Below are 124,649 nucleotides of genomic sequence, written 5' to 3' on the forward strand. Positions count from 1 at the left end.
AGATGTGTTTATTATATAAATATTTAAAAATATGAAATCCGTAAACGCAAGAGTCTGCAGATGACAGACAGTTACCAAGAAACATGCTTAAACACGACACCAAGATAAGCTAAGCTAAGCACACTACCTCCACAACAGAATGAATGAAATGAAAATAAACAGCGCTTATTTTACTGACTTAATACGAGTTTTAAGTGACAAAACAAGGCAGTTTGCTGTGAATGTCATTTATTGAGGTATGTAAGCAACCATGACTCAGAAAACTCAACCACGACAAAACGACAGAAGAGAAACAATGGCTTGAAGATTGACACACCTGGGGCTACTTGGGAGTCGAACTAAAGAGTCACGACAAATCCTCAAATGGGTCTGGAAATAAAGTGCGCTTCATGTTCTGTACAGACTTTCACATTGACTGAAAGTGCGACAAAAGAGTCTGGCGGTTTCATCATCCGCGGTGGCGTCACTCCGCTGCTAAGTTCCTCATGACAACACTTCTCATCTCCTACGAGCGGAGGAGGGTGCGTACAGAACAAAGGCCCGCTTTCAAAGAGAGACGCACAAACTTATTAAACGGTGGCGTGTCTGATCTACTGCGCAGAGAGGAGAAAAAGTCCCTTTAAGTCAGAGCTGACCGGTTACATCAATAACTGACCGGAGCAGAAGACGGGCGACATTTGATCGATGATGACTAGTAGCCCCATGGGTCCGGCAGTACCTGCACGCTCACAATGACTCATCAGGCTTCAGTCTCCTTTTATTCAATCCCACTCATCCACCTCCTCCTCCTCCTCCGAGCTGTCAGGCAGAGAAACAGCCCCCTTGTGCTGCCACACTGGCCATGGTTTACACTCTGGGTTCCACTAAAGCACCCGCTGTGGCTGCTCTTTGCTCACTGTTAACTGTCGCCCCTCCGCCCTAGTGTTGCTTTTTCTGTGCAAGCAGAGGACAAAACAGAAAGGCTCTGCTCGGAAGACGTAAACACAGTGGCCTGATCGCGTTTCACACCTTGTCCACAACGCTCATGCCTCAGGGAACGTCCCAGTTCTGCGACAGACGTCGACCAAGATTTTATTCCTGCTCGCCTTGGGATTCATATATGATTGAATTACTTGTATTGAATGTGCTTTTCTGAGGAGCGCTGCTGGTCGCAGGTGCATGGATCGTCATCAGTGCCATTCTTCCCCACATTTTTTCCCCCCCAAAATTCCCTACAACGTGTGATCACAAACATGTCAGAGGAAACACATCCCCCCTGTGACACGTGTCCAGCGGTGGGACATTAAAGTGCCCACTGGGCTACATAATATTCAAGCAAGAAAATAAACAAAAAAAAGTCATAATTTTTATTTTGAAATAAACAGTCAGTTGATGTAATGATTAAAATAAAAAAAGAATGTGTTGGATGTGGAATAAAGATTTATTTTTTTACAATTATTGCAGTTCATATGACCTAATACACAGCTTGGCAACATGAGTCAATAAATATGTGTCATGTTGCTAATATACATTAATAAATTATGCATTTTATTAATTTATGAAAAATGAAATATATTAAATACAACAGTGAATAACTGCATGAAAAATAATATTGAATATCAATAAAATAAAAGGTGTTCGACGCCGATTTCTTCCACATTAATGCACAACAAAGGGCCACATGTGGCCCCCGGACTGCAGGCTTCCGAGGCCTGCTCTTGTGTTTCAGTGTGTTGCTGTGGTGCAACTGAAATATTGTTGTACAAGATGTGCAGTAGAGTGAGTCATTTTGAATGCCTTCACGATGCGTTAGATCAGGTCTCAATGGTCTTCTCCACTAAGAAATCGAACAAATTTCAGTGAAAGATTTCTCTTCTGCCCCACGATTATAAAGAAATATATCAGTATATTTGAAATCAGAAAGACCAAAAGGTTGCTCCCAATACTGTACGTACAATTCACATGAGTTCATTTCTGCAGGCAACTCATAATAATGTCATGTCAGAAGGACACGTCCACTCCAGCAGATGTGATTCAGTAAATCCTTTTTTTTTTTTGCAATTAAAAGTAAATAATGTGTTCAGTCTAAAAGCTTCAGACTGAAAATGTTCACACCATGTTCACTCAATGTGTGAGCCAAAGACAGACGTGCGATGCAGTTTGTAGAGTCGGTACAGACTGATGGACTGCTGTGCCATTTAGGGAGGCAGCATTAGAATTGTTGTGTCGATCCGGGCATTTAGAAGGTCAGTGAACACATCTGGAGTTGAGCTGAGTCTGCAAGCACCATCTGTTCCACCATTAATAATACCGTTTAGTAGTCCAGGCAAACCGAATTGCACCAAATGTTTAAAATGACTTCAGATCTCAGTGGTTTGGAAGCCTCTAGAGATTGAAGCTTGAGGGTCACAGGTCACTCCTTGTAGCATCACAGAAGTATAAGGGGCTTTTAACCCCTTAGCTGCCAAAACAAATAGAAAAGTAAGGAAATTTTATATATATATGATAAGGGTGATATGAATGAATGTCAGTGTAAACTGCAGCCGCTGAGAGAAAGCAGCATAAAAACAGGAGGGAACAACCGGGGCGTTGTGTTGAGGACCTTGTTTTCCAGCTGCTAATGCACACAAGCCCTGTGTCGCTGCCTGGGCCTTCATTTCTGAATACGTTCCTCGGGCGACACATGACACTGTGGATTATCACACTTTCAACCGCTCCCAGCAGGAACTTCGACACGAGTCACGCCGATCAAATCAATAATGAACCGGTGATGGATCCGTTGTGGACGCGATCTTTAAGGGGGTCGAGCCAATTTTGAGTCTCTGTTCCCAAACATTTCAGGCTTAACACAATGTGATGCCACAAAACTCGCTCACAGCTCGAACAAGCCCTCAACTAAAGGAGAATGTTTAATCTCATTTCATCACACAGCAGCGGAGATTTTTGTGATCACTCACAAGTGAATCACCCTTTTTGATCTGCTCTAAATGTAAATTAGAGGAAGGCAAGTTGCAAGTTATACATTAGAATCTATTGGCAGCAACACTTCAGGGGATCAGGTGATCATGACAAATCACCCACAAGTTTATTATCTACTTAAGACGCTCACGCGCTCGGTGCCTGCTGGCAAATCATTTGTCCTCAACAATCCTCCCTCTCCACCTCTGGACTCTTTGGAATCAACTCCTCGACTCGCCACTTCAAGTCAATCTGTTTTACAAAGACAGTGGCATTGCAACGGAACAAACAGAGTCTAGAGAAATTCTGGGGAATGTAGGTACAAAGGATGGTGACTCCTGTTCTCGCCTCTCAGCCTGAAGCAGATGGCGTGAAGAATTGGCTTCTGAACTTATTATAAGAAACAGTTTTCATCTGTTCAGGAAAAGGAATCCATTATTTGTGATTTTTGCACTTAATAAAACTGGTTTCTATTGACTACCACGATCTTCTTAGTCAGACAGTTGTGACTTGATAAAGGAGTGCTACTCTCAAAACTTCGAATTGACCACCCAGGCAGTACGTATAGTGAGAACGTATAGGGAGTGCTTATCATCTGCATTCATCTGTCAAATATTCATAATGGATTTTGATAAAACTTTCAGGAAATGTCAAGGGCATTGCAAGTGACCCGTCCGCTGGACTCACTTCCTGTACAGCAGCCATCTTTCCTAGTCCGCTTAGCTGGTGCAGAAGCTTCAATAGGTCTTGCCAAACTTCTGCCAGCTGCCCAGGGAGCATTCTCATGAGATGCCCAAGCCACCTCATCTGGCTCCTTCTAACGTGGCTCTACTCGTGAAAGAACTCCTCACTCTACCTCTAAGGTCTATCTCTACGAGAGGCGCCTGCCACCCGTCGGAGAAAACTCATTTCAACCACTTATATTCAACATCTCATTCTTTCTGTCATGACTAAAGCTCATGACCAATGGTGAGGGTTGGGACGAGGATCGAGAGCATTGCCTTCTGGCTCAGCTCTCTTTGGTAAAGGCATCCATGTCCTGTATATGTTTATGTACACTATTGTCTATTTATTCTAAGAGTTTCTCTGAGAGCTTTTCCAGTAAAACTGTCTCTCTGAAGGTTTGACATGCAGCGTGACAGATTTTATGGCTTTAAGAATGAGCTCCTCCAACTCCCTGGCCTGTGGCTCAAGTCACACATCCAAGAAGTGTCTATTTTGAGTTTCAGATCAATGAAAAAAGCGTCACCTGCTTGTTCAACGGAAACTTGTGAGAGAGATAAAATCATGACGGGGAGTCCACTCAAACTCCAGAGGTCAAAATGATGCTTCAAGTTGTGAAAAGAAAGACCATTCTGCTGCTAATATAAGTGGATCTGCTTGTTGAAATTTGTGGCTCTTCATAGCTCGCTGCCTCTCACTGTGTGATTCTGCTAACACCAACTAACCAGCGTGGAGAATTAAGGCTGTTTGTTTTGCTCTAAGAATACTGCATATGCTTGCCGCTGCAGTCGTCCTCAGAAAATGAGGTTTTGATGTGCTGCACGTCAGGAAGAAGTCTTCCAATCTTGTCCACTTTTCTCTGAAATCGGCCGGTGTTTACCGCGTCCCGATTCGTCATGCACAGTCCGTGCGCCTGCTGTTCTCGCTTTCTTTTCACTGCCCAAAATCAAACTCAAAGGTTGCTCATGGACTGAAAAAAACGTTTGTGGGGACATTGTTTTTGCTTCGGTCTACAGCCTCCCCAGAATTTTCGGCTTCCTCAATGCCAGAATTCACTCAAAGAATAGAGTTACAGAGATTTAAGCTCACCTCAAAGACATGAAAAGAAAACAGATCCCTTATATCCACTCACTTTCATCACCATTGTGCAGCAGATCCTCACATCTTTCTCTCCTTTTGAGGGCTTTCACTGTAGAAATATCACTGAGAGCTAACGCCCATTGAACTCCTTTTGCTTGTGTTCACACTTTCAACCGCTATGTCTCTTCTTCTCCACAGGCGGACACTTCCTTCCTCTCCATGATGCCACGTGTGCCATGCCAGCGCAGGAGTAGTTTCAAAAATGTCCTGTCTTCGAGTACTTCAATTGGCTCTGATAAACCGCAGCATGTAGAATCACTGTTCACTTTGGAACATGAGAAAAGTTCAACGTGGATTCAGGGAATTTTGTCTGTTAAAAAAGCAAGATTGTTTGATGTCCATTTCTGAAGCAAAAAAAAAAAAGTCTGATTTGAGTGCTGGTGCGTCCGAACCCGCCAATGAAGCTGGGGCACTCAGATCTCCTCTATAGAGTCGGCGGCAACCAGGCCTCTCTTCTTCCCACTGCTCAGTCTTAGAAACGCCTCGCCTTCTTCCCGCTTCCCCACGCAGATCTGCGGAAAAGAAAAGTGTAGCTTAAAACCCAAAATTCTTTTTAAAAATCTTTCAAATGCATAGTCCAAAGAAGCAGTTCCACAGTCTTTTGAAGTCGGCCAGCGCATGCCGACAGGCTGTGGAAATGCAGATGTGGCTGTTGAAAGTGGTAGCATGCGATGGCTTCAAGCAAAGAAACGTCTGCTGAAGAACTCTCCAACAAGATTCACATGCGATATATGTGTCTACAGTTGATAAACTATGACAAGGTCTGAGAGCCAAGTGTACCGGAAAATTATTATAATATTGCAGTGGACACTTAAGGGGAACATTTTTAGTATCGATGATGAAAATCAACAATAAATAAAGAACTTCTGAGTGAGAACCAGTGAGTTTAGATTTTAACAGATATTTTATTTCCCGACATTTATTCATGGAGTGCAGAGATAAAGATAGAGTATCTGTACATTCTGCATGCTACATTTCAACAGACATGGAGGGGTACAAAACTTAACATATGAGATGAGGAGAAAAGTCACTTTCTTTTCTTCAAATATATAAACAACAATGATGATGAGAGTGTTCAGGTTACCTGGGACTCCCTCACAGCCATGTGTCCTCGCTCGCGGTTGCCAGGGTTACCCTGAATAACCCGCCAGACGCGCTCTCCAGGACGGACCCTCTGAACAAAGTTCGACGGGAAGAATCCCACCTTGTCACCGCATTTACCCTGAAGCAAGGAGGGCAGTGTCATTACTCATGGAAACCATCTCTGTTATTCTGGATGACAGAGCTGATAATAAGCATGGTAGTGCAGTTCCCTCCGCCTCCACCGTCAGAACTACGGCCACAAACTTTCAGGCTCTGGACTTTATCCCGGAAGCCTGACACTCAGTTGGGAGCCGAGCAAATGAGGACTCAAGGTCACACAAAAGCCAAAAGCGCCACATATTCAGTGAAAAACAATGATGTAATCCTCAGGCGACTGCTTTGTTTGTTTTGCCCAAACCCCAAAAACACATGGGACTGAATATTCATAACCCCAACCCTTAGAGGCCGGTTACATAACGTTATCTAAATATGTAAATTGAATTGATCATTCCTTTTTGAAAATTGTCTTGGTCTCACTTTGTCATTTAACACATGATTTAGATCCCAAATATCTTAATAACACACACACAGAGTGGCATTTTTTTTCCCCTCATCAGATTTAATCTCAACCCCTCACAGTTGGTAGGATGTTTTGAGCATGTTTTCTGACAGATGTGAGAAAATGTCTTTTACAAAGGGATCTATGAAGATAAGATGGAAAAGGCTATGAAAAAAAGATGTAACTTCAGATTACTTTGAAATAATGAAAGTGCAACTATAGATCATGTTGTCTGTTTGACATTTGAAAGACAATATTATAACTCAAATAAAGAACTACATTAAAATAATGAGAATTAAAATAAGAATTAAGATTATGACAGTTTTTTAAGGCGTATCAAGGGTAAAGTCAGCTGCTTTTGGGCTCGGTCACTATAGTAAGTTTCTTCCAATAGAATGCTCTGCGCAGATCCTGTCGTCATACAGAAGTGGATTAAAAGAGCTTTGTTGTGTGTAATAGTAACTGCTGACAGTAATGTTTTCACTGCACTTAATATTACTTAAAGGAAAATCTAGTAGCATTTTTAATCACAGATCCTTTTCATGTCAATACACTCTCGGGTTTGGCCGATAACTGTAAGAAAATAAATACAAATCCCCTTAAAAACACCATTAACTTAAAGCTAAAAGAACTATTTAAAAATTATATTATAGGGAACCTAAAGATCGTGTACAGACGTGTTTAATTTTTTTTTGTAGCGTACGCCTCCACGTATCTGAACTTGTGTGTCAGATTTGCCATACAAAGTCAGTGGCGTGAACCTGAGTCAGCAGAAATGTATGTTTAAAAAAACAGATCTGGGAGAATTCAAATGAGCAAGGCCGTACTCAGGTCACCACCAGAGCGGTCATATTTCCCTACGGAATGGCCGTAGCGCACACACAGCTACTACCACACAAACATCCCGGGCCACAACGGCGCATATTTATTTCCATTAGAAGCAAGTGAAACTCATTACTGTGGCAATCGCGACGTCTTTGAGGCTGCAATGTTCCTTCAGTTCATCTTGTTAAACCCTTTCAGTCATTTTCAGAGTAAATGATCTTCTATTTCTGGCGCCGGCTGTTTGCGACATGCCCACGTGGCGCAGGTGCGCCGCTTCAAAGGCCTCGGATTAAAGCCTCAAATTAACATATGTGAACAATGGCAGAAAATACACTGCATTCACGGAAGGAAAGAGACAGAGATGGAAATCGTGACCCACCTTCCACCACTCTTCGTTGGAGTCGTCGGTGACCTGGACCCGGTCGCCCGGACTGAGAAGGGGGTGGGGAGCAGGGGGGTTGTAGAAGAGAGAGAGGAGAGCTGAGTGCAGGAACACAGGACAACAGAACTACAATTGAAACACGAGGGGGGGGCGGTCGCCTTGACAGGTGCAGTGAAAAGGTCCGATGACCCAGACAAACGGCTCTGACTCGATCACTGTGGGTCACGCGCACGTGGCGCACGCCGGCTCGCTTCTTTTAATGCCTCAACAGCCCACACCTGAGCTGACTTCACGCTCATATCATATTAAGTTGTAACCAGCGTCTGATCTCTTAAGCCTTTTCCACCCTGCGCCGCGGCTGCTGAGGGTTTTATCAATGAAGGCACCTTCATTCAAACTTGACTTTACTGCACATACTAAGAGACATCCGCACACATCAGTAGATGCATGTCACGCGCCTAAAGCTATGTTCGTCGTTGGTTATTTCCAGGTTTCATTTTGAAAGTATTGTCATGTCCCCCGTTGTGCATCTTGTCGCGTCTCACCCTAATCCTGTTGTTGTTTCCACCTGTGTTATTGCTTTGCTCCCCTTAAGTGTTCGCCCCTCCTCGCGTGTGCTCGTGACCGTGTACCGCCTTGTGAGAACCTTCGTTGGACCGCTTTTCCCTTCACCCTGAAGCACCTTTTGTTGGACGTTTTGGATCCTTTTATATCCCTTTTGTGGGATATAAAATACCACAGATTTCACTTTGAACATTTCAAGTTTAGCCAGGGCAACCTCTGCATAGGATGAAATATACTACATAGGATTCTAGTACTGCCTACTGGTTTATGTATACAGCGATCCCTCATCTATCGCAGGGTTATGTTCCGTAAACTTATGTAAAGTAATGCAATCTCGGGTTAGTGCGGGGTGAAATCAGAGTAACTACCAATGTTACTGAGTGTTTTCCCGCATTAAATACGATTAAAACTACCATTCTTGAGTCAAAAGCACAATTGAAACTACATTCATGAACTCTAGCGCAATCGACTTTGGTATCGGGTTTCACACGGCGCCGAGATGCTGTCCGTGTCGTAATGTTCCTGCAGCTGTAAAATGCAAATAACATATACAGATAGTGTTTTATTATGACATTTTCACACTGCAGTAGGTATTGGGTGCTGTTGTGAGTATTTGGTAAGTACAATTGCAGTAAATTGTCAGGTATCCATAGCAGTGCCGATACTGCTATCGGTATCGGGACATGCCTATTATTGGTTCAACTTTTATTCAACTTTTGCCAACGACGGACATTGGAGGCCTAGTGCTTAGGAGTCATTGGGCTGGTTGCATTGTATAGGTGGTGGACGTTGGCGGACTTTTGACTGGACTCACAGTTCACTGTTGGATATTTCTGCCCATGACTTGTATCTCGCTGTAACAACCAAAGCCTCCCCAGTGCGGCAAGAATAAAGGCAGCCTATGTGTTTTTAGAAAGTCTTGGCTGTAGTATGCGTTTCTAGCGCTGTTTTTAAGGAGATATTTTTACACGTGCTCACAAACAGAGAGTGTCAATTTTCACAAAACATGGCCACTTCAAGCAAATTAAAAATATCTACAGTCACTGGTGGTGCTAGCATATGTGCTATTGAACGGGAGTATTTATGATTTAGCGAGGGCGTTATCCCTGCCGCTGACTGTCCCAAACACGCGTCATTTTGTCACAGTATCAAACACTGTTATGCAATGAAGTGTCTCCGTCCAGGACTACATGGGATGGAGGTTTGTTCCTGAAGACCATCCTTTAGTCATTATTCTTGTGTATCAAGAAGTGGCGTTTCAAGAGAAATAAATGTATCACAGCAGACCTGTTCCTCCACCATCGCTCCACCTCGCTCATTTCCCCTGCATCAGTAGACATGCGTCAGCAGAACTTTGAAAAACAAGATGCTCCACGCCGTGACCTGATGCGTGTAATGTAAAACCACAGAGGCATGGGTGCACCTGAGCGCTCGCTGGGACGCGGTGTTCCATTTAAACAGAGAGAAGCTGTTGTCCCACTTGTCACTTTCTGATCTCTGCACACAACACACCAACAGCCACACACATGCTGCACAACAAATTCATCACGGTATCCCAGTTAACATCAGTTTTTTTTATCATTCATCAGCTCGTGAGTTTATCTCCAGGTGTGCCTGTCTTTCTTCAGTCAGACTGCTTCAACCCCACAATCCCGCCTCATAGCCGTCGCCATGGTGGGATTTGCATATTTTTCATGTCAGATTGGAAGCGTGACGTCACATGACGCAGTTTGGATCCATCCACATGCTGCAGGAACCATGGTTCTCTCAGCGTTGCCAGTTTGACTCCAGGTCCTCCACTTCATTCGCTCTATTTCTTAAAAGTAACGGCACAAGCATGAATATTTGATCAACAGTTGGCAGCACTCTGGAGTGTTTGTTAGGAGTTTATTTATAACCAGGATGTTCTGTCTGTGTTGCGCTGGAATTCTGCAGGTGAGACGCAGTCTTCCGGTGTTAGAACCTGATGGAATAGAAAGGTAAGGAACCAGCTCTGCTTTTCATTCTACCACCATTCCGTCAGGCTTCTAAATTAGACCCTCTGAGCAAGGAACTATTCACCATGGACCCTCACATCATCTCCACATTGTTGTTCCAGTGTCCTACCTTTCTATTGTGAGTCATCGGAAACCATCTTGATCAGTGTCTGGGTCATCCACGAGATCTAGCTAATGAGACACCTGAGGAACATTTGAATAGATGCCATGCTTCTTCCATCCCGCCTCTGCACCCGCACACTTCCACCAGATTCACACACAAATACTTTTTTGGTTTCTGAACAATCGAATCGAATCCAAACACCATGGATTTGAAATTAAATGAACAAGATGAGCTTTCACTTCAGACCTTCAGCCTTAACTTGAGGCATAAACTCTACATTGCCTCCCACTTTTTAAGGGACTAAAAGCAAAGGGACAGTTGCTTGTCCACGGCCAGGTGTCTGTTCCTCCCTCCAAGAAGCATGATGTACAAGACACGTGGCAGCTAGGATGATAACAACAACAACAAACATGGAGGAATCCCTGAACAAAAGCAAACAAAAGCATCTGTTTGCTTTGGTTCAGGGAGGTTTTTCACTACACGATGTTCCAGGGTTTCCACTACTCTGAATTCTTATAAAATTGAAATTCTTATACACATATTTTCAAGTTCAAATAAGGTGATATAAAACTTGAATATAGCCACCATCGTGATTTATTGTGTCATTGTCAAACAAACTTGCTGTTTAAATGTATGTATGGGTCCATCATTTGATTCAGTCATACAACAAATTCATTCAAATTGAACAATTGCTTCGTGGCAAATATTCTTATACAATTAAACTGTGATTAATTGTCACATTAACTACATTATTTTTTTTTCATTGAATCCCACCCCTAGAGAAGGTTCAAGCTATAGTGAGTCTGCACCTTCCTATATTCTGCCCTCATTTTACTGCCCCTCTTTCATCACTCCATATTTGCGCTTCATTTCCTCCACCTTCTCTATGCTCTTAAATATTCCTCATCATTCTGCTGCCTCTCTCCTTTCATCCCCTCGCTGCTCTGTCTTTATCCGCTCCCCTGCTGGGATCGAAGCGCCGTGGCGAGCTCTTCTTGGGGACAGCGATGGGCTCAGAGTTTATAATTAGTCTTCCTTTAGGACGCTCTGGCAGCGTCCTCCGCAGATGGTGCCGGCAGCTTCATCACTGCAGCACCAGCCATGGGGTCAGAAACAAAATAAATGGCTGATGCACTCACGGGTCATTTCTATGGCGCACACACTGACACGTAAACACCTGCATGCAGGCTGTCTGGCTGTTACTCACTGAAGTTCCAGGTCATTGTGTTCCTGAGGGAGGAACTTGTACAGCGCTACGTAGGTATGGATGGAGTGGACTTCAATGCGCTTGGGCACCTGGACAGAGAACAGTTCAGAACATTCCCGTAAGATTAAGAAGGCGTTGCTCATTTTAAGATAGAATCTTTGTGTACATACAGTTGTGCATTTTTATTGAAGCACGCTACTGGCACTGTATCTTTAGCTGGCTGTAAGTACAGCATCAAAATGCAAAAAGAACAAAGGGGGTGAGACAAAAAAAAGGAAGTTATTCCAAGTAACTCTAGAACTTTCAGGGGGATTTGCAGTGGGGAAGATGGCTTCACAGAGGCTGTTCACTGTCGTCGGCAGCATATCTCATATGCTTTTACTTTAGGTTTAGTTTATCAGCAGCTTTTTTCTCCACTCATTGTTGGTGTGATGAGCTGGACTTTGTTTTGACTTAGACTAGACTTTATTGATCCCTTTGGGCTGACTTCCTCCAGGAAATTTACATTTCCAGCAGCAATAGAGGCAAGAAAGGGCATGCAGTCAGGAAGAGCGTCACACAGAGAATAAAAAAATAAAATAAAATAAATAAATAATAATACTACTAACATAAAAATAAAATTAAAACTAAAATAATAAAATTAAACTAGATTAAATTAGATTATTGTGAGCTTTTCCATAAGCCTGATTTAATTGTCACTTCCACCAATTATTTTTCTATAAAAGCTAAAAAAGCTAATTCAAAATTTGGTAACATTGGAAACGTGTCCCGTTGGGGTGGAGGAAAACATAACGGGACGCATATGAAAATGGTCTCCATTTTTGAAAAACTCTTTGCTGAACACAGGGCAGCATTATTGAGTTGCTTCCAAAATGTCTTCACAAAATGTTCTATGAAACATGATCAACAGATGGACACCAAGTCGAAAAGAAAAAAAAACCGCAGCGCTCCTCTGGCATATTTTTATTGCTTGAGTAGATGCAAATGAAAGTATGAAGTGTCATATCTTATACTACTACACTGGAGATGATGTTGCTTTCGTGTGAGCCACCGCTGAGTCACAGCAGAGCACCGTAATAAAAATACTGACACGGCTGATTTCTGGATTCATAGTGATGGGGATTATAATGCCATCTAATAAAAAAGAGATTGAATCTATTTGACATCACAATGAGACTGAATCTTTTGACCTCTAAGAGGTGAGCTGAATATTAAACATCATATCCTCATGGCAACACAGGTGAGCATGCTGAAGTCGCAAAAAACTTGCATTTCATGATAATGACGCTTCTTCTCTGTTTTGACTTTCTACATTCATGCTGAGGATCTCTTCCATCACTGTCATGAAGACCTTCAAATGAGGTTTCAAATAAATGTAAACCAGTCGCATCCTTCAGCTCAGAGTGAAGCAACACCTCACCTCCACGGTCGTCTCTGCTTGGCCACCACTGACTTCCTCCACCTCCACCTCCTCCTCCTCCTTCTCCGCCTCAGCATCGGGGACAGGGGCGTCTGGGGAGGGCGAGAAAAAATCATTAGAAAGCGCTCGGCGTGAATACGCTCCGACATGTGTGATCAAGTGCGTCAAAGTTTTCCACTGACACATTAAATCTCTCGCACACACCTGCAGACACGCACAGGTAAACACAGCATTTGCATGGACACACAGAGATGGGACACACACATGCACGTTTACCCCCTGCCTCCTGAGAGATCTCCTCCTCCATGCTGCTCTGTCTCTGCTGTCTCTCATCACCCCCTTCCCCCTTATCAAAGAGGAGAGAAGAGTTAGTGGAAGCGCGGGAAAAGCGACGCTGCTTTGAATTATTTACATTCAAGCACTTAGATGGAGAAGGTTTGTGAATAGTTGAGTCGCTCCACACAGCGTGATGGGAGGGACGTATAGCATTTCCAGAGACACACTCTCCCATGTGTTTACACAATTTATGTCGTCTTTACCTCTGAACTTGTGGATATACTTTATAGGCAGCTTTCATTCACTGACATTCAAAGTCAGTTGTAGGACACACTTCAGAGTGTAACCACAAAGGAACTTTTCTCTCAACTGTTCTGATGTTTTTAGCCTTCAGTTATCGCAAGAATATGAAATATTCCTGACAGCATCTGATTATTTCTTGGCAGCTGTGGTCCCGACAATGCCTGCCAGAGTTGACGGGATGATTCACTTGGTCAGGACTATGACTGCCAAGAGTGTACTTTGTAGTTTCGGATCACTCTTTTTCTATTGCCAGTGTTGTTTTTCACAGGGTAAGGCTTTGTTTGGGAGGTAGATTTGTCACAATTTGGTTGCTGTACTCTGTTCCGTTCCAAATTTGGATTCTCGTTTCTGTGAGCAAAACAGCTCAAAAGGTTCAAGGACCCATTTGCATCCAGGAGTATTTCAGGATTTCTCATAAGACATGATGAAATAAAGGACTTCATAGAGTCAGGTGAAGGCAGGACGTCCATGCGGCGGTGATGCCAAAATGTGTTGCTGCTGCTGTTCCCTCCACATTGTTTCAGGGTTGCTCAACAAGATGGCTGGCCAACTCCAGCAGTCGGAGTGTTGCATGCTGCGACAAACAATCTCATCAAGAATAAGCTTAAAATATAAGGAAATAAAAAATGGTGAAAATCCCATTGTGGATTGAAACCAGCTGCTTGCAGGAGGTCTGTGCTCTTTAGATATAAATGTTCTTTTTGTTGGTTGAAAATACAAGGGGGCGGGCACCATCCCATGGCTTACCTATCTCCTCTGACTCTGACTATAACCTCAGACTTTTTTTACGTGACGTGCTGCCCACGGTGTCAGGAAGGCGGAACACGTGCTTCAATTGGAAGCCTAAAGGGTCAACATGCAATGCTGAAGGCTGCATTCCGCTTCAGAATAGGATGCAAAAGACCTCTGACCCAACGTCAATACACTGCCATGGGACTGAGGATCGGTTGACCTGACTAGTGTCTGATAAACATCACAGAAAAGTGACTTTAAAACACACATTTTCTGAGGACGTCATACCAGGCTGCGTGTTGGCGACTCTGACAAACTGCCAAAACTGGAGCGGCTCATCTGTGCCAAGGACGTCCCGAAACGCAAGGCAGCGTACACAGGGTCTACACGAGTCCGCACAGCCTCTGAAAACACACACACACACACACAACCGTGACGGCACAGTGAGATTCGACTGTGCCAGTCTGAGAGAATCTAAATTTAACATCAGGCCAAAGTGACCCACTTTAAATCCGAGCCTCCAAATGTTAATGAGGCATCAAGACGTTTCCAGTCATCTACAAACGCTCACATATTTATACGTTAAGTCATTGGCAGGAGCCGTGTCTAGGTTTGAACAGCTGGCCTGTATCACAGGCAGTAAATGAAGAGGAAGCGGATGAAAGGTTTGATGTGTGTGTGGGGGGGGGGTTTGGATCGCTCTGTCAAGGCAGGCAGAAGATTATGTTTTCCTCCGATTCCAGTTCTCTCAAGCAAAACACAGTTATTCTCTAGGAACAAACGGATGTTTTTTCCTTCTCCAGCTGCCCGGCTGAACCTAATCCTGGTCTGGAATGATGCTGCGTTGCTAAATGGCATTATTTATCCCACGGCCCTCAGCACCTTCTGAAGTGAAACGGGGCTCTCCATTAACAGCATTCCAACGTCTTTGGCTTCTAAGTTGACTGTGTCAGATTCAATGAGCCGCAGGCTACAGTGACAGCGGGACAAAGACTGGCACCTTGTGAACCTGCATCTGCGAGACGGCGCCACCAATTAACACCAGGGGAATTGTTTTCAAGAGATTTTTAAGAGAAAGAATTCACTCCTCTCACTGTGTCGCTGTGGAATAATGACACACGAGTTTCCGATGGTTTTCACACTCGTGACCACTTTGAAAACATCATACGATGAAAACACCATAGCGTTTCTGATTCAGAACGCCACAGGAGTGAGGGAGGGAGGTGAGGGTGAGCACATGACACAGCCGTTTTTATTTGCCAAATTCCCTCTCTGGACCTTGTTTTAAAAATCTGACAGATTTAGGCAGCAATGAGAAGACACTTACGCACCGAATCACACCGAATCTGAATCCGACCTGCTGCCGTTTCCGGAGTGCATGACTCTTTCTGTCATTGGTGCGCTCGCACCGTTCAGCCACGGCAAACAACCGTGCCAATGTTAGGTCAAGGCCAAGGTCAGTTTTGTTTATGTAGCACATTTCCAAAGCAAGTGCTTTACATAACAACAACTCAATGGTTAGGTTTCGGAGTCAAATGCGATTCAAATAGTGTTTGTAAAATGAGCTTTACTTGTTTCCCGTGCGACTGATTCTCTCCCAACTTGGAGTTCCGGTAAAGGTAAAGTGTATGAAGAGGCAGAGTCTTTCTTTCAGGAGATGTTTCCCACATCATGGTTTGTCCTTTCGCTTCTTGTTATCAGGGTGATATTTTACCATCTAAATATGATGAGCTACTAACAAAGAAGGTAGGAATGCAGTTGAACATCATGTCAATGAAACATTTTTAGGGCAGGAATCATCAGAGATGGATTTGCATGCAATGTTGGTGTGAGCCCTGGCGGACCACAGAACATGTGAAATTATTATTCAATGGCACGCTGCCTTACAGTGTCTCACATGCGTTCGGTATCGCCGGCACGTTGGGAGCAGCGTGCGCCCCGCTGTCTGATCCCGTTCATAATAATGCATCTCAATGATAGTGCGGGTGTAATATTGTCATGGTGACCATTAACACATCACTTGTAGCTTCAAGTGTTATGTACTTGAGGTGCAATGACACAATGATACAACTGCCTTGCCAGATGGGATTTTCCAGAACTGGACTGCCGATAAACTCATCATAACATTTCTGAGACGAACCAGTGAGAGGCTCACTATAAAGTATGGTGATATAATGATGGACATTGTGTCACGTGTGAGTCTCAGATGTCCTCGTGTTGTCCACAGGGAGCTCTGGATTGAGTCACCCTGCGGGAGACGCGCCAGCATGAAGCGCCAACCATGATTCAGGCACGCATGCATTATTGAGATTCAGCCATATAGGTGCTCATGCAATGCTCATGGAACAGGGAACGCCTTTCTTCCTCGCACTCTTAAAGTGGCTTAGCATGTGAACATTTCAAACAGCATAAACATGCAGAATCATATGATGGCTTGTGGTACAAAGTTCAATCTGTTGAGTTACAACGCTAAATACAGCTTTGGAAAAGGAGACTTGCTTCCTTCTGCTCTGACAATGTTCCCCAGCTCTGAGGACTGGTTTTTCAGCACAATGCTCAAGTTACCTCCAGACCTGAACCCCATGAAAACCTCTGATGAAGAGGAAGAAGGCTGGTTGCAAGCCAAACAGAGGAGGGGAACAAAGTCACCAAAGAACAATGTCAAAGTCTGGTGGAGAGCATGTCGAGACACATGAAAGCTGTGATTGAAAATCAGGGTTGTTCCACCAAACATTGATTCCTGAACTCTTGCTTAAGTTAAAACAGTTTTGTGATGCTATAAAATCAATATGATCTCGTTTTCTTTGGATTATTTGAGGTCTGAATACATTGCATCTTTTTTGTTATTTTGACCATTTGCAACTCAATAGTCTAAATGACAATATTTTTATTTGGAATTTGGAAGAAATGTTGTCCGTTTATTATAAAATGAAATAAAAATGTTACTTTTACGTAAACACATCCCGATAAAGAGTTAAATATGAAATGCTTTTGCAGAGTGCAAGTGTTAACCTAGTTCAAAGTGAGGAGGTGGACCATAAGAATGTAGGTGAAGATTTTAAGATTCAGTGTCAGAGGAGAAATGCTGAACCTTTGCATGACACCTGGATGTTGTAATGGTGCATGTGAGCACGGGAGCCTGTTCATAAGAACACGTCATACGAAAGAATGAGGGACAAGTGGCAACCATCTGTGTTTGGCTGCTTTGCAGGATTATTTTGCCCTGAAAGTTTGACTAAAAACAGTGCAGAGGTGCAGTCAAAGCATCGGTGAGGCGGCGTCAATACTCGCCAGTAAACAACCGAGTAAATCCCACTGTTCACCCAAATGCATTATACGTTTTTTTTATATTATATCATAATATTATATTAATATTGTGGCTAAAGGGACTTGCTCAAACACAGTGTTTGCCTCTCTGATGCTGCAGTCATGTGCACGTATGAGAAAGAGTGGGAGGAGCTTCGGTGCGGCCTGTGGAGCACTGAGAACTAAAGTAAAGGCCGTCCATCAGATATCATAAATACATTTGAGTAACTTTTTCCCAATAATTTAGGAATGAAATGGGAAGAAATTTGGCCATAAGTATAAGCCTGCTTCCACAGTGGACTTGTGGTTGAGCGGGGTGTGAGCTTGAGATCCCTGCTTTACAACAACATAACATCAATAGAGAACAAAACATCACAATTATATTCATCCACATACTTTCAGGTTGTGAGCTGTTCCTCCTCTTTATCTTTTTCCGCTTCCTGCTCCATGTTGGCGGGTGAGATGGACTCCTGCTTTTTACTACAGTGCACGCACAAGCACACACACCAATCTAAAAATAAACCAAACGGCTAGACGACATCACAAAACAGAAGCGCACGGAGACAAACGGAACACTGACGTGAACACTCACCCACACTCACACCGGGGGACACGCAGGTAGGCTCACCTTGGCTTGGCGGAACTTCCTTGACGACCGCCAGCTGGTCGGTGACTAACATCGGCGAGCTGAAGTTTCGCTTGAATGCGCCAGACTGATGGGAGAAAGCAGAAAGCACAGCCATTTCCCCATTATTTTCAGCTTTCAGTCTCTTTGTGTCGAGTCATTTTTGAGTCCATTTAGGGAGTCATTTAAAACGCTTGAGACCTCAGTAGTTGTTGAGTTTTGTTTTGCGCAATCCAGTGTCCTTCTTTGTGGACAATAACTACTAACAATGCTGTTATTAATAATAATGGACCGGGTCGACTGGATTCATCCTCCAAATCTGAAGAGAATTTTTTTTCAGGAGGCTAGTGTGTTTGTATAAGCTACTGCTCCTTCAAATAGTGTTTGTAAAATGAGCTTTACTTGTTTCCTGTGCGACTGATTCTCTCCCAACTAGGAGTTCCGGTAAAGGTAAAGTGTATGAAGGGGCAGAATTTTTCTGTTTTTTTTAAGGAGATGTTTCCCACATCATGGTTTGTCCTTTTGCTTCTTGTTATCAGGGTGATATTTTGAAATATTTTTAGGGCAGGAATCATCAGAGATGGATTTGCATCCAACGTTGGTGACACTGGGCGTGAACCGTGGCGGACCACAGGACATGTATACTGCTATTAATAATAATGGACCGAATTCATCCTCGAAATCTGAAGAGAATTTTTTTTCAGGAGGCTAGTGTGTTTGTATAAGCTACTGCTCCTTCCATCTTTTCCCCAATGAAATGGCTGTAATGTTGCTGTGTGCGGTCAATAGATCAATGTTTTAAATAACAAAGCGTCACGGTGCTGAGAGGCAAAAATGTGACCATAAATGTGGACCCAAGGGGTTTGAATGAGATTCAGCATCGGGCTGAACGCACACAATCTCCTGAAACAAAGTATTCTCCAACAGCTGCTAATGCCAAAGAATAAAGTTACTTATTCAGTTGTGCGCAGATGGCTTACGCATAGCCACGGACAAGCGGTTCGCTGCCTATGCGTGTTAGTACGCTGGCAATTTCACACTGAATTAAGCACAGTAAGTGTTGCAGCTGAGATATCAGTTTGTCTTTGCCTTGACTTGCAAATGAGCCTCTTTGTCCTGGTACGCCCAAGAGAGAAGCATCGAAATTCACAAAAAAATATTCTGTTCCTGCGAAATTGTTCCAAGATCTGTGACACATTTCGCCCAAAGCTGCCCCCTTCTCTACCCTCTAGAGGCCTTAGTATTCTCCAAGTGGCTGTGTTCTCGAGTGTCAAGAATTCTGCCGATAAACACACTCCAATCCCACAGCACCATTCTGACTGTTAAGCCTCAGTCAAGAGCAGCAGTGGTCGTAATCAGTGATTAACTTGTTCGATACAATTATGTGACTTTTATGATTGCAGTTTAGTTGGAGGAGGCAATTTTAGGGTATAAAGAGCCCCCTTATTGACCGGCAGTCAGTCTGTGATGCAAATACGGCTGATATTTATACATATATTTATGGGTCCACAGTTTTATTATACTGAAAATACAAATAATAACAGTACAAAGAGCAAAGCTTAATGTTTGCAAATAACCATTATTTTGTTTTGGTACTACATATGAACTACAGTGGTACCTTGGTTCTCGACCACAATCCGTTCCAGACAGCCACGATTTGTCTCATTACAATGAATGGAAAAAGAAAGAATGCGTTCCAAGCCTTAAAACAGGCTTTTGTAGGAGTGAATGTAGAGTGTCTGCTGCAGGTGCGCTGTTCCTCTATGTGTGTGGCCGCTGCATGTGGGAGGGGTTGCCGAGTGAGTGACGTCTCTCCAGAAGTGAAGAGGTGCCCGGTGCGTGTCCAGCTCTGAATGTGCGCTTCTGTGCAGTTTGGCTGTGACAAAGTCATAAACCAAGTCACGCTCTGTCCCAGACTCGCCTCATCCCTGTCCCAGCTCCAGCCCACAACAGGACATCAAACCCTGGAGTGAGCGCTCCAGCCTCGGAGGTGTGGAGAGCGAGCACCTGTGACACTCTACCACGGTTTTACACCTCAACATGAAGAAAAAACAGTCAGTAAATGTAACTAACGGGACACGTCTGCATACAGAGGCTGCGTTATACACAATAACAAAGCGCGTCGTGGGTCAGCTGATTGGTCCGCGCACGTTATGTTTTTTTCGGGGGCGTTCGAGTTCTGGATTTTCGTTCAAAATCCGAAGCAAAAAAATCTCAACATTTTTGTTCGAACTCTGATTCGTTCGAATTCCGGGACGTTCAAAAACCGAGCTACCACTGTATATATATGTTAACTGAATAATTTCAGAATCCGTTGACATGTTTTTTTAAAGTAGAATTTCAAAATTCAACCACGTTCAACCAATTCAACAGGGGGTGTCAACAGTGTGCAGGTCTTGGGGATAGTTTTTCATGGGTTCCTCGAAGCCGCTGAAGAAAAGCATATGAAGAAACGGTCACACAGAATTATAAATCATATTTCATTGACAAATTTATGATAGAAACCTTTCTTGGATGGATGGATTAATCAAATCCCACCCCACTAAAAGCACTAGTAGTCAACTTGGAAACAGAGCAAACCATCAGTTCAGGGTGGAAGACCTTGAAAGAGCTCGCCCATCACCCAAGGCTCCTCGTGTATCACAGATAAAGAAGTGCCACGCCTCTCAGCGCCAGCCTCCTTATAACTGGGGGCACAATCACCATCTCCAATTGACACTGCTCTCATGAATTCGTAAAGACCAGCTCGCTGCCTCAGTGTGTGACACGCCACACAGCACCAAGAAGGTTGAGAGACACAGCATCTAAGCCAAAAATCCATTGAAGAGGAGGTTCAGTTTTGGTTTGTCTGTCAGAGAAACAACTAGAAAAGAAGACATTTTCATCACTGAGATCAGTGTGAGTGTCAAAAAGGTTAGTATTGTGCAATGGCACCGTCCAGATGGAGTTTCTCACTGAGCTTCCTACCAAGCAATAAGAGGAACATATGCTAGAAACTTTGCCTCCAACTCCATAACTACTCCAAAACTGATGCTCCGAATGTAAAGAACTAGCTTAGCTATGGACTTGGAGAGTGTTATCTCAGTCGAGGCAGAAAGAAACATGATAAATGTGTTTTTCAAGCCACATCAGCACTTCACATATTTCGGGACGATTGGAAACAGCCAGCTCCTGCACATCTGTATCTGTGTTTTGTCAGCACCTCCGCTGCGCTCATGCTCGGAATATTAACTTACAGCCAGAGTCCTCATATGAAGGAAAATGTAAGTCATCCTTTAGGCATGGACACAGTCAGAGAGAAAATTCCTCTTTTCAGCTAGGAGCCTGTGATTGTTAAAACTTCCACCTGTCGGAACACAGAACTGTGGGCGCAATATTTATCCACCGTCCGCTCGGCGCTGGTGGGTCATTTAAGTTGCCATGGTGACAGTCTTTCTGACCTGGATCTTTAATTCAATGCTATCAGGTCTGCAAATGTTCGTCAGATGAGATGATTAATATTAATGCAGGGCATGAACCATACCTTTCTGTTTATTATAATGCAAGTTTTCTCCACCTCGAGTAGTCAAGCTTGGATTTAGAATGTTTGTTCGGCATCTGTTTATCTGCCAGAATATGTGTCAGCCAGTCATTATCAAGTTTTATTATTTTTTTATAATATTGTTTGATTTTTTATTATTATTATTATTTTTTTACAGTTTTTATATTAGTTGTTGATTATATTCTTGGACAGATTCTAGTTTCTAATGTGTTTGCTGTTGCCAGTTAAGTTTTGTTAGCCAAGGTTAGTTTTGTTTTTCAATTAGTTTGAGTCTTGTGTATTTCCTGTTTTATTTTGGTGGGGCTCGTCTTGTCTTCCTCTGTGAACCTTGTCGGTCTTGTGTGTGTCTCCCACTGTTCCTTTGTTGGTGGTGCGTCGTCCTCTGCTGTCAGGCCATTGTTTTCTAGTCAAGTTAAGGCTTCAAGTCAACTGGGTCCTGTCTTGTCACGTCAAGTCATTGTGTCTTCTTTCCTGTCAAGTCAAGTCTCCATGTCCGTTTGAGTAACTGCCTAGTCAAGTCTTCAGATCGTCTTGCCCTGTCAAGTCTCCACTTCCAGTTGAGTGACCATCTAGTCGAGTCCTGTTTCGTCTTGTCACCGTCAAGTCATCATCTCCTCAAGTTAAGCCATGTTTTGTCTCGTCACATACTGTCTAGTCATCGTCCCGCCTAATAACTGACAAGTCATCATCAAGTCAAGTCATTCAACCCTTGTCTTGTCACGTACTGTCTAGTCATTGTCTCGTCAAGTCACTGTCAAGTCAACTAATCGTCTCGCTAAGTTAAGATAAGTCTTGTCTAGTCACCATCATTGTCTTGTGTAGTCACAGTCAAGTCATCGTCTTGTCAAGTCTCCATGTCCAGTTGAGGAAGCGTCTTGTCAAGTCATTGTCTCGTTTAGTCACCGTCAAGTCATCGTCTCATTTAGTTAAGCCAAGTCTTGTCTTGTCATGTACGGTCTAGTCATCGTCCTGTCTAGTAACTGACAAGTCACCACCAAGTCAAGTCATCGTCTCATGAAATTAAGCCTTGTCTTGTCATGTATTGTCTAGTCATTGTCTTGTCACGCCACTGTCAACTCAAGTTAAGATAAGTCTTGTCTAGTCACCATCATTGTCTTGTGTAGTCACAGTCAAGTCATCGTCTTGTCAAGTCTTCATGTCCAGTTGAGGAAGCGTCTTGTCAAGTCATCGTCTCATTTAGTTAAACCAAGTGTTGTCTCGTCATGCACTGTCCAGTCATCTTCATGTCTAGTAACTGACAAGTCACCATTAAGTCAAGTCATTCAACCCTTGTCTTGTCACGTACTGTCTAGTCATTGTCTCGTCAAGTCACTGTCAAGTCAACTAATCGTCTCGCTAAGTTAAGATAAGTCTTGTCTAGTCACCATCATTGTCTTGTGTAGTCACAGTCAAGTCATCGTCTTGTCAAGTCTCCATGTCCAGTTGAGGAAGCGTCTTGTCAAGTCATTGTCTCGTTTAGTCACCGTCAAGTCATCGTCTCATTTAGTTAAGCCAAGTCTTGTCTTGTCATGTACGGTCTAGTCATCGTCCTGTCTAGTAACTGACAAGTCACCACCAAGTCAAGTCATCGTCTCATGAAATTAAGCCTTGTCTTGTCATGTATTGTCTAGTCATTGTCTTGTCACGCCACTGTCAACTCAAGTTAAGATAAGTCTTGTCTAGTCACCATCATTGTCTTGTGTAGTCACAGTCAAGTCATCGTCTCGTCAAGTCTCCATGTCCAGTTGAGGAAGCGTCTTGTCAAGTCATCGTCTCATTTAGTTAAACCAAGTGTTGTCTCGTCATGCACTGTCCAGTCATCTTCCTGTCTAGTAACTGACAAGTCACCATTAAGTCAAGTCATCATCTCATCAAATTAAGCCTTGTCTTGTCACGTATTGTTAGTCATTGTCTCGTCACGCCACTGTCAAGTCAAGTTAAGATAAGTCTTGTCTCGCCACGTCTCGTCTAGTCTAGTCACCATCATTGTCTTGTGTAGTCACAGTCAAGTCATCGTCTCGTCAAGTCTCCATGTCCAGTTCAGGAAGGGTCTAGTCAAGTCATCATCTCGTCTAGTCATCGTCTCGTCTAGTCACCGTCAAGTTATCGTCTCATCAAGTTAAGCCAAGTCTTGTCATGTACTGTCTAGTCATCGTCTCGTCAAGTTAAGTCCGGTCTTTTCAGGTCATCATCCAGTCAAGTCACTGACAGGTCTAGTCTGCTCTCATCTTGTCAAGTTTTGTTCCCGCCCACGTTCTGTGTTGTCTCTTGCGTATTGGTTTAAACCACGGGTGAACTGTGACAGTCATTAACCTTCCAGCTAAATTCCAAGGGGAAACAATTATTGTTGCCACCAAATGAGTGGCGATAAATATCGGCCCTTTATGGCGTAATGATTTCATACATCTCATTAAAAATCCTCCGCAAATGCCGGTGCTTTAAATCATATTGGGACAAAAGCTCCGGACATCAAAGGTCGCTGCTTTATCAACTCTCAAAACGTAATGTGTTTTTGCCCGACTATTATGTTGAAGCCACTGGGGAGAGAAAATTCACGTTTTGACACAGTCAGCTGCCTGAGAACACAGTGGCTGAGGATTTGTTTCAGGCGCGGCAGAAAGAAATCTTTGGAAAGGAACTCTAGAAAATGATTTAAAAACAAGGTTGTAGCAAGTTAAGCAGATGGTGGTCACGGATGGCGAGCTTCAGTGATAGAAACCTCACACCGACAGGCGGGAGAAGAGGTTGCGTAATACCAATGTTTCCCATGTTTTTAAATAAAATAGAAAACAGAAAAACGGACGACCATTTTATTCGCCTACATCCTGTCGCGATTGCTGTTGCTAGTCACAACATGCATCTGGGTCCATTTAGTTCGGGGTGTTGTGAAAGCAATTTGTATCAGTTCAGGTTTAAATCCACACGCCTGAATACTGTACTCATTTGGCATAAATACTGGATAATAAAATGGTCAGGAGTAGAGGTACAGTATCTATAAAACAGTGTGTGTGCGATAACACACACGTGTTTGACCAACTGCTTCTCCATGTGTGCGTTTTGAATGACCCTCCATCCGCCTTGTACTATGGATATCAGGACGTCATGACAGGAGTGGAGCCTGATGCTTCTTTTGAGAAGGCTGCAGTTATCTCTAGTTACTATCAGTGTGAACTCCGAGTATGCCGAGTCACACGGGGTATTTATACGCCAGCGCTGGAGAAGGTTTCAACTTGTATGAACGCAGCTAAAGACGTCCCATTCAATCCAAACATGAGCATCACTCCTGAGCGCGTCGTCCTTGTCGTTGTTGTGCTGTTCTTTAGGCCATGTGTTTACAGTGTTATACTTTTGGCTTGTTGTAGTAAACAAATGTTTTGCATGAGTGAATATATGAATATCTATCAAAATCTATACTTCATTCACAAAGAATAAATGAACCTAAGAAGATGATAAGGATATTAAGACTGTAAATATGCCATGAAACCTATTGAAATATTTCATTTTCTACGCAGTTGACTTGAATATAAACCAACTATGGATTAGAGGTTCACGATAAAAAGGCAATTTATTTCAAACTATATCTTCACTATTACTTCAATGTATTTTGAGGAACAAGAAAAACACAAAAATGGCAGAAGAAAAGAAGGTAATTTCAGTCTTTAAAAGAACATGCTATATTTACTGCTGGACATATTAGTTAAAATTCTAGTCTGACGTCAGACGGGCCATGAAAATACAGACATCCGGCCACATATGGCCCACGGGCCGCATTTTGCCCAGGTCTGGTCTAGTCACTGTCTGAAGTTCATCACAGTTGCATTATTTTTTTTATTTAAATCCACTTAAAAAAAAGGAGAAAATGCAGCACTCAGTTCCAACACATTCTTTAGCACCTCTACAGCTAAGAAATCAAATAAACCCAGTAAAAGTCCTGACAACTTTGTTTTCGATTCAACGTCAAGGAGAATCACAGACTTTGGAAATGTGAGAGGATTTCAAACCTTGAAGCGCGGTGCTTGTCTCAGTGAAAGGCCTGTCAAGTGCTTGGACAGCTACCTTGACGCGCGGCCTTCATGTAAGCAAACCAAAGCAGACGCGGTGAAATGAGAGCAGCTATTCAGCACATGAAGCGTGTTCATGTACGCCCTCCATTGATCTCATTATCATTGCAAAAGTGCGTATAATCTCCGAGCCCCTTCAATTTTTGATGTCAGATCTTTGAAGAAATGTTACGAGCTGACATTTCAGGGAAACTCTTGACAGAAATGGGTTTCCTTGGGCGTTTGGCAGACTCAACTTGATCGACGCGCTCAATGCATGACAGGGATTTAACAAGTTTTGGCACGACAACTAATAAATATTTGAGAGATCCTGCTCACCGACTGGCTTCCGTTTCCATTGCTCGACAATGCTGTTATGATTTTAGGTGAAAATAACAGTTACCTTTCCGTGACACGGCTGCTGCGACACCTCCGAAGTGCACCACAGGTGGGCTGCCATCTTGCAGGTTTTGCATCGTAGCGCTTGCTTTGAGTTACCTGGGAAAAGTGGGCAGTGAATAAGAGCATACGGCCGAAATGAAAAGCTCACACCAGCACATTTGTCTTCATCTGAGTAGAAACAAGCGCTGCCCCAGTTTTGTGTTGCTCCGCATCAACACATAATGACTTTGAAAATGAGAACCAGCTGGAGACATTTCAATCAATCTACCCGCCACTGAGGGATTTTGGAGTTCTAAATATTTGCAGGTGTTTTTCTGATACGCCAGAAATGGAAAGATTTCTGTCTCTCAGTTTGCGCTACTGTAATATATTTTATGAATAAAGCACCACTGCGTGCCTTTCGTCACACAAACCAAAGGAACAGTCTTTGTGCTTTCACTTAAGAGGAAATACTGTATATTCCGTTTAACTGCAGAGCTAGATGACTGTTTTGTTTTTAAAAATCTATAAGGTAGAAGACCACCAGATGAAGAGGCTGTGGTTTATAGAATAAACAAGCCCCTTCCCTCCTCCATTTACAGGCTTATCCAAACCACACTTGTGCTTAAAGTCAGACAGAAAATCCCTATTCATTTGTAAAAAAAAAAAACTGTAGCTACTGACACTTGGTTGTAATTTTGCCAGGCTATTTGCAGAAACAAATTGAGGAAAATGTATTTGTTTCAAATGTGTCCAGAAAGGGGCGGGCAATATGGCAAAATATATCGTGATTTATTTATTTATTTACATACTTTAAATAACTGTTTTGATTTTATCACTTCTGTTTTGCATGGTTTTACTGTTGTTTTAAGTTTCCAGACAAATCCTTCGCATTCTTTGCCTGAACTGACAAACAATTATTCTTTCTCTCCTCACATTTTGGAGCACGTTTATTTTGTTGAGCATTTAGTTTTTCCACAAAGCACACTATGATAGTCTACGAGTATCAATAAAGTTTTGAAGTGAGACGTCACGTTAGCTCTGCGGTGCAGACAGTCTTTGGCGTTGCGGGTCCGACAAGGATCCCTCCCTCCATCATTCTGTCGTGAAAGTGTGTGGTCAAATTACAGGCGCATCAGGTTTGAAAACAGCTGGAAGTTGTGCATGTGACCGGCTTCTTCTCTTCTTCATCAAGATACTGTAGCTCTACAGTAGAATGTATAGAAAGAATGTCAGCGAATCCATGTGATCTACCGCAGCCCTTTCTAGAACAGTTTGGCGACCCCTGGTTTAGAGGTCTCAACCTCCGCATGTTTTTTGTTTTTTTTTTAACTGCGGGAGGAATCTGGAGTGCCCCAGTGTTACACCGCCACACAAGCACGAGGAGAACATCCAAACTCCACTGAAGTGAGTGAGGTTGCCTTGACCTGGAAGTGAATTGAAATATTTGCCACACCCACATTTAAGAAGGAAAATCATGTTCATATATCAGCCGCAGTCACTTCTAAACTAGTTTATCAAATGGGGTCCAGCATGGAGACTGACTCATGAATCAAACTGGGCAGTGTTCTGGACTTGAGTCATGAACTCCTCATATCTTTTATTTACATTAAAGCGCCCAAAATGTGCCGTTTTTGTGAGCTGCTGCTTCTCGTCTCCGGTCATACGGGTGAAAACAACGCATTTTGAGCCTGTAAAATTACATAGCCGTGTCACTGTGTAAGCCACAGGGTTCATACCGCGAGGAAAAAAGTAGCCAGTTATAGTCAGGACACCTGCAATGTACTCATCCTCTTTATGCCTCATGAAACTGTCTCATGCTCAAGTCTTTTGTCATCCATTATGAATGCATTATTCCAAATCATTAGCATGCAGCTTTCTGACCTCACTCTTGCAGTTGAACAACCCCTCCTCTCTCCCCCACTTCAAATGGCTTTGCCAGGATAAATCTGAGTCATAATATTTGCCATTTATCTTAGGTTTGCAGCAAAAGTGTCGATGTAATTAAAACGGTATAAAAGGAACGGTCCCAAAACTGCTTTGGGCGGAAAGAAAAAAAAATCTAAAAATAGAACTGGAAGTGGATTGAGCTTCTTACCCACTATCATGTGCTTGCAGTGCTGGCAGTTGGTGGGCTTGCGAAAGACATGGTCTTGGAAATAGTGGGTGATCTGAGGTTTGACGGGCAGCGAGGGGGAGAGGCTTAAGGAGGGAGAGTGGGATGAGATGGACGGGTTGGGACTGATGGACGGAGACATGGACGGCGAGTGCTCCCCGACCAGAGGCGAACTCGGCAACAGAGGAGGAGACGGAGGCGGAGGGTCTGTGATGAAGTCGGAGGGGAGGCGTGCGTCGCTGTAGGATCTTTGGAAGAAGTTCTCCACGCTTTTACTGCGCATGATGGTCTTGAAGGACAATGAGCGCTTCAGTCGCTGGAGCTGTGAATGAAGAGGACACCAGCAGTCAATACACCGATGGCACGCTGAGACTCAAAACGTTGGAAAGTTTCTGGTGAATTTGTTCACAACAAGAACCTAAAAGTATTTATTTTGAAAGCAGTTCAATACTGTGAGTCTCTCCTTTGCTACCATTACAACACAAGAGCGATGACTGATTCAGGATGCCATTTGCTCCTGCTCCTGCTGTCTCCACCAGCCTGCCTCCCACCCCGCTGGTCTCTGCATGTCTGGTGCGATCCTCAAAGCCCTGCTTTTGCAACTTTTCTCTCTCTTTCAAAGCATCTGCTCCATGCTTCCTGCGGTTCCTGATTTTTGATTCATGATCACAGCAGACAGGATGATGTATAGAAGACGCTGAGTTAGGAGACTGTCACAACTGCGCCGACCAGGGAGGCGGACTAGTGCTGCCTCTCCATGCCAGGATGAGTCTGTTGAAGTATTTAGCGATGTGAAGAGCTTCTTCAGGATTCACTATGATAGTGTAGAAACGTTGCTTGAGGGAGCAATTGCGTCTCAACTCTGACTGAGGCATGTCTTCTAGTTTAGCTACCCAGGAGAAGATGAATAGATGCTTCTCAGTATCACATGCTGCAGGCGCACTTCTGCTAACAAAAGATAAACCTTTCCTCCTGGAGGACAATCATGGAAAAGCATAAAGAGGTCCTGAGTGTGAATGGGCCATTCTTGATGGTGATAAAAGCAGAGCAGACAGCATACACAAGCCTATTATCTCCCAGCAGCTTATAGTCAAAGCCCCTAATCTGATGTGGCCCGGGTGTTTCACTAAACATACATTTATATGGAGCCTTTTTGTGTTTCCATATTCTTCTATTAGTGCTTTCCTTGGGGAGCGGGCATCTGTTTCCGACCCCGATATTGAGTGAGCGGGGTGTGGCCCCGTCGCTCCGGGTGAAATGAGCAGGCAGATAATCGGGAGGTCCAGTGACAGTGGCAAACGTGTTCCGTCTGCACTCGCCTCGCTCCCAGCTAAACACAATCACTTTTCAGGGACATGCTGTTTACAGCTCAGTGTGTCTGTGAGCAAGAAATGAAAACAGTTTGTCTATCGAATTGGTCTGTCTCCGTGTGTGTGTGTGTGTGTCCGAGCCACACACACACGAGATGAAGCCAGTGGAATAAAAAAAAGTTTATCTTGGAAAAATTCCTTTTGACTGATGAAAGCAAGGATTGCGATGAACATTGTTTTCGGATGATGTCACCAAGATCAACTTGCATTTATGCCCTTTTGATTCAGGTATTAACAAGCAAAGCACTAAGACAGTGCAGACCTGCGCCAAGGAGCTCAGTCCACATGATTATAAAACACATGACTAGATTTATTTTACTGATATGACTGTATGCTAGTCAAACAGAATATAAGTTTCAACTCTCAACTTTATCAGTCACACTCTTGACAGACAAAGGAACCAACAGCAACAAAAAAACATTTGAGATAATTCTATCAACAATTGCTGGACATTCGTGGAGTGGGAAGTCGACTGGGTGTGACTACAAAACTGAGTTCAGTACGTTCCAGTGGTCGAAAACTAAATGGCAACGTCCATGAAAGCTATTCTCGTACATGCCCTGACCAGATAGAAGGAATGTCTTGATGAATATGCTCCATTTTCAACCACAAAACCTGAAGAGGCAACACAAATTTGTCCGATATGTCCGCCATTTTTCATTGATTCAAAACTTCAGCCCCCCGTTTACGTTCAGCGAAGCCATCTTGGATTGCGTACTTCTACGATTTGGTCACTTGGAAATCCTGAAATCCTCAATAATTGGGACAACACATCTTCACTCTCATGGTGTAATATAATGATGTTGAGAAGGTGGACTTTGGCGTCCTATACTGACAGCGAAGGCAGCCTTCAGCATTGCATGTGGACGCATTACTTTAGGTTTTTAACTGAAGGACGTGTTCTAACTTCCACGGCTTGTGTTCTCACTGTGAGCAGCATAAAAGACAGATGACGGTTGAGGTTAGATAAGGCATTGGATGGCGTTCTATATGTAGCGTGTCATGTATTACTTAGAGCCCCTCAAAAGGCCAAGCACTCAACCCCTTATGGGAAATGCCCAGAGCATCAGGATAATGCCTTCAACAAAAAGGTTCCTCAAGTCAGTCCAAAAGAAATCTGAGTCCACAAACATTTATACAAGGTCACAATAAAAATATATCTGTTGTAAGTTCTGGGTGGTGAACCAATCGCGAAATTGCTGTTCCTTGACATACAGATATGAGAGAGCGTTGTGGACTTTGAAGTGCCGCAGAAGAAACGGTGGAGTCCAGAAGAACAATGGACAGCATCAACTCGATGATCTATGGGAAAGATGGTGCATCACAATAATGTCAGATTAGGTTGGTCATACTGTTCACATGGGAGCACTTGCAAATGCATGGTGGTAGTGGATTCACTGAGTACCTCAGAATTATTTTTAGATTTTTAACCCTAGAAAAAACTCTGCCACAGAGCTGGTACCAAGTAGAAAACACCAACTTGGAGACCCTAACACTTCAATTCATTCCACCCATTTTACATATTTTGTACAGCCGATCATGAGTCACTAACAACCGTAACTGACAATAAAAGGCCCTTCAGTCACCACCATCATAAAATGTCTTCAAGCGACTCCAGACATGGTTTAAACTACTCCAATTTCACAATCACTTCTCATGGAATGAGGGAGGCCAGCTGTCCATAGGAAGAGGAAAGCATTTCTGCTACATAAATGGCATGATCTACTAATGTTGATACCATATCCCAGATTTACCCAACTTTATTGATATCCTTGAAGCAGCGTCTCTTCTGTTGTGGGTCTCACTTCGACAGGCTGTCTCGGCAGACCAGTAAAAGCCCATAATTTTCCCATCAGCGATCCATGCACCAGTCCCCCGGAGCACTTGTGTAGCTAACAAGAATGTCCACAATCAATGCGTCCACATGAGAGAAGGACAATAATTCAATGACAGAGCTTTTATGTCCCTCAGATGCAAGGCTCTGCGAGTCAAGTGCTTCGTCGGGTCAGAATGTCGCTGGGCTTGGGCAGAAATATGTGATGAGAAGTCAATTATGGCATGATGATAAATACATTTTATGGCATGGCTCAAGCTGTATCACAGGCCGCATTTATATCACAGTCATCTAACAACAGCATAGTTCTGTCAATGTCAATACTTCAAAGGAGCAACCTAAGGATTACTGTACATTTAAGTCATGAATCGAAAAACACTAGCTCCCTCTACATCAAAGCCAGAAACAGAAATTCAAAATCCTGCTTACAGTCTTAAACCTTCCATCCATTAAGCACCAGAGCAAAAGCAGTGTTTCCCCACCTCCAGAGCGAGATACATCCCCCCATACTTTTCAGATACAACTCCCCTGAGTCCAACGCCAGAGGCTTGCTAGAAGCGGTCTTTGAGATTTGCAGGCTATATTTTAACATATTATAATATGACTGCAATGAATCGTTGGGACCAAACATTTAATGCCACTGTCACCGCACAGACAGACTGATGAATCCCCGACTGCTGGTTGGGAGAGGAAGCAGTATGTTAACAAGCGTTCTGCATCTATTTACTGATCTCTCTGGACACCAGCACCCAGTCATTCAGTTAAGCTGCTCAAGTCTGCTGACAACACCCAGGCGGTTTCCTTCCATTAACTCACTGAAAAAAACATTTCTCAGGTGTAAACTTTGTGTCAGATTTAGTCACATCGCCTCTCACTATCATTGTGCAACTCTCAGTTATGTATCGACTCAACATATCTGGGAGACATTTATTGTCCAGTCTTAATTTTAATCTTCATATATTCTAGTTTTCTACCTCAGAACAAAAATGTTTCGGCCAATATTCAGTTTTTCAATTCCTATATTCTTTTTTTCAGCCAACATTTTTTTTCAGCGCCAATGTAAGATGGCCCCATTCTACACCAACTATTGTGCAACGTTGAAAGCCTTGCGTGAAATGGAGAGTCAAGCCACGGCAGAGCTGTTGTGTCTGGTGTGACAGGGACCAGCATTTTGATACCGGGGAAGTCGGTTGTGCTGCCCAAACACTTTCAGCAGACAAGTCCATAGACATTGTGGAGGCAAAAATATACATATTATTCTTTCTAGGTTGATTTCACTGGCTGCTACGAACATAAAATTTGAATACTGTCGATCGGATCGGTTTGCGTCTGAGTGTGAAGTGGCTGGTGGCTACAGCACATCCCATAGGAGGTTGCAGGTTTGATTCTGGTGTGAGTCTTTTAAATTTAATGCAACAACAAGGCCCTTATGGCTGGCTATCTATCTATCTGCAGAAAGCAAAGCACTGCCATGGGGTCAGCATATTCCCATCGAGACCTGACCTGCGAAATGAATTATTAATTCGCCATCGCTGGTGCCTTTTTAAACCACTAACATCAAACCCCGCCGTAACATCTCTTACGGCTGTCTTGCCCACTTTTGCCTCTCCATCACCGGCATATCAGGAACCAAACGGCCAGGCAGCAGCTTCTTAAGTAAGTCCGAAAACGTAATGAGTCAAAGTTTAAATTGTTTGCGGCCGATTTCATAAATGCTGGCGTGGCCCTGGACGAATGCCAGCTCTAATTTTAGAGCTAAAAAAGCATAAATAAATGGGTGGTTGGCTCAGGATGAACAGAAAGTAAAAAAAAGAGAGAAATGAAAATGTTGGAAAGAAATGTTCAAGTAAATAATTTGATTTTTATCCACTTTTATGAAGCTGTGTATGTTTGTTATGAGAGGATATTTAAATAATCACACAGAGAAATCGCAATTCAGACTTTTAATTAAATTAAATTAAATTAATTAAAACTTTAATATAGCAACATTTTTCACCGGGAGCTGACTGGCACTCTTCATCTAGTGTGCAGCCATAAGTTAAGTGCAGTTTTGTCCTTTAAAAAAAGAAGGTTGGTGTGACGTAGAGTTTTGCATCAGTACCTTTTTCTCTTCTACCAAGAAGGTTATGTCTTTGGCTGAATTGTATTTCTCCATCCAATGGTGGGTCAGGACCTGAAGTGCAAGGTTGTATTCTGTGGGATGCAAGAATCTGGTTTGACTTTATAAAACTACCATTTGGCCGGTATACTGTGTTGTATACACCTGGTTTAAACTGCACCGCATTTCTTGAATATGTATTTAAATAGAGAGGCGTAGGCGTAGAATGTTTCCATGGTCTATTTCAATGGATATTACGTTTTTCTCTAATGGGTGGCAGGCAGAGATAGGGTGAGGAATTCACTCGGGAGAGACTCGGAGTAAAGCCATGGCAGTGGCAGTGGAGTCGAGTCAGTTGAGGAGGTTCGGGCGTCTCATGAGGATGCCTCCTGGGCGCCTCACTTTGGAGGTGTTTTGAGGAGGTGACCGAAGGCTCAACCCAGGACCAGGTGGAGGGATACCAGTTGGAACTGGTGGATGTTGCCCGGGATAAGGTCTTTTGGCCCAAACTTTCGAAGCTGCTGCCCTGGCCAAGGATTAGCGGACGAGGATGGATGGATATTAAGTTCTAATCCAATTCTAGCCACTAGGTTTCATCGCCAGTCTCCCCGTGGGCCAAAGTCAGACACATTAAACACCGCAGTTCAATACAACAACAGAAGCAAAAGACTACTACAGTTATTAGAGTGATCAAATTAGAGGAAGATCAGAAAACATACAGCTCGGCGCGACAGAAAGAAAACATGAAAACAAAGCGTGAAAACAGCTCTGCTGTTCATCTGCATGCAGATCTTCAAAACTCTTTCATGTCCTGACACTTTGCTGCTCAGCTACAATTTGTCATTATGCATGGCAGGTTCCTGCTCTGCATACAAGATATGAGATGCATAATCACACGCTGGTTCCTTCTTAGTGTCACCACACACACTCATGGAACACACACTTCTCATGCAATCTTCCTCTTCAATGCTGTTGAAAAATAAGCTACATTTATTACAGTCATCGTGAACATCGCCGCCACAGTCAGAGTGTAGCATCAGCTAGTGTTTTTGCAGGTCGCAGTCTTCACCAACACCTTTGCCGCCTGTCAGTCAGAAACCATCAAAGGATTCATTACTGAGGACCTCAGGCGTTCTCTTTGAGGTATTCCCAGGCTTTCAGTTGCTATATAACCACGGATCGCTAATGAGAAGTGAACTTTAGCTGGCTGTGTGCATGTGCTGATATATGTGCGGATGTGAAGGCACCAGCGGTGAACTCCACTTTTCTTTTGGGTTTAGAGAATAACACAGTTCCTGTTCCACAAGTGGCTGGCTTACATTACTCAAAGCATTTTCTGAAGGCATTGTTCACTTGGTTGTGTAGCATTTGTAGCTAACATCCAATGAAGCAGGAAAAGGTTACACACTAGTGCAGCACCACATGCTTTCGACCTAGACACAGTCAAGCTGGGCACGAGCCCTAAGCGGCAGCTGCATCGCTCCAATTTCCAAACCCACTCATAACTGGTCGCACTTGCAGCCAACTTGAAGCTATATTCCCTGTGAAGAGAGTTTTAAGTACCGTAAACTCCAGACTCTAGAGCGCACCATTTAATAAAGAAAATAGATCTTGTTCATACAAAAGGCGCACTATAAGCCGCGGGTGCAGTGGTGCTGTCTGCGCCGTAGAAAGCTCAGTGGTGCTCTCGGCTTACGAGAAGCACTTCCAAACTAGTTTTGAAAACAGCGTACAGCGTGGAGACAGACTCATCAAACACTCACAAACACGGCAATGTTCTGAACTTGAATCACGCAAACACGTGGTTGAAACTAAGGTAAATAAATCGGTTTTGTGTGTGGCTCAATATTTTGGCTGCATGACGCTTTTTAGCCTGTAAAAATCCATATATTAGCTCTGTCATTGTATAAGCCGCAGGAAAAAAAAAGTCGGCTTATAGTCCAGTGACAATGTGACTCTTATCTATAGAGTCAGTTTAATTCATTAAACCAGCAGCTGGAGCCTAAATATTTTAATAGTAGTTCACCTAAAAACCTCTTCTTTTTGCTGACAAATCCATGTTGAGCATGGCTGAAAATTCTAGATAGAAATACTTCACTTCAGTGCAATGTATTTTTTGACTTCAAAACACTTGTTCTTGCTCAGTGCCTTCATCAGTCCAGCATTGTCTGTTGTCGTAGTTGGTGAATCAGCAGTGAGGTTTTCAACAGATGGATTTGAAAAAGCCGATCTGTATCTGTGCTCCTGGATCTCAGATGAGGAAGCTAAAGAACCAGATGACACTGATCCCCAAAGAGTGAGACACAATTGGCCAGTGACTGTGGCTCATACGTCCCATCTGACTGCTCTGCCACTTACTTCTGTGCCAGAGTTGGTCATAGACCAGTGGATCGTAGTGAGCCAGAGAGAATGACTGCACTTCCCGTGGAGCCCTTTGGCACTGTTTTCAAACATTTATTTTTCAAGCATTTTTTTTTTTTGTCTCCTGCTGGATGATTTCAGGGAGCCGCGTCTGTTGTCAGAGAGCAACACTCTCTTTTATCACTCTTATCTAATTAAACACACCATGAATCCATAGAGCTGCTTCCCTCAGATTAGATACAATCCAAATGTTGCCTACAGGCTTTATTTAGGGTTTGCAATATATGAGGGAAAAGATTGTCGGATGCTTGAATATGTCTACGGATCAAACAGCGTTCCATATGCATCGACCAAGCCGGCATTAACCTCAATAGTACAGTAATTCAGGCAACTCTCCCACGGCAAACATCCAGCCGTGACTTTGTGAACGGGAGACATTTCTGCGATGGTTTATTGAAGAGTGCAAGAGCTGGAATTGTAATGTTTTTGACTCAGATCTGGGAAGTCGGCGGGTGCGAACTGGATCGATGGGCAGAGCAGGGGGAGAAGCGGTGCTGGGGATTGAATGGCCATGATGACTTCATGGTATAAATGGTCGTAATGTGGTGAAGCTCCAGCGGCAGGCGACTCTTCTGAATACCAATCGGGACTTCTGGGCCGGACTTTCACTCAATTACCGGATGAGACTGGGAGTCCAGCTGAGCCTTGTTAGTTGTTTCTCGTGGCTCTGAGAGACAAATGCCACCAAAACACATGTACGATTTAGATTAGAATCCCGGCGCCAAAAAGTGTTGAGAGACAAACTACATGTTGCCATAAGTAGAAGCATGTAAACAGCTAACGCGTGGAGCGGCGAGAGGAGGCACGCGCTGCTCACAAAGACTCAGCTGTGCCAGTGTTGCATCAGCAGGTCAGGTACAATGAATCAAATGACCTAAAATGCTTCTGCCGGCTGTCATTTGAAAGCTTGCTGTTGGAGGCCAGCCACTGAAATGACTGTTTATCCACGCTGCACACAAATGAAATTGAGTCATAACATAACACTCTCTAAAGACACTTGAGGCGCTGAGATTACAGCGTGCGGCGGTAAGAAGCGTCTGAATAGAACACGTTCTGACTGTCAGGTTGAGGATTGTTTGAATTTCTTTCTTGCAGCCTTGAATAGAGTGAAAACACTCAGGAGGAACGTTGAAATGTAAACTGTGTAAGGTTCCTATGTCATCCACACAATAGGTCATGTGAATCTTCCCTATTTATACTTTCATTCAGTACCACTTTTTGGGGGAGAAAAATAACACTTGACAAGGTGTTGCTCAGTGTTCCTGAAGGTATCCAGAAGAAGGTGCCCTTTATATGTGTCCCACTCACATTGCCCACTTGAATTCTGTATTATTGCTGTCATCTGTTCGGAATTCAACACTACTTTTTGAAGCTCTTGCTCGAGGTTTTGAGGAAGTGGCCAGGATGGGGAAGTTGGGACTACGTGGTGGAGTTCAAGTATGTTGGGAAACGGATGGTGTGGTCAAGCAGAAAAGGGCAGGACTCTCACCCATGTTCCAGGTAGTGACTAAAACATGAGTTCTCTGCACAAGTGGACTGGAGTGTGAAAAAACTCCATGCAGGAAGGACTCCAAGCACAAACACTGGGTGCCTCCTGGGCAGCTTGGTGAGGTGTTCCACGGAAGTCCAATCAAGTGGAGGTCCAGGGACGACCCAAGACACGTGGGTGAGCTCAAGTCTCCTGGAACACATCTGTATTCCCCAAGAAGGTTTCTAGAGGGGATGGAAACTTTACTTTTCCTCCCACCCCCACATCAACTGCGATGGTTGGATGGTGAGCTAGGATGAGAACAATGTTGAAGACCACGTCCAGCAAGACCAAGACCATGGTTCTCAGTTGGAAAAGGTGAGATGTTCAGTTTAGGATGGGGTTAAGACTCATCCCGAGATGAAGTTGAAGTTTGTTGTACGGAGCGTGAGATTCACTAATGGATCGGTGCTTCAAGGAGACTGCGCTCAAGTTCATCGCACATTTGAAAGTGGCTAAACTTCGAAGCATAAATAAGAGTGTGGCAGTACGCAGTATAAATAATTTCTCTGAATCAAGTGTAGCAGAGATATTGAAGATAAAATGGGAATAACACAGCTCAAACAGCAGAAGTTATTATTGAGAACACCCCAAGAAAACTGTTCTATGGCTTATAAAAATATACATGTAACAGGTCTAAAATGTAACCCAAACTGTGGACTAGTTGACGGACTATTCCTGACCGTTCTGTAAAGGACAGCAAAGTAAAAGGAGGTAGTGACTTGCGCGACTTGCCTTGGACGACACGGGCTGGATGGGCACGGTGCTGGGAGAGCGCTGAAGCTGCGTGTCGCTCTCCATCTCATTATTCTCTGTCATCATCGGGGCCAGGAAGAAGAGTCACTTCGGACTTCAGCAAATCTCTTCACAACCTTCTCCACGTGGAAGACCTTGGGATGTATCCATTGAAAACAGCGCGTCTCCAAGTCCAGATCTGACGCGCCGTCAAGTGGACGCGTAAAAGCCACTTGGGTTTCACACACACACAACAAAATAAAGACTTTTGTCGTTTTAAATCATGTCAAGGCGCGTCATAGAAGATTCAAATAATTTAAAAAAATTGTCAAACGGCTTCATCCAGAAAAGGGAGGTGGGGACGTGAATAAAATCCAGTGGAAACTGAGCTGCGAGGCAGTGAACGCTCTTAAATTTAAACCGCATCGGAGGAACGCCTTCCTGTGCGTCCGTGGATGAGGATTGGACAGATTTTTACAACTGTGCCAGGATCCACGCGCGTCGTCAGCAGACGCAGACGCGGGAGGAGGAGTGGGGGGGTCGTGTGAAACTAAAAATAGAATCAGCGTGACATTGATAGACGTGAATCGGACAAATATTACGAGTGGCGGATCAAAGAGAATTGTGTGCTCGGTTGGGGTTATTTGGGGTAAAGCAGATTTCGTTATTTGTTGTTGTATATGTATATTTGCTGCGATTATTTTATTCCTGACATTGATGGACCTTTGTGGCACTCAGTTTTGCAATAAACCATTGACATTAGTATAATTTTATTTAGTTATTTCTGCAGGATATTGTGATGTTATACTTGCATTCTTTTTATTTCAAATGTGCAAACGCAACAAACTGATGTTGATCCTCCACAAATTTCCACAAACAGCTGTATTATCCCAAAATACAGTATTTTTTTAGGAGTTATTTCAGTCCAACAGAGGGGTTTGTCATTGCTCGGCAAAATCACCAGACTCATACATCTGTGTGATAAAAGCTTCAGCGGTAAAATAGTTTTCTCCAAATAGTTTCTTTTAAGTTGATGTGGGTGATTGCAATATATATATATATATATATATATATATATATATATATACACACACACACACACCAACAACCCGGCTTGTGACTGCGAGCTGTGACACATTGGCAGTCAGACTGGACATCGCCTGAACGTCTGACCAGTCCATGCAAGTCATGTTCTTTGAACTGAGAAGAGGCTGTGAGCACCAGAACAGCAAACCAAAAATAGCGCCCCAATGTTCATCTTATAATTAGTTAAGCATTTAAATTCATGTTTCACTGTGGTGTTTTGCGACCCAAATTATGACACAGTTCCAATAGCCAAACCTCTATTCAGGCATGAGAGAAAGTTGTTCTATTAAACTCGCTCATTCCCACAGGTCAAGCAGAGGTCATTTGTATGCACAGAGCTGTAAACACACTGCAGGCTGATTTTGGCACGTTGAGTTCAAATGTTTGCGCTTATTCCCCACAGTCACGTCGCAGAGAAATCACTTTTAAACTGTCTCTTTCTGTTCGTACTGAGCATGTCAAGCAGCCTGCCATTTAGGTATAGGAGTTATGTTTATCAGCAGTAGAAGAATCATTAGAATCTGGGAGGAAAGAGACACAAATCCTAGTCTGAAGAACAGTAAAGGGGCAGGTGTCAGTAGTATAAAGTAGTATAGTAGTAAGTATCGATATTGCTGGTGGAATGCAGAGAAACTAGTTCCATTGTTCAGTCGTCTTCAATACATATTCTTTTGATGATGTATCATTGAAATATATTGAATTTTAATTGAAAAAAAAACATCTCTATTCTGGTCATTAAATGAAAGCTGTTTTGCTGAGTTTTTTTTTGCATTTTAAGATCCTTGTTTTCAACAATGACTACTGTGTCATTAGAGTTTGTTGTGCTTTGGTCTCAATCCATGTTGCTTCAAGAAATTAAAAACAGAAGCCGCTCATTTACAATAAGTACAGTAATTTTTCACGACAAACCACTTGGGGCATTCTGACCAAAAATCGCGTCCCAAAGTAATTTTTCACCATCATTTTGGCCAGTCTTTTTTTTTTTTGTCTGGATTGTCCAGTAACGTTTTTTTTATGCATTTGAAATACTGTTGATAGCAATGAGCTCAGTCGGTCAGCAGGTGGCAGTAGCCCACACACACAGCACCACAGAGCTCATGAAACATTTTCACATTTGTTTTTTTTTTTAATTGCATTTTTTCTCCACAAGCACTTTTGATTACAATATTAATGTTAATATACTTCAGTTGCCATGTCATCTGGCGCACTCTTTTTTTTTTTTTTTTTTTTTAAAGAAAACCTTTGCTTGCATTCCAGGTTTACACCTTCTTAGAGTGTGTCAGGAGCAAGCAAGGAAAGGCTGTGGCCCAGCAACATGGCCACTGGGCAACGCATTCCCGATTATTTTCTACATTTGACACGGGGGATTTGATCGCAGGAGGAAATACTTCAAAAGCTGTCAGGATTTATTCGAGTGCGAGTGGCTCAGAAAAGAAGAGATGATAGCGACTCTTGGTAAAGGACCTGCGGCGACGAATCAAACATTTTGTGATGTGCAGTGAGCCGTGATCTGAGAGGTGAACATTAACAGACAAGGGCTGCTCACCGCTCGCAGAGCAGGGGAGACAAAGGGAGCCGAATCACTCCCATATGGCGGATGATGGTCCTAAAAGCGGTCGGTTGTCATGGTGCCGCTGCTCAAGTAGAATTGATGAGCTTTTACATCACAAATAAACGTCTAAAGGCGAATGTTAAATCAGTGAAAGAGTGGCGGTAGTTGGATCCTGGTGGCGTGTGGCCTTGGTCTGCGTCTCCTCGGAGGCAAATGAGGACAAGCGGCGCATCTGCCTAAAAGGGTGAACATATTTCTCTTCTCATTTCTAACTTCACATTTATCACCTGGAAGCTATTTCAGTGATAATACAATGTGTTTGACAAAGTCAGGACTTTTGGTTTGGGAAGTTTCTAACCAGAGACGGCGATGTGACCCAAGGCAATGGAAATGAATGGGGAAATCTTTTGTTTTTTAAATAAAAACAAAGCTACAAATGAGCCCCAAATCAAACCGTTTTTCCCACCTTTGACATGTGCTGGAAATCTCTTGGAAAAAACCTTTTCTGGTGGCAACTACAGCTGTGGCAGAGAGAGTCAACTAAATCATGCCACACAGAACTCTTCATTATATTCTTGAAATGTTGCTCTGAAAATGAGAAACAAAAGTCCTCTCTCCTGCTGCTACACAGACTGGCTGAGTGGTGCACTGGACTGAAGGTCAAAAGGCAGAAGCTTGAGTGGTGCCTTTTTCTTCCCTTGTGTAGCCGGCGATCGGTTGAAGGACTGCACCTGAGGAACAGAGAAAGGGAGGAGAGCCAAGGGGAAGAAGACGTTCTCTTCTCTACTGAATCTTATTTGCCTTATTATATCTGACAAAATCAGATCTTGGTTTGCTCTGTCTCAACTGTGTGTCTACATCCATTTATGATCAAAGGAAACACCCCCCTATGATGTTGTGATGTATTAAAAGAGAGGGATGAAGAGATACCACTGCGTCGATGTAGTGGTAAACACATTTAGCTTTTGCTGCTATTGTGAAAGAGATCCAAACTACATAGAGAAAGAGACGTCACATGTGAGGGCAGTATTCACGCAGAGTCATCAAAACCGGAAGTTGAAGGCCCTCAGCAGGTAAACGGAGCATACGCAATGATGCCGATGAGCTTCCTATCCACAAGGGCCGACTTTCCTCTCACAGGTTTTGTCATTCTTCTCCACGATTGGTGAAAACTTACGGCAGTTGGTGACACACGTATTGACCTGTTGTCACAGCCAAAAACACGGTGACAATTTTACCGTTTTCCTTGCAATTCGCTTGTCTTGTTTACAACACGTGTACATCCAAAAACCTCCGGTTTTGATGACGCAGTATAATAGAGTAAAAGAAAAAAAAAATGGCATCATTTGACAACATTTAGACTTGTGTCTGAGTTGTGTGGCGTTCAATTGATAAATCTTGAAATCTAAATTTCAAGTACATACCAAGCAAATAATAAAATTAATACCACTATTTGCTTTGACAAATACACCTAAATTCAGTACATTGCGCTAAAATACTTCCATCCACTAAAGTGGTCAGGACGTTTAGAGCCAGCAAGAGTCTTGACGCCATCTCACTGTAGGATCATTGCTGCAACCTGCTGGTGAAATCCTGAACTACAGCCACCAGTTATTTAAAAAAAAAGGAAAAAAAAAACATGGAACATGACAAGTCTTAATAATATAGGTATATATTTATTCATACGTACATTTTCATTTATATCAGTTAATTGTACAAAAAAGAAAGGAGGAAAAGATTTACAGTCATAGAAACTAAAGTCATTGTCAGATCTGTTTTTGAAAAGTTGTCTTGTGACAATCCATGATGCCCACTGTCCTAATCGTCATCAGTTATCCAGTGATGGGGACTGAGAAAACACAAGAGATAGACCTGCAGGTCAGCTGGTGATGGTGTGGTTCAAGGAACCGGGGGAGATTTGGCGTGGCAACAAAATGTTTACACCAGCAATAAGAGTCCCTTTTTAAAAAAATACATACGGTTAGCGGTTGACATATTTTAGCAGTCGACATATAGTTTATAAAGCATGAATAAACATTGCAGCAGGGGGGAAATAAAGGTTTCCGTTTTGGGAAAATGAAGGCTTAATAATTTTTAGGGATGATTTCAATTCTAAATATTTAATTCCCTTAAAACATTAAGAAAATACTTCAGCTGCACTGTTTCAATAAAAAAAAACTCAGAAGTCAAAAATGTTTTACAAGTTGGAAAATGAGTCTTAGTGGATTTATTCATAAACTCTGAATGTAAATGAGAAAACAAGCTAGTTTTATATAGATATGGACTTGAAATTATATGTGGAAAATAAAAGGTGTACTGGTGTGTGTGTTTAACACAAATCTTCATTCTACGTGAGCAACAATGAAAAGCAATGAAAACGCAAAAATGACTGGATAGAGTGTGAAACAGTGAGCCAGTAAACTAAACACTATCACTCTGACACCACTGATGTGTTTGTTGTTGTGTTTTAAAAACTTGCTGAAAATAAAGAAGCAGTTGCACAGGCTGAAAATAAGTAATGCTGCTGCCAATAAGCATTTCAGATGGCTAAAATAAGTTTTATATCAGTTTAAAAAAAGCCAATAGAAAGTAATTTTAAAAAATATATATCCGATAACCAAACTATTTTTTTTTAAAAAGGGACCCTTATGTAGTGATGCACAAATAGTTTTTTAAATTGTTCAAATACCGCACACAGCTATTCAGTTGAACACTTATCGCTCATTCACTGAAGACTGCCAAAACATAAAAGCCGTTTTAGGATTGTGGAAGTACATCATGAGCCCACATTGACTTATGAGCAATATGGATGAATCCGGGCATCAACTGGGTGTTTCTGGAAAGGCATATGAATTTAAGGAGGGGCAGAAAGCACACTTGGGGATTTGAAGAAAATAAAATTGCTAAAGTGGCACACAATGCTTAAAGACCCATCTTCACCTTGATGGTAACATTCAATAAGTAAAACGTACTTCATTCATACATAACAATTTAGACTGCTGCTCACCTTTATTACAATTGCACTGGTGCTAAAACGTCCTCTCGGACACTCGGTAACATTAAACTCTGAATAAAAACACGTCTCAGATTTGGACTGAACAGAGGGCTGAGTTTCAACGTGGAGACACCGAACTTCAAAACACATTAGCAGGCGCAATCCACACCACACCAAAACAGAAAGAAAAAAAAAAACGACTGAGATCCATCAGAAACGGAGACAAACCAGTTTCAGGGGCAGGTGGCAGACGAAAAAAAGACGAGGGCGCTTGTGCAGGAGGGGAAAAAAAAAGTATCAGTATCGCCCTCCGTTGTGACATCATTCTTGCCTTAACTTGTGAAAAGTGACTAGCTGTCTGTTCTGACCTCCAACCTGCAGCAGCATCACTGGTCCCAGACAAAAAAAAAAAAAAACAAAAACAAAAAAACGGAGGTCACAAGGTGGCAGGGTGCAACGGGCATCGTCACTCCATTCCCTGCAAGGCCGTATGGGAGTTGCAGCTTCATCGGGTCCGACACTGGGAGAGCCGCCAGCAGAGCGGAATCATCTCTGAAGAGGAAACTAATGAAAAAAAAAGTTTTGATTGTTTTTCATGTTGGCTTTTTCTTTCCATTGTTTGACGAACCGGTTTCCATGAATTCCTCAGTCAAAGTCATTCCAATAGTAGTGTCTTCTTTTTTTTTTTTTTTAAATGTTTCCCCCGTCCAAAACTCCAGCTCACATTCGCCGTCGTTCCGTTGGAGAGACCTGACCTCCGCACACATCCCTCCCACGCTGCTGTCCTCACTTATGTACATTTTAAGTTTCTTTTTTTTTTAAACTAGGAAGAGTTGCATGCAACATTTGGCATCTTTTTTAAGCCCCTCCCACTTGAGAATAAGAAAATATTTGAGTCAGTAGTTTTGAAGCTTCTGATTGGCCAGAGAGAGGGGAAAGGACTTTTTGACCTTTCACAATGTTATACCCCTTTTTTGCTGCATTTAATCTTCGTATTTTGGACAAATATTTACTTGGAGCTTTTAAAATGAATCAACACTGCTCAATAGTTCCACCTCCGGCTAGTAAACACCGCCAACAACAATATGAAATGTGTGTCTGTGGGTTTATGACGCCATCTGTGTTTTTTTAAAGTGCTTTAAAAGGAGTCAGCTGAACCACCAGAACATTATTTTTAGTCTCCAAACAGTCGTCATTTTTACAACGTTCTTCTTAATACTGAGGAATGAGGCGTTTCTGTACACATGCAGATGTTTGCGTGTCGTGGGGGGACATTTTTTGGAATGTTTTGGACTAAGGTTTTACCCTCTCTTCCTCTCTCTGAAGCTCCAAAGCGGGGGTGGGCGGGGTCACACCAGCATTGTCAGCGGAGGGAGCTGGGATGAGGACAGCAGGTCGGCGGTCAAGTGGTGGGCTGCAGGGATCAGGTACGGTGGTCGGGTTGGGAGGGGGTTGCTGTCGTTACATCATAGAAGCACACAGCAGCGGCAAAACCTCTGACGGCTGCCCCCGACCGAGGGGGGCGGAGTGACTGGGGCGAAGTATGCGTGCACTTTGATGTTAGGCAGATGGGTCTGTGGAAGAGAGGAACGTTTACATTCGGTCGTCTGATTGTGTCCCGCGACAAGACAGGCCACTGACCCGGAGTCTCTTGATGCCGGCGCGGGTGATCTGCTGGCAGTCGTAGAGCTCGATGCGGTCCAGGCTGTGGCAGCTCTTCAGATGCTCCAGCGAGGCGTCTGTGATCAGGGGGCAGTTGTCCAGCTCGATCACCTCCAGCCGGTCGTGAGCGCAGGGCCCGCTGCCCAGGTGTCTGATGCCGTCGTCTGTGATCAGCTCGCAGTGGGAGAGACTCTGAAACCAGCCCCGAGTATTTAACATCCAGCTCTGAAGCACCACAGACTCCCATCACTCACCAGGACTTGTAACCGAGGGCAGTAGATAGATAGCTGGATGAGTGTTCCGTCTGTAATCTGGACATATCACAGCAGCACGGTTGTCAGAGCGGGAGGGGACTCAGACACTGTGAGAGTGTGGCGTGAATACCTGAACACATTCTTCTAGGTCCATCTTCTCCAACTCGTGACAATTCTGCAGAGAGGAAGCGGCGTGATCAGCCAGGTATTTTGCGGCACACGTGTGACAGTGTGCTCTCTCACCCTCGCTAATGTGGTGAAGCCCACGTCTGTAAGTTGAGAGCAGCGAGCCACTTCTAGTATTCTGGAAAAGGACAGACGCATCAGCACTGATTCACTGTCAGCCACTAATGGCTGACCTTCTGTTGATACACAGCAGCATGAGTGTCTCATTGAGGGCCATGTTGAACTGAGAAATGCAGCCTCAGAAGCAGCTTCACATGCCGGCCGCCGGACTTTATTTTGACTGCATGACTGTCGAGCGGTTAAAAAAAATGTGCCGTGCTGTGAGTGTGCAACCGTAAGTAGTAGTTTTTCCTGTGGGGGGAAAAATATTCTAAACTTAACATGAAGAACTATCTCATAGCATGAACACTCAAACCACAAGTAAACAACTTATTCAGATGCTAGAAGCAAAATAACAGAGTCATCAATCAATATGAAGTACTGTTTAGCATCTAGAAACATTTGACCTCATTTCACCCTGGAATAGTTCATTCCAAACAGCACCATAAGTAGTAATGTAAGTAGTTTGTCAATATTTCATCCCAAGTGTTACCCAACTCTTCAACTCAAGGCCTTCCACTTAATAACAGCACTGTGCTGGTGTTTTTAGCTGGTGACGTAGTACTGAGCAGCTTGGTGGTCTTTCTGGTGGTTATGAGAGACAAAGTGGGAAACATCACCTCCTCAATGAGAGTCTGTTGTTCAAGTTATTTGACTATCATTGCATTTTTGTTAAATATTCTCAAAATAAGGCAGAATTATTAGAAGCTCTGTTAAGAACTTTGTAGCATAAGTAGGTAAAATATTATTTTCTTTTCTTTTAAAGGCACTTTATCTCAAGGTACTTTCTGAAAACATTTATTTTGAGTGACAGAAACACTGCAAAAATGAATATTACTTGTCACAAATTATTTCACTTTAAATTAAGAAGAAAAAGAAAACAAGAATTTAAAATTCAGATTGTTGTTATTCCGATCTGACCTCACAAGGGCTGCATGAATATAACTTAGAACATCTGAAGCGATAGATATGATGTTATTATGATCAGCATTAGCATTATTACTAATATTATTCAAGACGACACACTGCATGGGAAGCTTCTACTGGCCGACTGACCGATGGGTGGTCCATTAGTGGAACCAAAGAACCGAATAAGAGGCCATGTTGATGATCTAAAGAAGACTAAGGTCTGTATTTTCACATGCTCTTTCAGTGAAAAGAAATAAGACACTGACAAAGTTGAGGCCTCGAACAACAGAATAGCATAGACACAACTGGAGGACCACACACATGCACACACTCACACATTCAGGCACACACAAAAGTGCAGAATGGAACCTACTACATGAACAAGAATTCTTTGTTAATCCTTTACAAAAGTGATGCATGCGTAGGCAGGTACAGTGTAAGGACCAGACTGTTGATAAAAGTAGCCCACTGAGGCGTCTGAGTCACGCCGATATGTGAAGTAAACAAACAAACAGCTCGCAGGTGTGTAGCTTTACACACAGCACATATTTCTCTGAACCACCATCTGCCTTCCTTACAGAAGTGTTTATGCAGAAAATCTGTCTGAAGTGACTGTATACAATCAGATGGGTCACACTGAAAATAAACCGCCCAGCTTGTGCAGCTTTAAGCAGAAGCGTGAAGAACATGAACTCTTAAAACACACTGTGGGTTTCAGACGTGGATTTCATGTTATCACCTCCTCCCTCACTCTTCGTGTAGACTGACCTGAGGCGAGGGCAGTTCTGTCCCAGCGCGTGCAGGATGGCGTCTGTGATGTTGGCACAGCCCGACACGCACAACGACTGCAGACGGTGACAACCCCGGCAGATCGTGATGAGACCTTCGTCAGTGATCTGCTGCTCACAGAGACATGGAGAAGGTGTAGACATTGCCAAATTCCAGTCACTCACCATCTCAAGCATTGTTTTTAGAGCTGAAAGACCATTCTGTGTGTCCCGGGTCAATGTGTCAGACAACAGAATTTCTTCGGTAATATATGGACAGAAAACAACTATAAACATTTCCTTTGAGTGGTCGTGTATTTGATGTTGAAAACTTGGTGGTTAAACATTTGTTTTGAAGTTCTCTCTGTGACAGCTGGAATGCTTTCTTCTCCTCCCTACTGTGTGGGTCATTCAAGTGAGCTCCAGAGCGCTACTGACACCTGCTGAACCACTGCGCTCTTTGCTACAAAATCTAGTAACACTCAAAAAGGCTGTGATCCTTCTTGGGTGCTTTTCTAATTTTACTATAGTTTGTAGTGGTACAAATCTTTGTTATTCTCTCTCAATACTTCTCACACAATTTACTCTTCCCCCTGGAATTTCCCTGGATTCTATAATTTATTTTATTATTGCTTAATGTAATTCTTTCCATTTCAGCTTCCACCAACTTTGTTCCATTCTTCTAATTATTATTATTATTTTAAATCAACCTGGGCAATTAAATTTCCTAAAGGACCGCATTAAAAGCTATAACGGTTGATGGAAAAATAGCTATTAAAATATATACTTAAGTAACAAAGACAAAATGAACCTAAGAAGGAGGATGAGGGTATTAAGAAGTGTAAATATGCCATGAAACCTATTGAAATATTTCATCTTCTATGCACTTAATTTGAATATAAATCAACGATGGACTAGACGTTCAAGATAAAAAGGCAATTTATTTCAAAATATATTTTCAGTATTAATCAATGTATTTTGAGGAACAAGAAAAACACAAAAATGAAACATTTTAGTCTTAAACAAGAACATGCTTTATTTACTGCTGGACAGACTAGTTCTAGTTCTAGTGTATCAAACGGGCCACGGAAATACAGGCATTGGGCCGTATATGGCCGCACTTTGCCCAGGTCTGTGCTAGTAGGACAATGCTGTGATTCGCAGACATTTCATATGAACTTACTGGACACGTCTGAAGGTTGAGCGTGATCAGTTCAGGACAGTGTGCACCGATGTGCTTCAGTGCCTCGTCCTCCAACTGTAGAGACACGGGAAACAAAACAAAAGCACTGAAACTCTGACAAAAAAGATGGTATTGATTGAATAAAACCAAAACAAAAGGCCTATTATTCTTCTACATCACGACATAGGAGTCTCCTCAGAGTCCCGGGCAGCGGTACCTGTGTGCAGCCTTTGAGGAACAGGCCTTTGAGTCCAGGACAGGAACGGACCAGAGCCTGGATGCCATCTTTTGTGACCTGATCACACCAGGAGATGTTGAGCTGCTCGAGCAGGGGACAGCCCTCACTGTGGAGGAGAAGGTGGGACTTGAGTTGAAGTTGACACGGAAAACAACAATGATGAAAAAAAAAAAATTTCTGGCTCGATGCCTGCTACAGTCGTGTTCGTTTCAAATGTTTGTAATGGCGTCCTTGGTGTAAACCACTTCAGGAGCTGGATAAGCATAGGAAAGTACAAACCCATGCAGCGTTTACATAATGTTGATCCTCCAAAAGAAAACAAAACGTGAGAATGCTTGAAATTCTTGTTCAACGGGAAGGGCATTGAGCCCCAGCTTTCTTTCTGAAAAAAACTTCAGTAGCTCTGGGCTACACATTGAAACAGACTGCTGAGTGAAGCAGGAGGAAACTCCACTGGAGAGATGCTCACCAGTAGAAGACAAGGGCGGTGTCTGATATCTGTGGTGAGTGAATGCAAACGATGACAGGCTCAAGGGTGTGGGACTTTAACGTGACCATTGTGCGTGCTGAAGTGGTGCACAAACATAGTAAGGGAACAAAAACCATGCCAAAAACAAATGCTAATATTAGTTGAAGATTTCGGTTTCACTTCCCTCAATCTGATAACAACAAGAAACAATGGCAATTTCAAGAAAACCAAACATCACTCCTTTCGTCTCTCACTCTCGATCGTTGTGTAACGAAAAGGCACTTGACGGTCCCCACCTGAGAGCTTTAAGCGACAGGTTGGTGATTGAGGTACAAGACGCGAGGTCCAGGTGCTTCAGCTTCGGACAGAACTTGCTGAGACTGTTACACGTGCTGCAGACACCAGCAAAGACACAACATACGTTTGGAACAGGAATTTAACTGCTGCTTGGACTGCTTCCTTACCTGTCTGTGATCTTGGTGCAGCCGTTTAAACTAAGCAGTTCGATGTTCCTACAATTTTGGGAGAACGTCCTGAAGGGGAGAGTAAAGTGGTGAGCGTTTATGACGGCTGATGGACAGCAGCGTACGGAGGGGCTGTCCTGACCTCAGCGCGCTGTCCCCTACGCCGAGACACCCACGGAGACTCAGCTTTCTTAGAAACCCTCCACATCGCTTTGAGATGTTCTCCACCACTCGGCCCTGCAGGAGACACAATGGCGTCATGCTATAAAGGCATTATCAATCGATTCTAGCTCATATAGCCGTAACTTCACTGGCTTAGTTTGCGGGCAAGACTGCTGGTTTATAGACATAAAAAATAAATAAACATCCACAATGAAAGAGACTCAATTAGGTTGTGCTGATGGACGGAAGGTTTTAGCTCATGAATGGGCCACTTTCACTCTGTTTAAGTTTCTATGTACAGATTCAATTTGATCATTCTGGTATGGAACGTTAACATGTGATGAATCTTGACTAAAACCTACAATTCATTCGACACATATAGCTTCAATTTTGTCACATTATTATTAGAACAACATCAAAGATGGCCGACCTGGAGGACTGAAAACTAGCAGGAATTCAACTGATCTGAACTATTGACATTTAATAATGCTCCTTGTTCTGGTCAATAAAAATGAATTATGTGATATAATTCCAGATCAACACCACCACTATAATGTCACAATAAGAGAGTCCGTAGATACTACAGAAAACGGTAGTATGATACAACAACAGGGATCATCTTTTAACTGCAGTTCTCAGGCTGCCGTTTCAATTCTATTTACAAGGGCCCACACACTGAGAACAGACACCTGACCGGACAAAAATCCAACATCCACATATATTCAGTTGAAGCGCCGCAGTATCTCAGCGAAATGCCAACAATACGAGGAGAACCCACAGAGAATAAATGCACGGTTTCATGGAACAAATATTGATGTAGATGGTGAATGTAGGTCAGTGCTTCTGAATGTGTTTGCAAGCCTGGAACGCGCTCCATCATCACCACGCAATATCATTTTTTATCAAATCAAAAAAGTGCCATTTTAGTAACCGTTTTACACAGTAATATCTGAGCTAAAACAGCGCAGGTGCAAAATGAAATTTGGATTGACATGACAACTTGATGAACAGAATACAGCCAAAGCTAAAGCAGGTGATAAAATACTATTAAAATTCATGATTCACTCATACAAATCACGACTGCACACCATGTTCTCTTCACTTTCACTTGCTTGTTTAATTTAGACGATAACATTCTTGGAAAGCAAAACAAAGGTCCTCCATGAAATAAGATGACAAACATTTGTCCACAGACTTTAGAAAGGTCATTGTGTCTGGAGTTCTAGCTCACGTTCCAGTCGAGGAAAGCAAGAACATAAGTAGCATTTGAGTCAATTCAGAAAATTATTTTAACAACTACATCTTCACGCATCAGAAATCGTCTTGATGTGATCTACTGATGGATGACTGATGCTTAGCAGAATGAAATATGAAGTGTTTCCGAATCCCCACTCACCTCAATGTCCCTCTGAAAGTCAAAGAGGTCGATTCGTTGCCAGTTGCTGCCATCCAAAGCCAGGACATTCCAGGACTGGGAGGCAGAAAGAATATTTAGGGGTTCAGTTGACACAATGCATTCACACTGGCGTTTAATATGGACTCACCCGGGACACTTGAGCACAGCGACAGAGGGTCACCACGTCCAGGAAGGAGAAGATTCTGAGGGGAACGCAAAGACAGAACCCTCAGATCGATTACGTCAACATATTTTGTTATTAGTTTTGCATAAAGGAAAACAATATTGTAACATCAAATGTAATAATCCAATGACTGAAGTCTAAAACATTGAGGTTGTTTCTTCATTTGCTCAGCGGTTTGGCAGAAATCTGTCTGCACTATTACCGTGATACAACCCAGCATCTGCTTCACACACAGCGCAGAGGTGTGAGTAAGTTGGCTAATATTGTCTTTGACTGTCAGCAGGATCGATGTGTTTACCCTGTTTGGAGCCGATATTTATTCTTGACGGGGCCCCGTGAGGAAGACACACACAAGTGGGTCTTGGGGTAAACTGAGCCAAAATACTGTGGTCAGACTCAAAACACATCCCATACAGTCGATAAACACAGCCAAGGCACCCCGCCGTATTATTAATTCATGTTGGATACATTTGTATGAAAGAAATGTGACCACCTTTCAGGCCTTAAATTCAGAACAAGGCCGTAAATTCAGAGCGATAGAATATTAGCCGCACCCACTTGATTTACAAAGGAAAACAGATCGATAAGGCTGACAGAAATTACAGTAATTCAACAGGAGGAAACACGGAGCCAACACTCACCATTGAGCAGTGTCGAGTGAAGACGCTACAAGATGCTAAGAAACCATTCATGGGCTCATGAGCATTTTAGCAATCCAATGAAGTCAATACAGAGAAAATAACCTCAGCTAACATGGGACTTGAAGAAAAAAAAATTGAAAGGACCTTAAGTGTCAGTGTTTTATTTCAACTGCGAAAATGTGAAATAATTTTTAGTATGAAAATATAATAATTTTCTTACCCATCTTGTTTGACTGAAAAATATTTACACAGTAAATACAAACTACCTTGGGGTAGAAACTTTACCAACAGTGTGATATTGGCACACTTTACATTAGGAAACATTCATTACTCTAAATAAATGAATTATTAATATGTGCATTCACAGTATATTACCCAGTAATTATTAAGTGTAGATTAGTGTCTTAGTCACGGAAAGTTTGTAGTAACTGATAAGTAATTGGTTTATAGTCAACATGTGTTCCCCAATCTTACTGTGATATTATATCTCCGAGTGTAGCAGAATCACAAGTTAGGGCTGCAACTAACTATTTTGACAGTCGACCAACTACCTTAACAATAGGTCGACTCGTCGGCGTACGACGTCTACAAACACGCCAATATGGCTGATTGTAGTGTGCTAAATGGAATATAATTTTTTTTATGAATGTAAACTGTTGTAAAGACTCGCTAAGTGTAAAATAATGTTTTGAAATTTTATACTGTATTTGAATTTTAATTGCTCAAAATGTGGTGTGAAAGTTTATGTGACCTTTGAAGTGTCTTTAATGAGAAACGTTTTGGGTCGTGGTGGTCCCACAGCCTCAGGCATTTCTCTTCTTATGGCAGAAGAGAACGATAACATTACTACGAGCCGACTAGTGAACCCGTCAGCAACCAGTTAAAATGCACTACATCAAGTGCCGTTACTTTCTTAGTGTCACTTAATATTAATAATAATAAAGTTGTTTTCATAGTTGCTCAGCCGTGGCTTGTAATGTAAAATTTTTATTTTCTTTGAAGCAAATCTGATTTTTTTTTCATTTAAAATGTATTTTATTCATTTCTTTTTATTTATTTAAAAGTACTCAACTATTGAAATCTTTGTTTAGACTCTGACAGAAGCCAAAAGAAGTCAAAATCTTAATAGAATTATCACATAGAGTTAGGTCTAGGCGAGAAAAGACTTCCTAAAAATTCCAAACCACTTGAGTAACACATTGAAATGCATCATCATGTCAGGACAGAGATTAACCAAGGATGGGCTGCATGTCGACCAACTGCTTTAAACATTAAACCAGATTTAAAAAATACTAAAGTGTTAACAGTTAAATACAGCCAACCAAATCTCAGCGCAGCATTTCGACCTCACAAATCGCACACCTGCGGTCGGCAGCAGAGAGTCACTGCACCAGCAGTGAGCCCAAGCCTGAGTTATGGCCTTCATTCGGCAGCTGCTCTGGGGCGCCTGACTTTTTTTTTTTGCACCCGAAATCAATTAAAATGTTTCATTGCCTCCAGCGAATGTTCTTAATTAAAGTTTAAGCGCCGTTGTGAACAACGCGGGCGCTGTAAATTTGGTCTGTTGTCCTCATTGACGCAGACAGCCTGCAATATCCCAATATTAACCTGACTAGTGCTATATTCACACAAGGAAGCCGATGTGCTCACAGTGTTGGCTGGGAAGCAGCAGAATCCAGAAAAACACCCTCCAACTGCATATTTTTTTCAGCCTGTGAAATCGATATTTCAAAAGAAAAAGCACTTTATTCGCTGGTCTTTCTCACGGGTCTGTGCAACACCACAGATTAAACCAATTTAATCAGAATGGAGGTTCAATTTTACACTTAGCAAGAAATAAAAACGGCATTTATTTTTAGATTTAGATTTATTTTTTTCATTCTAGACAACAGCTTCACCTTCAGAAATCTGTTTCTAGGCCACGTTTTGAATTTGAGCAACAGGTTTTGACGGATGTCATTACAATGATAACGTTCTTCAAAAGACGGCATATTAATTCATTGATAATTATCAGCAACCAGGTCACAGGTTTCAGGTTTCACCTGGGAGTTCCCACCTTCCCTGTTCACGAGCTCTCCACTGCAGGTACCAACTGTGTCTGCCAGTGGAATCTATTCAGGCGCTGATGTCACTGCTGTAAGTTGCCATCGGATTAAAAAAAAAAAAAAAAAATTTAATGGGTAACTGAATCTTAAAGTGAAGGATTCGATGGCACTTTCTATGACAGGTGAAACATTTTTGGAAAGCATATGCCAAACAGAAAACATACTAACTTACTATAAGTACACCTCTGCATAACATTGTATCCTTGTTAACATTTTAAAAAACAAATTAATATAGATCAACTTACAATAAAGAATAACTGTATTGACATTGTTTTTGTCTCTAACAGAAAAGTGCATCAATTCGCCAAAAAAAAAAAAAAATCATGAGTTGATGTGCAATTACACTTTATTCTAGTGCGGCAAAAAAGAATATTCCCCGAGGTCACATACCCTCAAAAACCAGTGTGCATTGATTTCACGACCTACAAAGATTAAAGGCCTATTTACCTATGGATCCAGATACAGACGGCGCCTACTGTCTATAGTCTGCCTTAATTTCATCCATATTTTCGCCTCACCAACCATCGCCTCCTACAACGCTGCCTCCGTTTCGTCTTTTGTGGTACATTATCAATACTACTTCCACAGTCATCACATTGGTTTTGGAATTTGTCTTGTCATTTACCTTCGACTGTGGGCTGCTCCCCCTGGTGGATGTATTGGTGAACAGCAATACCAAGGTACGATTTTGTACGTAAAGGGAGCATCAATGCGCTTTTAGGTGCATCAGTGTTGGACAAGCAGTTTTCTAGTACCATAAAAAACTTGATCAGAAAACTTTAGCACTTTTTCTGAAGAAGTTTTTAGCGAGTTTTCTGAAGAACTTGCTAAAATACTGATGGAGATAGACCTCGATGACAAATGGGAAACCAGGTGTATGTTCGAGCATTAGAGGATAGCCATTGCAAGGTTCTCCCCAGTGCTTTAGCAGTATTGGGGCCACCTTGGCTGGGATTTTACCCATTTTTCAGCCGTTTCTGCCACGAACAAGAAGTGACATACGACTCGCAATGTCAGCACTTCCTCACCATCTGTCTGGCAGGACACCACCTAGACCCTTTTACAATGCCCCCCAGCTGTTACTCGCCCACCCTTTTTCTGCACCACCTCTTGAGCAATGTATTTTTTGATATATACATTATTTGTGTTTATTTCCTGTTAATGGAAGGCCAATAAAATACATTTTGTTTTGTATCTTTATTAACCACGCTAGCATTTCATCAAATAAAACGCTGCTGGTTCAAACTTTAGGGCAAACAAAGAATGTTAAGGTGCCTCTTTAAATACTTACCTTAGCAACAGCTCCTTGGGTAACTTCTTATTAATTACAGCCTCATCGCTGTTTGTGAACATCTGAAACAAAAAGCAAAAGAACACATGAGACTCACATGGAAAAACGTCCTAATCTCACAAACCTAGAGGGAATCAACGTGAAGTGTGAAGGGTGTAAAGTTTGAATCAATTTTCAGCATACAGCTAATGAGCAGCTCAACAAATATGAGAGATGCAGTGAGCGTGTAATCCGCAGAAAAGCCTTTCTAAACAATGAGACGATACATTGGAGTCGATTAAGGACTAGGTAATTACATGCTGAATGGAAACAGCAGACTTTCCATCCTTTAGAGGAACTGAGAGATTTTACAGTGACAAGAACATCTGGCCACATCCATTCTTTTGCTGAAGATAAACCTCAACCAGGATGGGCATTTTGTCCTTTCTGTGCACACACATGCGAGCACACGTGTTACATCCAAAAATCATGATCATGACACTCTTTTTTTTTTTCCCCCATTATTTGGATGAATATGCCGCCGTAGCTCATCACCAGCGCCGCTCAGTGCCCAAATGGTTCGAAGGCATTTCTAAGGAAACAGATGCATGTGGTCAACGGGGAAAAAAAAAAAACAGGGCTCTTTTGTGGCGACACAAAATGAACCCAATTCTGCATGAATGTGAGCATTATGTTTTCTTCTGCTCAGCTTTATATTCAGTGGCACTGACCCAGCGAGGGAACAGAGATGAAAATGTTTCCAAATTTCCTTTCCACTTTTAAACAGACAAAGCTTTTAACGTCAGCTCAATCAATTCGAAACGATGACGCAGTTAAAAACAAAATCAATCATCCACAACTGGAGCCATTGATATGCTCAAGAGCAATAAATCTAAAATAATATGATAAAATAATTTAGTTTATGAGGAAAAATTCGGTGTTTCCAAATGGACACAATATTATTTTATATTGTGTGTTCTTGTTTATAGAATATAAATTGATGAAAAACACAAAATAACTTGACTAGACATTTCACTTTTTGTGTTGGTTTTAAGTATGCTTATGCTCTGGCCAATACAGTCATGAAATTGACAGGACTGTAGGAGAGAGCAGCCCTTTTTGCAATGACAACTGGAGTGGATGACAGTAACCTGATGAGGTACATTAAAATTATTTTCCCTGATATGAAGTAGCTCAAGCACAACAGCTGACAATGAAGAGTTTGCCTCACTTAAGTTCCCTTTGTTTAAACTCAACACCTGTAGCAACCACTCATGACTGCTACCGACCAATTTAACAAAGAAACTACTAATGTTGGAATATAAATAAAAAAAGAATATGCAGCAATTATATATAGTATGTTCCAATTTCAATTTCCTAGCAAACATCTGGCCAAAAAATAAAAGATACTTCAAAAGAAGGGTAAACAAATTCATCTTATTTTATGGTGTAGTGATATGAAGAGGGGAAACTCTTATTTTGAAGTCAAGAGGCACTGCATCCGGTTCTTCCTTGCGTTAATCCCCGCGAACTTGCCAACAGCTTCGCAGCTGTCGGAGCAGAAGGTAACGGCCTGAATCTTCTGACCAGTCAGCTGTTGCACCGTTAAAAATAAATAAAACCACACACACAAATCCCACGCTAGCTAGGGATTAAACCACACCGAGTCGTCATGCTCCACGGCCCCAATGTCACTGACACACAGCATTTGTCTGGACCAAATTCTTCTGCTACGCATGCGTGGCTGCGACACAAAGTTTACAATCGTGTTCCAGAACAACAAGAAACCAGAAGCATCTATGTGACTTTAAATGGCCGACGCGTGCCTCGTAATATATCCAGTATTTAGGACCTGTCATATGCATGGGCCTGTTTGTTGTTAGTCCCGAGCTAACACGGGTTCATGTAGCAGTCACAAGCCGAGGCCCCCTCCACCGCAGCCGCCGTCAGTACGAAAAAATAGGCAGCCAAATAAGCCTCATAAAGCGCAGGAGAAATAACCGATTGACTCGATTCATGTCCAGCCGTTTTCTGGTGGAGAACCGTGTCTAGACGTCTCTTCGGGTCCGTGCTAATATGGTGTGTATTCGGGGTGCTCTGTGTAGCCTCATTGTCTTTGTTTTGACGGCAAATGGAAACATGTACGGACCTTTAAACGATCCACTAACCCAGTGCACGACTTCTGGGCTAAAAACGACACACTCGTGTGGCAAAACGCAAGACATGTCAGGCCCGGGTGTTTGTTGTCAGGACAAAAACAACAACTAATCCCAAACACTGACTGCGGAAGCTGCACCATAAGCGATTTTTGTACAATAAACACGGCGGCAACAACGCAGGCCTTGTTTTGAAAAGTATACACCGTCCAGACATAGTGAAAAATCAGTGACTGTCAGACAATGATGTCGGTGAACCCACCTCAAACCGGCTCCGTGAAACGCCATTTACCTCCTTCCCCATGTCGGACGCTGATCACCGATTCCGTGGACTCCGTTTAGGCACAACAAAAGCAGATATGATCGCCCTTCCTGTCGAATACCATGCTACCTCACCCCCTCGGTAGCTCCTCTCCGTGATGTCGGTGTCTAAATCCCAGCTGAAGAGAATGTTAGACCTATATTTGATTAAAAAGAAAGGGCTCCAAGCAGCAGACAGCCAGTAAGCCCTTATCTGCTCGGTTCTCCCTCACCTCTTCCTCCTCCCCCTTTAAACTGCTTTCCATCCATCTAGACAATTAACAAGCGGAGCTTAAATTTCAGTCCATTTTATTTCCAAGATTTAGAAAAAAAAACCCAATTCTGGCCTCGTGTAATCATTCGGTATTTCAAACATGTAATCCTTTTTTGTCCAACCAACTGTTTTAATTGTATTCATTCAAAACGTCATTCAAGCAGTCAGTTTCACCAAAAGTTTTTTTTTTTTTTTTTTTTTTACCAACTCTTGATTCACTGCTATTAATAAAATCGCGTGTTATAAAAACAGCGACACACAGGCAAAAGATTGATTGAGAATTGCCATAGACTGAACTATAGATGTTATTGCAACCTCGTGAAATAATATTATCAATCAATCGAACGGGCTCCACCACACTCACCTATGCCATTTAGTATTTTGGGGAAAATATCTAGTGATCCATTGTGGCAGTGATGAAGTGAAAACAATCGCCTGATTAATGATATCACAGAAAGCAATATGACACGACTCTGTGTGAACACAGTCGTTTCAACACCAAGTTAATAATTGTCTCCCTGAGATTGGCAACTTTGTTTTGCATAAAAGCGCAAAGAATTGGCACTTCCGGGTTTGTCGTTAAGCCCACCCCAATGTAAAACGATAGCCTATCAGAGCACAGAAAGGCCTGTTGTTGCATGACGTCAGATTCATGAGGAAAAACACGCATGACAGCAGTTCAAAGTCTCATGTCTTTTCACAAATCATGGTAGCGAGAAACATTTTTGTGTTTTGAGGGATTTAATTTCATTAACTGGGCGAAAAAATGCTTTAGGCAGTCCCAAAAGTGCACTAATGCTAAATATTATTTTTACAGGCTGAGACAATAGTCGGCCTTTCGAAGAAATAGAGTGAAATTACGATATATATATATATATATATATATATATATATATATATATATATATATATATATATATATATATATATATAATTCATGATCTTTCCAGCAGCTATAATCATTACATTCATTTACATTCTTTTCGATCATTTAATTCAAGTTATACCAGCCACAAAAAGTAGTAATTCGCCTTATTGATCAGTGGTGGATTCAATCATTTTGTCTTCTATTAACCTACTAGCTTTTACTTTTATTATGATGAGGACAGAACACGAAAAGCGAACAGGTTGCAACCAAAAGGTCGCGCGACTGCACCAAATGAAACAGTTTAAACACTGATATTTTGACTCTATTAGCGGCCTTTAAAATAAATATTAGGGTTGAAAGTCATAAATGGTCGCCATCCCGCTTTGAAGTGAATTAACTACGGTGGATGGAAACGTGTTATTTGAAAGCGGTTGTAATAGTTTTACTTTCCTTTGCTGCGCAGAAGCAGAACCAGGCGCGCCACAACAAATGCAGTGGGCGGGATAACGTATCTGATTGGATGTTGCTAGGACACACACGTGATTGACAGACTCCCCAACCTCGGGTACTTTTTCCGCTGTGCGCAGAAGTTGCCAGTCACAGGAGCCACAATGGCGTTTGTAGTCTCCTGCAGATTGAGCGGTGGATGTTCTTAAATCCACTAGCATCGCCCTGAATATAGGCCTGGTGGACTCCCAGAGCCATTTATAATAAACTGGAACATCTACTGCACACGAAAATATTATGATTTCATTGCAGCATTGAGTTAGTAGTCGGAAAAAACTTGCATTAAAGGCAACATGTAATAGCGGCAACCGGCTCAAGTTTTCATTTTGTGCGAGAAACGAGCGTCTTACAGTGAAGACGTTTCTGGTTTCTCAACAACCAGACCGTAATTCTGTGGAATGAAAGCACCTTTACTTAACTTGGCACTGGACAAGGACAGCTTTCACAAAGGGACTTTTTTCTTTTTCCAAGAGTCGGCTCGGTAGCCGCCGAGCATTAGCTAGCGCCGCTAGCTACTCTGAGACGGAGACGACGCCGAAATGGTCAGACTTTCGCTTGGATTTCCCCCTCGTCGAATCTAATGGAGAATACCTGAAGGAACACGGGGACTCATTCGTTATATCCTGCGCTAAGAGGCGACGACTGTGAAGTAAGTGGAATGAATCGGTGGTGAGGGGGACCGGACGCGTGCGGCCTGCTCCGTTTGTTTAGTCTAATCCCGTTCCACTTGAAACGTCGAAGCGGTGGTTTGTGTTTGGAGTTTACGACACTCTAGTCTTTATGAAGGTGTGTGGACGGCCGAGACCTAGTCGCGGGAGAGGACCAGAGGCCGATGTGAGTGATGCCTGGGTCGGACCGACACCATGGGACCAAGAGAAAGCTACAAACTAGCGTCAGCGGTTTGTCACATCAGACCAAGGGCCTGCCTCATACATCTGCAGGTGACATGACGAGTTACGACGGGAAGGCGCATTATAAGTCTTCGATGTCCTCCTCGAAGCGCAAGCGGCATAAGTTGAAAAAACATTCTCGGGAATCTTTGGCAGTAGAGGCCGAAGACTTTGGGCTCAGCTACACGGCGCCACCTGGTGTCCATGCTGTCAAACCTCTGGTGGAGTATGACGATATCAGCTCGGACTCGGACACCTTTTTGGACCCACCGTCCATCCGACCCCCTGACAAGGTAGCTGTGGAACACTTGGAGCTGTCGCCTGAGTACAGCCGAGAAGATGTGGACAGAGACCTTGCCATCAGGGAAAGCAAAGGTCATGGGCACTCGCGAAAAAAATCAAAGGACCCCCACAAATTAAGAGACCCGGGGAATGGGGAACGCAGTACCAAGAAGAAAAGCAGCAAGGATCTAGATAGACTCATTCCGGGGAAGGTGAGGGACAAAGATGCCTCGTCGGCTTCCTCATCCAAACATCAGCTCCAACAGGTGTCAGACTTTAAACGTGGGGAGCTGATGCTTTCTCTCCAGGTGCAACCTGCAGCAGGAAGTGCCACCTCTTCTGCATCCTCATCTCGCAGCAAGGAGAGCAGTCGCTCCGGGAAGTCGCGTAAAGACAAACAGCAGAGGAGAGAAGCCAGAGAAGAAGGCAGCCACAGCGCTTCTCAGAGGACTCGCATGGACAGAAGTCATCGCAAGTCCTCCAAGAGTCGCAAGTCCAGCCCTAAGGGCAAGTCCTCAAGTAAGGGAAGTCCTCGCAGGAAGGGAGCCGCTGCTGGTCTGTCCCCTGGCAGCGATAGTCCACTGCCCTACAGTCATGGTGATGACAGTTACTCAAGACGCAGACAGATCCAGAGGAGCCCCAGTCCTTATGGGGGGGAGACGTCTCACCGCAGCAGGCAGAGATCAGTGAGTCCGTATGGTGTAAGGCATCGGTCCTCAAGCTACGAGAGAGACAGCAGTCCATATTTAAGAAGGCGCTCCATCAGCCCCTACGCTACCCGCAGGTCGTCTAGTACCAGCCCCATGTCTCGGTGAGTATAAAGCCAAGCAAAGATTTTTTGCAAAATGTGTAGCAAACAATCCACTTGTTTTAGTTATAAATTGTATTATCAGCCATTATACACATTATTCACAGGGACTACTTTGTCCTAGAAATCAATATCAGCTATGCATGCCATGAACACACAAACCTGTTTGGCAGGAGAGTGCTGCTATGTTGGTTCAGATGAAATCTAGTTTCATTTTACATTCAGACTTCTAGACAAGTGTTTTCTTTCTTTTTTAATGAGCTATTATTCTTTGTCGTATTTTTAATCCAGTTGTGCTACATTCACTTTGAGTGATTGTTTGGGTTTGTCGTCTTCAGGCGCTCGGGACGGTCCAGGAGCCGTTCCCCACTACTCTACTCATCTCGCCGCTCTTCGTCTCGTTCCCGCACCAAGAGACAGTTCTCTTCCCTCGGAGCTGGTGCAAGCTCCCACAGCAGCCGTCCCTCTAGCCGCTCTCCCCCTTCTTCCCGTCTACCCCTGAACTCCAGCCTCGGCGCCGAGTTGAGCCGTAGGAAAAAGGAACGGCAAGCCGCTGAGGCAGCGGCGGCTCGTGCTAGCACAGGCTCTACCTCCCCATCAATACGAAAACCAGCAGCCCCCTCCACCGCTCCTGCACGAGCTGCAAAAGTAGAGGCGCCGCTCCCAGAGAAAGACTCATCTGCTGCCGAGTCACAGCAGCCTACACCAGTTCAGTTGACGCAAGACTTTCCCAGCAGTGAAGACCAGTCTACTGAACCACCACCACCCTCCTCCTCCTCGACCAGTTCGCCAGCCATCTTGCCACCTCCGCCCCCTCCCCCTCAGCCTTCTTCTCCTGGCCCAAGTGCCACACAGATTACAACACCAACTCAACTCGAAACAAATATCCAGCCTCCTGCTCCGTCAGCTTTATCCAAATCTCCAGCTGCCGTGCCTGCACAGAGCCCTCTCCGGCAACCTCCTCTCCACAAGACATCAACCCTCCCCCCCTTGCCTCTTCCACCTGTACTACTGGGAACCACTCAGGACAGGTGAGACGTTCAACCAACAACACTTTTGACTGTGCTCAGCCATTAACAAGCCTCATTTTACTCAATAGAATGCGTTTACTTTCAATGATTGGATGTATGAAACACAAAGTCTGATTTACAAAACTAGCCAGCTTCAAATAAGAGGTTACATGTTGACAGAAGTGAAAATGCTTACACCAAGGGTCTCAAGTCATTACTTAAGCTGAGCAGTTCTCCAAGCTTCTCCTTTGTACTTATATTCCATACTAGTATGTTTGGTGCACATGGGTGCGTCTCTGTTGCTTTGCATTCTTTGCACGCTTTCATTCATCTGAACTGAAGATGGGATGAAGTAGTTTCTACACATCCCAATTGTTGACCTATAAATCTCAGATTTACTTTTATTGCGTAATGTTGGACATAGACTCTGAAGTTTGTTTCTGTTTCTGCAAGTGAAGAAGTAGAGTGTGACATTTTTGGATGTTTGAAATTGCATTCAATTTTCCTCATTTGCTAGCTTGTCTAATGTTAATGGCACTTTTGTTCATTGCGTTACACACATATCTGTAAGTCAAGGCTGGGAATCACAAGGTTCCTTAAGATAAGGTGTGTGATACATGGCCTACGGAACCAATATCACTGTGATAAGGAATATATTGCAGGCTCACATGTAAAAAGGCTGAAATGTAGCACTTTCCAGTGACTGCAATTGGTCAGTGTTCTCAGAAATCACACCAACTGGCCCTAGTTGTAACTGTAATTATGCTTGCAATTCTGCGGCCAAACAGTTTTCCTTTCTGTTCTCTGCAGTTCCAGAGTCTGTCTTCAACATCAATTGAATATGCTTCTATTTCATTGTCAGGTTAAGTACTATGTTACGCTTGCGACGTCAGAGTAAGAGATCGCTCAGGACTTAATCTGTGGAGGTTTCATCAAAGTTTATGTAGGATATAATTCAATGATGGTTCTGCATTTCTCATGGACTTCGGTATTTGAGCAGCACTGCATATATTGTGTTAGTTTTCCCCCTAGTTTTGTAGGGAATAATGGCTGAGTAGATTTCACAGCAATCGAGAATGAATATTCTAAAAAATGCGTGACCAGTTTTGTAAAGATCCGAACAATGTGACACACTGAACTAACTTGAATCTCATGCTGATCACAGATCTGATCCAAAACTCTTCAGGACAGACATTTCGCTTTACCTAATAAAGCCTACGCTGACTCATGCTCACCATGTCATCCGCAAAGTGGTTCCTAGAACCTCCTGCAGTGCGATAGAAACTGTCCAGGCAAACCTTGATTTGTATTTCCAATGTTCACATGGATGTGATCATGTGATAGTAAAGTGGCAACTGCTCATTGGTCGGTTTCAGACGTTTATCCATTACTATGTATGGCTGCTCTGAGACAGGAGTTAGGGTGGTGTATGCTGTGCTATGTCTTGCTGCTTTCTGAGAGCAGTATTTTAGGGGCTGCTGTTGATAAAGTAGTCATCAAAAGGTGCTTGAAGTGCCAATGGGGAACTCTATTGTAAATGAAATTCAAGGCATGTAGCAGGAAATATAGGACAGATTCCTGAGCAGAAATTGAGCCAGAGAACATCTTTGAGCACTTTTCTGTGAAATGGGTCATTTCAAAATGAAACTTCAAATGTTAAGCCACAGTCTTTTTTCAACTAAGTCAGCTATGTCAGAACTGTATAGCCTGTGTATACTGTCTCCTCATGGAGTCGGAATACATATTCACTCCCCTGGTGTGTAAATTAAGGGTATGTTTATTGTCATGAATAATACAGTTGTATTCATCTGGGTTTCTTTCCTCTATAACAAATGCAAACAGCTTGTAACTCCAGAATGGACATTATGTGTTCATTGTCATATGTATGTGTAAAAAGAAACTGAAAAGATTGTTGGAAAGCTGCACTTCAAAAACCCCTGCTACATCCTTGGGTAGTGGGTGCAACTATACTACTTTCTAAAAACAACGGTTAACCTACCAGAAAGTGCCTTGATCAATAAACAAAGTGTTTCTGAGGAAGTGTTACTCTCTTGGTGGATCATGTTGAGTCTTATCATTGCCCTGAAGCTCTATTTTCTGTGACTATTCATTACGTTCAAGACAAAATAAATAGCTCACAAAATCTTGTATTTCCTCTTTTCTCTTTCAAAGCAGCCCGAAGAAGCCCTCACTTTCTTCAAGGCCATCTAAGAAAGAGAAGGAAATCCGCAGCCGGCCTTCCATCATCGACCTTCCTTTGCCTCCAACCCTGCCTGGGATTGACTCCTCGCCTCCACAGTCCCCCATCTACCACTCTCCAATGTTGGCCATGCCAGCGCTCAAGAAAAGACCAAAGTATGAGTCACATATGCTCTCTTTGTTTTTCAAGACATCATCTGATTCACTTGGTTTCCTTTCCTTTAAGGATTTGTTGCCCCCGCTATGGTGAGCGCAAACACACCCTGAGCGACTGGGGCAAGCGATGTGTGGATAAATTTGACATCATTGGCATCATCGGTGAGGGCACCTACGGCCAAGTGTATAAGGCCAAGGACAAAGACACTGGTGAGGCCTCAAACTGGGTTGTCCTGTTCCACACAGGAAGGCTCAGGTCCAGCTTTTAACCCTCTCTGAAATCATTCCAGGTGAGCTGGTGGCTCTGAAGAAAGTGCGCTTAGACAACGAGAAGGAGGGTTTCCCCATCACCGCCATCCGAGAGATCAAGATCCTGCGGCAACTCAAGCACCAAAGTGTGGTCAACATGAAGGAGATCGTCACTGACAAGCAGGACGCGCTGGACTTTAAAAAAGATAAAGGTACAGACTCTTGTTCATCCCACTTCAAGATGGTAGATGTCTCCCTCATTGGTTGGATTTCATCAAGGAACTCTGGTTCAGTGGCTTCACTTTGGAAATACAAAATTCTAAGCTAAGTGCAATAACACAACTGTGATGTGGTACTAATGGACCAAATCTGGACCGGTAAATGTCCATACTAATCTTTATAAGAGCACTAGCATGAGAAGTGTCACTTTCCAGGTGCTAAAACGGAATCCAGAATCTGAAAAATAAATGCACCATCAATAATAAAACAAGTTTTGGTGTTTTCCCAATACTAGTTCCCCATTTGGTCACATTTAAGCTTCTCATTTAAGTTACTGGACCAGTCTCCAAACTTTGTCCAGATTCTACACACGTCAGTTAAAAGTTTGAGTATTGTTATTTCAGGGTTGACAACTCTTGATTTCCATATGTAATAAACAGTTTAGCTGGTGTTTCAGTCCCACTAAGTTAATACTGAAAACCTGCTTCTGTTTAAATCCCATCAGAATGTCTCACTTGTCTTTTCATTTTCCATTGCTTGAACTGCATTTAATTCTCTGAACAAAGTTATGTCATGTCAGTGAAAAAGTAATGTGTGCTTTAATAAAGGGGCTTTGCTCCTGGTTTACCTCATAGGATTTTAGCTCGGAGGGCGTCTGGGTGTCCTGGGGATTCCCTAAACTGCAAAACCTGAAAAAATTAATGCCCTCCTGTATTCATAGCAGGACGCCCTTAATGTTCGATTATTAGTGCCTGTATAATGCCCCACTCGTAGTGTCATCACACTGGTTTCCATGAGAAGGGTGTTTCCGCCAGGCATTTTTGCAAAATATTATAGAAATTCAGCGATTCTCGACCATCTCAGCCGTACCTTGGCCATCGCGGTCGCCATATTTGTTTACCAGTGTAATCTCGCCCCAATTCAAAATCCTTGCTAAAAGCCTATTACCTCGGCTGTTATGTGTGTGTTGCAGCCCATACAGAACATTCTCATCCATTCAGGTGGTCAAGCCCTCAGCAGTAGATACACAAGCCTTCTGTTTCTCTTGAGGACAGAGTGCCCACTGCTGAGGAGGGAGTACAGCATAGAATAAAATAAAAGCATCCGGTTACCTTTCATAAAGGGCAGCTCACAATGCGATCATATTTCTCTCAAATCTCAATGGGATACTCTTTTGTTTACTTGTCGACATGGGGAGAATGTGCCAATGCTTTCAATGTGAATCGGCCTTACAAAAATATTGGGTCCTAACTATTGATTCAGACTTTAGAGCCATGCTCTCTTCCTGAAGCAGAAGTTCTGTGCGTACCTGAGTTGTTAATTCGATGGCTAGCTCACTGATTTTGATTCTAAGAATCCATGTGGTGTGTAGAGCATCCATCTAAAGCATATGATGATTGTGTCGACTCACTTCCAGTGTCGTATTTGTGTCACCTTTGCTTTGACAGAACCCGCAGTGTGAAAGTGCACAAAGAGAATGGCAACAAAATGCACAATAATGTCAATAATGGAGGTTTCTGTGTGTGTTCTGCGTCATGGTTGAAGTTGTACATGCATGTCTTTTGGCCACCACCCCTTAGATTTTCATGTGACTGATTTCTTGTCCAGAGCAGTGAGAAATTTCTGTCTTAGCGATCACTCTCTTGCACAAAGAAATGATGGAAGCCCTCATCAGAACGGTTCTTCCTGGAACCCCCCCTTCACTGTTTTTTCACTTTGCCATTTTATATTTTATGTGTATATAAGGAATACATTTTATCTTTTGGGTCAGGATCACATCGATTTATTTTTTATGACTCAGACTTGCTTGTGTTTCCTCCACTCAACTCCAAGCCTCTCTGTTTCAGGAGCATTTTATCTGGTGTTTGAATACATGGACCATGATCTCATGGGCCTGCTGGAGTCAGGTCTGGTCCAGTTCTCCCATGAGCACATCCGAAGTTTCATGCGGCAGCTGATGGAGGGTCTGGATTATTGCCACAAGAACAACTTCCTGCACAGAGACATCAAGTGCTCCAATATACTGCTCAATAACAGGTTAGGCCTTGGACCCTTGACCTGAGATAGATGCAGCGTATCTGAAGTGACTTGAACTGTGAGAAGTTAAAACTTGGAATCCTTCTGAAACAAGTACCTATAATCTGTGCATTTATATTAAATGCATTTCAGTTCTGGCTGCTGATAGATAACTGATACAACGTGTACTTGATGTCACTTCTAATCTGAGATTCTGTGCTTGTCCATTCAGAGGTCAGATCAAACTGGCTGACTTTGGTTTGGCTCGGTTATACAACTCAGAAGAAAGGTAAGTTCTTCACTTGTTTTGGATGCCGGTGCCGGTGTAACACATTCGCCACTAGGTGGTGCAGTCTGTCCGTAGTTTCTGTGTATGAGTTCCTCGGTCTCAACTGTCTCTCTCCACCCTCAGTCGGCCGTACACTAATAAAGTGATCACACTGTGGTACCGTCCTCCGGAGCTGCTGCTGGGGGAGGAAAGATACTCTCCAGCCATCGACGTGTGGAGCTGTGGGTGCGTATGTGCTCTGAATGAACTGTTTGTCAGTGGAAACTGAAGCACAATTAAGCATTTTTTTTCCTACAAAATTACATTATTGATCATATTCTTTTTTTCTTTCCTTTTTTTTGGGAAACCTAACCTTGTATTTGTTTTTAACTCTGCTGTTACATTAAGTATTTGTAGGATAAGTTACTGTTTATAAACTAATACTTGCAGCTATGAGTGTAAAATAATTTTGAATTTGATGGATGATCCAACTGGACATAAACTGGTGTGTTACAGTTTCATTTTCTCAGTTTAAAAAGACAAACTTTACAAAATAGTAAGGCTTCCGTTTTATATTTTTCCCCCAAAATTAAGCCCTCTATTGTCTTAAGATATCCTGGAAACAAATTGGAAAGGAGAAATGAGTCTCTGTTGGACTGGTAAATGACATGCTCTAAGACATAGGTCTAACCATGTAGCAGCGAACACAGGCTGCTGACCATTTCAGTTCAGACTGTTCAGGTTGTAATTTAAGTCCTAAACAAATCAAAGGGCTGTCATACAACTGGGAATTATTGAGAACAGCACTGTGTCTAACAGGCTCATATCTGACTTGTGTGAGGTCAGGCCTGCTGCCGACCAAAGACCCAGGTTTCTTCCAGTAAATAAAATCTGTTGTTGGTTGGTTGGTTGATGTCACTTGTTTGTCCCGGGATGTATGTGCTTGCTCCGTATTCAAGCCAGCAACTGTTTCTCTAGCTGGAATATGTAGCTTGTTTAAATGCTAAATGTATCTTACAGTGATGTGGTAACATCTAAGTGCCATCATATCGTGTGTTTTCTGACTCCATGTTTTTTTTTTTAACCAGACAAAAGATGAATAATGGACACAATAGGCAGTAGCGTTTCATTCTTTATTATTTCCACAGCTCGAGTCCAGAAGGCGACTCCTTCTTTCATGTGCACGTGGAAGTCTTTGTGCTGTTAGTTCAGAAATTGAGGGGGGAAAGCTGCAACAAAATGGATGCGACTTTGTCAGTGTTGTTTTATTAACTTCCTTGTTTTGGTTGATGTGACAGGTGCATTCTGGGAGAGCTCTTCACCAAGAGGCCCATCTTTCAGGCAAATCAAGAGCTTCTGCAGCTGGAACTCATCAGGTACCACCACTGCCTCTTCGCGATGGGCGACAACTTATCGTACACGATGTTCCGCCTAACACAAGCTCCACGATGACAATTCTGCATCTCACGATAAATTCCAGAAACACGCAGCTCACTCACTGCATTGGAATTGCACACGTGAACATGACAAGACCGCGACGGCGTGCCGCTTTCTCCAGTATCTTAGTATTAATGAAATATTTTTCATTTTAGGAGAGAGTATTGTAAAAAAGGTTTTTCATCATACAAGACAAAGGACTTACAGTTTGTATGATTATTTGGAGAATAGGATATGACTGAATTTATTCACATGATTTCTAATATGTTCAGAGACATGAGACACAGCAGACAGACGGCTCAATTTAACTCCACTAAAAGAGACATTAGTCTGTCTGCAAATGTATTTATCGTTATTGCCGAAATGACAACGTATATTGTGATATTTTGTCCATATGGCCCATCGCTACTGCCTCTGCGTGTGCCCCGCTCCAGAATCACTCATCCCTGTGTCTTTCTTCCAGTCGTCTCTGTGGAAGTCCGTGTCCGGCAGCTTGGCCCGACGTAATCAAACTTCCTCTCTTCAATTCCATGAAGCCCAAAAAGCAGTACAGGCGGCGACTGAGGGAGGAGTTCGCCTTGTAAGTGGCTGGGAAGCTTTTGTTTGTTTCATCCGCTCAACCCTTTCGTTTGTCCTTCACAGTTTACCAACGTCTGCCCTGGAGTTGTTTGACCGAATGCTGACGCTCGACCCCTCCCGCCGTTGCACTGCAGAGATGGCGCTGAGCAGCGAGTTTCTCTCTGATGTGGACCCCAACCGGATGCCCCCCCCAGAGTCAGTATGGGGTTTTTACTCCACTGCTGCAGTTGTTTTTATGTTGACTCACCACGCTTGTGTCTGCTGTGTGTCGCAGTCTTCCCCACCACCAGGACTGCCACGAGCTCTGGAGCAAGAAGAGACGGCGTGCGCGTCAAAGCGGGGCTCAAGAGGAAGTGCCTGTACCCAAAGTGCCCCGTAAGGATACGTCAGGGACTTCAAGTGGGGAAAACAGTCGACCCCCGACAAGCCCAGCTGGAGCACCGCCGCCGGGAAACCCCCCCACCGCTGCTGCTATCACGGAGAGTGAGTGAATTCTGAGAGATGAAGAAATAAATGTTTGCCGTCATGAATGTTTGTTCTTGGCTGGAATGTGGTAAAAGTGATTCAGATGGCTTGGGAGAATGAAAACTTTGTGTTTCTGTACTATTAACTGTGGCTCTGTGAATGTGTGCGCTCAGGTCTGGGAGCTGCCGCAGCGCAGTTGAACCAGACAGAGTTGGCGGTGCTCCTCAACCTCCTCCAGGGACAGACGGATCTCAGCATGCCCCAGGTGGCCCAGCTCCTGAACCTCCCAAACGCAGAGACTCTAATCCAATCGTTGTCCGTGCTCAGCGAGTCCTCTGACAACCAGGGGCCTCACGAGGACCAGTCCCACTCATCCACCAAGCCTCAGCCCCCGGAGCCGGCGGCTGAAACCCAGGAGTCCTCGCCCTCATCTGGAGATCCACCACAGGTGCCGGAAGACCAAGCCAAGCTCCTGGCTCTGCTTTTGGGCCACATTATCAAGCCCCAGTCAGAAGAGCAGAGTGAAGAGAGCAACGGGATCCAATCAGAGGAGGCACTGAGGCGTGGCTCCTCCACCTCTACTACTACTGACCGCAAGGGCAAGTCTGGGTTTAGTCTGTAGAACGTTTAAAAAACAAAAAAAACAAAAAAAAAAAGAGAGAAATCAGGAAGTGATTTTGGGCTGAGTTCGTGTTCGACTGTTTGTCTTCCTGTCGCCCTGGTGACCAGATAACGTTCGCTCACTTCGGACCACGGTGGTGCACAATAAAGCCGAAGCAGCTCAGTGTATGAATTTTGATTGAACCCCAACTTCCTTTTGGTCATTCATCAGTCTTTATTTCTGTTCCTCTCCCATGTCCCTCTCTTAATTTTCCATCCTGAAGCGGGTGTTTCTTCACAGGAAGTGATGTCGCTCGACACCGACGACCGTGCCCGACTTTTTGACAAGAAATAAATTATCACGTGAAAATAAATGTTTGAAATCTTTAGACCTCACCTGCATGTGTTTCTTTGAACGATGGTTTGTGGCTCATGTCGGAGATGAAACGCCTGTCCGCTCCATGTTCTCGCACACTTTCATAGAATTTGATCTGAGTTCATTTTTATTTATCATTCACTGAATTGCTTTCCCCTCTTCCATTCATCCACTGCATGGAGCATCCATAGGTTTTCTGAACCCTCTGGCTGTTTAGCAGGGACCAGGGTTCCAATAAACACCCAGTTTTGGCTGTAAAATTGCCATTGTCTGCACTTGCAATATGAGGGGAAAGGTAGTGTTGAGCAGGAGAAGCTGACTCTAACCCATGATAATGTTGCGACTGGCAAGTCAGTCTGCTAGTGCTTTCTATGGCCCAGACTAATGTAATAGATGCGGGAGAGTCGGAGCACACAGCGATGGATTCAAGTGGCTTGCTGACGGTTTCTTTTATTTAGTGTGTTTATGGCCATATTTCCTCAAGCGTTTTATGTTTTAGCATTTGTTTAGTTCTGTTGGCTCCAAGGTGTCGGTCAATAAAAGGCCTTACTGGTGTGTATCTCATTGAAGCCGTCGCTTTATCAATAAAGTTTTGTTCCCTTCATCATGAGTTTTACCAACGCGCGCCTTATTTTGACCGTGTTGCTTCTGTCGCCCCCTTGTTGTCGCAGGAGGGAACGACAAACGCAAAAGCCCCTTTCACTTCATGTATATTTGTACTATTTCTGGAATTATTTTGAAATGGATCGCTGGTGGTTTAAAAAGCGGGGTGCGCTAATTCCGCCACATTTATTAACATCCCTCTGTTTTGCTCCATCAGATGCTGCTGCACCCCAACGGAAAAGACAAGGGGCCAACCAAGTGCCTCCCTCTGGGGAGCAGCGTCCGCCGTCTCCACCTGGACCCCCACCTGGACCCCCACCTTCTTCCCTACCTGCTGGACTGGCAGAGCAGGGACTGTCAGAAACTCTGCTGGGCCAAGACATCACCCCTGCGGTGGCCGCCGCTTTGCTCCAGCTCATCTCTCAGTCAGACTCTGAAACAGGCGCCTCCCAGCAGAGCAAGGACACCTCTCCTGCTGTGGACTCGGCTGCCCCGGGACAGCCTCCCTGGGTTCCAGCCTCGACAGCCAAACCGGAGTCAGCTTCTGAACGGTTCTCCAAAGACCAGGACTTAAGATTTTCCCATGGAAGTGCCCACTGATCCAGCACCAACCTGAGCTCTACAGGCGACAAGCAGGTATCGGATTCTTGAAAATGAATGTTTAGTGACGAAAGCAAAGTGTCAGATGATTTGACCTGTGGATCTGAGAGCTTCCACAGTTGGAGGCCAATTCACCGGACTTCAGTTTTGAACGCTTTATTTATTTTTTTTTAAGAATTGATTGTGCTTTTCACTCCAGTGCCGACTTCTGAGCGGGTTTCGGAAAGTGTTTGACTCGGCAGCGTGATAAATGTGAAGTGGGGGGCCCCGGTCGGTCAGTGTAAATGTGGGAGTCTGCTTCACCCAACCAGATTTGACCTATCAGTACCTGTTGTTCTGTCTTTCAAACCTCAAAGTTGTACTGCAAGTAACACACACAGCTGTAATGCTCTCCTGGCACCATGTTGACCTTCATTTGTCTCATACTTTTTTTTTTTTTTTTAAACTTCAAGACAAAAAAGCTGACTTTTTCTCCAGGGTGAAAAGGCTGTGTCTGTAAAATGGACAACAAAATATTTTGTATTCTGTGTTTTTCTTGGTTTAGTCAATAAAAGACCAGTTGCAAATGCAGCCCTGGGCCTTGTCTGTGTCTTATCCCGATGTGGTCACTAGATGGTGACCACACACAGCCCGGGCCGCACGCTGGCTGCACAGATGGGCCTCCCAAAGTTGAAAAATGCTGCTGGCCTGATTTCCCACCAGGGTTCCGCTGTTTCTCATCAGTCTCATGACCTTGTGTTGGCTCGGATTTCCTCACTAAACTGTTGGGATGATAAACATGACAAATAAAGTCACTGAGCTCACAGATGAAGCCGCAACACTGCTCATTTCTGGGGAGTCTCAGTGCACTGTTATTGAACTATATTGCAGGTAAAGTGATTCTATCACGATTTGACCTGCACCTGGACGATCTAATCGATCACAGTTTTTAGGTATATATATATATGTATATATACGCGTCAGTGTGAGCAAGGTTTCATTCATCGCTTCAACATGGCCTGATGAGGCTTCATGAAAAGTGTCCTCATTCTCGGAGACCACTAGATGGCACTCTTTGTTATATAAACCTTGGCTGTCAACAACTATTTCCATGAAACGACACATCATTTTAAAACCTAGAGCGCCCCCTACCGTCCTCTAAATAGAATGCCACAGTTTCATGAAGCCTCATCACTAACTCAATGTCATGATACAGGACTTTCACCTATTGGGGGAGCGACAGCATCCTATTGAGGTGAGCATGAGCTGGAAATACTCATCCCTCAATGTTTTTATTTCTCAGTTTATGAGAAATTGAAACAAGTGAAGTGGCTTTTTTTAAACTTCCACTTTTCACAATGTTATTTATTCACAGAGTCACATATAGATTCAGCTCTATAATATCCAAGTATGTAAGTGCTTGCACAATAAATCTTGGCAGCTACCAGTATGTGTCTGGGTTGCCACCTACTGATGGAGTTTATGCATTTTATTATGAAATAACACTTCAAACTAATATTTTAAAAGCAATTTTATTCACATATGAAACACTTATAGCCACAGAAATAAGAATCTTATGAATGAATCCGGGCCTGAAAAAAAAGTCTGGGCTGCACCTTCCTGGTGACTTTGCGATCTACGTGGTTCATAGTCGCCAATGCAGTTTAGTCATCTTACCCAGCGTCCTTCACTGACAGGAGTCAGCCTTTGTTATAATAAACCTGTACTCACTCACCAGGTCTGACTCCTCACTGGCTAAACTGTGTGTGCTTGACAAGTCGGAACAGAAACCTGCAACGTCAGAACTCTCACCCATTGTCTCTGGAACAGTTGGGACACTTGGTGAAAAATTGCTGAACGTGACTTGGAGCTTTAAAGTGTCGAAAGTGTAGAGTACGTGAGATATTTCTGTTTATGTCGTGAATGACATCAAAGGTCACTGCGTGCGCCCTGGAATGAGAGACACCTGAGGCACCTGCCAACAACCACTGATCTTCTACTGGATCTTCTATGGACTTGTGTGTCCAAGAGATCATGAGAACTTTGAGTGAGGTACAATAGTGTCTTCTGAACTGAGTCTGGATGCTAGGACTGGTTTTGCTATATGATCTTCTACTGGATCTTCTATGGACTTGTGTGTCCAAGAGATCATGAGAACTTTGAGTGAGGTACAATAGTGTCTTCTGAACTGAGTCTGGATGCTAGGACTGGTTTTGCTATATGATCTTCTACTGGATCTTCTATGGACTTGTGTGTCCAAGAGATCATGAGAACTTTGAGTGAGGTACAATAGTGTCTTCTGAACTGAGTCTGGATGCTAGGACTGGTTTTGCTATATGATCTTCTACTGGATCTTCTATGGACTTGTGTGTCCAAGAGATCATGAGAACTTTGAGTGAGGTACAATAGTGTCTTCTGAACTGAGTCTGGATGCTAGGACTGGTTTTGCTATATGATCTTCTACTCGATCTTCTATGGACTTGTGTGTCCAAGAGATCATGAGAACTTTGAGTGAGGTACAATAGTGTCTTCTGAACTGAGTCTGGATGCTAGGACTGGTTTTGCTATATGATCTTCTACTGGATCTTCTATGGACTTGTGTGTCCAAGAGATCATGAGAACTTTGAGTGAGGTACAATAGTGTCTTCTGAACTGAGTCTGGATGCTAGGACTGGTTTTGCTATATGATCTTCTACTGGATCTTCTATGGACTTGTGTGTCCAAGAGATCATGAGAACTTTGAGTGCTGCTCCATGAAAAGCCACGGTACAATAGTGTCTTCTGAACTGAGTCTGGATGCTAGGATTGGTTTTGTTATATGCTGTGGATATTGTGCCTTCATCTTTGTTGACCTTTTGGAAGGCTGAAGAAGAATGCTACTTCTGCATCCTTCACTCCGATAGTTCCTTTAAACAGACCAGTCTGAGGGCTCTGTGGGTGGGGAATCCTACCTCTATCCCAGTGAGTATCTTCTTCAGAGGTACTGATACACATCTTGCCTTAGTGGCATCACATTATTCCAAGTGAGCTCCACAAATGGGTATGAAAGAGGTGACTTTCCTTTACGTGCCACTTCACTCATCGCCACGGTGGAGGTCTTTATGTGGACCCTGACAGCCAGACAAGGATCATAAACTGCACACTGGCAGAGGCGAGCTGTGAGCTTTATGAAGAGTGGGTGTGTTTATTGTCGTGTTCACTGGGATTGGCCTCATACAGACTCAGACCAGCTCCTCACTTGGCACGCGCACAGAGACACTTACCCCTCTGGCCCAAGGAACAGCTGAGCCCCTGGGGTGAGAGCGTGGCGTCAGGGGGAGTCTCACCTGCCCTGTAGCACACGCTCACTGTGAATATGAGTGTGTGTGTTCCTGTCTGATGCTTTCACCCGTCGGGACGGGGGAATAATAGTGAATGTGCCCGCAGGGATCCAGCACAGTGGAGGTAGTGGGCAATGCCAAGGCGGAGACCAGACGAATAAATCAGGAGCGAGAAGAGCGGGAGGAGCAGGAGGCTGTGCCATCAATCAGGAAGGCACCTTGTGGGGAATGCCCATAAAAGTGCCATGTTGCCAGTCTGCGGCTCGTCCCCGCCATGACAGGGATGGGCGGCGGCGGCGGCATTCAAAATGGAATGGAGCCTCCATTTTGAGTGCCATCACTGCAGTGCCAGCTGCGGAGATTTTTTTTTTTGTTGGATAATTTAAGGAACAATGGCGAACCAGCCACGCCGACGTACAAAATCATTCCGCCGTGTTTTTTTTCTTCCAGTGGCCAAATTTGCCGTCCACGGAGATATAAATCTAAGAGGCTTCGGCAGCTTCCAAACGCAAATTTGTGAGGGCCGAGACATCCAACATGTGTGGGGGGGCGATCTGGCAACCTGGGAAGGATGGAATGGAAATAAAAGAAGCGCCACAAACGCTGCAGATGGGCCCGTGTACTATCCAAGGTACCAATCCTGAGATAATTAAGAATTCCAAAGCCTCCAGATTACTTTTGAAGCCAAATCAATCAGAAAGTCTTTTGTTTGTGGACAGAACCGAGATCAAAGCAGGAACTCCAGACAAGCCGGAGCAAACTTGCTATAATCCTTATATTGAATTTTCAACGTCGCACTGGTGTTTTGGTCGTAATTTTGTTTGCCTTTTTTACAGTTACATTAACACATTAATGAAGTACTTATTTACCGATAATACTTTGTAATTATGGTGTTGTACAGAGTGAACTATTCCAGGGCAACATATATATATATATATATATATATATATATATATATATATATATATATATATATATATGTGTGTGTGTGTGTGAATACTCATGAGAACAGATACTTTATTTAGGGTACAAATGTCCAAGATTCATTCCAAATAAATACTTTGTGGTACATGCTTCAGGGAGCATCAGATATGGTCTGATAATAAGCATGTATTAAAGTAAAAGTTGTCTTTTTCCAGACATTTTTGTCATAGAATCTCCATCCACTGTGCGGATAAGCGCTTGGTTCATGGGGCAAAGAGGCTTAGACCTCATTCTTTCTGTTGTACTTCAACTGGTAGTCTGAGAGTCTTTTGGCTCAACTTCTTCCTTCCAGGACACAGAGCTCAGTGGCACCAGAAGATCTGATGAGCTCCAGCCTTCTCTCACTCCTTAGTCAGATGCTTGAACTCATCCTGGAGCAGGGTCTTATCGTGGCGCCCCTTACCAGCCGAGCACAGTGGTTGGATTTAGAGGAGCTGATTTTATCCCACCGGCAACAGCTGAAAGCCTGATGGAGCAAGCAGCTCCAGAAGACCTGGAGGACACCAAAGCCAAGACCCTCTCCACCCTGGTTGAAGTCCAGACTAGATTCTGACCCCAACTGACCCCCCCTTGAATGAAGCAGCGTGTTGTCCGAAAAAAAAGAGTAAATGTTAATGATAGTTTCATGAGGCTTCATGAAACAGAATCATCTAGAAGAATCTGATGATTCAGAATCTTCTAGAAGACAGTTTGTTTTTTATGTTTCATTTTACTGTAGCGACATGAGCGAGATGTCTGCGTTCAAATAGCGCCCTTGCTGAGGTCAGCAGTCCTCAAGTTTGCCCAATGTTGAAGGTTGTTGGAGAAATCGCATCACGGTCGATTTGGCTTTTAAAGAAACGCCTGTTTTCAAGTGAGCAGATGCAGGCGTTGGTGAGGACTGGTGTCCGTCCTCTTGTCCTGACCAAAATTCACAACTGAGTGAAAACAATATTTACTGAGCAGGGAACACGCCAAGAGTGGAGCGTTGCTTTCACTTCCGACGCCTCGACTGACTCCACCAGCCCCCCCGTCCAACAGCGGAGAATAAATCCAACATTTTCAATCGTGCCCTGTTTTTTTTCCTCCACCAGTGGAAATTAAAGCTCAGCACGTAGACAGTGACCTTTCAGATGACGATCTAGCTGTGACCTTTCAAACTTTCCCTGTCTTCATATCTCATCCCCTCTCAGGGTACAGACTCCAGTGAGAACAAGAAGACACATTTCAAACACAACTAAAGTTATCTTGCTAACACATATTCACTTCAGATTTACATCCTTTATGGGGGTAACAGTGACTTTCTTCTTTTTCTCGCTGGTCAAGCGACTTCTTAAATGTTATTTCACACTGACCAACATGACCTTGGTGTCCTTTACCAAAAACAAGTTCATTCTTTATATACACAAAAATTGAGGCAGTATACTTGAAGTTTGCTTTTGTCATACTATATGTCGAATACTTTAAATAACAGTATTGTTCACTTCTACTTAATGCAGTACAAAGGATCATGGGAGTGGGTGAATGGTAGAAAACATACTTTTGATCTGCCATCATATAAAGCTGATATGTATTGTAGTACAGCCTTTCTTACTTGGTGATGCACAACTGTGATCGTCGCTGGAAACTTCAAAGTATGTGGTGAACGTGTTCACCTTTGCATGGTGAGGTGGAGTAAATGAAGCTAAATGCAGTGATAGAACATAAAGTAGTGAACTATAAATATGCATTGGTTTACTGAAGTATGTATTAGTATATACCTAGCTCACCAGTAGTGTATATCTAAGTATACTAAATGTGTACTTTAATAAAAATCAAATATTTATTTTTTAGTCTATTATTCTATTTAGTCTGAAGAAATGTAATAAGTTTACTCTCTAGTCAACAAGTATATGGTGTGTAGTATAGTTATTACACTTCTACTCAAGAATACTTCATAAAATGTACTTCAAAGGTACTCATTTTTGCTAAGGAAGTACCACTTCATACAACAGATGTGTGTCTGTTGTTATTTATTTTCTTCTTCTTCATGATGCATTTATTTGAATGAAGCAGCGTGTTGTCCGAAAAAAAAGAGTAAATGTTAATGATAGTTTCATGAGGCTTCATGAAACAGTGTCCTCATTTTCAGAGCTCTGTAGGTGGCACTCTCCCGCTTTAAATCCTTTGGATGTGAACAACCATGACCATTACATCTTCCATCATTTTGAAATGGAGAGCTCTGAAAATGAACAACACCGTTTCATGAAGCCTCATCAGCCCATCGCCAGCAAATATTAGTAATAGGCTTATGATATGTTGTGAAACACTGTCCTCAATTCATCTGCTGTATAATCTTTGGCTGTGAACATCTAATTCCATGAAACCTACTGAAACACTGTTTCTTCTTCACTAGTCATGAGTCAGGTCTGAGGGCAGGGAGTCTTCTAGAAGAATCTGATGATTCAGAATCTTCTAGAAGACTTTATGTTTCATTTTACTGTAGCGACATGAGCTAGCTGTCTGCGTTCAAATAGCGCCCTTGCTCAAGTCCTCAAGTTTGACCAATGTTGAAGGTTGTTGGAGAAATCGCATCACGGTCGATTTGGCTTTTAAAGAAACGCCCACAGATCATGAAGCTAAAAACCAACCCAATATTGATGAGCATTATTGAGATCCGGCGACTGAAAGGTTCCACAGGTAGCCATGGTGCCGAGGTAGCAATTTCCACCTGTTCAGATTTAATTGAGCCTTTGCGCAGTCTTCGATCGCTGTCTTGCATCATGGAGCGTCTAAATCTCTGGGTCACTGCGATGTGGGCTATGACAGCAGATCAGTGGCTCCATGTAACGTCAGTGAGGGGACCCACACACTCCCACCTCTGTCTGGTAGTCAGTGTTTTATAAACTGCACTCACTGTCACCAACCACTTTATATGATCAGATGCTCATTGCGGCACAAGCAACTTTCCCAGACAAGCAAACTGTGACTTCCTCCGGAGTTTCCTGTTGGACTCAGATTAATGTCAGTCGTTTGCTTTATGACCGCAGCCTTATTTATGTGATATTCCTCCCCAAAAAAAAGAGGGATCGATTGACTTTATTTGAGCTGTGATTTATGCTTTACTGCTTCGACAGATAGCTTTATTGATGCCGTATAACACCGTCGCACTGTTCCCTCTTTATAGTTGGGAGAGAAAACTGACACACGCTCGGTATTTCTTACAGCCGCAGAGTTTTAGGACGCGCAGCTGTGCTGCTGCGCAGCCAGATCGTAATTATTCAGATCTGTGGAGTAAAAGAAAGATTTGTAATTCTAAGTAAATGATGGAGTCTGACACGTTTCACCTTGACCTCATTCTCCAGCTATTCAAACACTGTTAAGAAAGCTTTAAACAGCATCGCCAGAACGGACATCTAATTCTCTGTTGACTCAACATCCTCACTGACCTCCAACTGACCTTCAAATGACACTTTCAAAAACTTCTCCCTGAAGTCTCCTGTTTCACCGAAAGATTGACAGCTAATTCTGGATTTGATAGATTCTACTGCTGCATTCATGAAGTCGGCAAACACATGAAAAGTTACACTGAAATCATAAACATAAGTTAGTGTTAAGTATCCATAAACCTTGTGCCAGTTTGGAGGGTACTTGAACCATCACTTAATCCTTCATCCAGAAGTCATGTAAACACTTTCCACAATTCAAAGTCCCCTGAAATGAGACACTGTTTTAGCTCTTTTAATGCACAAAATACTAAGTCGTATGGATGTATCTGACAATTCTATTCAAAAGTAATTTGGGTCACTCGCCCAACCACAATACCAGAGCCAAACTTAGAGTTCAACTCAGCTGCTCAGGGCAAAGGGCAGCAGACATTACCACTGGATTTATTTCCACCAAGAAAAAATAAATTCAGGGCAATATATTGGGTAAAAAAGGAAAACAATATGGGTGTAAGTGACGCTAGTAGGAGGGTGTATAAAGTGATATTCTGTTTGAGCCATATTTCTGCCTCAAGCAAGAACAGGAAGAGGAAATGTCTCCCATCCAAAAGTGCGGTACAAATTCCGTGACTGAGTATTGCCCCTCTGTGTTGGAAATACATTAGCGGAATTTATCATTTATTTTATCAACAAAGTTACTGTTAACCTGCCAATGGTTGTGGCCAGAGTCTACTTCCAAATCTACTCCTATGCTATGTTTGTTCATCAAGAGAATTTTGAGAAAATTTAAGTCAATAGACAGAAGTGATATTTTTGGAATAAGAGTTACGGAACAAAATTAAAGTTTTACTTTTTTCCTTTGATGTGCACCTGTTGTCTATCCACCCCCAGTATATCCAATGACAGTATTTTTAATGTATATTTAACTTCGTTTGTGTTTTACTTTGTGTGAAAATTTGTATGAAATCTTCAACATTTTTACATGTTCTTTTTTATGATCAACGATATTGTCTTGATGCTAGGTCAACCATAATAGCAAGGGAAATATGTTAAGTACAAAATACAAAAACTGTTTATATTTTCCCTTTATGATTATATTTCTATCAACCGTTCGAGAAATGTTGATAACAGGAGGTCGAATAAAGGGTTACATTTTGATTCATTCAGAATAGTTTGGGGTTGATACCGATGATTTCTGGAGGCTAGTTACGTTGAAAACTCATCTGTTCATGTCCACTTGACCGCAGCATGCTGCTACTAATAAGTCGACCAACAGCCTCTCACAAATGAGCTTTAAAAATAAGAAGAATAATTTGGGATGGAAATCACATCATGAGTGGACATGAGCTGCTTGGCAGAGGTCTTCACTCCTTGAGTGCTTTTCCAGCAATACACTTTCTTCACCAGAAATATCCTACCAAATGTTTGTTTAACCAACCACACTGTTGAAGACACTTTTAACAAACAAGTTAAAAATGGGGCAAAACTTCAGTCAAAGTGACCCAAGCGTTTTGTGTCTTCACTGGGTTAATGTGCTTCTATTAAGTGCAGATTCCGCACCTAATGCGAGTGCTAAAATCTGCACCTCCAGACAGCCTACAAGAGAGTTCAAGTTTGAAAGGGTGGGTGAGAAGCGAGGTGAGGCCACTACCTTCCTGCGCCTGCTGTTTGGGTGCAAGCCCTTTAAAGACAGAGGGGATGCTGGGAAATCGGGGCGATGGCGGCGGTAGCGCTGGTGCTGGTGGATGGTGGAGGGGTGGTGGTGGGGGGTGGGGGGGTGTCTATGTGTGGATGGGCCCTGCAGGACCATTTGCACTGAAGCTCATTTGCGAAGCGACACTTAATTGGCTACAACAATTAATTAATGTGTTGGAAAGTTGGCACAAAAAGTTCATTTAAGAGGGTTTTAATAAGCAATTAGAGGCAAAGCAGCGGAGAGGGGGAATTACTGGAGAGGAAAAAAGGGAACGCGGAGGCGAAGCTAACGTCTGGCGACTCGCAGCGTGCGCGCCGCCACTCGCTCCACTTTGTCTCTTGCGCTGACCCTTCGGCTTTGAGGCGCTGACGGAGGATTAGACGTCATTACGCTGTTATTACACGTCTCTCAAGTCGACTTCAAGCCTCTATATTGTGTACGTCTCAACCTCGTGCCCCCCCCATATACCCCCCCAACAGCGTCTTGTCCCAGCGCCCAGTGTAAAATATCGCATGACTAATGAGCGGAGCAGGTTGGAATCCTGGGGAAGATGTCCTTGGAAGACGAATGCATTTTCAGCAGAATAATTAAGTTAATTAACAAATTCACATGCATATTCATCAGCCTATTAATGTCGGCTCCGCGCTGCTTGATGGGCGACGCAATGAGAACCCTTACATTTGCATATCTGCCTTCACACTCTCACCCCACTCCCAGTCACTTTAAAGGCAGAGACAGACAGTGGGAGAAAGTTAGCCGGACACACGCTGGGACTGGCAGGGCCGCGCCACCTACACACTCGCACAACACAATGCAACCTTCTCTGTTTCGGCTTCAGTTACACCAGCGTCCGCACCCCTCCGAGCTGTGGGTGCCTGACTTGAAATCACAATTGGAAGAGCAACTTTGGCTTCTTGTGTTTCATCTTTGAATGTGCGCTCATGGGTCGGGTAAAGGGGGTCTATCCCCTTCCGCGATCACGGAACAGATCAAGAAGATAAACATGGGCCTTGCCAACATGTAAAATATCGACGACTTTCACACGGTGTTCTGCACTTCAGAGTGATGATGAAGTCCATGTGGGCTTTTTCACGTCACAGTGACGCTGATGTCAACCATCTGTTTTGCATGTTGATGCATTCGGCTTTCAATGGAGTGACACGTCGCGCCTTACATGGCATTTCCTGCATCCATAAGGGCGTGCCATGTAAAAGAAAGATGTTGAGGTTAGGGCTCAGCCATGGGGTGGTGCTCCTTTCACTCTGAGCAAAACTTTGTGTCACTTGGTCTATGTAGCCCCTTAAATGATCACGGCACATAAGAAGCTATACATACCATGTTGCACTCCCATGGTGCCATATACAAGTAACATCCGACTTACGAACTGCTCGACTTACGTCCACCCGTACTTACGACCACAACAGATGCTTATTTTTATTTATTTATTTTTTTATTCAATGTCTGGCAGCATTGCGTACGACTGTTACGGCGGCACAGTATCCCAGCATCTCACTCTCACACAGCCATCTACCACTACAGTAGCACCTATAACCCTCGTGATGGCTACTTTGAATGGCATTCCACTTACGTCCAATCCGACTTATGACCGGTTGGTCGGAACCGATCCCGGTCGTAAGTCGGATGTTACTTGTATTGCCGTTGAGAAAGTTGCCTTTTGCCTCTGATGCTGTCGAAAAAGGCAGCCGCCAGTGCCGCATGTTAACGCACTGGCATTATAACAACACTAGCAACTGACACCCAGTGCAGTCGCCCCGTTTCCCTGCGATTCTCTCCGCGAGCCCCCACTCTACGGAAGGAAACCACTCTTTCAGTCCGTTGTAACACCCATGTGTAAGATTCCGCGCTAAAGTCTGTCTTTTTCCTCAGTATAACGTCAGTATTTTACGCCATGGGAGTGAGGATGGATTGTACGTACACCAAGCAACAGAGCTCACATCCAACTGTTGCTTTTCAAATGCCATGTGAGAGGGAAACACCTATGCATCCACCTGTGGCAGAACATGGAAGGACGGACTAGTAAAAAGCAGTAGCAACACAAATGATTTAAGAAAAGATAACTAACAATTCCCACATAAACACTCATTCAGTCAAGTCCTGTCCCACCACAGCCAGATACTATCATATAGACGGAAGTTTCCAGATGTATATCAATCATTATTGCCTTACAAATGATGGCGTTTAAATACTGCTGTCTTCGTTGAGCACTCAGCATTTAATTCTGAGCAAATAAAAGTACATGAAGCTATTGTGGGCCACATATAATATTTGGCAGACCTGATTTGGCCCCTGTGCCCTGAGTTGAAGAGCAGTCCCAGTGACTTCTTTCCACCTCTGTTTCTTCCTTTGCAGACCTTATGAAGGGAAGCGTCTGCCTTTCCTTTATACCAAATTGGGATTCAACCATGTCTACAGTTTCGTCTGTTTTGTTTTCATTCCCTTCAGCCACCCCACTGAAATCGCCCCTCGCTCTGTGCTGCTGTCCTCTCCTCGGCCTGCTTTTTATTCCATGCAATGAAGTGGAGTTCAATGCTGCCGTGAGCTGTGGATGCACACGCAGAGTATACAGTACTTTCGGCTCTATGTTTTATACAAGGGCTATTTCAATAGTGTTTTGCCACTCTGCCATAGAATGCGTGTTTAGTTCACCCCAAACCTCACAGCCTCTTCCTCTGCGCTTCCTCCCTCACCGCCGCCTCGCGCTCCTTCCTGTTTGCGTCTCTCCCCCTGTTATTTATTCATCCCGATCACACTTGGCTGTAATTTATTTATTTCTGGCTTTTGAAGTTTCCACTCGTCCTCCTGTCACTGTGTTTTTGCTGGAGAACTTGTTTGCTGGCTGTTGAGCACCGCTGACAGCACTGAAATAAACAAATAATCCTTGAATCTTCTTTATACTTCCTTGATTCCTGTTTGTGTTTTAAAGGCTCCTGATGCGTAAGAGTGTGTGTTTTCCTTCTGACTAGATTTGTATTTATGTGTCTCTCAGCCACTGTCGCTGATGAATGTGAGTGTGTGTGTGTTTGCTGAGAGGCTGTCATCTCTCTTTCATCACAGTGTGTGTATTTGTGTTGATCTCTTTGAATCCAACATGGAGTGTGTCACTGGTGCCGCTTGTTCGTGTTTTGCGAGTTACCCCTCTAATATTTTGGCTGACAGTGATGCAACAAACGCGTGTGTTCGCTCGAGTCGGACGTGGGTGTCTGTCATTGCCCCTTTGAGAGTGGCGAGATGTATTGAGGTGTGTTTTAGAAGACGTGTGTGTGTGTGTGTGTGTGTGTGTGCCAGCTTGCGTTCAGACAGCAGCAGTTTGCGGAGCGAGAATTAAAAGTGTGGAGTGATGCCAAGTGAGTCCCCAGAGACAGATACAGGGGACAGAGAGAGAAGAAAGAGGAAATAAAAAGACGATTTTACCCACACGCACACACCCTCGCGCACACAAAGCAAACCCCGTATTAGGCGCTTGTAACAGAGCTCATCAGTTACATCATCTTCCATCAGAAAATATCGTCAGAGAACAGGATGTATGAAAAAAAGAACGCTTGCCTATTTTTCATGAGCAGCCTCAGACTCACGCCGGGGACGTTTTGATGATCTGGTGCTTTCGCTATTGAAGATCAGCCAGGTCTACAGCGTGGAGAACATCCACAAACCATTGTTTCCCACCTAAATCTATCTTTGTATTAGAACAATAAAGCTGGTCTATGCATGCAGTGAGGAAAATACGTATTTCAACACCTCTGAACGGTCTGAAAAAGGTGCATGTCCACTGTGAGGATTTTGGCCCACTCCTCCACACAGATCTTCAGTCTCGATAAGTCAGGTTTCTGGGCTGAGAAACACAGAGTTTGTCCTCCCTTTCTATTGGGTTCCGGTCTGGATACTGGCTCGGCCACTCCAGAACCGTGATATGCTTCTTACGGAGCCACTCCTTGGTTATCGTGGCTGTGTTCTTCGGGTCATTGTCATGTTGGATCTTCAATCCTCTAACTGAGGGAAGGAGGTTGTTCCCCAAAATCTCGCAATACATGGCCTTGGTCATCCTCTCCTTAACACACTGCAGTCGTCCAGTCGCATGTGCATAAAAACGCCCCCAAAGCAAGATGCCACCACCCCCATGCTTCACAGTAGGAATGGTGTTCTTGGGATGGTACTCATCATTCTTCTTCCTCCAAACAAGACAAATGGATTTAAGACCAAAAAGTTCCATTTTGGTCTCATCTGACCACATGACTTTCTCCCATGACTCCTCTGGATCATCCCAATAGTCATTGGGAAACTTAAGACGGGCCTGGTTTAAGCAGGAGAACCTTCCGTGCCATGCATGAATTTAAACCGTCACCTCTTCGTGTCACCTTGGAAACGGTGGTCCCAGCTCTTCCAGTAGTTCCTCACCTTTCTCAGGATCATTGAGACCCCACGAGGAGTCTAAAGGCGACTAACATCTCATTGAGGTTCACGATTCTTGCTAACAGACAGGTGTTCAAATAGTTATTTGCAACAGTATCATACTAATAAATTGTTTAAAAAACCATACACTGTGATTGCTAGATTTTTTTTTCTTAGATTATGTCTCTCACAGTGGACATGCACCTATGATGAAAATGTCAGACCCCTCCACCATTTCTAAGTGGGAGAACTTGCAAAATTGCAGGGTGTTGAAATACTTATTTTCCTCACTATATACAGTATATATATTGCAATTTACATCTGGGTCTTCCCAGCATAGGGCCACATTTTCAGAAGCGCTGTTGGAGGTTTTAAATGCTGTGTAGCTCTCATGGCTTCACTTGCCCAAACCTGAAATTCTGCTGGGTTTGATTCGATTTGCCTCAAAACTGGGAGACTTGCCTTGTTGCGCACCATGAAACTCACAAAGTATGAATCAAACACGTCTCCAACATTTGGACCTGAAGGTACTGAAAAGCTTCCTCTTTGTCTGGAATGGTCTCAGAAATCTCCCAAATCTTCCCTCAGTCTTACGGTTCATTTTGTCATGTCCTGGACCAGCGGAGACTTTCTCCTCACAACCCTTGAGCTAGTCCTGGACTCACCCTCTCAAAAAGCTGTATCCATGTCATGATCCCTTTGCTTCTCATGGTCTTGCCCCAGAAGGTTTCAATCTCCACTATAGATATTGTCACTGTCTCTACCTGCCCTTGAATCCATTTATCTAATGTGGCATTGACTAGCAAACACCAAACAAAGCCTCCAAATTCTCCTCCGATAATGACCACGTCGTGACCTGCAAGTGTTGACAGAGAAATAGAGGATGACTGCAGCGTCTCTGTCCCGCCACGTCTCCTGCCTCCCCCTCTCTCTTCATGTCTGTCTCTGTTCTCACAGCCTACTGAGGGGACACCCTGCCTGCAATGTGACAGTGAGCTGTCACCTCCCACTCCCTGCATCACACCTCTGCCCCCTGCAGGGCCAGTCCTGTCGCAGCACCCAGACAGCCAGCCGGCCTCTCCTCCTCCTCCGCTGGTCCTCGCTGAACATCAACTGTCTGACGCCACAACCTCACACAGTACATCTCCAACTTGTCACAGACAAGTCCAGTGTATTCCGAGTTATATGCCAAGATACACGAACCCCACATAGTGAAGAGCCAACTGAAATATATAAATAAATGAAACAGCATATATATAAAAACTAAGCTTTGACCAGCTCACTTAAAAACTGTCACTGTTTTTTAAGTGTCACGACTGTGGTCACTGTCTCTCTTGACATTTGAGGCCCCCTGTCCCCAGTCTTACATTTGTTTTCTGGTCACAGAAAATGAATACAAAAATGACATCACCTGGTTAAATGATGACTCAAAACAATTTTCTTGGCTATTCATCCATTAAATAAAATATAAATCATTGTATTTTGGAGTACATCAACTTCTCGTTCACTGCACTGTGGCCCTTGAGCACAGCCGATCTGAGGCAGGAAGGCGCAAGTTTTTTGTGATGTAAACTCCCCACAAATTCAGTAGGAGCTGTTTTTCTGCTTCTAATAATTGCTGATAATATTTCTGACACGTGTCTTGACTACTTTAATGTTCATCATGATAGACACAGGAAGAAGCTCCCATTGTGTAACATAACAAAAAAATGTTTCATGTTTACACACTATATACGTTAGCAAACTAGATGCAAATATTATGGCCATCGAAAATGAGTTCAAAATACATCTCCATATTTGACATGTGTGACCTTGAAGACACTAAAACCACATGATTTCTGTTCAGTTTCATCGCTTTTGTTGCGTCAGTACAAGGGTGATAGGGCAACTGTGTGATGCCAGTTGAGATGTTGACTGTGCTTGTGGCTAACAGCCTCTTTTAAACTTCAACATGAAACTATTGACCATGACTTGGTGACTGTTCCTGGAATATTCTGCTCTCCACAGTGACAGTTTGATTCAGAAGTTGAGCTCCACACACAGACTGATCTCCTCAAGTCCAGCTCATCATTTCACAGGGAGAGCTGTGGATCAGTGCCACCTGAGGAAGCTGTTGTTCCCGGTGTCTGGGCCTGAGCTTGTGTCCGGCCCGCCGGGCCAGTGGCGATCGTCAAGATTGAGATATAGAACATTAGTTGGTGTCAGGAGTAAATTAGAGGCTAGATCTGTTTTCTAATCAGAGCACAAGCACCGTGTTAAAGGAATTAGGGCGACAGCTGCTGGGAGCTTTTTACTCTGCTCTCTCTCAGTCAGAGACAGGCAGACCCCAGCTCAGGGACCACCTCTTTACCGCAGCCACCTGTCAACACCGGTGTGTGCGTGTGTGTATGTGTGCGTACACCCCCCCACGACACACGCGTGTGAGCACCACAGCCTGCACACATGCTCCCGCACACGCCGTCTGGTACGCTGACCTCCCTCCACCGCTGAAATTAATGACAGTGCAGGTTATCGGTGGATCCACATGTGTGTTTATGTTTACCGAAAGTGTGAAAAACCCTTATGAGGACAAATTTAGAAGAAGGGGAGTTGTGGGCGTCCTGCATCTGTCTGTTTACTATCCGAGGCCTGTTAAACCTGCTTATTCACCAGCTTTACTGGCACGGAAATATGAAGAATCTACACAAACACAATAGTTGTTTATGGTTGCGAGCGAAGAAGGGGACCACGGATCAGGCAACGGGTGTGTTTGGATTCCGTCCAAGAGCATCTCGGAGCTTTCTGCCTTCATTATTGGATGGTGTAAGTGACGCTAAAAGAGGGCGACTGCTGATTCTCGGGATGACTGATGAGACCAGGGATGAATAAATAAACGTAGTGATCATGGTTCTGTTTGGCTCCAGTGGGCAGGAAGGTGGGTGGACGGGAGGTGTGGGAGGGTGCCGGAGATTCACACCATGTCACGGACGCTCCTCGGAAATGTCACGACTCACTCAGTTTTCAGGCTTGAGAGCGAAGCGCACTGTTTCAACCATAAATTTGAGTCATCTGTTAAAGTCATTATGCAGGCAACGGATGCGTTATTCTCTTTATAGTATAAAGTATATAGTATAAAAGGAGAGCTAATAAAGGAAGCTTACACTCAATAGGCTCATTGAACGCTATGCTAACACGAGTCGTACATGAAGCATTATCTGCGAGCACAAACATGATTGTAGTCGTGACACTTTAAGCCAAAACCGCCTTCCATCAGTGACACCATTGAAGATAGAACGTGGTTGGTCTTCCAGCATGTCAATGACAAACAGAGGAAAAGCTCCATAAAAAGCATTGCAGTGTCCTCAACCCTATGGAAAATTTGTGGAGGTACTTGAAGCCCCAAGACATCACTGCCGTAGAGGAGATCTGCATGAAGGAATGGGTCCAAATACCAGCTACTGTGAAGACCAACAGGAAACATTTGCCCTCTGTCCTTGCCAACAAAGGTCATGTCACAAATTATTGGGTTTAACTTTTGTTACCCAAATACTTATTTCCCACCATGAATAAATTCTTTTAAAATCCACCAGTGCGATTTCCTGAATTTTTTTTCTCATTTTATCTCTCATAGTTAAAGTGAACCTACAGACATCTCTCACTAAATACTTTCTTGCTGCACTGTCGCAGCCAGATGGTTTTCCATGACATGCTTGTGTCATATGAGCACTGCAGTGTTGATCCTTGGCACAAGATAATATTCCATAGCTGTTGTGAGATGTGCGTCATGTCCTCCTGAGGCCACCGTAGATGAGAGAACTTCAACTGCAGGACAGCTGAGGAGCGCAGTTCATTGCATAATAGTGGAGAGTAACTACTTGTACATTACTGGTAACGTCAATATTGTCACAGGTTTTTTCTTTTTTTTAAAAGTGTCACTGGCTAAAAATGCTAAAAATTCTAATCGTACTATTTTAAAATGTCGTTCATATGTCAGCTGTGTGTTTTGTAACTCGCGACTACGATGTCATGCAAATTGGTAGATTTGCCTTCTCTTCCTTCACCCACGTCTTTTGATCATTGGTTCTCTTAAGAAGATTTGTTGGTTTAAGGAGGCATTATGTCCATGTTAGCAAACTTCTCATCTATCATTCTTGGAATACATAACAAAAAGTTTTCCTGTTTTACACCTTTGGTCCGTGAGACGCTCAGTTTTAATACATGAGCCACATATGGTGGCAGTAGTGTGGCACTGAGCTGACTTGACAGCTGCAAACAACTATGGAGAAGTTCTTGAAAAGAGACAACTGATAAAGAAAGTGATGCCCAACAGTAAAGACTTTTCATGTAAGCACCTGTTGAAACAGTTTTGAAAATTAAATTGAACATTTTATGGTGATACTTTAATTTACACTTCATTTATACCTTCTTTGGAGTTTAAATAAAATATACATTTTTTTATTTATTTTATTCAGAATTTTATTCAGTTTTTCCAATTTTCTCAACACTTTGCATCAAGTGTATTTTTTTTCTTTAGTAGAAAAAATGAATATGACTTTTACCTGGTTTTGCTGCTGGTTGGACTTTTCCATGACAAATCTTTGCAATGATCATGAGGTTTCATGTCATTTCACAAGGTTTTAGTTTGTTTACGTGTAAGTCGATTAAATATGGTTATTGATCACAAATGAATTTGAATGAACTTGAATGGGCCCTGGGCCCATTTGTTTGAGGAAAGGTCGGCCAGAGATCAAAAAGGTTAATAACCCCTGACATAGACAACACAACCTCAGGAATATTCAGTTTTATTCAGAAAGCTTCAAAACCTAGTGAAGGCGGCGAGTGGACGACGATGACGGTGGCGGCGTTGAACCAATGCTCCGATGTGCAGATTCTGGACCTGAGAAGTTAAACAAGTCGATCAGGTATTTGGATTGGCTTCGACTGTTTCCTCTTCAAAGTGAAGAGATGTGAAGAGATCACAGCGCCACCCCTTGTCACGGAGGTGAACTACTCATAATGCGATTTTCACTGCACTGTATACCAGGAGAATGAAACACAATCTGACTCAAGTCACGGCATGTCACTGCAGTCATTGACCTCTGACTGTAAATATTCTCATTTGTATGGCCTCCATCTATTTTATGAGTCAGTGGTTGTGCGTGTGAAACTGTTCAATCTGCTCAGATACAAAGCATTGTCACAGCTGTGTGAGACATTTACCTCCATACTCGCTGGCTGAATGAGCCCTTGTCATTAAGCTATCACCGGATGGGTTGGCAACGCTGAGTAAAGCAGCAGGGGCGAAGACCAGAAAATAGGGAGAAACAAATGGAATGGTGTTTCAATGCATAGGGGTCTCGTTTGAGATGGAGGAGCGGGAGAAGTGTGGCGGCGAAAAGAGGAGTGTCGCAACCTTCGCCACCACAGAGAATGGATTGTCGCTTCAGCAGCTATTTTCTCAACAAACGTGTGGACAGTGGCAGTGGCTTCACACCTGTGTGAATGGAAGGTGAAGCCATCCAGTTTTTCCCAACGGTTCAAACGGCACGTCTCTTCAAACACTCTTTGGATTCTCATTTGTGATTGACAGCAGTGTAATAAAAGAAGCACGCACCTGCGCACACACACGCCAGCAGACACCGCAGCTCATCCCACACATGTGCACCACCACACACTGTCATAAATAGACAGGCAGTGCCAATCTGAGTTCTGGACCGGCGCCAGCTCTGCAGCAGCTCACTAGTTAAATTATTAACACCGAGCGGGACGGAGAGACAAAGAGAGGAGATGTAGAGGAGAACAGAGGAGGTGAAAGGAGACGGCGCTTCGGCATGTGAGGCTTCTAGACGCGACTCCGACTGAGATTTTGGGGTCCTCTCATTCACATGCATGTGATCCATAGATGGCAGCATCATGTTTGTGTGTGTGTGTGTAGCTCAGAGAGGGGAGGGGGGGAGACGGGCTGAGATCTGGGGACGTTGGTTCTGATCCAGAGAGTTAATGTTGCGCTCATTGATGGATAGAGTGCCAGCCACGAGGCTTCCATACCCACACAAGATGGATGGTGCCCCCCCCCCCTTTGCCTCCCCTCTTGTGTGTTAGCACTGTAGTTTTGTTGTCTTTTATCTTATTTCCCTCTCTCTCTCCCGCTTTCAAAGCTAAACGCTGATCACAGGGCCCTGCCACAAAAGCCGAAATCCCAACCCAAAAAAGCAGCGGCAGCAGATGAGAAGTTGGCAGCAGGTCCCCCACCAAAACTCCACGCCAACAGACACACACCTGGAGGGAGATTTTAACATGACAACCATCAGACATTTGGATAGGAGCTGCCCCTTTTTTTTGTTCTGTGAAGATGAAGCTCAGAAATTAATATCTCAAACCATACTGTTGCGGTCCGGAGCGGCCCTCCGGGGCAGTTACTGCGGCTCACAGATTTGTCTGTCCTTCACGACCGGTTTTCAGCAGATCAATGGTCCGAGCACGACTTCAGTTATGAACTCATTCACCAGTTCTGCACTAAACCTTTGTTGTGATCTCCATCCATTAAAACCATGGACAAACCTGCCCTCTGCCCTTATTGACCATGTACGCATGTACTCCCATGTCGCTATTTGACGCGTCGGAAGTGAGAATTCCAGGCGGCATGCTGTTTAGAACATCAGCCCATCAGTCGATTTCTCCCTGTGTCACCCTTTCTGGGCATAAGAAATTCTAACATAGACAAGTGAATGTGTCCACGACAGGTTTCCAAAAAGCTGTTGATCCAGGTCGCACTGTTGGTGGAAGATAACTGGCCCCACCTTATTCCCGACACTCTCACTCACTGAAGACAAAGTTGCAGCTTAAAAAAAAGAAGCTAAATATAGATTGAAACAGATGGAAATATCAGATAAAGCAACAGAGCTGATGCCACAGGCTGCCACTCCGAAGGCGCCTTTGATGGGAAAAAAAAATAGGCTGTAAAAGTAGGTCAGAGCTTCTGATAATGTTCAGGGCAGCAGAGAAGGTGTTGCACGTGTCCATGTATTGCCCCGTGTCAGTTCTAAACAAAGCTGTGAGTCTGTGCCAACAGCATGTGTGACTTGCGACGTTATCCCAGTGTTTGTGCCACAGTGAAACAAACAAGCGATATTGTGTTATTTTCTTTTTCATTTATTGAAAATGCTACATGTGTTTATTAGTTTGTCGCTGTGTTCCATGGCTTGTTATCGCGTTATTACTGCTGCCTAGATCGACGTTACCGTTCGTGAAGCACGCCGACGTCGAACTCTGCTCTTGTCGCGTGATTGTCAGCGCATCCCAGAAGCACGCAGATTATATTAATGAATAAACAAGTTGACCTCTGGAAGAGAAGCTCACTCATGAGTGTGTGTACATGTGTGCTTTAGATTAAATGCATATGGGTGAATGGATTTGTGTTTTTTTTTATTTGCACACACTAGTTGAAGCTTAAATACTTCATCTGTCTGCCCCGCTTTCTTCAACACCACACACACACACACATATGCACGTGCGCGCACGCACGTCCGCACACACAAATTCACACACACTTTTCCTCAGCTTCTTCCTTTTCTGGCAGGGGCATCGGGGGGTGAAGTGATCTGTGCGAAAGCCTCCTGTTCCATGCGCCGTGCGGCTAAAGCAGAGGGGGATTCTGGGTAGCTGCTGTCTGCAGGGGTGGGGGGCGGTGGGGGGGCTAGAGGAGGAGTGGAGGGAAGGGGGTGGATGGGTTGCCGGGGCGGGCGGCAGCAGATGGCATGCCACACTGTGAGGGCCGTCGGCTGGCATCCAGAGGATAGAGGGAGGTGGGGGGGCGATGGGGGGTACATGGATTGGAGGGGCAATGCTCCCAAAGAGCCAGCGGGCTTCAAGAGAGAGGGACAGAGGTGAGGGGCTTTGGTGGGTAGGACCGCCCCGCTACACAACGCCAGCAGATTTGAGATTAGAGCTTAAGACGGATTTTACTTCTAATTGCCCCCAATGAAGATAATAACTCTTTGAACTGAAAATTCACTCAGCAAATGACCTTTGACCTTCCGCCTTAATCTCACAGACTTCGCACGTGGCCCCACTCAGGGGTCAACGAAGGCCAGGAGGGGGGTCCACGGCTGACATATTGCCACCTCAGGAGGGCAGAAGAAGTGACACAAGTTTGGCAGGGGTGGCATCAAGGTGGCGCAAGACTGGCACCGGGTTTGAGGAGAGGATTCGGAAGGACCTTTTCCTGTCTTTCTTCCAACAGCTCAGACCCTTCTGGAGTAAATCACATACTTTTGATGCAGAGATGGCCCTCATCTGAGTCCCAGACAAATGATAGAGCTTGAGTCCCGAAGCAACACCAGGGTTTCCTCCTCTTCTCCTCATCACATGCAACACGATTGACCGCGTGCTTTATCCTACTGTTAGCTCTCCTACTTCCGTTAACGTCCGTTTCCTCTCAACCTTCCTTTTTAGAGAAGAGTTTCATTTCAGCTCCGCAGTTTCACTCGTTGTTTATGCTGCTGTTTATACAGGCTGTAGCCCTCTGCCTTTGTTGACATATATGGGCAGCTGGTGTCCATGAGGTGTTTAGGATGAGAAGTGCGTACAAACGTCACTCAGTCCCATCTCAAATATCCAGGTATGAAGTTTAATCTTAACAATTTCAACAGACACACAGGTGTCAACATTTACATTTCATCCCAAGCTCTTCTTCCTCTCCTATATATAAGAGTTATGGCCTTTAATATACACAAGTTTGGCAACTGACAATTTTGTGGTGCCGCATACAGCTTGGTGTAGTAAAGCCATCCATCCATCTATCAAAACTGCTGGTAAACTAGTAAAGCTTGTCGATTAAATTTGCGATTAATCGCGATTAATCTCAATTAATTATTGTAATCGATCAACAGCAATCACTCAGCACCTGTGGCAGCATTGAAGGAATATGTTGGGGCCAAGAGAAGAAAGAGTTTTCACTTATACATCTCAAGCCAAACATGAGGAAAGGTTAATTACGACTAAAATGTTCGATTATTGTCTTATGGTGTTACATTGTCTCTACGCTTTTATGCGCTGGAAAACGGAAAAGAACCTCAGAGCGGCTTTATGGATTCAAGAAAGCAAACGATACAAGACAATACATTGGGAACACAACATTTTTAAAGGAATTACTTACTTTATTATCATTAATTACTAGGTAATATGCTGCTAATAGGCACACAAATAAGTTGTTTATTTATGATAGTATATGCTCCTCTATCTAACAGAAGACATTTTTCATTCATCACAAACTTACAAACATATCATTTTCTGAGGATGAACAAGGATCGTGCGAAAACATCCGGCACAGGACATTGTTGCGAACAATCCAGCATAAGGTTCTAGTAACTACTGCTGTTGTTTAACCTTTTAAAATGGAAACCACCAAACTTCTTCATACAGTTTAAGAAAATATTTATCTCTATCATTCTTGGAGCATAGAGAAGACATTTTGGCAGCATTTTGTTCACATTTTCAAAAAAAAAAAACGCTTCAGGGGACCTTTCTTTGCCAGAATGCTTTCCCCATCCTCTCCCTCGAAACCTAAGCACCAGGACTCTGAACCAAACTTAAATTCAATTATTTTGAAGTTTTAATCCTCCAAATATGAGGCTTGACCTTGTGGGGACCAGCAAAATGTCTCCACAAATGCACTCGATACCCACAAGTAGGTGTGGTAACAAGAATTTCTCCCCTCCAAGTGGAGCTATAAAAGTAACCAGACACACACACGTGGATTGAGTAGATTGAATAGATTTTTTTTACAGGTGGAAATAAAATATAACATTATTATTCAGGAAAAACTGGAGGAAACATTCACAGATAGAGTATAGTTTTAATTTTCTTTGTTAATTTTGTTTATTTTGTTATTTAACCATGATAAAAATGTACTTCACATTCAATTATATTTCTGTTTCTAAAGCTCGCATAAGTGAACTCACTTATGATCAACAAGTGCTAGCTTTTATTTTTCCGGAAATTAAACTGAACCTAAGCAGCGCTGGTTTGAAAATGCCTGACAAATAAACAAGAGAGAAAAAGTGAAGTGGATCAGAGAAAACATTCAGGAACTCCCACTCAGGAGACGGCGGGCGCACAGCACTTTAATATTTCATCTCACAGATCTTTGTCATTCCACATTCACGCGTGCTATTGCTAACCCACATCTCTTCCCGACCTCCACTCTGCAAGTGCGGGCGTGAACTGGTGGCTAATCCGGCGAGGACACAAACACAGGTTGACACAAATGAGGACAAATCCTGCTCTCTGGTTTTATGTAAAGGAGCTTTTTGGGGTGTCATGACAGCAATAACCTGCGCCACGCCACGTGACACCCGCTGTAATTTGGGTCACGGTTCCGCGAGCAGAGGAGACACGGCAGCTTTTGTCAGTGAGACTACCTTCTTTTTGTATTCGCGGCGAGTGCCCGACATTACCTACTTGTATTGTCGAAAATGAGTTTCTGTCTCTTTCTAATTAAGGTGCGGGAGCAGGCAGCACCTTCAGCCGAGCGTGCACACGCGCAAACACACACACAGACATTACAAGCCGCAACCACAGAGAAGGTTGAACAGATGTTGAGGAATTTAAGATGCAAAGGGGAACTGGGACTCCCCCCACACCCCCTCACCTCTTCCCAAACACACACACCCTGAACTCCACCTCCCTCCACCCCCCCCCCAAACACGGTTTTACACTCTGACACACACATGAATCTACATATATTACACCCCAAACTGTAATCTACTCGCAACTTCAGGTATGGCCATGCATGCGCAGAGACATGTGAACTCACAAAAACTCTCCTCCCCCTCACACGCGCAGACACACATTAAGGCCCACATCCCCCTCCAGGCTGGCCCCGCTCAGAAGGGGCACCATGTGGCACTCTATTCCCTCTGGCACGGGGCTCTGACTCTGCCAGCTCTGCATTGTCCTCTGCCCGCTGGAGAGCACGCGCCCATCCAGACGACTCAGTCAGTCTTCATACCTCACCTCTTCTTTCTTTTCGCCCTCATTCAGAGCACTGAGATCTATGGCTTGCTTGGTTTCGGGGTCCCACGTGCAGCAACACTCTGGATAAATATGTTTGTGTTTGCTGGCCAGTGGGGAAATCTGTCTCCTCGTCTTCAGTGTCTGCCTCTGTCGCGCTGAGGAGGCAACTATTGTTTGTGTCAAGTGCTGGCACTGACGCCCTGGATCTCTGACAAGTCATTTAAATCCACAAAAATGACATCAACTGCTACCCGTCAACAGCAAACTTTTTTTTATCATTCAGGCTTACTGGATCCTTTATGAGGTTCCTAGTGAATACATTGCATCATCTGGCACCCCCTTCGTGTTGCTCAAAATTCCCTTATTACAAATAGCAAGACGGTCCCCAGTTTGCATCCGGTTTAAGGCGACTGTTTGGGCCACACCTTTCTGATTTCCCTGTGCTACAATGGTCTTTTCACAAGGTCCAGCTCTCTAAATTCATTCTACATGGTTGTCTATTTACCTATGACTGACCTTTAGATTCGATTAGATGACCTTCAGTGGGGACAGTGGGGACTTTTCCACGATGTCACTGCCTCTTGCCCTATGTTGCTGGGACAGGTTCAAGCCTGAATGGGAATACAAACAAAATGGAATGATGAATTTCACTGTATATATTCGTCGTGCGAACTTGACCGGTGTTTCACCTCCAATCTACCTTTGAAACCCACAGGATCCCTTGTGTTCGTGTGATGGAAGGTTTGCAAGTGTTTGGTACTTTACTGAGAGGAAGACTGTTTTCATATTTTAGATTTTTTCTCCTGTTGTCAGTCCATGAATGGCTGTTTTCATCGGACATATCACCCATAATTTGATAGTTTTGGTACCAAATGTACCGGTAGATCATATCTGTGCGCGAGTGCGCTCCTCTCTTTCTCCCTACACTTCACCCCTAACCACTCCCTCCAGGAGATGGCCACGTTGCAATCTCAAATTTTAACACAATTTCAACCAATCCTGTCGAGTTCTGTGAGGCACCACACTTTTGTCCAATAGCCACGACTTTCCCGTCCATTCAGCCAATCACTTTAGCTTGAAATGAAGTCATGTGCAAGGCCAAAGGCTCTTTATATTGCAGCTAACAATTCTGAATCGACTTATTCAAATTGTATTTTAAATGTACAGCATATGAAATACATGGTATAACAGACAAAACTAAAAAGCAGAACTCACAATAGCAGTGCAGCACGCTGTTACCTGATCACTATGCGGGGCGGATGTAAACAAAGATGGCTGACCAAGACATTACTGGCTGTAACAACAACAAATGAAGTCTATGAAATCCTGGAGGGACTGTTTAACATGTTGACAGAACGTTAAAGTACAGCAGGAGCTTACTGGTCTGTAGAATGTACCAACCAGTTTCAAGAGACATGCTAGGAGCTGACTTGAGATTCAGCCTGGTACGTCACAACATTCAGCACCCTGGACAGCAGCGTGAGGGTGTGAGACCAGCAGGGGATGTTGAGACGCGAAATCGCGGCGATACTTCTTGGTTATTTAAGAGCTGTTGGCAGGCAGTTTTACTTATCTGTATGTCTATTTGTGACATGGAAGCTTGTCGAGCTCCATGCGAGTGATGTTGTAGTATGATGATCAGATTATCAGGGCTGTGCGGGAAGGTAGCGATGTGATATGTATCCCGACAGAGTATCCCGAAGGGTAGGACGCAATATATATGGTATATTGCAATGTTGTAGGTACCACAGTATATTGTAATTGGTTAATAACTCTTTTTTAGAGGGAAAAAACATCACATAATGAAGAAAAAAAAATAATTGTGACTGATGTTAATATATGTCAGCCAGTCATCCACCCTCACTTTCATGTTTTTCATGGATTCATTCGGCGTAAGATGAAAGAATGGGGATGAAAACATGCTCTTTAATTTATTCATTCGCCAACATTGTCCATGAGCCAAAGTGACAGGCTTCACAACTCAACTCTGCATCAACCAATACATATTTAGAAAGAAGTAGTACTGGGTATCCATTCCGAATACACAAACAGTTCAGTAGAATTTTGTTTCCATATACCAACATAAAATACACTGTGATTCGGATTCTCATACGTGAGTCAAACACCATCCACCATCTTGTGACGTCACTGTTAGATACCAAACACCGGTGCACTGTGCACTGAAGTGGTGGAAGTAATGCAATATCATTGAATGAAGGGGCATTTGTCAGTGGTTTTTGAGCAAAAAGAGCATGTTCATGACTTGTTTATATTTGAACCACGTTGTTGTGGAAACAACGACTATTGTGAGAGGATGAAGTGTCTCAACAGATCAGAGACGGACGGCAACACTGAACTCTAATGTAAATGTAATGTAAAACTCTCTTAAGAAGCGTCAGCAGAACAAAACTACACTATATACCGAATACAATATAACTATATAATGTGTTTGGGAAAACAGTGAGACGTACTCTGTCTTTTACAGGCAAGTGTTGGTGCCTCCTCACCAATGTCCTGGTGGCATTTTGTTTACGTTGGACATTTGTAGTCAGTTTCAAAACCCGTTGGAGTCAAACTTTCAGGACAAAATAACAGGCAAAGCAGCCAAACAAAAATGACTACCATCGTCCCTCATTCTTTAAACTTGCTGGCAGCATTAGAACATCCACCTCAGTGAGAGGCTCAGTATTTCTCCTCCCATACTGGAGCTCAACTTCTCAAACTAAGTTCAAGTTGCATGACGTAGCCATCAAAGAGGTGTATTAAAAGTACCACGGAATATTCTAAATATATCTTCAGTCTAGCATCAGCCTCCAGAGATCTCGATCCCATATATCATGCAGGTCATGGTCGGCTGATGTTCCTCAGAACTCAAACGTTTGAAGCTCATCTTGAAAGCTAGAAGAAGAAAGTTCGAGATGAACGCAAAGTTGGCAAGCTATTAGCGCTAATTGATGAAATGTCATCAGAGCCGCCGAGAGAGTGGCAGATGAGTGATGCCGGTTTCCTCCTCCGAGGGAAGTCGCTCCGTCGCTCCCTCCTCCTCCTCACAGCTGCTCTGCGGAGAGAGGAGGCTCGGCGGGGCTCTGCTAGCTTTAGCTCTGTGTGCCTGGGTGAGAATTAGCCAGATTTAGCGCTCGCCTCGTCTGGTAATCCCTTAATCTGGCGGGGCTGAAGAGGAAGGCTTTGGAGGGGAGATGGTGTGTCAATCCACGTCTTGACGTCTCTGCTGGCGCGCAAACATGCTCGGGAAACATGGAGAAGTTTGCAGAAGAGTTATGGAGCGCCTTAATGAATTTCCTGCTCGGCTCCCACCGTGAGGAGCTGAATTTGAACGCTTGGAACAAAACAATGGTTGATGTTATTTGGCTCTTGAAATCACCTCTCATTTAAAGTTTACTGAAACTAATGTATTGATGCTTTTCTCTGTTCATTTTGAACGCTCTTGTGTTTGTTTTTAAGACACATGACATTTGCAGAAGCCATTTTTGGATTTTTTTTCACATCAGGATTTGTTTTTGGAAGGAGATATTTCAATATGTTGCCAATATATAAAAAAAACTTGTTAAGGTTTGCAGTCAATACAATGTTCTGTTAGGTATAAACGTAATGTTGAGTCTAATAATTCAATCTGTCATGCTTCTATGTGAGGAATTAATAGGTTTACTCCATTAACCCAGTGAAAAAATATGTTGAAATATTATGTGCTGCATTTTTATTTCATGTAAATAAAAGCGGTGTGCTACATCAAAGGCAACTCAAGGCTTACCTGACAAAATAAAACTTGGAAAATCTGTTTAGTGAGGTGAACATTTTGGATTGCCATCGTCCAAATATGTGATTTAGCAGGAAGAAATTTTAACTCTACCACTTGCTCTAGCAGCTTCAGAATGTGCGACAGGGATTGGCTTCCCTTCTGCCTCTCACTCAAAGAGATCCAGTGACCCTGAAGTGGTTTAGTGATGTGGGACTGAAGGTCAAGTGTGTTCCAGATCCATTATTCTTTGGATTACCAACATGTTCTCACTGACTTGGCCATGATGGCAGGAAGACCTGGTGCCGAAGGAGCAGCCACATGCTCATGAATGGCTCATGTGCCGGTGCAGAGGAGCCGTTAATGCCAGACTAATTCCCCTCTCAAAGCCGGCCACTGCCTCCTGAGCCTGTTAATCTGAGCCCTTTAAACCCTTAATCTGGAAATCTGTCGCTCAACGCACAACCTGTCGTCACTCCGCTGTACCTGTCACGCTGCACTCTCCTGTCCCTGAGTGTCTGCTCGCCGACACACATGTGACATATTGAGTGCCTGCAGCGAGATTCTTCCCCATGAGTGGCATTCCAGAGCAGGACGTCCCAGGGGAGAGTGTGAGTGGGGCCCGGGCAGTGGTGGGGTTGTGTCGAGGGGGGGGGGCTGTGCTGAGCTTGTTGATGCAAAGGCCTGGTGTATGTGGCCGTGCAGGAGGACGCAGCGGCCGGGACGGTCAGGAAGTTCCCCTCAAGTCATTGTCAGGTCATTGTCCTTTATTTTCTAATGGGAAAATTGTGGTGGTGGTGTGGTTTGCATGATATACAGATAGGTTCATCCCCCCTTAGAAAAGCCAAAACTACTGTGTTAATTTCAGTCTCTACCTCGTACCTGTTTTTGGCTTTCGATTTCCGGGGGTTTTCTCCATCTCCACTTTTCCCTACAGCCAAATAAAGTCAGAAGACAGTGCCTTAAAAAGCATAATATTATATAATATAGAAGTCTTTTCTTGAATGCCTGAATTGAAGAGAATGAGGGAGAAAAAATGGGATTAAATGTGATGGTTTTTTAATTTTAAAAGGAAGGAGAATGAGGAGAAATGATTTACTGTGAGAATAAATTGAGGTACATTTCAACAATACAATGGCATCCCTGCAAAATTCAAAGTGAAATATTAAGCAATAAAATGTACTATACGTCAAGACAAAATAGCAGGAAACTGTAAAATATAGTTTGAAAAATAAACGGAAAAGACATGTAGCAGCAAAATAACTTGAGATTTACAGAGGAACAACACAATAAAATGAATTACATTAAACTGAGTAAATAAAAAAACAAATACAGGACTTCGTGACACAAAGACGCCACATACCTCGCTGGTCAAACTGCAACACCTCTGTGCTCGTGGACTTCCGACCGTAGTTTCTTGAATCAAACAGCAACATCTCCTCATAGACACCTCTCTCTTTGTGTTCACTCTCCCTCTGCTGCCATGACTCGACTCAGCTGACACTGACAGTTGGGTCAGTCGCTCTCATCCAATTACAAAGAAAAACAACTTCAGCTTTTGAGGCTGTTCACTCATCTCCAACTTTCTGTGGAGTCACTCACTGGGGCTTCTCGGAGGACCTATGGTCGGGGCCACCTACTAAGAGGAATCAATGCTCAATGATTCTGAAGTGGCCTCTACTCCTCAATTTCTTAAAAAAATACGCCTGAGACATGGAGAAACATGTATTTTCCTCTCAAGCCAGTCTTTGTTTCTGGATGTCTTGACCTGGTTTGCCTGGAAAAGATGCGGCCCGACTCGTGCAAGTGTTTCCTTGGCCTTGTTGTCTCTCCCTGCAACACATAAAGTGCAGCATTCTCTGTCTGGCTCTCTAATCTGATCTGAGCGGGTTGGCTTTTTTTTGTCACATATTATCTTATCATTCGCCCTCTTTCGCTCCTTTTGTCCTCACTCCTCTGCTCATTTTCTCCGTCTGCTGGTTAATATTTCATCCGCCTCTGCCGTGGAAAAGCGGGCTGGTACATTAACCAGCGGTGCCAGTCGAGCTCTCTGCTTGTGGCTGTATAAAAATAAACACACTCTCGTTGTAATGAACAGATGTCACCGAATTTGAACGCACACACTCATCCACACACAAACACACTTCACCCGCCTCCTCATCATTCTTGCTCATGCATGAAGATGCACATGCATGCATGCACACACACTCCTGTGTTCAGTGAGGATCAAAACACTTGTCCACATGAGCGTATATTGAACCTACAGACGCTCCCACGTGAGAGCCGGGGCATGTGTGAGTCCCTGCCAGTCTCTTTATCCCCTTTTTTCACTTGCTGTCCGACAAGTCCGCGGTCACTTCAAAGTGATCTTCCTGGAGTCCACTCTGCAGAGAACCCTCAGATCCCCTCATCCTCACTCTCTGAAGAAGATGACCACATGTGCTGATAAGTGTCCCAACTATCCCGCTCCCCCCCACCCACCCCCTCCCTTCCCAGGAAAATGTGCCAGCTCCGTGTGTTTGCTGGCTGACAGGACTGAAGGAGAGACGATTGTTCTCAGTGTGCCCAGAGACTTTCCACTGCCAAGTCTGGGATGAAACCCTTTCCACCAGGCGAACTCCTCACAGTCAGGAAAACACACAACATAACTGTGACACTACAGAAATGTCACCCACACACTCACAACTCAGTGACCGCAGTGGGTTTTTTCACTCGGTCAGTGTTCTTTGTTTCACGACTCATGACCGAGTCTGCGTATAAAGACAAATATAAAGATTGTGGCCATTTTTAAAACCTGAATTGTGTTGCGCTCCATCAGAAAGGAAAACAATGGACATTAATACTCTATATTAATAGTGTCTTACCTCAAAGGATGATCGCAGTTTAGCCGAGAGTGAAAGTTGTATTGACAAGTTAAAGTCTATGACAAATATATTTCTTAAAATTCTATAAAATAAAATACAAATTCTAAAAGACTACATATAATCATGTTTTTTATTCTAAGTTTTTCTTTTTTAAGACAAATAATACTAAGGATTTATGTTATGCGCTGAATCTATAGGGCCATTTAAATGAAAATAGAAGTCTACCAATTTATTAATGCATAGAAAATATTTGGGTCATAAATACAACTGAACAATCACTGCAGTTATTTTCTATTCATAAGAACGTAATCTATTTTAATATGGCTATTTGCATAATTGACAACAGATATATGTGAGAGGGTGGTGATATGATTATAGTTCTGACAATGATCACGGAGTGTAATAAGGATTGAATATAATAACTACATCATAATGACATCACAAACAATGATGTTGAAGGGAAACGAATATCTGGATTCGGGGGGAAGCGATGAGCTCTGCAGACCAACTTTTTCCACTGTTGACTGCGGCGGGTCGGAGAGTCAAACTTGCGTCAGGTTGAGGCAAGTCCGGTGCGTCACGGGGAACTCCTGACGTGAGGTGCGCGCCAGAGATGATGGACGCAGGTCTGAGGAGGACGGGAGGCAGGAGATGAAAGGAGAGGTGCGAAGGTCGTCGGGGTGGGGGTGACGGTGAGGGTGAGGGGGGGGGAGTGATCAGTGAGGTGGATGCGATGCCATCTGACAGGTCCAGCTGGGAGACCGCCCGCCCCCCAGCGCTGCAAACTGGTCAATATGGAGTCCAATTACTGCTGCCCATGTGACCAGGGCATCATCCAGCCCTATCATAACGCGCGCACGCCCGCGCGCACGACCGCGTGCCATCTGTGCAGACCAGTAACGACCCCGAGACCCCCCGCTTCTGCTCTCCCCGCGCACCTCTGCGTGCACCTCCACGCTCCTACTTAACCTCCTGATCAGGGGCCAGCGTCGACCTCGCCGGGACCCTCCGCTGAAGCGTGCCGCTGTATCTGAAGAGGAGGGCGGGGGCGGGTCAGATCGACCATCGCGCTGAAGTCTGTTATTCTCAACATCTGGCTGCCTACCTGGACACCCGCCAGACAAAGTCCTACCTCGCCCTCACCCGGCGCTGCGGCTCCCCCTGCCCCGCCGCCTCCTCCTGGGGCCCCGTGGCGGGACCCCCAGCGCTGGACCGCTTTAGAGTCCCGCTCCTCTTCTGCCCCAATACCCTGCTGCATTGTGTGATAACAAACAGATGTTGTGGAATTCCCTCGGAGCGTGGGGTCATCCACGAGCGCTCTGTCCGGATTAGAAGTTCCACAAAGTTGCTCCATCATTCATCTCTCTTCCGTTAATGGATTAAAAAAAAATTTAAAAAAATGAAGCGGACCGAGTCATTTTTGTTAAAAGTCCAGCTGGTTCACCTGGGACGCTTTTTACTAAATGAGCCTCGGCTGCTGCCAGACTGAACATGTGGTGTTTAACATGAGATATGGACCTTATCAGTCTAAAAACTCGACCAAGGAATTCACTTTTCGCTTCAAAGATTCAACTATACGGCAGACACGCCAAAATAAATAAAATAATTGAAGGCGTAAACTGCGATGTATAAGGGCTGAACACTATTATCTGAATCCAATTGTAAGGTCTGGATAAAAGCAATATTATTTTAGCAATTCTGACCTGAAAATGATAATTCAGGGGGACTAATCGCAAGCTTAAAGAAATAATACACATCATACATGTATATTTTAATGTCATGCATCTATTAATGAATATGTTTGGGACAATAATAGCAGCAAAACAATGATAGAAAAAACGACGTTATGGAGCCATGTTAAAAAATACGGGGAAAAGGACCATTGAGTGACCAAAATAAATGACATTATCATTATTAAAATAAAATGTGTAATAAAGAAGAGTGCATTATAACGCATTAACAATAATTTCTGACATGCTTTTGTCAATCTTTTTCTCAAATGCTGTTATATATATCCTCTTCCAGAATAATCTGTCCTGGCCACATTTCCTCTCAGCTCTTCACTGAATCCTAAACGTGTCGAATCGCACACATATTTCATAATAATGTACGCATACCGGCGCATTTAGTTAAATATATACGTTTTATTCAAATGAAGCGGATGAAGGGAGCTAATTAGAATTCACACTGTGGGACTTGTGACATTTTGATAATCGCACTATTGACTGTTATGTCGGACAAACACTCGTGAATCTTTTTCTCTCCTACCAAGTTGAGTGAGAAAAGGAGTGGGCATGAACATGATAATTTAAACAGCGAGATTCATTCACTCACTTTTCACCCGCAGTGGAACACACAGTGTCACAGCAAGTTTTTTTTTTTTTTTTTTTCTCGCTCTTTTAACTAGATAAGTAAGTCATTCATTAGGAAAAAAAAATGGCAAAAAATATTTTTTTGGAAAAAAATAAGTGCCTACATAAATGATGAGTTTGAAAATCAAACTTTATTCATGACACTGTGGAATTATTTTGAATTATGAATCATGATGAATTAAATATAGATTCGCCTGGGACAGCAATAGTGTGACCCACATATACACACAATTGGGTTCAGAAGATTGTGCGGTGAAAGTGTGTGAAAGAGTGTGAAGAGGGGTGAGACGGGATGAGCGCTCTCGTTTTTAAACGTCCTGGATAATGAACAGATGCTGCAAAAATTAGGAAAGAAACATGGACTCCTCCCAGAAGCGCCACTTTGGCCCTCTGAACTGGCACGCTGGCACACTCGCGCGCGCGCACACGCACACACACAGACATTGGGTTGCCCTCAGTGGAGCTCCTGGTGCCGCTGCTGGGGAACATTAGGAGACTTGGCACTGATATTCTTCGCCAGTCTGTAAAAAAAAAAAAAAAAAAAAAAAAAACACTTCTTTTTCGGCCCGCTGAAGCTGAGATTTGGGGGCTCCAGACGGGGTATCAAGGAAACTCTACCTGTAAAGGTTTCCTTGTTTGCTAAAGACTAAACTAAAGAAAAAACAAATGCATTCACGAAACTATTTTTAAATTCAAAATAGTCAAGGGAGTATATCTTTTATGTAATTTTGTTCAAGAATTACTTAAATAATTTGCAGTTAAATGTCAACCATTGGCACAATATATTTCTATAATGAGCTCGGTTTTGGTAAGGTATGAATTTTTGCTTATTTTTAAATTCTTATGAGTGTCCATAAGAGACCTGGGAGAGTCTGTTTTATCATCATTGTTGCAAAACCTGAGCTCATCCATAAGCGCATAAGGTTGCCGTACACATACTTGCACAGACTTCATTCAAAAATGTATGCGTCCAAAAAGTTTAAAATAATATATAAAGTCCCTGAAATTTGAAGTTCAGGTACTTTGTTTACTCACTGTCACGTGACAAAGTTCGCACACTTTCCGGTCAAAGTTGGCGCGTATATGGCGTTCGTCCTGATATGGTGGGAAGACAATAAGAAGTATCAAATGAAACCAAATTTACACGTTTTATTTAAAAAATAAAAAAGTTTGGCAGCGCACCTCTGGCGCACACATGCCGTCCATAGAATTATATCATTAAATATTAGTTAAATTCTTCATTCTTAAAGTCTAAATGCTAAATCTTTTTTTGTGTGAACACACTGGATTCTAAAAAAAACATCTGTACAAAATTTCAAATCTGGATCATGAAGACATCTTTTCCTGCATGTATTCACACCGATTCCTTTCTCCCTTTTACGGATTTAATATAAATATACTACGCTGATGGCAGTAATGGAGGGGACCATATGGGTCCCGGGGCATCGCTCCAAAAGGTGACAACGGACGTGTGTTGGTGACTGTCAGATCACCTTTTAAGTGGACGAAGGAGCGCCACACTTCATCCCGTTTAACCTTACAGTGACGTCTTAATCGGGTTGAATCTTTGCAGAGAGTCCTTCGACATAAAGCAAACAAATAACAATAGGATCCACAAGTGTGTGTTTATTTTTGTTTTGATACGCGGACAGCAGTAGTTAGAAATATAGAAAACCATATCAGTGTATCAATCTGCTGCTGATGACGTCATCTTTGGATGAGGACATTGATATGAATATGAATATGAAATATTTCTGATCTGACTTGTTGTCCAGTTGATGCTCTCTGACCTTCGTGGCTCTCTTTTGCGAACGTGAACGCGTCTCTTGGCCTCAGTTCCTCGCATGTTTGTTCATGAGGTTGTCGTAATCGCTTCACCTTCCACTACTACATTTCACAACCTCTGTCTGCCGAAGAAATCATTCCTTGCATTTGTAAAAAAAAAAAAAAAAAAAAAAAACGGAGCCATGCAAAGTGGCACTTTGGCAGAGCCCGCGCAGAGCAGGAAAGATGCCAGCAGTCTTCCGTGACTCGTGCGTGGATTCATGAGGCCCACGTCGCTGCGAGGCCTGGCCAGCATCACTCCACTCTCCAGCGCAAACGTCCTCTCCCTCTCCACTTCATGACGCTTCAAGAACAAGAACACACATTTGGAAATGCAAGGCAGATGTAATTGTATTTATTGTCAGTTAGATTTGACCACACAACTGGTTGAATACAAAGATACTGTTTTATGAAAAAGGAAATTTGCTTCATGGGATCCCCTCTTTGTTTTCCACTATTACAGCAGTTACAGAAATAAAACACAACAAATCCGTGCAATAATAATAATAATAATAATAATAATAATAATAATAATAATAATAATAATGAAATCATCCATTAACTTACATATGTCTGGAACATGAAATTTTTATTGTTGAAGCCAACCAAATAATTTCTAGTCTTCTTCAATCCGTTTTTATGATTGAAATAAATAAATAAGATGTGACTGTGCTGAACTTTATTGTCACACTGATGAAACATTCTCAATTTTAGGAATGTGAAACAGCAACAAATAAGCAGTATTCTGTTTTAGCTAAGTACTTTGCCACCTTGGTGTTTAGAAAAAAAATCCGAATGGACAATAACAAAAATCACGATGTAACAACGGTGGCAAATGCGATGTTAAATAGACGTGTAAAGTGACTTATTTGTCTGTTTCCGTTTGTGTTGTTGTTCAATGGACAGTCTGACTAGCAGGGGATGGATTGCCAAGCGTCTGTGTTTGTCTAACGGTCTGTGATGGTGAGCGTGATGCTGCGTCTGTGTGTGTGACTTGTTGCCTCGCTCTGTGGTCTTCTCTGGTTTTGCATAGATGCGACACGATTGACTTAACACACTGGAGAACAGATTCTCCCACATTGAATTCCCTTTTGTCCAAAAATGCGATTTCAATTTCCTTCCTCAGTGATTCCTGTCTGATATTAGGGGGGACGGTAGGGAGAGAAATGACTGTGGATACGTTTCATTTTAGGCAGCAAAATACAAACAACCACAGAACATGAACCACTTGAAAATCTCCCTCTCCGGAGGGGGGCAGGCGGCACCTTCCCCCGATCAATAAATAAGAGAAAATAAATGAAACACAGTTGACAAACATCTATCTTCCACCATTGCTGGCTCGCGCTTTAGTTGTGGAAAAACGCATTGAGTTCGTCGTAAACGGGCGCGCGCTCGTGATGTAAGTGCATGTCGTGATAAGGCAGGATGTTTTCCGAGTGTGCTCCGCCGCGGGCCCCTGAGGAGCCAAACACTAGGTTGTGGGCCCCGCTGGGTCTGGAGCCGGGCAGGCTGGAGTAATGCATAGAGTAGTGGTAGCCCTTCTCCGGTTCTGGCGAGGCGGAGCCTTGATGCTTGAGGGAAAAATTGCCATTGATGCAGAGGGGTGGGCTCATGGGCCCCTCGTACTCCGGGCTGTTATACTCCGGGGACCCGCTTCCTCCGTAGAGAGAGTCGTAGGCCGAGCAAAAACCGTGCGCGCTCAGCGGGTGAGAGTTCGTTCCCTGGCGGCAGTGAGGACTGGACAGGCGCGCGCACTGGTACGGGTACGAGTGCACGGAGAAGGATCCGGAACCATATCGATTTCCATCCTGACACTGCTGCTCTGTCAGGAAGTTTCTGGAGTTGAGCTGCAGGCATCCCGCCACCAGGTTGGTAGTTGGCTGGGAGAGACCTTTGCACAAGGTCTGGACGTACGACACCAGGTCTGGCCTTTTCCCGGAGCGCAGGATCTCCGACAGCGCCCAGATGTAGTTCTTAGCCAAACGCAGCGTCTCGATTTTGGATAGTTTTTGCGTTTTAGAGTAGCACGGAACGACCTTGCGGAGATTGTCGAGCGCAGAGTTGAGGTCGTGCATGCGGGTCCGCTCCCGGGCGTTGGCCTTTATCCTGCGCATCTTGGAGCGCTCGATCCGGGCCTGCGTCATTTTGCGCTTTTTAGGACCCCTTTTCTTGGGCCTGCCCCCGTCTTGGTCCTCGCCGTCATCCTCCTCGTCCACGTCATCGTCGTCGTCGTCTTCCCCGGCGTGCTCGGACTGAGTCCGGCTGTCTCCTCTCATGTCCGAGGCCTCCATGTCGTCCTGCGCGTCCTGGTCGTCGTCCTTGAGTTTGGAGTCGTCTCCGTCGCTGTCGTCCGCCCAGGCCGCGTACTTCTGCACGTCCGGAAGCAGCGAAGGGTCGTTGAACAGCCTCGTCAGCATCGTGGCTCTGTATACGAGAAAGAAAAAAAAAAAGCAAAAAAAACTTTAAATAAAACCTGAAAATAATCTGAAATAATCCATCTTATTAAAGCGCGTCTTCGTGATCATCCATTTCACTTCTGCCTCTCAGTGCGCATCTTTTCGCAGCGGGTCCCAGCGGCAGGGGCCACATTATAGGTCCCAAGGGGGCCATGGTGGGGGGGGGGGACACTTTCACTCCTCCTGACGCCCATCTCCAATTCTGGCTGCATTCCAATACTATTCATCCACTCACATGGGGGGTTTATTTAATTTAAAACCTCCTATAAAACTAAAATGGTTCACGCGTATAAACATATATAGTATAAAACATCCGATCCATAAATATTATTTGGGCTTAAGAGGACAAAATGTTTTGGAAAATGGATGAATAATCCAAAACGTCAACCCACCTCTCGAGGAAAGCAGGTAGACGACTCGCGCGCGACCCTCTCCTCCCATCTATTCCGATAACTGCGCGGCAGCAGAGACCCCCATGGTATAAGGTGGGCAGTGATGGGTGGGTAATTATCTCGGGGGTGTGCCAGGGGCAAGATCTACTTTCTAAATCTCAGGCGCAGGAGGGGTTTCCCTCAATTATAGACGCAAAACACCACAGCGCGCTTTAATGACCAGAGCATGTCGCCTACAAGAAATAGATTTCACACATAATTCAGTATGCACCAGCGCGCCATTTCCGCGCACCTTTCACTCCTACAAATGGAAGTCGCTTGTATCCCTTTAGCCCTCGTTAAATATATAAAATCCCATGACTCGGTTTTGCTTAACTCCCTTCCTTAAACTGCCGTTTATTTAAGAGATAAATCGCGGTGCGTGTCAAACTAAACGGCGGTGTCTCCACCCTGTCGATCCAAATCGTCAATAAATCTCCAGTTACGCACAATGGAAACTTCATGCACTGCCGGGAATCATTAAACCTACGCCTCTTCTGCATCATTCGCTCATAAACATTTCGTTTTCGGTGTTTAAAGTTCAGTGTAAATATGAAAACATATTTTTTTACATCAGTTTTTTATTTATTTCTTTATTTATTATTAGATAAAATCAATAGTTCTCAAAAGTCTCAGTCTATATTTCGATTATAATCACTGAGGTTTTTGATAATATATTTTTGAATAAACGTGCGTTGAGAGCAGCATCACTCCATTTACATGTTAATTCGATTAATCGTCCTCCATTTTGAACATCACCAAGGACTAATTGTTCCTCCGACCTACCTTGTTTCGCGCTCTTCACGCAGGATGAAGGGACACAAAAGAGTTCTAGACCATCTTCAGGAGCGAACCGACGATCCGAGTCGGTGCAGGGATGCTGCTTCTCTCCCGGTGCGCGCGCTCGAACCACGGGATGCTGTGCGTCCTCACGTCTCCGTGTGCAAGCGCAGAGTGAGCGTGTGTGCGTGTGTGTGTGTCAGCGAGTGAGTGCGTGTGCGATCGGTAACCGTGAGCTATACCGGGGACAGGGTTGCATACCAGCTAAGGCTGTGATGCCCGCGCCCATATGGCTGGCACGTCACCGGCAAGAGCCTTCACATGAGAGTCTTGGTGATTGACATGCGCATGCATTCAGAGAGATTCGCCTTCCCAAGGGGGGGGGGGGGGGAGAGAGAGAGAGACGCAGAGGGTGAGTGTGTATGTGAGTGGAAGAGAGAGAGTGAGTGAGAGAGGTAGAAAGGGAGAGGGAGAGAGGGAAGGTGGTGGTGGTGCTGATGAAGGAGGAGGAGAGGGAGGAGGGCCTCCTCGCCATCTGTCACTGTGCTAGCGCTCACAGAGCCAGAAAAAGGAGGAAAAACAGAAGATAGAGGGAGCAAATAAAAATAGAGGAGGAGGAACAACAACAGAAATAATCTCCTGACCTACAATTGAACAACTATAAGCATTGCAGACAGTTCACACATCTGGCTTCTCATGTAGACGCACTGCGAACGGGACACGGGCGTTGATATTTTTATCAGGATAAGATGGAGCGAAAACCATTGCTGCAGACAGGATGGAGCTCAGTCACAGCCTGAGCCACCTCTGAGAGGACAGGGAAAACCCATTGGAATATAGTTCCTGTTTAACTGATGCTTTGGTTTACTGGGGCAAGTATGTACATTCAAATTCCACATTATCATTCACTACTTTTAGTGAGAATATTTGGCAATTAAAAAAAAAAAATGGTCCATCAATGGTGGAACTGATGGGAGTGACTTATAGAGCAGGTCAAAAACGTGTTTTTCATCCAGTTTTTAGCAGTCTGGTGAAGCCAGTTGCTATAACTGCTTCATTTTCAGGAGGCTCCAACTGTGATTTTAACACAAATAATACTAACTATGTCCACTCAAAGTCACATACCTGACCAGAAAAGTTTTCTGTGTTGGTCATGTGGCATTAATCTACGAGCAGTATACTGGTCCATATGAAGACAATTCAATTCACAGACAATTCAATGGTTGAGCTCTGTGCAACACTGTGTGTGGTGATTTTATCTTGCAAATATTTATGAAAATATATGTTGTTTGAGTTGATAAATACATCGTGCTTCTCAAAACACCAAATAATACTACTGCTAGTACTACCAATAATAATAATAATAACAACAATAATTATTTGTAGTCTACTAATAAAGTATTCTTGAAAATGGTGAGTTAAAAAAAATCAATTCAGAGATGTATTTATATTCATATGTTGTCCATTATATACTTATACGTTTAGCTGTTTTCAAGTTGGTGGATGTATGTGCCAAATATGACAAATAAAGATGATTCCACATCTGTTTTCAGTCTGCCATCATGGAGACAGTCATTCTGTGTAAGTTCCATTTTATTTATATGTAACTGCAACTGACTCAACATGATGCAAATGCAGAGCCCTGTGGTTTCCCCTTTCTGAGTGAGAGGAGGCGAAGTAAACCTACCTGTGCTACAAAGCCATGTTATTTGTTTATATATACTGAAATATTCTAGATCAAAAATGATTTTTCTGATATTTTGAAATAGTAATGTCAGACAAGACAAAACAAAAATGTCATAATATTTTCTATTTTTTTAAAAAAATTTTAATGTGGGAAAGGCTCCAAGGATTGTGGTATCATTCATCTCATTTCAAGCTGATTTTATGTTTTTATGAATCTTTGTTTTTCCGTATATTAAAGAAGACATGCATTTATAATGGATGAGTATCATTGTTTTCATGGTAAACCATGATGATATAAATGCCATGAGGATAAACTAGCTGTTGTGGCAGGTCTTAGTCACACAGTGTTACAGCATCCTCTGAAATATACCCAGCCTTTCCCTCAGCCGCATATCTGTCGGGTGTGAGGGGGGTGGGGGAGCATTATAAGTGCATTAAGGCCGGCGAACAGACGGCATATTGTTTATTTATTTACCTAATTGGATCAAATTATGCTTCGATGTATTCTGAGGAACGACAAACAAAACCAATTATGATTTGCTCTGACTCCTGTGAGCCAAACACTCGACGCGGCTGACCCACTTGCCGGCGCTGAAAATGAGGCGGATTAAAGGGTCTGATGTGACACGGGACACAGATGTAGACGTGCGTGCGTGCGTGTGGCACTGAAGCGGTAGTTGTGTCTGAATGTGTGACGGCTGCCAGGGGTTGCTGGTGGATCCAGTGGTGCCTGCAGGGGTGAAGAAAGAGGGGCAACACTAGACAAGGGAGACCCAGGTGTGCAACTGAAAAATGAGCATGGAAGAAGAAGGGGGGGGGGGGGCTGAAGCGATTGAAGCCAATTGGTGTCCAAGATATGGGGGCAGACATGTTAGCTCGGTGATGGCACCTCCACAAGAATCCACAGCATCACTCTCTCCTGTCCTCTCCAACATTTAGGTCTCTATTTAGCCCACATTAGTGGAGTTAATGTGGGAGAAATGACCACCAAGTCCAATTTGGCACCAACACCAGGTCCAGCTCCGAGATCAGGGACCTGGAATAGATACTGCTGATGGAGGCTTATCATGTCCTTGGCCCTGGTTCCCCCGGTAGACCTCCGGAAGTGTTTGTGGGGTCATCCGTGAGGTCACCAGTGGTACAGCAGCTGTGGCGGCGCGTTCGCTAATGTGTCCCATCCCTTATGGGACGGAGGAATGGCACCGTCCCAACCGACGGTGGGGCGACGGTGGGGCGACTGTGTGTCTGTGGAAGGGGAATTCAGCCAAAACCGGTGGCCCACCGCTCACCTCAGCTGCAATGACGAGGAAAGCAGGGCGCAGCGCTTCTCAACAAGTCCCCCAAAACCTTCGCATCACCTTGCCAAAGTAAATGCTAAATGTCAACAGCATGACTTCAGCCAGCTCAGGGCTCGCTCGCCGCCGCTTGGATCCGATATTAAAATGCTGCCGGAAGAGCGCTTGTCTGGAATTATCATATTTAAAAATGACTTTGCCTCTTGTTTGTGGGTGGATTAGTCGTAAGGAAGCGCCACCTGCTGCATACTCCACTGACTCACGCGTCTAAATGAAACCAGTTTCACATTAAAATATGATACGTAACATAAAAGCGCTATGAAAAAATGGGAGTGAAGAACAGTTGGATGCTGGGGTCACCCAGATGCACCCGCTTTTTACATCAATGAGAAATTTGAAATAGTTGAAACAGTTTGTCTGACCTTAACTAGTGATGAGGCTTCATGAGGCTTCATGAAACAGTGACCTCAATTTCATAGCTCAGTCGCTAATGTACAGCTTCATGGGAGCTTCATCTAGTCACCGCTGAAATTTAGGGCACTTTTTCATGAATCCTCATCAGCCCGTCATGACTCGGCGGTGCAACCACGTAGCCAGTGATAGCCAAAGTACTACTTGAAGTATCGTGGAATAGAGAGGGCGCTTAGTACCAGTGCCTGCCTCTCTATGACATCACATTGATAAGGACTTCTTCATTTTAATTCAAAATAGTTTTATTGAGTATCAAGTAGTGCAAATATACAAGACACATAAAGCACGATCAGTTTACAACAGCATCATTTTGTTTTGTTTTCCATACGTTACTAGTGGCTACCTTTATTCTATATAGAGGGTTTTCACAGAAGTCGCCATGTTGGAGATACTCACTGCTCAGCACAGAACGGTACTGAAGGCGATTCTGCAGGGTTTCCTTAAAAAGATAGTGAATTACGGTCGTGTTTTGGATTGTACGAATCGTTCCGATAGTGAAAAACCTTTGGAATTTTATCGACTTCCAAAAGTTATGACAAATCAAGGAGAACAATGCCAGAAGTTGTCGGAAGAAAGGAGGCACTTGTGGTTAGCGAAGCTGAACCAGGACCAAAACTGTGGATAACATCCGAATATTTTGCAAAAAAAGTGTAGCCTAAATGAATATTACTTTGCTGTGGAAGAGAATACACAGAACTTTTATCAGAACATATTTATTGATAGCAACACACACAGTTTTCAGAACGTCCCCTTAAAAAGCTATCTCACACACACACACAAAAAAATACTTAAGCACAAACTAAAATAGCACAGAAACTAAAAAAAAAAGGTCAAAATATTTAAATATGTCACATTCTTGTATAAGGTGCAAATGTCCTCGATGACTTGGTATAACAGTTTCCTGACCCATCCGCACACCATCTGGTTATACGCCTCCGAACTCCGGTGACATTTCAGGTCCTCGGCGGTTCATGGAATAGGCAAAAAACAGGTAACTGACTATATCAGGACACGTCACCGATGGCAGACTGTCCGGGACGTCGTTCACCCACGACAATGGAGCCAACTCGTACAGGTCTAAAGCTCAACTCTTCCAAGTGTCGTGCATTTTCGTGTTCATTCAGTCCCTCTCTGTACGTCCTGTCCCTCCCTACTCATTTCGACGAGCCTTTCTGTTTTATTTTCCGCACTCCATTCACAGCCTATAGGGGTGTTTACAACATGGCGGCTTCCGGGTTGGACGAAACCCTCTATAGTCCCCAAAAAAAGTCAGCAGTCAAACCCAACCTCCCAGTGAAGAGGCGCTGATCTCCGCTCTTCTCCCGACTCTGCGTGACTTACACCCTTCAAGAAGTTTCTCCTCCTCATCTCCCTGCAAACTTTGCTGGTCTGGGAAGCGTAAAAAAAACCCCAGAGCAACCCCACACGAGCGCACGCCCCTGCACCCCCACCAGTCTCCCGGACCCCATCTGCACTCTCCTCCCCAGCCCACTAATTGCATATGCACAAATGCAAATGCCTATTAATTAATTACTTGACTAATTAGTGCCGTGGTATTTGAGAGTGATAAATCAAGTGGCGATGGGGCCGAGGACGCCCTGGCAGGACCACGATCTCCACCAAGAGCTCACGGCGGTGGGAGATGTTGGAGTGGAGCGTCTTGACTGGTGGAAAGTGCTGAGGACGGCGAGTGACCTGTCAAGCAGAGAGCCGCGCCGCCTGCATATGAATTATGACCCCTGCTTTGCCAACTGTGTCTCCGCTGGCATGTGGCCAAGCGGGCTTCACGCATTTCCGCCGCACAAAAGTAAAACGCCATCGAGCCGCTTAGCCGCATTTATTTAGATATCGCCGAGCGGCGCCGTTTTAAACCGCGATAATTGTGGCATCTGGGATTGGGAGGTGAGTAATCCTGGCATCACTGGTAACACCTCTCTCTCTCTTGGTCTCTGTGCGAGTGCTTGTAGGTGTGCCAGGCCGCCACGGTCGGAGCCTGTGGAGTTCTCCGGACTGAAATATTCATTCGCCCAGACAGTGTGGTCCTAATAGCGGCATCAGAAGCTCCACCTCTGCCTCTTGTTGGTGGCTCAGGAGAGTGGAGCCATGGTCTCCGTCATCCGTAGACCCCGTCGCTATTGATCTGAACAAAGGTCCGCAGGGGTATCTCCATCAGTTCCCGTGCCAACCCCAGCCCATGCCCGGCCAAGCTCAGCCATCTTGTGGGATTTTTTGGCTTTTAATTATAGTAAGAGAGGATTAATTATGGCGGTGGAAACAAGGGGGCCTTGCATGCATTATTGATGCTATGAGTGAAGGGCTGGAGGGGGTAGAGGGTGCTAATTAAATCACTGCCCTACTGCCACGTCCTCTGTCTCCGCCGGCGCCATGGCTTCCACCTGCCACTCCTCCAGATGCCCCTCCTCTGCCACCCCGAGGCCACGCCCAGCCACTTCTTCACCCGGGCTTCCATCCATCATTCTACTTTTTTACACTTGTGTTGGAAGTTGTCGGCTTAATGTTGACAAATAACGCAGAAGTCCTTTTTTCATTTGCTGCCACGGTCCATCATTTTAATGTTTTCTTCATCTATCATACATTTAATCTCAAGTTGGACGGTAGGCGCGTTCTGTTAGAACAAAACCCATTTATTAGGTATCGTTCTGAAGAGACCTTTTTAGAGAAAACCTTATAGTAGCCTGCCATCTAGCGGTCATCATGCAGAACTTCTATGTCCAGTGAGCGCTCCAAAATGTTAGAATGTGTCTAAAACACTGTTTAAACCAGGCATGAGCAAACTACGGCCCGGGTGCCGCATGCGGCCCGTTAAACGTTTTAATCCGGCCCACCAAACTTGAAAACATTAAATGAATAAACCTTGTTAATGTTTTATTTTCTATACAATTCTGTTGTTTTCCCGTGGCACACTGTCGATCCATTGGCTTGGTTGAGGTGAAGTTTTGGCCTATCACCGTATTTTACGCGCTATAAGCCGCACGAGAATATAAGCAAGGAGTAAAGGAGGAAAATTGATTTTGTTCATATCAGCAAAGGCCAGCAGACGTCTGCCTGGGGGCGAGTTTTTACAAGAATATATGGTGGAGACAGCAGGTATTTTGTGCCTGGAGAGCAAAGACAAATTTGAGAAAAGCAGTTTAGCACGACGGACCGTGACTCGCCGTGTGGAACTAATAGATGAAGATATCACCAGTAGCTTAAAAAAAGACAGAGTCATTCACATTGTACTCTTTAGCACTGGATGAAAGCAACGACGTCAGAGACACTGCTCAGGGCCTCATTCCTCCAAACACAGGAAGAGGACTTGTTTGACCAGGTGCCTGCTGTCATCGAAAATGCGACGCTTCCTCGGAGTAAGCTTGTCAACATCACCATCCCAAGATGTGTATTTCTTCTCCAATGAGGTGGAGTTCCCAAAGCACTCCATCCAGCTCCTCCTGGTCCGGCCCCTTGGTCAAATATTAGAACCCATTGTGGCCCACGAATCAAAAAGTTTGCCCACCCCTGGTTTAAACAGTGTTTTAAATGACTTGTCCTTCTGTCACTGCAAATACAAACCCTATGTCCACATGTCACCCACAAAGATAAACAAGCATCTTGTTTTCTGAATTAATTTCATTAAAAAAACCATTCACTCGATACCATACACTATTTATAAAATGGGTACATCCCTTCCCAATAATTTAAAGTGAAATAAAGAAAGTGAACTATACTTACTAGTTCGGTATCCTGCTTTTGAGCTCCACAAGTCGACAATTGAAACACCAAATCTATGCACATTTTTAACATTACAACCTACAGTCTGTTCATCTAAAGATAAATAACCAACCTGTAAACTCCAATATCGACATATTTATGACAGGAAAACAACGAATAAATGTATGCATTATGTCTGGATGTAGACTGGGCAGATTATAAATAAATAAGTATGAATCTACGTAAAATTTTGAAAATATTTTCTTCAGGTCATATGCGTCTTATATAGAATACATTTGATTAATTTTATTTCATTTTTTTCTGTTAAAATATTTGCTAAATTCTATTCCATGAGTAAGGAAAAAAGACACTATTTACAGCCTTTCTTTACCAATTTTGCTTGTAATTTATACAACTTTCATTATGTATTTTGTGGTGAATGTAGAGCTTCCTCTATATGAAATTTAAGGATTTTTTTTTTTCAGCATTTGAATCTGGGTCGGTCTAGTAAGTTTATAAACCACACCAGGATTGACTTATTGCTATTTCCAGACAGTACTTCGCACTCTGAACTCTCACCGCACATTCTTGACTGGGATCCATCTTGCTTGTTTGTATTTGTCAGGGACTATCCCACCATGCAACATGTTGTCCTAACACATTCCACATGATTTTGTCTCCATGGCTGTCTGAGCCTGCAAGGACAACACAGCAGCTGGGACGCTGGATCCATTTCTCAACTCTGTGAGTTTATGAACTGGGGTGAATGAGGTCGACACCCAGTTAAACTAGATAGTTGTGAGTTCAGAGTGAGTTAGACATTTATTTAATTCTTCCGCACTTTTAAGTCTAATAGTTGGCGTGATCGGAGGAACACATTTTACAAATAAATTCGGTGAAACATGCTGAATACATGCATAAACAAATACATAGAACGTTGAAATGATAATAAATAAATCCTGGTTTATTACTGTTTATTTCCTAATTTAATTCAGTGTGTGTTCTTTATTTATTCCTTTTTTCTTCCCATTATTCCATATTAATTCAGAGAGGAGGGGTGGAAAAGTCATGGAGGACACGTTGTGATTTCCCAGAATTGACGGCAGATGGCGGCACACACTATCACTATTCAACGCTCTGGATCAACTATCCAGCGATGGCGCCGGCTTGTCCACACGTGACACGTGATTTGAACTTTTGAGTGTTCGACCATCATGAATCAATAGATCTTGTTTTGAGGGCATTATTGCTGTGTGTTTGTGTGTTATTAAAACGCTAAAAAAAACTTCCAATGGAACTGTGATACTGTGTAAGGAAGGCTTCCAGCACGTTCCTACTAGAAAAAAAAAACGTAAACATTTAGCAGTGAAATTGGCCGCCTGAAACACTACTACATGGGAAGGGTAAACAAACCCAATAAAGATTCACACTCAATTATCGTGGTGCGCCGTGAGGACACCTGACGGAGGTGGAAAAAAACTAGAACTATTAGGATGATGATGTGTGAAGCTGTGGATACTCACCGAATATTAATTCTAGTCCAATTAGAGCAACATGCTCAGCTGTCAGGGTGTCAACAGCGTGGAGTAATTTGGTTAATATGACAAACCGTCCAGGTATTTTTGAACGCCTGGATGCTTTGTCACTTTCAGGAGGCTTTACCTGACAGTGAGGAAGCTAGGTGTTGTCATTACTGCCGCTTGTTGTGTGTGAGTATAGATATGTTTCCATGCTGCAAACATCAGGGGGAAACCACACAGTTGCTCCTGCGACCAATTCTGCGATCGAAGGAAGAGTTGCCTGTCAAAGAATGGAGATGTAGCTGTCTAACTGGTTCTGGCGTCAGCTTCTCTAAGGGTGACGGACCTGTATACTGGAGTTCTTATAACCTGACTGGAGCTTTTCTTGACAAACATATGGAGACTGTAATATAAGCCTCACGCCGATGAGTTCCAAACCTGGAGATGGAGTAATATAACACAGCCTCATGAGGCTTCATGAAACAATGTCTTCATTTTTGGAGTCGAGAGAAATCTTCAGATGTGACAGTTGAACTGCACATCATTTTCAATTGGAGAGCGTCAGCTGCTGAGCACAAAAATGAGGACACTGTGTCATGAAACCTCATCATTTCATGACACAGTGTCCTCTTTTTCAGTGGCCACTAGATGTCTTTCCCTGCTCTATAATCTTTGAACGACTATTTCGATGAAGCCTCAAACTGAGAGCGCCACCTGCTGAGGTTTGGACACGGTTTCTTGAAACCTCTTCAGCACATCACTACCTTCTGGTGAACATGAAAAATTGGGCAAATAAAGCAACATAATCCCATGCAAGTGTATCTGTTCAAATAGGTAGGCACATTTTGGCCTACCGTTCCTCTGAATCTGAATGCAAACCTGATGATATTGAATCTTGTTCCAACTACTTCATTCACATGGGAAACTCGAGATGGACCACACCAAGCTGGAGATCTTTGGACCTCTCTAGCAGTCTATGTGATACGTGATAGCAGAACAGTGGGTTGTCTATTCATCAGATGGTAGGCGGTTGGAATCCTGCTCCTTCCCACTTGCTGTCATAGTGTCCTTGGGCAAGACACCTTACCCACCATGCTTTGTGCAAATGTGTACTCCTTCGTTAGTAGCTAGGGATGATCTTGGTCCAATCTGTGCTTGGGCCTGTAGTGTGAAAGCAACCAGTCTTGCTCTTTCATAGCCAGGGGAGAGGGTAACAACTCTTGCTCTACAACCCTGTAGAAGACTCACAAAGTTTTCTTCATGTGCTGAAGTTGGGGAACGATTCTGGAGTTTTGCGAACCAGCGTTCACCCCATTTAACGTGACAGAAAGACCATTTTCATGGCACTATAGCCGCTGTTTCACATTTGCACTCGACGACAGAAGGGAAATTTGCTCACGTGTGCCGGCCTTCACCGCGCACCTGAGGAGACTCACTCAACAACTGTTTGTCATCAGGAGCCATTTCATAAAAGGAGCTTTGTGACTTGCCAGACTCGCTCTCCATTACATTCCCAGTCAGTTTGGTTTCATTATGTCCAGGGCTTGGAAAACTCTGTCAACAAAAATCCCTTTGGAGACAGTCCATGGGACTGTTAATTCACACTTGTTACGTGAATGTTTTTCCATTAAATATAGTGCATTTAGTCATTAAAGTGTGACACTTTGGTGAGTAAAAAGTACATAGTTTACTTTACATCTTTCCAACATGGATAAATATCCCCACTGCAGCAACATCAGTTAAGGGACACATTCTATAAAACATTGTGTACTACTGTTTGAGTATCGCCCTATAAGAAGGTAGTTATGGGGCATTTGATGACCCCTTTTCATCCAGGAGCAATATATCATGATGTTTTCAATGAATGACTAGCCTGCTTTAGCTTGCTGTATCTTTGAACAGGATAAAAGACTTAAAAGGTTTAGAGATGAAAACTCCACCCATAAACTGGGATTATAAAATACACTGACATTTCATGACTCATTCAAATGTTAAAGGCGCTGTGGACCCTCACCTTGACCTCCCCCGCTATCCCCTCCTCCCGTACAATCTCCCTCCTGGTGCACCAGTGCCCCCCAGCACATGCCAAAGCTCAAGCCCAACCCGAGGCCAAATCCTCTGCTTGCCACTGTCCAAATCCCTCTGCCATGTGAGCGGCATAACAGCAAGTCCCTGAAAATAACTGCCCCCTTGCTGAGTCACAGCACTTCACCATAACAACCGGCTGCAAATCCATGCCATCCTCCGTGTTCCTCACATTTATTTTTCAGCTCTGTTTCATTCTTGCTTATGTTAGTTTCATCCAGAAATAATGGTCCTTGAGCATGAATGATGCGACAGTGTCACCAATGTTGTGCTCACAGGCACTCGGTAACCCCAGTGCACGCAGATTTGATGCCCTCTGTGCAGTTAAAAATACCGAGCATGACTCTGGAGGTGAGTCAAAAATCGCTATTTTCTTTATTTTTGTTTCAAGGCATGCGATCGCTGTCGAGGATCAAATTATTTTCTTCCGTTTTACTTCGGCTGCCTCATAAAAATGCTCGAGACACGCTAGATTAAATCAGAGATTGTGCGTTTCCTACTTTGCAGTGGGGCGGGTTTGGAGAGACACAAGCACATGAACCACCCGTGGCACAACCCAGAAGCAAGGACAGCACTAAAACGTTGTTGTTTAATGGTGCTTGACTAGCCTTCAGGTGGTGCATGACCCTTTTCAATGTTTCATTCCAGACAACTATAGTAAAATTCAACAAGCCAGGATTCAGTGCAGCTCCCTTGTTTCATGTGTGGTCACTGTGAGCCTATCACATCAATATATAGACATCGGATCGGAACAGTCATCCATCCTCACTATAACAGTTGTCACTGGGACAACACATCACACTGAGAGTTCTGCCAGTTATGTTTTGTTCATCTGTTATTTTGAACGTTGGTTGTTAATTTCCATTTTTTTTATTTTGGTGGGATTGGGCTGGTGTTCCTGTGATGTTGTGTCATTGACTGCACCTGCAACCTTCATCTTCCCCTCACCTGCCGTCACATCTGTGTGTCGTCAAATCTCCATGTCAAGTCGAGAAACTCTTTGGTCAAGTCCTGTCTTGTCAGGTCCGTTGTCTTGTCCAGTTTCGTCAAGGGTCCATGTCCGGTTAAGTAACAGTCAGATCGTGTACTGTCTCATCTAGTCAGGCCATTGTCTTGTCTTGCCCAGTCAGGACCGGCCTAGTATTGTCATTGTCTCATCTAGTCCTGTCAAGTCTCTGCGTCTTTGGTCAAGTCACGTCTTGTCAAGTCTGTCTTCTTGTCAAGTTTAGTCAAGTGTCCACCGCAAATCTAATAGTAGTCTGGTTGAGTACTGTCTCATTCAGCCAGGTTCTTGTCTTGCCTTGCCCAGTCAGCCCTCCACGTCAAGTCAAGTAACAGTCTAGTCTAGTCCTGTCTCGTCTAGTCATCATATCGTCTTGCCCTGTCAAGTGATGTCAAGTCAAGTAACAGTCTGGTCGAGTGCCATCTTGTCTCATCAAGTCATTGTCCTGTCTTGCCTTGCGAAGTCAAGTCATCGTCTTGCTAAGAAAACCCAAGTCCATTCCAAGTTCCAATTCTGTTCTTATCTTGTCTGGTTTTCGCCTCACCCTCCTTTCGTGTTGCCCTTTTAGGTTTTTGTTTGGATTCAACACCAAGAGTGGAGGAGCCTCTGCCCCTCAAACACCAGTCATGTGAATTGAATCTATATAAATACAGTCCTTTATGTTTGTTTGAATCACTGTTTGGTTGGTAAAACCATGACATCACAGATGTTTATTTGCGAGCAATAATAATCCCACATTGATTACACCTCCCCGCTCGATGATAGCATGATCATCACTCCATCCACTGTCCCTCGTTCATCCTCCGGCTGTTCCCTCCTCCCCCCCTCATTCACAAATACAGGCCAGAAGAGGCTCAGATGATGTGATGAGATTATACTTTT

General features: G+C 43.6%; 4 protein-coding genes across 11 annotated transcripts; 1 reads left to right on the top strand and 3 right to left on the bottom strand.

Moving 5' to 3' along the window:
• Positions 1-255: 255 nt before the first annotated feature.
• LOC128751405 (SH3 and cysteine-rich domain-containing protein 2-like) lies at positions 256-38,618 on the bottom strand. Of its 5 annotated transcripts, none has more exons than XM_053852375.1 (12): positions 38,247-38,618; positions 28,243-28,582; positions 26,167-26,261; positions 18,186-18,270; positions 17,954-18,037; positions 14,540-14,655; positions 13,217-13,286; positions 12,941-13,032; positions 11,521-11,609; positions 7,647-7,698; positions 5,885-6,022; positions 256-5,312 (listed from the first exon to the last, which is right to left on the bottom strand). In XM_053852375.1, exons 1-12 carry the CDS (start codon positions 38,331-38,333, stop codon positions 5,214-5,216), a joined length of 1,347 nt encoding a protein of 448 aa, XP_053708350.1. In that variant the 5' UTR covers positions 38,334-38,618; the 3' UTR covers positions 256-5,213. The 5 variants fall into 5 exon arrangements, with proteins under 5 accessions (XP_053708350.1, XP_053708349.1, XP_053708352.1 ...); XM_053852374.1 differs by having other exon boundaries at positions 13,205-13,286; XM_053852377.1 differs by lacking the exon at positions 17,954-18,037 and having other exon boundaries at positions 13,205-13,286.
• Positions 38,619-42,563: 3,945 nt separating this feature from the next.
• Positions 42,564-59,116, bottom strand: fbxl20 (F-box and leucine-rich repeat protein 20). Of its 2 annotated transcripts, XM_053852006.1 has the most exons (16): positions 58,963-59,116; positions 58,287-58,464; positions 55,890-55,951; positions 51,817-51,871; positions 51,669-51,743; positions 50,253-50,347; positions 50,111-50,179; positions 49,943-50,038; positions 49,157-49,283; positions 48,940-49,014; positions 47,758-47,888; positions 46,039-46,099; positions 45,926-45,970; positions 45,796-45,852; positions 45,521-45,733; positions 42,564-45,453 (listed from the first exon to the last, which is right to left on the bottom strand). In XM_053852006.1, the coding sequence occupies exons 2-16, from the start codon at positions 58,326-58,328 to the stop codon at positions 45,346-45,348; spliced, it is 1,311 nt and encodes a 436-aa protein (XP_053707981.1). In that variant the 5' UTR covers positions 58,329-58,464; positions 58,963-59,116; the 3' UTR covers positions 42,564-45,345. The 2 variants fall into 2 exon arrangements, with proteins under 2 accessions (XP_053707981.1, XP_053707980.1); XM_053852005.1 differs by lacking the exon at positions 58,963-59,116 and having other exon boundaries at positions 58,287-58,551.
• A 915-nt stretch (positions 59,117-60,031) lies between these two features.
• cdk12 (cyclin-dependent kinase 12) lies at positions 60,032-73,300 on the top strand. Of its 3 annotated transcripts, XM_053851936.1 has the most exons (15): positions 60,032-60,622; positions 60,760-61,956; positions 62,292-62,984; positions 65,136-65,318; positions 65,389-65,528; positions 65,609-65,779; positions 67,634-67,823; positions 68,035-68,091; positions 68,215-68,316; positions 69,369-69,446; positions 69,971-70,087; positions 70,150-70,281; positions 70,361-70,569; positions 70,725-71,150; positions 72,348-73,300. In XM_053851936.1, exons 2-15 carry the CDS (start codon positions 60,815-60,817, stop codon positions 72,728-72,730), a joined length of 4,023 nt encoding a protein of 1,340 aa, XP_053707911.1. In that variant the 5' UTR covers positions 60,032-60,622; positions 60,760-60,814; the 3' UTR covers positions 72,731-73,300. The 3 variants fall into 3 exon arrangements, with proteins under 3 accessions (XP_053707911.1, XP_053707914.1, XP_053707912.1); XM_053851937.1 differs by having other exon boundaries at positions 60,033-61,956; positions 65,139-65,318; XM_053851939.1 differs by lacking the exon at positions 70,725-71,150 and having other exon boundaries at positions 60,032-61,956.
• A 35,354-nt stretch (positions 73,301-108,654) lies between these two features.
• On the bottom strand, positions 108,655-112,237 carry LOC128751126 (neurogenic differentiation factor 2-like). Its single transcript, XM_053851955.1, has 2 exons — positions 112,003-112,237; positions 108,655-110,753 (listed from the first exon to the last, which is right to left on the bottom strand). Exon 2 carries the CDS (start codon positions 110,744-110,746, stop codon positions 109,676-109,678), a length of 1,071 nt encoding a protein of 356 aa, XP_053707930.1. The 5' UTR covers positions 110,747-110,753; positions 112,003-112,237; the 3' UTR covers positions 108,655-109,675.
• Between the last annotated feature and the right edge of the window lie 12,412 nt (positions 112,238-124,649).

The sequence above is a fragment of the Synchiropus splendidus genome, chromosome 19, assembly GCF_027744825.2.
Source record: "Synchiropus splendidus isolate RoL2022-P1 chromosome 19, RoL_Sspl_1.0, whole genome shotgun sequence".
NCBI lineage: Eukaryota > Metazoa > Chordata > Actinopteri > Syngnathiformes > Callionymidae > Synchiropus > Synchiropus splendidus.

Coding starts and splice junctions, on each gene's coding strand:
- fbxl20 (XM_053852006.1), bottom strand. CDS start 58,328: ATGGGGAAGGAGGTAAATGGCGTTTCACGGAGCCGGTTTGAG. Junction 50,348..51,668: donor ACTTTCAGAGGGACATTGAG/GTGAGTGGGGAT, acceptor TGTCTCCTGCAG/GGCCGAGTGGTGGAGAACAT. Junction 49,015..49,156: donor TCCTCAAAGGCTGCACACAG/GTACCGCTGCCC, acceptor GTGTCTCTACAG/TTGGAGGACGAGGCACTGAA.
- LOC128751126 (XM_053851955.1), bottom strand. CDS start 110,746: ATGCTGACGAGGCTGTTCAACGACCCTTCGCTGCTTCCGGACGTGCAG.
- cdk12 (XM_053851936.1), top strand. CDS start 60,815: ATGCCTGGGTCGGACCGACACCATGGGACCAAGAGAAAGCTACAAACT. Junction 65,319..65,388: donor GCGCTCAAGAAAAGACCAAA/GTATGAGTCACA, acceptor CTTTCCTTTAAG/GATTTGTTGCCCCCGCTATG. Junction 71,151..72,347: donor TACTACTACTGACCGCAAGG/GCAAGTCTGGGT, acceptor TTGCTCCATCAG/ATGCTGCTGCACCCCAACGG.
- LOC128751405 (XM_053852374.1), bottom strand. CDS start 38,333: ATGATGACAGAGAATAATGAGATGGAGAGCGACACGCAGCTTCAGCGC. Junction 28,583..38,246: donor TCCAGCCCGTGTCGTCCAAG/GCAAGTCGCGCA, acceptor CTTCATTCACAG/CTCCAGCGACTGAAGCGCTC. Junction 13,033..13,204: donor GGCAGGGGGTAAACGTGCAT/GTGTGTGTCCCA, acceptor CGCCCTCCCCAG/ACGCCCCTGTCCCCGATGCT.